Genomic DNA, 111,327 nt, shown 5'->3' with positions numbered 1-111,327 from the left:
GTTATTTAGTACTTTGTGTTTATTATCCATATAAGTTGCTTAGTCTTATATCATTTAAAAAAATGATGCTCCAATTGAAATGGCCGAACAGAAAGCCATCATTGTGCCAGAGGTGGTGCCGGTACTCTCCAAGATTACGGACCATAAGTTGAGTGGTTTGAACTATCTGTTTGTTCCTCCAGAGTATTGACAAAGATGATCATTTGACCGATATGGCTCCAAGTGGCGAGTCAAAGCAAGCATGGCTTCGTAAGGATGCTCGTCTTTTTCTCCAAATCCAGAACTACATCGGTAGTGAGGTAATTGGTCTGGTCAACCACTCTAAGTTTGTCAAAGAACTAATGGATTACTTGGACTTCCTTTATTCTATAAAAGGAAATCTATCTCGTATGTTCATGTGTGTCAAGCCTTCTATAGGGCTAAGACATGACCAATCACTCACCACCTATTTCAAGGAGTTCAAGAAAACATATGAAGAGCTCAACACGCTACTTCCATTCAGCGCCGATGTAAAAATTCAGCAGCAATAACGAGAACAAATGGCCATTATAAGTTTCCTTGCGGGACTACCTCCGACCTTCGACACTCCAAGGTCTCAGATCATCTCCGGCTCCGACATTTCCTCTATCCAAGAGGTAATTAGCCGCGTTCTTTGCACATAGGGAAACCCACCTAATCCTATCAACGGAGCTCTACTATCTCGAAACACGTATGGCTCAAATCGTACTGCTAATTACAAATCTGGAGGTCCAAGGAATTCTGATTCTTGTCCTAAAGATATTGTTGCGATCACTTGTAACTATTGCACAAAACCGGGTCACATGATTCAAGAGGGAAAAAAGCTTTAGTACAAAAATAAAAAGAACCAGTCGGCTCATGTTGTCTCCTCTGATGACTCAATTCGTGTCCCTGATGATGAGTATGCCAAATTTTTCGAGTACCAAGAATCACTAAGGACTTCAAGACCCTCTATCATTGCCATTGCTGAAACAGGTAACTCGAATACTTAATCTTTCCTCATATTCCAAATGGGTCATTTATACTAGTGCCACAGATCATATGACATGTAATTCAAAATTCTTATCCACCTTTACACATAATACTTCCGCATTCACGGTTACTTTAGCCAATGGATCCCCTTTAAATGTTCTTGGCTCTGGCACTATCATACGTGCTCCTTCTTTGTCATTATCTCATGTCTTGCATTTACCCAATTTATCATTTAACCTCTCTTCTGTTAGCCAACTCAAAAAAACATTGAATTGTTCAATATCATTTTTTTCCGACTCTTGTGTTTATCAGGATCTCATGACGAAACAGACTATTGGTAAAGGACATGAATCTGGAGGCCTCTACATTCTCGACATATCCAAATTCATTGCTTGCCCGAGTGTCACATCTTCCCTTGAAGAACATTGCTATTTAGGTCACCCATCCCTTCTTCTTCTCAAGATAATTTGTCCTCAGTTTCCTCATTAGACTGTGAGTAATGTCGGTTTGCTATACACCATCGCATTAGTTCCAGTCCTAGGGTCAATAAGCAATCTAGCGCTCCGTTTGAGTTAGTTCATTCAGATGTTTGGGGTCCTTGTCCTGTAGTGTCCAAACTAGGTTTTTGATACTTTGTCACTTTGGTGGATGATTTTTCTCGTGTAACCTGAAAATTATAATGAAAACTCATTCATAATTATTCTCATTATTTTGCTCATTTTGTGCTGAGATCCGTACTCAATTCAATATCTCTATTTGCACCCTTCGTAGTGATAATACCAAAACATACGTGTCTAGTCAATTTCAAAATTAAATGACCCAAAATTTCATTCTCCATGAAACATCATGTGTTGATACTCCGTCCCAAAATGGAGTTGCTGAACGCAAAAATCAACACCATCTCGAAACTGCACGAGCCTTGCTATTTCAAACAGGTGTTCAAAAGTGTTTTTGGGCTGATGCTATTTCTGCTGCATATTTTCTTATCAACCGTATGCCATCATCTATTCTTCAAGGTGTGATTCCATACAAAAAATTGTTTCCTCAAAAGCCTTTGTTCCCAGTTAATCCAGAAATCTTTAGTAGTACATGTTTTGTTCGGGATGTTTGTCCAAGTCTCACAAAATTAGATCTAAAATCTTTAAAATGTGTGTTCTTAAAATACTCTCATCTTCAAAAGGGATATCGATGCTATTGTCCTAGTCTACAAAGGTATCTTGTTTATATCGATGTCACCTTTCTAGAAAACTTACCATACTTTAAATCTGAGAAACCAACGTTGCATCTTCCTGAGGATGATAATCTTCTAGTCTATTCCATTACTTCATCAAACGTCTCATCATTATCACAAGTCTCCCAACGCGTTTCGCAAAGGTAAAATACAGTGTACTTATCCCACCTCTTCCTCTATCTCATATAATCTTTTGTCATCCTCGTCACATGCCTTTGTTTCATCTCTATCCTTTGACTCCATCACAATTCCAAAAACTGTTCGTGAAGCCTTAGATCACCAGGTTGGTAGAAAGAAATGACAGAGGAAATGAATGCCTTAGATGACAATGGTACTTGGGAACTGGCTACTTTTCCTTAAGGGAAATGGGAAATTGGATGTAAATGGGTCTTCAAGGTCAAAATGAATCTGAATGGTATGCTTGCTCAATTGAAGGCCCGCTTTGTCGCCAAAGGCTTTACCCAGACCTATGGCATTGACTATTCCGATGCCTTTTCTCCGATTGCCAAGTTGACGTATGTCCAACTTTTCATCTCCTTGGCAGCAACTCATGGCTGGCATCTTCACCAACTCGACATTAAGAATGCATTCTATACACGCAGATCTACATGAATAAGTGTATATGGAGCAATCTCCTGGTTTTGTTGCTCAAGGGGAGTATGGTCGTGTGTGTCATCTTTGAAAAGCGTTGTATGGGCTGAAACAAAGTCATTGTGCTTGGTTTGGAAGGTTAGACAAGCTCTTGAACAGTTTGGGCTTCGAAAGAGCAAATCTGACCACTCTGTATTTTTCAGGAATACAAAAGATGGTGACATTCTCCTAGTTGTTTTTGTTGATGACATAGTAATTACATGAAGTGATACTACTGACATATCGTCCCTCAAAATCTTTATCCACACACAGTTCCAAACGAAGGACTTGGGAATGTTAAAATACTTCTTGGGTGTTGAAGTATCGAGAAGCAGAAAAGGTATATACTTATCGCAAAGGAAGTATGTACCTGACTAGCTTTCCGATACAGAAAAATTAGGGGTCATACCGTGCAGTGCCCCAATATGACTCCAAACATGCAGCTTACGAAGGAGGGAGAGCTAATGGATGATGCTGGATGATATAGAAGATTGGTCGGCAAGTTGAACTACATCATCATTACTTGCCCAGACATTGCATATTCAGTCAGCATAGTAAGCCAATTCTTGGCGTCTCGGATAGTTGACCATTGGCAGCATTAAAGCAGATCTTGTGTTATTTGAAAGAAACACCAGGACGTGGATTCTTATACTCGAATCATTTTCATACGCAGATTGAATGCTTTACAGATGCAGACTACGGAGGGTCCAAGATGGATAGAAGATTAACTACTTGATATTGCGTCTTTGTCGGAGGAAACTTGGTCTCATGGAAGAGCCAGAAGCAACATGTCGTATCAAGAGCCAGTGTTGAGTCGGAGTATAGAGCCATGGCACAAGGAACATGTGAGATACTGTGGATACATCAATTATTGACAGAGTTAAGCTTCGAAATGACTTTGCCGGCAAAATTATGGTGCGACAATCAAGCTACCATCGCATCTAATCCAGTCTTTCACATGTGAACAAAACACATTGAGATCGAATGTCACTTTGTTCGAGAGAATGTTCAACAAGGTTTGATATCCACATCATAGGTAAAGACATGCGATCAAACATGAGACATTTTCATGAAGGCGCTTAATGAGGTTCGGGTTGAATATATTTGTAACAAGCTGGGCATGATTAACTTATATGCTCCAGCTTGATGGGGAGTGTTACAGAATATTACAGAGATTACGTAGTTATAGTAGATGTTATAGAATATTATATAGTTATTAGGATATTATCACAGAGAATAATTATGAAGTTATCATGAGATTATTACGCAGTTATTACTTTCGTATACGTTAAGAATTGTATGTGTATAAATACCCATGAATGATGAATACGAAAAAACAATGGTTTTGTTTGGTAGTTCACTCAAACTGTTTTTTGTTTTCTGTTTTCAAATTTTTGTAGTTGTACTGAAAAATTATTTTGCAGTTGTTTTCAAAAAGCTGTTTGATACAGTTTTCATTTTTGTTTTTGAGAAATTTAAAAAACTGAAAAAATTATTTGGTATAGATTTCATTTTTGTTTTTGAAAAAATGAAAAAAAAAATGAAAACTGTTTGGTACATGGAAACAATTTCTTAACTCAAAATTTTTTTTAAACATAGATTTAACTACACAAAATATAAATATGACATTGTTGTCTAAATTGAATACAATAATTTTTTTGTCATCATAAATATGAAATCATGCATAATTATTCCACATAGCTTGAGCAATACAATCTCTAAACTCCGTATGTGCACGTCGAGCTTGTACGTAGTTGCGCTTGTGTACGACGGTCCACCAATTTCTGACGCACTTTGACCTCCGTCTCTTTCAGAACTTTCGCCTTCAATATCCTCCGTAGGAACATCTTGATTCCATTTTGTAAACAAAGCCTCTTCCGGCCAATGAGCACCGTCATCCATTTTTCAAAAAACTGAACCATAAATGATATGTGATGAAATGAACACAATGCAGTATAGTTTGTGGCAATTCAACACAGTGCAGTATAGCTGGTTCTTTTTTGCATCATCTATAACCTAAACCAATGTGAACACTTGAATTGAGCTGAATCATGTGAACTTTTTGTTCTTCAAGAAAGAAAAAAAAAAAAACTTTATTTAGTAAAGTGTGAATAAGCAGATGAAAATCGAGGAGCCATAATCGTCCAGTTCAAAAGGGGAGCCAAAATATTTCCCTAAACTAGATAAATTCTACGTTATAAACCGTGGAATTAAATGACAAAGAACATGAGAATTTCAGCAAGAAAACAATAAAAAATCAACAGAGCAAGAAAAAGATCACACAACCACTTGATCAGAAACCAAAATCCCATTAAATAAGAATTTTTTTTTCTTTCAAAGCAGGATCATTCGGGCATAAATTTATTACTAGAGTGTGTATTAAATTTGGGATATCATAAAATTTTTTCTTATTTCAGATTTGTAAAACTTAGGCACTAGCTGTAAATATTTAGTACTAGACTTTCCTCATGCGTACACTTTCAGAAAATTGGTATATAAGAGGAAGAGAGACCAAAAAACAATATTGGCTATTTTGGGCCATTTTAATTAGTAGATATGTAGAGATGAAAGACGATTCTAATTGGCATTTTAATTAGCAGGCCCGAACACTATCCAAAGAACGTGGCATAACTTCATCTACAAAACTTGAAACGCAACGATTCTAATTGCAGAACAAACCTAACACCCATGCCTTTCTAATGATATATTATAAGCTCATTTTGAATCAGAATTACTACCTCAAAAACACCCCGTAACACTGATACACAAATTCGGATTTCTGGAATGTCACTGCTCTAAATTACCATTTTAAAAAATTCATATCTCCCTCAATTCTAACTCAATTTACACGTTCTTATACATTTTAGAAACCTCATGAAGTCTATTACCCAGGAAAAATGAAAGAAAAAATAATCTCAGACTACCTAAACCTAACGAAGTCAGTTTTGTATGGCTGTGAAACTCAAAATCAAACCAAATATTGAGCAAGACCTTGAAATCAATTCTAGCACCCAAATTCAACCTAACGAATTTTTTTTTTTTTAACCCATTTATTTCTAAAATCTATAAATACCCCCCCCCGCTAATTCATTCCTTTTCTTCACACCTTTCATTCACTCTCTCTCAAACTCTCTCAATTTCAATCTCAAATACTCTCAATCTCTCTCGATTTTTCATGGCATCTTCATCCCACAACCGAGGTCAAAGGGGAAGAGCTCCCGAGGTCAACAAATGCACCGTTTTGAAGAAAATTGGTTGCACTTATCTCAAAACGCCCCCGACCCAAACACTCAATACTCTTTCGATCCAAATTATGTTGCTCCTACTTTCAACCATTCGGAATTCACCGAAATCCCGAGCAAGCCTATCAAGCTCAAATTCCGCCATCCGACGTGGCTTTTCAAGAATTTCAACAATTCGAGCAACATGTGTTTGAATCCCAAAATCCAAATGAAGAAGAAGATGGCGATGAAACCCAAAATCCAAATGAAGAAGAGGAGGAGGAGGAGGAGGAGGAGGAGGAGGAAGAAGAACAAGACCTACCACCACCACCACCACCACCTCAACCTCGAACTCAAGTTCCACGACCTCGACAACGTGAACAACAAGAGGAGATCCGACAACGACGACAATGACGAGCACGACAAGAACAACAACAACAACAACAACAACAACAACATGAAGGTGCTCAACAACAACAATAACCACCTCAACAACAACAACAACCACGACGTCGTGCTAGGTCCGTTGTGTGGACCTTCTATGAAGAGGTGATTGCGAACGGCGAAAAAGCCGGAAAATGTCACAGTTCTGGCAAAATCTTCAGCGCTCACAACACAAGAGTCGGGACGTCGCTATTGTGGAGTCATCATAGGCACTGCCAGGGGAATCAATCTGGAGTCTCGTCAACCCAGGTAAGTAACATCAATCCTGTAAGCTTTAGACGTGATTTAGTAGAATATTTTGTATCCACCGATCAATCTTTTAGTCATATCGAATCTCAAGGCTTCGTTAGATTCATGAGTACAATAATTCCAAACGTTCAAATTATGTCTAGGAAAGCCTTGAGATCCGATATCCTAAAATGGTTTTTAGGAGAAAAGGAACAAATGAAAGACACAATATCATCTGGTAGATATATTTTTGCCTTAACCTCGGATATATGGACTGGTCAATCTAAGATGGATTTCATGAGCGTTGTAGTGCACAATATAGACGACGATTGGAACCTAAACAAACGTATCATTGCCTTTAGGAGGATAGAAGGTTCTCACACTGGTGAAAACATCTTAGACATCATAGTTAGTGTTATAGGTGAGTGGGGTTTGAGCAATAGGATTATATCTATAACCTTAGATAATGCCACAAGCAACAACGCCATGATTAGGGAGTTAAAGGAGAAACTTAACGTTGACGATACCCTTTTGCATCAACGTTGTGCTACCCATATCATAAACCTCATAGTTCAAGCCGGAGCCGTAGTTATGACCCTTCGATCAACAAGATTAGGAATTACATTAGTTGGATAAATAGTTCAACCTCTAGAGTAGATGAGCTTAAGAGACGCCTTAGACTAAACGGTCTCCAAGAACGCACATTTCACCTAGATAACAAAATTAGGTAGAATTCTACCTTTCTCATGTTGACCAACTTCTTATCCGAGCATTACATCAATGTTATTGTTTCTTACATTAACAGCGAACATGGCGAAAACGCTATATCCGAATATGATATTAGGATGGCTGAATCATTTGTTTCTTTTCTCGACATTTTTTACAAAGAAACTTGTTATCTCTCTGCTGTTTACACTCCTACTTCTTTTCTCGGTCTTCATACTATGACCGCAATTGCTGTGTATCTTGATAAATATAAAAACGAAACAATTTTTCAAGATGATATTCAAGCAATGACAACCAAGTTTTTAAAATATTGGGGGGCTAGAAAGGTTCCATTATTATACGGTTTTGGAGCCATTCTAGACGTCCGATGTAAAATTGGTGGTTTAAAAAAATTTCTGAAGTACATTAGAAACCATTTTGTGGACCAAGATTACATTGCACTTGATCTCTCGAGGATCGTGGAAGCTTTTTTTGATCTTTTCAAGGTATACGAGGCGAAACTCCTACCGCAATACCGAGCACAACCATCTCAATCACAGACGCAGTATTCGAGAAGATACCAATACACGAATGTCTTCGTCAACGCGCCCGCGTACAGCCCATCACCTCAACAACAAGAAGCTGGGACAAGTCAGACGAGGTCGAGCGCAACCGACGCACGGTCCCATCCGGAGATCCAAGAGTACGATCGGAACGATTGGGTCAGGACGGATGACGAAGCCATCGACCTCTTGGTTTGGTGGAGATAGAATGTGAGGAGGTTCCCGGTCTTGTCATCTATGGCACAAGACATCCTCACCATCCCTGTTTCAACCGTGTCATCTGAGGCGGCTTTTAGTAGCACGGGCCGCATCATCGACGATAGAAGATGTAGCTTGAAACCGGAGATGGTCGAAGCATTGACGTGCGGTAAGGATTGGATTCAACATAGAAATCGAGCACAAGAAGCATTCATGTGCTTCGATATTCTTGACGATTTTGAAGTTGATTTCGCAAATGTAAACATAAATGGTTAGACTAACTTGTATAACTAAGGGATATCCCGGCCCTTGTCCGGGATAAATTTTCAAATAATTAACGAGGAAAGGGGTGCTCTTTTTCCTCGCCGTCGCACCTTTTTAGGGGTCGGTGAGGTTTTTTAGGAGGCCCATTTTTAATTTCACATTTTTTTAATTATTTTTTCTACCCATTTATTTCAAAATCTTTTCAATTAAGTCCTTGTATATAATTATTGAACTTCATTTAAATCTTCATTTCTACCCACTTAATTTAAATTCCTTTCAATTACATCCCTCTATTTAATTATTTAAATTCATTTAAAACCGAATTTTTTATTTTTTTTAAATTTTTTTATGCCTAACAGGGTCCCGAATTCCCGTTAGGCAAACTCCCGTCCCGTCCCATTACTTAACGGGACGGGACTCCCGTTTGGCCAATTAACGGGAGTCCGGGCTTTAGCCGGGACGGGACTAGCGGTTAATACCGCTAGGCCAGGTTTAACCGAGACCATGAAGAAAAAGAAAATAGGCGGACGAAGAAGAAGAGAGGAAAAGGAAAGATGACGGAGACTCACCGAACAACCACAAGCTTCCTTGCTCTTCACTCTCACCGTCTCTTTCTCTCTCTTACTCTCTCTCTGCTGGGAAGACGGTTGTTTGAGACCATTCTTTGTTTTTTTTCCTTTTTGTTGATGTTGAGGAAGAAGAGAGATGTCGAGCAAGAGGGAGAGAGAAATAGAAAAAGAGAGTTGAAAAGTAAAAAAAAACAACTTTAATCAGTTTTTGGTTTTCTTTGTTACATTTAAAAAACAACTCCAAAATTTTTTAAAAAAACAATCGTCAAATACCTGACCAAACAGCTTTTTGGTTTTATGTTTCTATTTTTTTAGTTTGAAAAGTCAAAAACTCTTTTCAAGAGGGTAACCAAACACTCCCAATAGTTTCCTCTCTAATCTTCTCTGTTTACATAAGGAAAATAGGATGGAAAGGAAAGTGGGAGGAAAAGTGATTGAGAAAGTGTATAACTAAAGTGGCGATTCCATATTCCCGGAAAAATTTGATGACAAATGGGAATCATTTCAAATTTGTCTATGTGGAGACCACGTTTGTGTGTATCTTACTTTCTCCTCAATTTTCTCTCCTATTTTCCATAACATTTAAACACAACCTAAAATTTTGATCTCCCCTCTTGTTTTCCCTCATATTTTTATTTTCCTTTTTTTTTTTTTTTTTTTTTGTTAAGGCAGCTTCGCTGCTAACGGAGATTGAACTCAAGACTTTCACTTTGGAGGTGGTGTGGAATTACCAACTAGCCTTTTATTTTCCTTTTTATTTTTATTTTTCTTTTCTGTTTTCCAGATTTCAAACAAAGTCTTAATGATTTCTGATATGCGGTTTGGAGTGGCAACCCGGATGCTAGCACATCAACTGGAACATATATCAGTTTTCTTGGGTCTAATTCTATCGCTTAAAGCTCCACCAAACAATACATGATTGCTTACTTGTCAACTGAGGCTGAATATCGAGCCATTGTCTATGCTTCTACCACTACCGAAATATAGTTGATAATTCTTCTCTCTGAGCTTGGCGAGTGGCCATGCCTCTACCACTAGTAATCTAGTCCGACGATTTGGGTGCTACATATCATTCTACTAATAGAGTTAAAAAGACTAGTCAATCAGAAACATAAATTTGTCAAAATCAAGGTTTGAAATGTCGTTTTCAATGCCGTTTCGAGTCTCCTGAATTACGGAAAATCGACACGCCGACGGAAAATCGAACGGAAAAAATGTGGAAAAGGGAAACTGAAATGCCGTTTTTAAATTCCGTTTTCGATGGAAAATCGACATGCCGATGGAAAACCGAACGGAAATAATGTTGAATAATATTTAAAAAAATACATATACATATGTACCTTCCAATTTTAACCTTATAAAATATATAGAATGATATATATATATATACATAATATACACTATATAGACATTAGTTCATACTTGAGTAAAGTGTATATATATATATATATATATATATATATATATATATATATATATATATTATTAATTGAGAAACTTATCAACAATAATACTAATATTCTTATAAAAATAAAAATAAAATCAAATTGGGAAATGGTATCTATTTATTGTCTATCCTTGGACTGCGGTAAATCACTCAATAAAATGCAAGAGAAATGTTTCCAGTAATGGACGTACGTGTGTAGTACAATATCAATGTTTATTATTTAGATCACAAGCTTTGTGGACTTTTTTTTTTGTTAATGGGTCATTTTTATGCATTAAAAACATTAGCCAATACACTAAGTTGCAGCCCAATCATATTAGGGTTTTATATCTTATCTTCTTCTTCTTGAGTGATTCATCTGCAATTATTACGTGTGGTCTCCAACCTTTCTCCACAGTCACCTTGAATGTCTCCGAAAATCCACGTTTGTCGCCGAAATATTGTCAAAAATACATTGCGCCGTGTCGAAAGCGAAACGAAGTCACCGGTCGCCGCCGAAATTCGACGAGTTCTACGTGGTCTCCGAGCCACGCCGTTTCTCTCTATTTTCCACGGATGTCGTCGATTACAATGTGTTTTTACTCTTTAAATGAAACGAAAATGACCGGCGTCTTATAAGCCGAACGACATGTCGTTTCGAGGAATTTACGGCGACATATAACGGAGAAACGACAAAATGCGTTTTCGTCGGCCGTTTTTGCGCCGGCAGCAGCGCCGCCGCCAATTTCCACCGATTTTCGCCAGCATTTAAAACATTGGTCAAAATAGCCAATATTTGATTTATTTTGCGAGATAGTCACTAAACCACATTAACACACTTGATCAGACAAACATACCATTCATTAAAATGAAGGGTTATCAAATATAAATTAATTAACAAAAATAAAATAAATATATGGAAAACAATACAATAATTAATTCTCCCATTAATAGATTAAAAAATTCTCTAAAAATATTACGTGATCTTCATCGTTAGAAGCACCGTAACATGATCGTAATACCGTTACCGTTGCCGTTCGAGGACTTAAATTTTACTAGTATCCGAACGTAAGCCAGATGAGTACCGTGGAATTCATAAAAGAAAAAGTAAAACTGCACTGTTGAGAATACCGCTACCGTCGAGGAATATCGTCAAATACCGTACTTACCGAGAGAATGTAGTGAAAAAATATTTAAAAAAATTCATACATAACATAGGATAAAATTGGAAAAAGTCTACAACAATAAGTCAACAAAAATCTAACACAAACTTATTGACATAGTTCAATACAAAGTGCAAATCAAAATAATGATAATATTCATGTTAAAAATTAACTAATTATACATTAAAATTTCATATTCTACAACTAATTTAACAAAAAACTCAAAAACACATTCAAATCTAAACCCGATGGCCGGTGCGAGGAAGCACGGTCTCGCCGCAGGAAATCCGCCGACGATGAGCTCCTTCGTGATCTCCTCAGTTCAACTAAAATGAAAAAAAAAAACCCAAAATTCAAACTCAAACCTTAGATGTTGTGATTGCTTGCTTGACATTGCTTTGACAAATTTTTTTAGGTGGTTATGATTTTAGAGATTCCAGGGTCGTCTGTCTGATTTATTGACATTGTCGACATTAATCTGTCTGATTTATTGATATTGTTGTCAATAATTTGTCTAATTTATTCACATGGTAGTCAATAATCTATATGATTTATTGACATTGCGACATTACGAAATTCTTTTTTTGTTGGGAAATCAGGAAAAACCGGGAAAAAACTCGTTTGAAATATCTGGAAAATTTGTTTGAAGATTTTTTGACATCTTTGTCTTTTTATTGACATGTCAATAAGTCTTCAAAGAATTTCTCATAATGTTTTGAAGATTTATTGACATCGATGTCAATAAAAAGACAAAGATGTCAATGAATCTTCAACAATTTCACAAATTTTCCATAAAGTTTTTCTAGATTTTATCAGGTTTTCCAGAATCGTTCATTCATTTTTTTGAACTTCATAGATCACATGAAGTGAACAAAAATGCGCTAGAAGAAGAAAAAACTTTTTAATGAAAACCACTAAACCCTAAAGTGAACAAAAATGAGAACAAAGCTTGCTTCTGTGAGCATTCAGTAACTAAAAACATAAAAATATACTCAGCCACACGAGAGAGAGAGAGAGAGAGAGAGAGAGAGAGAGAGAGAGAGAGCTTTTTCTTCTTCTCAGCCGTGTACATACAGTTTGTATGTTGTTTTCATAATATATTAAGTAAATAAATCAAAGTAAATAAAAATGAAAAATAATATATTTCATTGAAAGTATTTTTGTATTAACAACTATAAGGAAGTCATAAATTTGAATTAATTTAGACGTATTGGATTTTGGTTTAAAAATAATATGGAGGTCATAGTTTAAGAATAATCATTTTTTAGAATGCGATTCTATGAAACGGATCTTTAATCCAATGAGATAAAAAAAAAAAATCATGTTGGGCCCTAAGAGACATATGGAACTGGAATAATATTTTCTATCTTGCTTGCCCAAAGCTGGAACGAAAAGAATTTCAGAAATCTAAGAGTTTAGGAAGATTGAATTTTGTCAGTGCTCTCCCAAATACTCATGTTTGCTTGGAAAAATAAAATTTTTATCTACAATATTTATAATTTTATAGGGTGTTCATAAAAATCGCCAAACCAAACAACCCGATATTCATGTATATTATTTTTTAAACCGTCCCTTTAAAATTTGAAGAAGTACGGATTGTTATCAATCCAAACCGCAAAATTTTCATGCTGGTTTGATTTTTGATGATCGCATGATCGTGTTGAACCGAACCAGCCCGATGACATTAATCTTTTAATTGGAATTTGTTGTAACTAATCAATTCCCTAATTTTTTTTTATTATTAAAAAAATAATCTATTTGACCGAAGTAAATTAAATTAACTAAAACAGTTAATATAATTTATTTCGGCTTGGCAGACTATTTTTTTTTTAATAAATGAAATTTTAACTATTTTTTAAGGAAGTGGACTATTGAGCTACTGAACTAATTAACCCATCTTTTAATTTGTTTTAAGATTCCAAAAAGTTATATGAACTATTATTTTATTTAAGAGTTACACTGTCCGAAATCTAAAGTAAGGGAAGTGAATGCATAAGGGGGAAAAAATCAAACTATTACTCCCACCAATTCACGATATCAGTATTTGCCTTTTTATAAAGAGAAATTACTCAATTTGCCACCAATTTTATAACATTTTTTCACTTTCCACCAAAAGACTAATTTGACCCAAATAACACCATCTGTGTCAACAATGTTAACATCTATTTTTGCCCTTCACTATTAGATGTCAACATTGTTTGACAGGCATTTTGGGTCAAATTAGTCTTTTGGTGGAAAATGAGAAAATATTATGAAATTGGTGGCAAATGGGGCAATTTCTCTTTTATAAATAAGGGGGGAAAATAAGAAGCAAATATAAGCAAGAAAATAATTGTGTCCCAAAAAATCTTGTCATCTCCCATAAGAAAGCATCTTGGGCTCCAATTGAAGCCCATTTGCACTCACAAAATCAAACCCACCTTTGGCATTTAAGTCAAAGTCTATGGTTTCCTTGAGCTTACTATCTTCAGCCTCGCCTCTGTCCCCTTGATCTTGGTAAATCTTGAAGCATAGATCAGTTTGTTTAGCATAATGACTTTCAACAATACCTCCCTTTTGATCCACCTCATTCATGTTCTCCATCAAGCTTGCGAGTGCCAAATTGAAGTCTGTCAGTTGGGCTTTTGCCACCTCTATATTTCCAGGCCCATTCATGTCAAGAGAGAGGCTCTTTTGGGCCTTCTCTAATATTGCTTGCAAGTATTTCCCTTGGGCTTCTATTCTCATTTGCAGTTTCCTTTGAACCTGTGATGGGAAAATTTTGTTTTTATCAAATTTTCTTGGGATTATACCAAATTATGATTATTTTAAAACTTTTTTTTTCACCTAAATCTACTAATTATTTGAACTAATTACATAAATTTCCCTCGTATTGCAGCATTTGTAACAACGTGCCCCTGTAATATAAAATCGATCTCAACATCGTTTTTTGTGCCATTATAGTCCTACAGCGTATTTTTATTACGAGTGGCACGTAGTTACAAGTGTTGTAGTTCGGGGACATTTATGTCAATAATTTTAATTGTTTTTAATTCTAAAATTATAACTATTGATTGACAAACTTGTCAACAAACAACTCTGTTTATTATTGACATGTTAAACAATTGTTTTTGTTGACAAACTTTGTTATAATTTTATAATTAGAAGCAATTAATGGATTTTAGTCTGAAAAAAAAAAATTTAACGGTCATAGTTTTAGGTATGAATTTATTTTAATTTTCTTTTGACCTCATTTAAACTGGTTAAAATTGACACAATCTAAACCTACCTCAAGTTGCTCTTGTAATATTTTCTGTACTTCAAGTTGTTGTCTCAGTGCTTCTGCAATTGGGATTTCACCTCTGTATAGATATACAACTGATTAGTCCCATCGAATTATTTCAATTAATGATCCATAAGAAAAAAGAAGAAAAAAGCACTCTACGGGTAAATATGTTTACGCTTTGATTTATAAAATGAAAACATTTAAATATTTTTAAAATTCCCTTCCAAGATATTATAAAACTTCTCATAAAATAGAGCTATATAATTTAGATTCCAATGTACTGATAAAAGAAAAAAAATGTACAACAAAGATGTACCTAATTATTAAAGTAGATACTACAAGAATTATATTATTAAGTAATTAAATACTAGTTAGGCTATTATTTTCAGATTTGAAAAAATAATATTTCAATTAAAAGTGTAGTTAATGTAACGTTCTAGTATTTTTCTCCGAATCAATGATAATAGTATTATTTGAACCAAGGATCAATATATCGGCGATGTATCCCTATATATCGCAGATATCTCGTTTTTTTTTTATACCTCGGTAAAATATCATCAATAAACGTTATCGTTTTATAAAATATCCACAAAATATCGCGATATATCGCCCTTTTTCTAAAATATGCGATATTATACAGTATTAAATAGCAAAATATCGGCTATATTTTGTAAAAAAATCGTCAGAATGGTCTGTGCAAATTTTATGCAATATCGGCGATATATCGTTATATCCCTATATATCCGTGGAAAATCGCCGGGCGACGAAGGATTGTTATGCCATATTGCCGATACTATAAAAGTTCGGATATTTGAAAATGATTATTGTGGAACAAGATAAACTATATCGCCTAACAAAATGAAGGTTTGGGTTGGTTATTACACCAAAAAAAATTAAAACTTTCTAAGATAAACTACTATTTTGTAGCATAATTAGAAAAAACAAGCCTACCGTTGCTCTTTATCAATCCTGGATGAAGTGGCGCTTGTAGTCGTAGTAATATTTGTTCCTGAGTGATTATTTCCGAATTGTACATAAGAACACCCTGAAATACCAGTTTGATGATCAAATTAATAGGATTAATATTTAATACTACTTCAACCCTTGATTTAATTAGACTGGACAAAAAAATATTTCTCACCACTATTTTCCCTGCTTTGCTCTCCAGAATTTTGCTTCCGGCCATGCTGTCCTAGCCTATATTTCTGCGGCGAAAAAAGTAAAAATTAAAATAAAATAAACTGGACCCCTTATTAAAGAAAAAGAAAAAAAAAAAAAAAACAAACAAACAAACAAACCTGCAAATGACTTTTCAAATGGTAGAGTGTCAAACCCTTCAGTCCCATTTGTCTCAACACAGACTTTGGTGTTGCTTCTGGAAAATAAAAACGACCATTAATTCAAACAAAATATAAATTAAATATGAAAAAAAATCTCATAACACCATATGATTAAAAAAAAGAAAAAAAAAAGACGAACTTTCAGGTCCACCAAGCTTAGTAACAGCATCCACAAAGCGGTCATGAAGATCAGAAGTCCACCGAAGCCTTGGTTTTGGGTCTCTCGTCATAACAATCCCATTTTCATACCCAACAAAATTCCTCTCCATTTTTCTTTTCGTTTCTTTTGCTGTAAAAACCAACCCAAACCTTCACTCTTTTTAAATGGCAACAACAAGAAAAACAGACAAAACGAAAGCTCTTTCTTAAGCAACCCAAATTGGGATTAGATTCTTCTTTTCACAAAGGAAAAAAAAAAAGGTCCAGAGGAATATTGACGTGAAAATACAAAGAAGCTAAGCCAGAATAATATGTCACATACGTGAATTAAAAAGAAAAATAATAATTAATTTTTTTTTTAAATTAATATTGCTTTTTTAGCTTGATTGGTGATTTTGACTTGTATTTAATTTGTTTTTGTAGTAGCAAAGAACATGTTGAGGAAACCTCGGCGAGGAATCTGAGGCTGACAAGAAGAGCCAAGATTGCATGACCGTTGGATTGTTTGACTTTCGGAAGTTCGGACGGTTGAGATGGAGCGGCGGGTTGACACGTTGATGCCAGCGTGGATTATTCGCCGGCGGACATGGGAAAGAGGAATATTCGAGGGGTCACGTGGTGGCCGAGAAAAGAGAGGCGAATCGTGTGTATGCGAGTGCATGTGGCGAAAGGTGGGACTTTGGGAGGTGGGTGGGGTCCACGATGTTCCGATTGGGGGCGACCACACCCGAATATTCCTCTCTTCTCTCTCACATTCTCTGAAGAACAGAGAAAAAGCCAATAGTGGGGTCGTCGGGTTGAGTGGGTCCAACTAACTTCCTCCGACCAATCATCATGATTTTTTTTTTTTTTTTTTTTTTTTTTTACTTTTTCTTTCTTCTTTTATAATTAGTTGTATTTATTTATGTTTTCTATATGGAGTTGCAAAATGTTCATGATGATAAGAAGAAAAGAATAGTTTGTATTAATATGATTATGTAACCGAATCTTTTAACAAAATTACGGACTAAAATGTTTGAAATTATTATATAGCTAACATTTCGTAAATCTTAAGTAAAAAGTCATAAAATGACATAGTATTTCTTAATTGACTTTTTATTGAAATAAAATGGTTGGACATTTACGCCAATTTACGGGTGTAAATATATTAATGTGGTTATTTAGTTAACATTTATGAAACATTGAGTATATAGCAATGTGAAACTGTAAATATGGTTATATATATAATGGACTAATCTTTTAATACACAAACTTTTATCCCACATTTTATAATACTCGAGTAAAATTAATAAATTTGTAAAATAGTCCAAATTTATTTAAAATTAGTAAAAGAGTCAAAATGTATAATTATTAAGTTTCAATAATTTTTTAACCTTGTGTTTAATTTTTTTTTTGTTAAATGATCAATTATTTATGTAAATTGTCAAAAAAAAAAAAAAAAAAAGGTTGACAACATAATTTTGGCTGTTTAGCTGAAAACGTGAAACTATAGCTATTTTTCTAATCAATTAGTTTCAATTGTTGTTTTGTATACTTTTTCTATTATCTATTTAGAATAAAGATTAAAATATCGATACCTATACCGAAGTTTTGATTTTACTGATATATCGAGTATCGACAGATATCTTATAACAATTTCAATACAGACTACCGATGATATCGATGATATTTTAATTATATATTGACTACCGACGGATATATCGACATAAATCCTATAAAATAGATATTATGTATATATAATTTAATGATACATATAACAATTATATTTTAAATAGATATATATATACATATAACATATCTATATATTTATATCTTTAAATATACTTAATGAATGAAAATATAACATTTATTTGAATTTTCTATTTCTATTTAATAGAATCCTTAGGAAAAACTTTTTGTTTCCATCGAGCTAAAAGAATTGTTGATGGCTATTTGAATTTTGAAACACTTTATTTTAACTTGAAATAATGGAATGTAAAAATAAAAAATAAAATAAAAAATCTTTGATGTTATTTAGCTAACAAATAAAATTTCACCTTTATTGTGAAATTAAAAAATTTAAAGAAATCACTCCATATAAACCTATGTGATTCTATGAATTTTAATAACCAAAATTGGTCTTCATCCTCCCAAGAACTCGAGTTTAAATTTTGGGTCTGTTTCGAGCTATAAAAATAGGTATTTCAGGAATAACTTTTCTGTTTTGGATGTTGTAATAATTATTTTATAAAAAAATGATATTTTGGGAATAAAAAGCTGTTATTGTAATTTTTTTACTGAACTTTCCATTTTTCCTTGATATCGTGGATATATCGTCGATATTTTGAACATGATTTTAGATTCATGTGTATGGTTACATACTTACATCGATGTATATAAATAATTAAGAAAATAATTTAACTTTTGTTAATTTAATTATATATGATAGTTAATTTAATTACTACAACAATTAATTAATTTCTTTAGGAAAAATGTTCAAATGCAAACATGAAACTTTAAAAGATGAAGTTTGGTCGAAACTAATTTTGATTAACTTTAGTTAACTTAATTTACTATAATAATTTATTTTATTTTATTTTAAAAAGGCCTTTTTTAGTATTTATATAGTTATATTCTAATTTTAATTGAAGATGTATTATTTCAAACAACTTCTTCTTTAGCATACATCTTTTATGAGTTTTGTTAATTATAGCATCATAAAATAATTGATTTTGAATATACAAAAGTTTATTTACGAAGAGGGTGTCTTGGTTAAATCCATCAAAATGCACTGACATTATCGACCAAGAGTCTATCTTAGACATTAATTATTAAGTCCAAAGAGAATCAAGTTAAGACGGGTAAAGTGTCAAGAATTGCCCCATTGAACAATTTTCGGGGTTCTCACAATAATATCTGTAATGCGTTATATTTTGTATGGTTCAATAGTAATTGTAGATTTGTAACTTGCATTTTCTTGTAATTGAAAAAAAAATAGAGGTATTTTTTTTTATAAAGAAATAATTCTCCAAAATTCAACAAGAAGCTACAAAATTCTACAGCTTTTTATGTATGCCAAACTAATTCAAAGGAAGCTAATTAGTGGAGGAATGAGTATTATTAGATTGGGTTAAAATGTGGAAAAACTCATCAAAGTAAACAACCTTTGAAACCTTTTCTCAAAGCAGTTTCATCCAAATTCTTTCCTATGAACACAATCTTGTTTATCCTCTTCTCCTCCGGTTTCCAAGTACTTCCCGGGCAACCGTCTAGCATTGAATGTACTCCCTAAACAAAATCCGAAGCGTAAATAAACAAACACAACCAAGACACTAACCAAAGGCCTCGTACCAATAATAAGAAGAAAAAATTTATACAAAATAGCCATTTAAAACTAAAATTATTTTATAAACCGTATCATAGTGACAAAAATTATTTAACTTCGGGTCTTTTAACTATATAGTCATTTGACTTATAGCGTTTTGTATAATAGCCAACTTATTTACGGCACTCAAAAAGACAAAAAAAAAACCCAAAATAGGCGAAAATGTTTTTGGGTATTTTTTTTCTTTTTGAGTGCCGTAAATAAGTTGAGGTGACTATTTACAAAAAAATTATAAAAGGTTGGCTATCTAGTTTTTGTAAAAAAAAAATTGACTAAACTAACACAATTTATGAGAACCTGAAAATATAAAATTATGAGAACCTGAAAAACGTAGCGCTGATCTGATCCTCCGACTGATAAGACGCCCTTCATTCTGTACAAGTCCTCGCCTTTTTCTTCGACAAGTCTCTCGAGCCAATCATCGACCTATTTCCACATTAAACGAGTTGATTAATTTTATATTTTAAATGTGAAAACAAAACAAATACATAAATAAAAGGATATAAATTTTCTAAAAAATATAATAGATTCTTGAATCTAGGGCACGAGTTCCTGAGATCGGAGAAAGAGAGAGATTCGTTTCAGAGAAATCAAAACTCGGTAGAACATTGTTTTATTGAATTGTATTCAACTAAAAGAAATACAGTAAAATAAGTAATATTTAGAACAAAACAAAAGCCACATAGGTGCCATGTAGGCTTAAGAAAGGAAGAAAGAAAAGAGCTAGCGGTGTAAACAAAACGCACTGCATTGTTAGAAAAGAAATAATAACATGACTTGCAAGTCACGTAAACTAAAACTCTCGTCTATGCTTGCTATGCTCGCTCAATACGCCCCCTCAAGATTGAAGGAAGATATTCTTCAACGACATCTTGGACATGAGTGACCGTAGACCTGGTGAAGCTAAAGGCTTTGTGAACATGTCTGCCAATTGAAGTGCAGACTGAATCGGAAGCACCTTGAAGACCCATGCGCGAAGATGCTCCGGACAAAGTGGCAGTCAATCTGGAGGTGTTTGTTGAGCTCGTGAAAGACCGGATTGTTGGCAATGTGGATTGCTGCTTGGTTGTCGCAGAACAGAGAAGCTGGTTGTGTTGTGACGATAGCAAAATCCTTTGGCATTTGTTGAAGCCACATAATTTCTGATGTGACAACCCCAAGCGCTCGATATTCTGCTTCGACAGAGGAGCGAGACACCGTGGTCTGTTTCTTTGCCTTCCACGATATTAAAGAGTCTCCGATGAAGACACAATATCCTGTGAAGGATCGCCTAGTGTCTCCACACGTCGCCCAGTCTGCATCTGAGAAGGCACGCAGTTGAAGGCTAGGCTCAGAGAGGTAAAGAAGCCCCAGACCCGGTTGAGCCTTGAGATGTCGGAGTAGATGGTGAGCAGCTGTGAGATGTCCTTGACAAGGTGAGGACACAAATTGACTCAACTGATGCACGGAAAACATGATGTCTGGACGTGTGATCGTCAAGTAAAGCAGCCTTCCCACTAGACTTCGATTAAGTGTAGAATCGGGAATGGGCTCGCCATCAACCACTTTCAAGGAGAGATGATGATCCATGGGCGTTTTAGCTGCTTTGCACACCAAGAATCCATAGTCAGCCAACATGTTGAGTGTGTACTGGCGCTGAGACACATGGATTCCAGTCTTGTTTCTTGAAATCAGACTTAGACTGAGTGAAACCAAAACTTAGCAGGACTTCAGTGAACTTAATGTTCCATTGCCTTGAGCCCATAGATGGACTTGTGTAGCTTACACACCATCTTGGAATTAGAACTATCAACCTGTTTTGCACACCCCATAGGAATATCCATATATACTTCCTCATACAAATCACCATTCAGAAAAGCGTTGTTAATGTCAAGTTGAGACAAATGCCAATGCTGTGATGAAGCAAGTGCAAGAAGTAACTTGACAGTAACAAGTTTGGCAACATGGGAGAAAGTGTCAAGATAGTCCAAACTTTCTCTTTGGTTATAGCCTTTGGCTACTAACCTGGCCTTTCTTCTGGCCAAAACCCCATCAGAATTGTACTTGTTTTTGTACAACCATCTGCAACCAATTGCCTTCTTTCCAGGTGGCAAATGAACAATAGACCATGTGTGATTGGCTGCCATGGCATCAAGCTCTTCAGTCATAGCCTGTTGCCAATGAATATGTTTGACTGTCTGGTGATAATAAGTAGGCTCATATTCAGAGGAAACATTGAGGACAAAAGCCCTGTGAGAGGCAGATAAAGAGTCATATCCAACCACTTTGAATAAAAGGTGGGGAGAGGTATATTTGATGTCAGCGGTATCTTGTGCTAGGTCACAATGGTAATCTTGTAGGTAACTTGGTGATCTTCGTGGTCTAGTTGATTTTTTGATGGGTTGTTGTGGTTGTCTTGAGTCAGTTTGGTCAGGTTGAGGTGTGGATGTTGGGCTTTGTAGTGAGGTTGGGCTTTCAGATGTGGGTTGTTCAAGGTGATATGGTGAGACATGATGTGGTGAAGTTGTTGGATCATCATATGAATGGATATTGGGTAGGACAACATTTGGGAAAGGATTAGAGGGTTGAGCAGGATTGGTTAGACTTGCAAGAGGGAAAAGATGCTCATGAAAAACTACATCTCTAGACAAAAACACCTCTTGGCCGTGTAAGTCTAAGAGCTTATATCATTTTACTCCATGTGGGTACCCAATGAAGGCGCACTTGCGAGCCCTTGGTTGAAATTTATCACGGTTTGCCTTGAGAGTTGATGCAAAAGCCAGGCATCCAAAGGTCCTGAGGTGATTGTAGTTGGCTGGCTTGTTATGCAAGACTTCATAGGGAGTCTTGTTTGATAGAACTTCAGTAGGAATTCTATTGATCAAATACACAGCTGTAACAACACAATCACTCCAGAATTTGATAGGTAAGTGAGATTGAAGAATAAGGCCCTAGCAACATTCAAAATGTGCTGGTGTTTGCGTTCAACCACAGAGTTTTGTTGTGGTGTTTCAACGCAAGAGTATTGTTGTACAATACCCTTCTTACCAAAGAATTCTGAAAAGATCAGCTCTTTTGCATTATCCGACCTAAAACACTTGATAGTAGTGGACAATTGATTTTCAACCATATTGCAAAATTTTGGAATAATGAAGTGCACATCAGACTTTTGTCTCATAAGGAACAACCAAGTATATCGACTATGATCATCAACAAGAGTCAGAAAATATCTATTATTGCATTGAGAAACAGTGTGAAAGGGTCCCCATACGTCACAATGTATGAGATCAAGAACTGATGCAGATAGACTAGATGAATTAGGAAAGATAAGTCTGCGCTGCTTAGCAAGGGGGAAAATACAACAAGGACTAGCATTATGAAGAGATTGGAGATGGAGAACTTCTCTGAGGTGATTGAGTTTGGCAGTAGATGGATTGCCTAATCTGCTATGCCAGGTGGCTGCTAAGACTTGGTTGACACGAGTCCAAGGTGAGAATTTAGCTTCATTCTCCAGCACGTATAGGCCTTCTATCTTTCTACCCTTCCCAATCATCTTCTCATTCTGGATATCCTGTATCACAAAACCAGAACCCTTGAAGTTGACCTCAATATTTGGCAATGATGTTAAGGCATGTATCGACATCAAATTGAATTTGAAGTTAGGAACAAAAAGAACATCATGTAATAAGAATTTATCTTGATATCACCAAAGAAATTGACTGGTATGGTTGTGTGGTTTGGGAGTGTCACTGTCGCATTGGATATTCTCTTGAGTTGCAAGAAAAGTGAGCTTTGGTTACATATGTACTTCGAAGCACCTGAATCTAGAATCCAATCTCCATTGAGATTGTTTATAGACTTCAAGGTTTCAACGAAGCAACTATAACCTGTTTCACTCATGGTGAGGTTGACTTCAGTCGTGTTGTTGGTCGTTGCCACGAGTTTGTTGGACAATTCATCGATCAGTTGGTGTAGCTGAGTTGGTGTGAGGCTGACCACTCTTCCTGGCTGTTGATCTCCTCCAGCTTGTGTCAAATTTGCCTGGATCTTGTATTTAGGAGTGTGGCCTGGTGGAAATCCGTGAATCTTGTAGCACTTATCCACCGTGTGACCCAAGATTTTGCAGTGAGTGCAGTAAGGTCGATCCTTCTTTGAAGTCTTCTTGTTTGTTGAGTCTTCTTTGGCCACCAACACCATTGTGTTGACTCCTTCAGATCGCGTTGCTTCCATTCCCATTGTCCTCTGTTGCTCTTCTTGAGTGATGAGCAAGAACACCTTGGTGATGATAGGGATCGGATCCATGAGCAAGACTTGACTCTTTGTGTTGGCGTAGGTGTCGCTGAGGCCCATCAGGAAGATCATGACATAGACATTGTCATTGAATTATGTCATTCGCTTAGCCGCTCCACATTTGCAGTCTCCGCACGAGCAAGCTGGTTTGAAGCTTTGAAACTCCTCCCAAAGCGCTTTGACTCTCGTGTAATTATTCGCAATTGACCTCTGATCCTGCGAGAGATTCACCAGATCGCGTAAAGTCTGAAAGATTCTAGGTCCATTGCGTTGTTGATATCGCTCTGCGAGTTCTTTCCAAACAGTATGGGCAGAATCTCCAAATTGGATGCTCGCTGCGATTTCTTTCGCGACGGTGTTGATGATCCAGCCGACGACGACGATGTTGCTTCTTTTCCACGCAGTGAGAGTCGCGATCTCCTCCTCTGGCGGTTTGACGATCGATCCATCAATGAATCCCAATTTGTTCTTCACCGAAAGTGCCATTAGCATCGACCTGCTCCAAGATGCGTAGTTTTCTCCGTCGAGCAGCTGAGAGACAATCACAGCTCCTGGATTCTCGCTGCGATGAACGAAGTACGGACTCATCGGATCGTTGAAGAGAGCTCTTGATGCTGCGTTCACGACTTCGAGTTGATCTATAATCTTTTCCATGGCAGAGTGAGAAGCAGAGATCGCTACTTCGAGAAGAAGAGAAGAGAGGAAAATCAGCGGAAGATCTGTTCTGATACCATAATAGATTCTTGATTCTAGGGCACGAGTTCTTGAGATCGGAGAAAGAGAGATTCGTTTCAGAGAAATCAAAACTCGGTGAACACTGTTTTATTGAATTGTATTCAACTAAAAGAAATACAGTAAAAGAAGCAATATATAGAACAAAACAAAAGCCACGTAGGTGCCACGTAGGCTTAAGAAAGGAAGATAGAAAAGAGCTCGCGGTGTAAACAAAACGCACGTTTTGTTTACTGCATTGTTAGAAAAGAAATAATAACATGACTTGCAAGTCACGTAAACTAAAACTCTCGCCTATGCTTGCTATGCTCGCTCAATAAAATATAAATTACCTCATCGAGATCAAGGGTTCCTTCATTAACAATACTAACACTCTTGACGGCAGAATCGTGTACGTGATCGTGATGATGATTGTGGCAATCTGAGATGTCAAAGGCAAGTTAAAGTTACATGTCAAGAAACTCAAAAATTTGCAAGATTTGGAATCAAGTTGCTTATTAGAATTGGTTTATGGCATTTTCGAAGGAAAGGAAATTTCTCTCTATAACTAAAAATAAAACAATGATAAAAATTTCAAATTACATTTCTGAATCTGCACTATTCATTTGAGCAAGAAATGAGGGTAAAAAAAAAGACCTTTCCCAGTTTTATGATGATCTGTTGCTGGTGAGGAGTGACTGTCTATCTGAACTTGAGAATCAATCCTGTAAAAATATTGGACAGTAAATAAAAAATAAAATAAAAATAAAAATAAAAACAAAACACCACAAATTACCGGTCAAGGTCATAACCCCCGACGCCGAGAACAAAGTCCATATCAACCGATCCAAACTTGGCTCGCTTGAGTTGTGCCATGCCATTGATATTCTACCATCAAACATCAATAGGCATATTAGAATATATAAATACTCTAAAATCTCATGGAGTTATATATCACATCGCAATGCATGAAACAAAGTCATCATCACAACCTTGATTCTCTTGGTCAACACCTCCAACTGACCCTCGTTCACAAGATCGATCTGCCCGTCCAATAAAAAAATAAAAATAAAAACTCATCAGTTTATTTTTATCGCATTTCGTAATCAATCTTATCGAGTAAGATCATTATTCTAACGGAAAATTATACAAAATAGCCATTTGAAACTAAATGTTTAGAAAAATAGCCAAAATTATGTTGTCCAAATTTTTTTTGACACTATGACATGAAATTTTTGACGATTTATATATGCAATTTATCACTTTCAAAATATTTAATCATAAGATAAAAAAAAAAAAAAAATCTGATACTTGCACATTTAGACTATTTTACTAATTTTAGACAAGCATTGATTATAGCCAAAATGTTTCACTATTTCACTAAATGTTTCGAAAAATAGCCAAAATTATGTTGTCCAAATTTATTTTTTTTACGCTATGACATGAAATTTTTGCGATTTATATAAGCAATATATCACTTTCAAAAAATTTAATCATAGGCTAAAAAAAATTAAAATCTGATACTTGCACATTTAGACTATTTCACTAATTTTAGACACACATTGGTTATTTTGCAAAATCAACTTGTTTCAATTGGCTATTTGGCAAAAAGACCCTAACTATAACCTTGTTCAATATGATACGGTCGGCGTAAGCGATCTGCTCCACAGCCTCGTTGACGACGAATCTCGGCTTCACTTCGTCCAAGTGTTGCGTCGCGTGTTTGGAATCGACCAAAGTGACGACCCCGTCCAGTTTCACGTAGCGTGACACCGTCTCGTCGGAGCAGAGAGTTTCGATCACCGGCGACGGCTTTGCAAGCCCTGCAAAAAAAAAAAAAAAAAAAAAAAAAAAAAGTCACCTTGTTAAAATTTATGACTCTGACATTGTCTCTTAGAGAGAACATTAGATTGTCCTGTATATCAAGTAACCTGTGGTTTCGATGACGATGTGGTCGAACTTGTCTCGCTTTTTCTTGACCAGCTCCAGAAGCATCTTGACTAGATCTCCGTGCGCGGTGCAGCAGAGACAGCCATTGTTGACCATCACGATTTCTTCGTTCGAAGTCGAATGGCTTGCCACCAAAGACCCGTCGATATCTACCTCGCCAAACTACACCGGGAAAAAAATTGCCAAAACAGTGAAAGAGAAATCCAAGAGCGGTGGCTCTTTTGGTCTCATTCGTTCTTGGCCAAACTCGATCATTTCGGACCAGTGTTCGTATGAGCTTTGAGGGTTCATGTACCATGTTAAGTATTATGAAATCACATGTCAACGCTAATCGATAATTAGATGAGTAACTCATGACTTTAGGGGATGAAATTACATATCCCCAAATGAATTTTATACTCGAGAATACAATAATTATATATACAAAGAATATTTTAAACTCGATTTAGTTCAATCTATTGTTTCTCCCAAAATTTCATTTTGACGCATGAAAAATGGGACACCAAATTCGTCCGATTCTTTTGCATAATGACAACCTGAAGAAAATAAAAAGAAATAGAACCCAAACCTCATTTTCGATCACTGCAATCCTCTTGCCATGCTGAGAGGTCAGAATATGATTAAGCAGAGTGGTCTGCAAATAAATTTAAAAAAAATTATTAATCCACTACGAAATGGTGTCCTGAGTAAAACAACTAATAAGTAGTTAATGAATGAAGGAAAAAGAGAGAACCTTTCCAGAGCCGAGAAAACCGGTGATAACAGTGGCTGAGACTCGATCGTCGACGAGGATGTTCGTTGAAAAGGTCCTTCTGATGGGACTGGAACAGAGACAGACAGCTTCGTGGGACTGACGATGAAAACGAAAGGGTCTAAGGAAGCCAGAGAGTGTGCGAGGATCGCGGGAAAGTTGGTGACGCAGATGGCTTTGTGATGTTCTTCGGACTAGGAACATCGCAGAAGCCATTTCTACTCTCTCTCTCTCTCTCTTGTCTGAATAATTATGCAGACTTATTCCTTTCAATCAGAAAAGGGTTTAGGGTTTTAGCCCCGGAGTTATCCGTTTTTTTTATAAATATAAAATAATAATTAAAGGTACTATCAGTTATGTGTTGTCATTGACTCATTGGAATGAAATTATTATTTTATTTATCTTTTCATTTAGAGTAGACTACTATTAAAATTATTATTTTAAGATTTGAAATAATATATATTTAGTTTGTCCTTGATGTAAAATAATAATTAAAGGTACTATCAGTTATGTGTTGTCATTGACTCATTGGAGTGAAATTATTATTTTATTTAGACTTAATGTCGACAAAAATACTCAAAGTTTTACAATAGATACACTTAAATACCTATTTTTTTTTCAATGGGAAAAATACCTAATATTAGTTTGACTCATTGGAATGAAATTATTATTTTATTTGGAGTTAATGGCGACAAAAATACTCAAAGTTTTACAATAGATACATAATATTAGTTTCTAGTTCCACCGTTACTACTTTGACCATTATCTATGACGGAAGTACACGTGTCGTAATCCTATGATCATGTGATATTAAAATAAATGTTTAATGAATAACAAACATCAGGAAAAAAAATTAAATCATTTAAAAAAAATTAAAGAAGCAACCATACAGAGAGAAACGACAACTCGGCTGAAGAAAAGGAAGAAGCGCGAGTACCGGCCATAGGCGTGTCACAAAGCACCGCAAGCATCCCGAGCCCTAGGAATCCACCACCACCAGATATTTTGTCAAGATCGGAATGAGGTACGCCTCGACAATTTCTGCTTCAAGGTTCAGTCAGAGGTCTGATCCAAAGTCGCCATTGGCGAGGAGTCCCAATAGTTGACATTCAAGGTTCTCCGCAACGGTTTTTTGCCTGAGAATCAGCCGGATGTTTTCAAGGCTAAGCATTTTCCCCACTGTGACCTAACCTCCAACACCAAAAAAAACATAGCAGAGTATTGGACGTAATTTTTGAATCACCCTTCCCCGCCGCGATTTTCCCCAACCGTGACCAAACCTCCACCACCTCAGAATTCTCGGCCAAAGAAAAGTCTCCTCGACGGCGCTCCACGGCGCTCCAACGAAGCAAAAATTCTTCGCCAAATTGAAACAAGCGTTTAGCTCCGATGAGAAAGAATGTTACCTGTACGGCCTCCTCTATGTGGTTGTGGCTGTTTGTTTCTCTGGAAATTTTTTTGGTTTTGTTTGAGTATGCGTTTTAATTTTATTTATTTATTTTCTTGGGAGTAAAATGAAGTAGAAGACAGAAGTGTGGAATTCAGATGAGAGAGATGATGTTTTTTTTCTTAATTTTGTTTAATTTTTAATATTTTTATTATTATAGAATAAAAATAAATTGTTAAATCTGGACCGTTCATTTAAACTAGGTAGTAACGTTGGAACTAAAAACTAACATTAGGTATTTTACCCGCCAAAAAAAAAAAAAAATGAGTAGTTAAGTGTATCTAGAGTAAAACTTTGAGTATTTTTGCCGCCATTAACTCTTTTATTTATCTTTTCATTTAGACTACTATTAAAATTATTATTTTGAGATTTGAAATAATATATATTTAGTTTTGTCCTTAATGTAATTAGAGTTATACATTCTATATACTATAGTATAAAGTCGAATATTACTAGAGATCAAGGATTGACTTTTCGGGGAAACCGACCGGAAACCGGCCGAAAAACTGCCTTACCCACGAGTATCGGTACCGGTTCAACATTTACCGTTTTCGTTCCAATTTATCGACGCTTTCCGGTGCTTTCCGGTGGTTTCCGGTACTTTTTGGTGCTTTTGGGGGGTTTTCCTTCGTCGCAAGCTTTTTTGTCAACTTTCCTTGGTTTTCTCTAGGTAAGTTTCGAGGGTTCCTCAAATTTTTGGATTTTTCATTTTTTGATCATTTTTTACTTTAATCCCTTATTTCAAGGGTTTAAGCAATGAACATGAGTTTATTGGTTGTTTTGTATAGTTTTCTATGTATTTTTAGGTTTACTCCGAATTAAAATGTTGATTTTTAATCTGAATCTGAGTTTTTTATGTTGTAGATGATGATTTGATGATTAATATTATGTTCTTGAGTATATGTTCTTGAAATGAATATGATGCTTATGATGTTTAATGATGATTAATCATGTTCTTGAGTTGAATATGATGATTTGATGATACATATGATGATTTGTGATGGTGAATTGATATAATGTATTCGTTGTATGAACTATGAAGTTTGAAATAAGAAAAGTATGTTTATTTTTGCAAAATATTTATCTGAATACCCATCGGTTTCCTACTTTTTTGTCGGTTTTCTCTACGGTAAGCGGTTTCTTACCGGTATCGATTTCTTTTTTTTGTCTGAATACCCTTCGGTTTCCCCTCCGATAAGCAGTTTAGCTTCAAAATTGAAGTCCAGGTATGATAACGGTAACGGTAGGGCAAACTTTGCTAGAGGCGAACAATTTTTTTCATTGGCTTCTTTTTTTAGCTTTTTCTTTATTTATTTTATCTTTCATCTCTGTTGTTGTGACGTGTCTATGCACACTATTGACAAGAACATTTTTTTATACATCAAGAGAAACAATTTTTCATCAACTAGAGTTGTGGGACCCATATTTTTATTTCTGAAATAGTTTTTACCCTCTCCCTCAGCTTAAGTACTGTAATTTGTTTACGTTTTTTTTTTTTCATATCCATATACTCTTGCTCTATCGTAGTAGCAAATACGAAGACACAAAAAAGGACTATATGTTATTCGAGGTGATACAAATATATGCACTAATTAATATTTTGGGCCTCTAAACATCTATTTTTTTGGATTATTAAGTTATATAATCACACGGTTATGATGAATTTGGATATAACCTACTTTTGGTTAATTTCTTGTAAATAGTCAAGTGAACTTATTAACAGGTTAGTAAAAGACTTATTTAACTCAGTCAAACATGTAAAAAATAGGTAGTTAATTAATAGATTGTCACGTATGCAAGTTGGTTATTTATAAAGTATTTACCAAAAGTTGGCTAATTTACGATTCTTATAGTTTAGGTGGCTTACGTAGCCTATTTATAGAGAAAATTAGGTCAAAACGATTCTTGAAGTCGGATTAAGAGCACTAACCTATTATCTCATCAATTCACATTGGAATTCTGCTTCAATTCAGAATAGAAATGCCCAAAAGTGAATGAGCCATAATTGTTACAACAAAAGCTGTGATGCTTCCATAAAATAATTGTAACAATGCTCAATACAATCCGAAATTATATTCTACAATTCTATAAGTATTTTGTCATCATTAAATCGCTAATTAATGTAACAACATGAACTACACCAACCAATTATTAACTTAACTGCCTACCAGCACCGCATGAACTCATACACGGCGATATAGGAAATAGATTGTTTCAAATTTATAGAGAAACTAACATGGTGCTTATGATTTAGTAACTCATGCTCCCTCCATAAACAATAAACAATAAACTCGTTTGGTTGGAAGACCTCCCTTGATGGATTCTATAATTGATTTATTTTGCATGGTTAATAGTATGTATATATATATATATATATATATATATATATATATATATATGTGTGTGTGTGTGTGTGTGTGTGAAAAAAAACATTCCTATAGTTTAATCAGACAACCAAATATGGTATTGTATATTTGATAATCTATATTCGAATGTCTACCAAACAAAGTATTGAGATTTCATCTTTCTATTCCATTCATTCTTCATTTAAATGGCATAGTATCCTGCAACCAAACATGACTGACCTAGTCACAGAGATCCAAAAGTAGAGATTCTTAAACTTCATTGAAGTACAAATGTCACGAATAGACTTTCTATTCTATACAAGAAGATAAAAATGGGATACAACCGGGGCATTATTAGTGAGCATGGCTTACATCTGATTTCAGGCTCTTTTGAGTGTCTTCTGTCTTGGAAGATGACGATGCAAAAGTGACTGGTTTTGCTGGATGGTCTTGGACAATCAGACTCAGGACTTCTGGCCTTGAATAGTGTCCAACCACATCGAAGTCAAATTTAGCCCTCGCAATTTCTCCAAGATCTGCATGCCATTGTTCAAAATACACATATCCGATGCAAGCATTACGATATAATGGTCGCGATGGAGAAAAATATTTGTTGATTTTATATTAGAAACAAACTAACATTCTAATGCTGTAATGTAATAGGCTGTTTTCTACTATTTTCACATCTTTTAGCTGAAGGTTTAAACTAACAAACATTCTAATGCTTTTATTACAAGCTGAATAATTCTTCTCAAAAGTTTAGCTATTTTATAATAACTCCTCTCTTTCGATGTCCATTTCTTTCAGCCTCACTAAACTATTTTCACATTCCTGAATTCATGGGATTCGCACATAAAAATGTTTGTTTTATTTTAATGGAATTTGTGGCCGAAAAAGAGAAGTTAGATACCTAGGTCTGCTGAGATGAGAGCCTCGCCATCGTAATTGGGTCCCGCAAGAACAAGCCCGGATGGTGATATGATGACACTTCCTCCGCGGCAGACAACAGAATCTGGAGAGAGGTCTTCTTCCGAGCCCGAGAACGTGTACTCGGGAGGAGGGGGATAGTCCTTTCTTCTACAGAATTGGTTCGCCGACAAAACAAAACATCCACCCTCTAGTGCGATATGGGTCATCGATGCTTGCCACAGATCTCTCGAGTCCGCCGTTGGAGCACAATATATCTCTATGCCTGTAAAATAAAAATAAAAAAAAAGGAATTCTATATCGATAAGAATTTCAGTTCTCTTGGATGGTTTAGCATAACTTGTTAATTAAACTTACGTAGGTAATTTCAATTTGTGATAAAGCCATATGTATTTATGTAGGACGTACTTGATATACATGGACTAAATTGTTAAACAGGAAGAGTTTGACAGAAACCAAAAATAATAAATAACGATAAAATTATATATGAAAGCCCCATCACTGTAAATCGCGATGGGATCACATCATAACCATTAAAAGTTTTTTTTTTTTTTTAAAAAGAAAAAAAAAAGAAGAGAAAATGAGGCGTTGCTCTGTTAGGATGATGCTGAACAAACAAAAGAAGCACAAAACCAGACAATTGACGACTTCATGATTCGCGAGCTCTTTCATCGAGATATCAATAACAAAATACTTAAAAGAAGACTAAGTCTGATTTTCTAACCTTTTGCATACATAGCAGTTCTCAAAAGCGGCATTCTATTCTCCCAACAGATAGCGGCACCGATTTTTCCAATTGGGGTCTCAAAGACGGGAATCGTAGACCCGTCTCCGAAACCCCATATGATTCGCTCCAATGCGGTTGGCATGATTTTTCGGTGTTTTCCAATGTAATGGCCTTGATTATCAAAAAATAGTACAGAACAATACAGAGTATACCCATCGCGTTCAATCACACCCATCACTAGAAATACCTTGTACTTCCCAGCCATAGCTGCCAAACGGTCAACTTCCGGACCTACACATCACATAAATAGTAAAATCTTTACTCTTTACGGTCATGACACAGAGTTGTATTCCTTTACTCTCGTCCATCAACACACAAAAACTCGGGATTAGGATATCATCACGTTACAACAGAACTAAGAGAGAGAGTTCAATAATGCACTAGCTACAATCCAGCCCTCAAACCAGTCTAAAGACTACTTCTTGGCATTAAACTCAATCCAAAATCTTAAGATCTACGGAAAAGAACTTATTCGAATCAATTTCTTGTTACCATCACATCTGACAACTACAGACAAAACTCAGGAGATTAGAATATCATCACATCTAATACAATTTAACCACCAAACCAGTCTAAAGTGAGCAAAAGTTTAATAAGGAGTGAACCTTATGAAAAATAGCAAAAAGATAAAATAAAATATTAAAAAAAAAGAAGGGGGCCACTCAATATGCAGAAGTGCATGCTATAGGAAAATATACATCTATGTCCGCTCACAAAGCAAGAAGAGTAATTAATCGGATTCGTAACAAGCAAAAAATAACCAAAGCAAAACCAACTCAATTCGAAATCAATACACAAAAAATTAAAAATAAAAATAAAAAGTAATCGAATCCATTCCTCTCTGGCTAAAAAAGGTTCAACAACTACCTAATCTCAGCCAATCATTTGCGGTTCAGGATTGACTCGCCAGGAAAGCAAAACCAACTCGAAATTCGAAATATCGCTCAACAAGAAAACCTAATCGAATCCATTCCATCGTAGCTCAAAAGTTTTAACACCTACCTTATCTCAGTCAATCATTAGCAATTCAAATTAGACTTATAACGAAAGCAGAACCAATCAACGAGAAAGCCTAATCGAATCCATTCCTTCGTAAGCTAAAAAGTTCAACAAATACCTTATCTCAGTAAGCAATTCAGATTTGACCTACAACGAAAGCAGAAGCAAACAACGAGGAAACCTAATCGAAACCATTCCTTCGTAGCTAAAAAGTTCAACAAGTACCTTATCTGAGTCAATCACTAACAAATTCAGATTTGACTTGCAACCAAAGAAAAACCAAACAACGAGAAAACCTAATGGAATCCATTCCTTCGTAGCTAAAAAAGTTCAAGTACTAGCTTAATCTCGGTCAATCATCAGCAATTTCAGAAATGACTCACCAGGAACATCAATGGCAGAAGCGTGGTATCGACGGAAATCCTCCTTCCCCTTGGCGGTCCTGTTTCCGATGGTGACTCCGAAATCAGAGCCGCGAGGATAACCTCCGACGAAGGCCTCCGGGAACACCACCAGCTGAGAGCCGTACCCCGCCGCCTCGGCCAGCAATCTCTCCGCCTTATCTGCGCACAACAAAAAAAACCACTCAACATCTTTCATCTCCGTCTCCACTCGAAAACTCCATTTTTCGCTCTGTGATCACAGCTCGTACCGAGAGTGGCGGGAGTGTCGTAGAAGACGGTGGATGCCTGGACGACGGTGGCGCGGACGGAGTCGCCGGCGCCCATTTCGACCTCCGGGAACACGGGGAGGCCTCCAGAAGGCACCACAGCCATACGATTCGCTGACTTCTATGATCGGACCAGACGATATTAGAATTTTTTTTTTTTTTTAAACCAGATGAGATTAGATGAAAACGATGCGAAGAGAGAGAGAGAGTAGAGTTTATGTCCTGTTTGCCTCCAAAAGCTATACACACTTCTAGAATTACCTTCCAATCTTTTTCTTCGTCAAAAGTTGGGGTCTTTACTTTACCATATTCTTTTCTTTTTATTTTATTTGGAAAACTTTGAAAATTATGGAGTTGCTTGATTTGTGATTCCAAATTTGTTTTCTGTTTTTTAATTTTAAATTTTAGAAAACACTTTTAAAAAACATGTTTATTTATAATACTTAGAAAACAAATTTATAATCATGTTTATTTTTCTTTGAAATTTGTGTAGAAAACAGAAAACAATGAAAAATGTGTTTTCTATTTTATCTCTCTTATATTTTAATTAAACTCTAAAATAATTGAACGTAAAACATAACCAAACAACATTTTAAAATATTTTAAAACGTAATTCTAAATCTGTTTTTTAAATTTAAAATTAGAATCAGAAAACAAAATTTAAAAACAAAAAACAAATTTAGAATACTAAACTAAACGGCCCCTATGTGTTTGATAACATGCAACTAAATAAATATTAGATATTTGGTAAAAAAAATATATAGAATATATGTGCTATTTAACTAAACTACCATTCTAATCATTTTATCTCTCTTTCTTTCATCTCTCTAACTACAAAGAAGAAAAAGATAAATCTTATTCCGAACCACCGTACATGCAAAACGACGAACGTCATGGATTGAAGAGTTCTTTGTTCATCAATTTTCGTGAGTGTCAAGTGAAAGGGACTCATCTTGAAGATCTCGATTTGTAATTGACATGCCCTTTTTCATGTTATATCAAACGTTATCATATTTTTTTAAGTGTTATGTGATATTAAAGTTTATATTTAACATTTTTTTTACGTATTTCGAAAAAAATTGTAAACTTTAAGAAATTGTATTTAACATAAAATTTGGGTAGGTTGCAACAAGTTGCGGCCGGCTCCAATTGCGTAAGGTACATTAAGGAATTTTGCGATAGTTTGCTGCAAGTTATGGTGTCTAGTGCAGAACTAATGCAAAAATTATATTAATTGTTGTTAAACTTTGGAGATTTTTCGTTGTGCTATTGTCTTGTTTATGTACTTGAGAGAGAGAGAGAGAGAGAGAGAGAGAGAGAGAGAGAGAGAGATTGTTGTTAAACTTTGGAGATTTGTATTAGAATGTCTCACATCGATTGGATATTGTAACAATGTACTCATTATAAGTTATTGACATCTTTCCATTATTGAGCTAGCTTTTTTAGTACGAGTTAGACCCATAGTATCAGAGCTTGACCCAATTTCGATTGTGGGGTCACTATTGAATATTTATTCTTACAAACTTTATGCTCTAGTTGGGGTGTAGTAGAATGTCTCATATCGATTGAATACTTGAACAATGTGTTCATTATAAGTGGTTGACATTCATCTACTCTTGAACTATTTTTTTTTATTGTGAGTTAGACCTACGCTATGAATAATTTGATCTTTATTCATTTCTATTAATGATTATTTGCAAAATTGACAAAATTTTAAATATTTAATAAAATTTAAATTTGTTAAAACCAAATTAAATAACTCTTTTCTTTTATATCGAGGAAAACAACATGTCTAGTTATAACTTATAACTCGTTTGATAAGGGACATCCATTCGGCGATTGCCCGATTCTGGTGGGGGGGAGGAACGGCGACGAGGAAGATCCACTGGTGCAAGTGGGAGGACCTCACGCGTCATAAGTCAGTGGGAGGGATGGGCTTCAGAGATCTGGAGAAGTCCAATCAGACCCTTCTGGCCAAGAGTGTCTGGAGACTTCTCAGGAGACCGGATAGTCTGGTAGGCCGTGTCTACAAACAAAGCTACTTCCCTGATGGTGATATTATGACGGCTCATCCAGGCTCGTGTAGCTCTTCCATGTGGCGTGGTCTCCTTTGGGGACGTGAGATCATTCAGTCCGGTTCGAGATGGCGGATCGGGGACGGCGAATCTGTGTTTGTCATGGGCGACAGCTGGGTTCCTAGGGACAGACCTGCCACCTGGATTGACCCCCCCTGGATTCCCCCCGATATGCGGGTAGCCGAGCTTATGAGATTCGACGGTAGTTGGAATGTCGATCTCATTACATCGATGTTTGGGGCGGAGGACGCTGCGGCGATCTTGAGCATCCCGAGTGGTGGTGAGGGTATTCCTGACGTGCGTCGCTGGCATTTCACCGAAGACGGAGAATACTCCGTCAAGAGTGGTTACCGTGTAGCTATGGAGAGAGCCAGTACTCCGGCCGCCAGCTCTTCAGATCCGACGTTGATGGAGAGGTGGTGGACGAAGTTCTGGCAGCTGAGAGCTCATCCTAAGGTGAAACTCTTCTGTTGGCGAGTCTGTTTAGGCCAGATCCCGGCCAGAGCAGTCTTAGCCAAGAAGAGGATCACCTCTGACGACAGCTGCCCTGTCTGTCAGGAGGCGAGAAAGACTGTTTTTCACGCGTTTTGGGGTTGCAGGTGGAGCAGGAGAGTCTGGAAGGAGGTGGGCTTCGGCCACATTCTTCCGCCTTTCAGAGACGGCGATGCTTTCGATGCTATCCTCAGACTGACGGATGCCCTTGAGGTTCGTTTCCATGAGCTTTTCATTACTATTATATGAGAACTTTGGAACCACAGGAACAATGTCTTAGCCGGGAGATCAGCTTGGAGCCAACCACTGTTAGTCCAGTGGACGGCGAGCTTCCTCGAGGAGTACAGAGCGGCTACGGATGGGGTGACTCCAACGAGCACGAGGGTGACTACTACCCCCAGATGGACCCCCCCAAGGGAAGGGACCCTCTCGATTAACGTTGACGCGGCACTAGCTCGCGACCGTGGAGGCTTCGGTGTAGGTTGTATACTTCGAGACCACACCGGAGAGGTGATCGCCTCGCAGACGCTTTTCCTGGCTAGGGGGTTCTCCCCCCAGCTTGCGGAAGCGTATGCTGTCCTCCATGGCATAGAGCTAGTTCGCAGCGTCGGTGGCAGGAGAGCGGAGATCCAGTCTGACTGCTTAGGGGTGGTGAGGATGATCGATGAAGGCGTGACGCCTGCGATAGAGCTTGGGACGATCTTGCAGCACATCTTCAGAGAGGTGAGGGAGCTTGAGGTTTTTCGCATTATGCATATTTCTCGTCTTTGTAATGTTGCTGCGCATAATCTAGCGCGCTATGCGGTTAACCATCACTCGTCTTCGACCTGGCTGGGTTTAGTCCCGCCTTGTTCGGAAGAGGCCATTAGGGCCGATGATCGTGAGTTGCGGTCCCGCACGGCCTCTTAGGGCCTTGTTGTTTGAGCTTTCCTGTTCTCTTTCCGTTGGTTTCTGTTTCATTTTTATCTTTGTAACCACGGTTTTCCTCCGCCATACATGAGGGCTTTTATGATATTTCGTGGTACCGAACACGTTTCCTCAAAGTTATAACTTATAACTTATATGTCGTTCAGTATTGTGCCATGTACTTAAATGGCTTCCGGGACAAAGAACCGAATAAGAGAGCATGAATGATGATCGGTTATGAACCGTCGGATGGTTTCCCTCCAAAATAAATCGACGTGGCCTGAGGAAAGGCGGCCACGTGGATATCGGAAACGTGAACAAATATCCCAAAAAAACAAACACTGCACAAAACCCAAAACCTTTTTCTTCTCCCTCAATCAAAAAACAAAACCCCAAAACCAAAGCGCTTTTCAAAAAACTGAAAAAAGAACCTTTTTTTTTTTCCATTTCTCTCTCTGAAATCAATCAAGCATGGACGGAGCTCCGTCGCGAGAGGCGGCGCAGATATCGATAGCGGCGTCGTCGATGTTCCCCGGCTTCAGGTTTTCTCCGACCGACGAAGAGCTGATCTCGTACTACCTGAGGAACAAGATGTGTGAACCCCATCGGAGCGTCGAGGTCATCCCTGAGCTCGAGATTTGGAGGTACGAGCCCTGGGAGTTACCAGGTCAGTCCTCTCTTTCAATCTTTATATACATCTTGTTCATTGAAATCAGGTTTTGAGATATATAGTTGGACTTGGACTTTTTTTTTAAAACAGCCTAGATTCTGATCTGTTTTTTTTTTTTTTTTTTTTTGGTTTTCTGATAATTTCTCTGTTTTTAAATCGAGTTTAGGATGGTTGATTAGGTCGTAAGTAACCGTTGAAGTATTATATCTGCCTTATTGCTATGCTTTTTAGGAAGAACACTTATATATGCTTAACGTATTTCTTTTGTTTGTGTGTGTATATAAACTACTGGGATAATATCATTGAAATACCATCTTTTTTACACTATCACAAACGAAAAAAAATCCTCAGTTTTTCTTCTTGTGATTTAATAAACCATTATATTCACTTTTAAATATAAGCGCATTTAAAAATAAAAAAATGAAAGTGAATATAAGGTCTTTGTAATCCCAAAAAGAAAAACTGAAGGTTTTTTTGAAGTCAAAGTCGAAAATTGAAGTTTTTTTATTTATTTAAACCATCGTAAAACATATGGTATTATTGCGTCGCTTGTCTTTTAATGATCAATTTGATTGGAAACCCCGAGATCAGTTATATATGATTTAATATTATAATCTCTTAAGCGAACTGACATGATTTCAGTTGGGTTTAGGCGTTTTACATAGGGTTTTGGCATCTGATTAGTGGTGGTGTGTTCTTAACCAGCCAAGTCGATTATACCGTCGGAGAACGAGTGGTTCTTCTTCTCTCCTCGTGGGAGGAAGTACCCGAACGGGTCACAAAGCAGGAGAGCCACCGAGTCGGGATATTGGAAAGCCACCGGAAAAGAACGCAACGTCAAGTCCGGATCTTCTTACATCGGCACCAAAAGGACTCTCGTGTTCCACATTGGCCGGGCGCCGAAAGGTGAGAGGACGGAGTGGATTATGCACGAATACTGTATGCTCGACAAGTCTCAGGTATATTATAATTTCTTCTTCGTAACCCCAAATGGAGATTACCGGGACCTTGTTAGTCTCCGGTTCGATGGAATTCAGTCGGGTCTAACCTGTCACCACAGGGAGAACTGATTGATATGATAATGTTTTCGGACATACATAGCCCTCTTTAAAATTGTACTAGTATTGAATTTCTTAATGAAATAGTTTAATTTTTTTTTTTTTAAATGACTAAAGTGCTACAAAAATTAGTTTAGGGACCAAAAGTTGATGAACCCATAAAGCAAAATAAGAACATGTCTAGATTCCTAGTAGTTCTCTCCTGCCAAGATTAAGCTCCATCAAAAAGTTGGCTATATTCTGTATAAAGTTTGGGGTTTTGGACATTCCTAGTACGATGATGAAGTGAAAAAGAAAAATATCAACCCGATTTAGATTGGAAGCGGTCCATTTATTTTCTTTAAGTGTTGTTTGTACGTTTTTTTTTACGTGCAGGACTCTATGGTGGTTTGCCGGCTTAGGAAGAACGTTGATTTCTGTCTAAACGACGCAAACCGAGCTTCTTCAAGTCAAAGGCCGATATCGACCGTGCATAATCTTAGTAATGGTGCCTCTGAAGCTGGCGGCGCAGAGCGAGCCACGAAAGCCGCCGATTGCAGTTCGAAGAAGTCCGATAGCAGTTACGATTCTTATTCCATCGAGCAAATGGATTCCGCGTCTGGAACCAATCAAAAGCCCGCATCAGAGGTCACTCAGCCACAGTGCTCGGGCCATCAAAAGGTATGTTTCTGGCTTTGCTTGCGACTCAAGAAAACTACCGATGATACGTTGGACTGATGCAGGATTACGGGGACGAGGATGATTTCTTTGCGGAGATTCTGAAAGACGACATCATCAAACTCGACGAGCCTTCGATGCCGGGCGTCCACAACATCACAGCGTCGACCACTTTTGTTGGGCCCGAAAAGAGCGAGCAGAAGAAACCTCAACAGCCCGTCGAGGACGAGCCTCGGGACAGGCCTCCGATCCAAGGCACTGCGAACCGGAGGATCCTATTGAAGAAAGAGTTTGCTCGGAACGACCACCGAACGAGGGTCATAGACTGTATCGCCGAAACCGCAGAAAACGGTCTCTTCATAAGGAGAAACAGAGGAAGTCCGAATTCTGAAGCGAAGTTGCCGAATCGTTGTTCGTCGTCGGGGTCGGATGAAACTAAATTTACTGTGGGCCGTTACCGCGTAGTGGCGGCGATGCTGATACTGATACTGGCTTTGTTTGTGTCTTTGTTGGGAGGTTTCTGGCGAGTTAGAAGGATAATATTCGAGTCTTTGTATCAGGGTTACTTGCTTCCAATGTAAATTAAATATGCCACGCTGCTTTGTCTTATTTGGTTCGGTTTCTTTTATTCCTTGTGTCACCAAGAAGGTAGATGCAGAGAATCGATGAGACCCAATGCAGCACAACACAAACTTACCTTAGTACCCCAAATATTGTGTAAATTACAGCTACATATGTATGTTAATTAAAGGGAGGGACCATATATACCTGTTCTAGCTGTACATCTGTAATTCTGTATGAAGGATCGGATTGTACCTGGAGAGTAAGGACCTTAGCTTAAAGAATGATATATTACATATATATATATATATATATATATATATATATATATATATATATATATATTTTGTTATTGTTTTTATAGTAATTATTCAAACTAGCCCATTTTAGAAAATAATGTCGTGAACACCTAGAAAATCTTAATTTAATTTCGAGAATATCTTATTTCCAAACTTTTTCCGATCAGTTTAGCGTTTCATTTGACTTTTATATTTTTTTTTTTTACTGTTTACAGCTACATTTAAAATAACAAAATTATATGAAATTTTAGAAAAAAAAAATGAAACTATTTAGGGAATTACCATCTTCACATTGGACAAGTAAAGTTCTCGTTTTCATATGTGAAAATATATATTTAAACTAGAATCAATAGTTGGGCTCGAGGGTCTTATACCTCAGGTCCAACCCATGCCCCTATAACACGCTCAGTTCAGCCCAACCCTTTCAAAAGCCGGTCGTACCGGCCCAAAGCCCTTGCTAAATAGGGTCCGGCCGGGCGTCTCGCTGACACCCCGGCCGAAATGACAGTTGTAACGCGTTGGAAACAAACTTTGGTGGATACATATTAATAATGGAAATCACCGACCACTATATTTGTTTTGCATGATACTATTTGTTCAAGCATCATCAAGATTTTCTCCGCTTAGTTGCCGAACATGCATTGATACATTAATTCCATGAAATGATGTTTTGGCTAGAAAGCTTTGAATGGAGATTCAGTGCCTGGTTAGGGCGGACTGATTTTACCGTCCACTAGCTTCGAAAAATCATCCTCACTGGGGTTGGGAATAAATGCTAAATCAAGACCCTCAACACTATTAGTCAATTCTTGTGAAGCATCAATGGCGGCCAATTGAGAGAAATTAGAGAGCGAGAACTTGCGGGGAAGAGTCAAGAGTGGTTCGTTACTGCTGAGTTTTCGGACAGCCATGCCTAGGGAATATCCTAACGCTCTTGAAACGTTTACAGGCACTGCATTTCCAATTTGACAATACCTGCACAAAACAAATGCGACCTTATTTTATTAATAAAAGAATGTTAGCTCATTTGGATAATTCAGACCACAGAACTTTTGTTACGATGCTCATTAAGACTGCTAGTTGAAGTGCCCACACAAAGAAATTGGAACTTTCCAAAGAGCTTTTCTAATTTCATCTTAATGTTCTACCATTTTAGTTCTGTTATTATGTTAACATTTAATAAATAAATAAAAATACAAATGATAAATAAAGTTGGATTATTGTCAAGGACAGAGGAAATGAACGAAAAAGGGAACCGATATATGACTTTATTTATTTGTTTGTTTTTATTTAATACCGAATGTAGAAAAGAAACACACCTCTCTTTGACAGTCCCAAAGAATTTGTAGCTATCGGGGAATCCCTGCAGCCGAGCATATTCTCGTACCGTAAGAAGTCGATCTTGCTCAGGATGTAACGCAGCCTGCAAGAGATCCAAATGTGAATTACATGGTAAATTATTAAAATCAACACATAAATAAAGAGAGAAGAGTTGAACCTGGCTATGGCAAGTTGGGTAAGTTAAAACAGTGGCAACTGTCTCATCCCACCATAACCTTGCAAACGGTCTAAAAACACGTACAAGAATCAGAAAGACGAGAAGCAGAGAGAGAGAAATAAAAAACACTGAAGAAAGATGAAATGGGTAAGAGACCAGACCTTTTAGACTTGCCTTGTTCAAAAGTAAAGCAATACTCGGGAACCTAACAGAAAATGAAAAGAGAATAAAGGCCAAAGTTGATTTCAGTCCATTAATTAACTAGGCGAAAAAAATTGAATTTTTCAATTTTATTTCATATGATTCCATCTACTCCAAGAGATTGTGACATCCTAGTTGATAAAGTACCAATGGCTTGCCGGATGGCACTTTTAATATCTCTTCATTGGGATCTCGACGAGCCACATTATCGCGTCCGACTACAACACCTGGGAGGTCCCTAAAATTTGCACCCTGACACAAAAAATTGCAAATCCAGCTTTAAGGGCATGGTTATACTTGCATGTCAAGGCAATGTAGGTAACTATTATTCGTACCTTTCTTTTTGGAATTTTACAAACTCGTATATAATCATCTTCAAACAATGGCCACGGTCGATGATCATTTAGAGAACATTCTGGTTCTCCATCACCATTTACTGTGCAGCCAGTCATCTCTATTGAGAAACCAAACAGAGACACGAGAAACAGAAGGATTGTTAACATTTGCAGAAAGATATACAGAACTGACTGAAAAGCGGGAGAACTGAATAACTAATTGAAGGGTAACTTATATTCCTAAATCCTCGTTTCCATAGTCACAAGATAAACAATCTTCTTATCTATATCTAGAATGTAAGCTCGGAGAAATCGACGAACTCAACAAATACGATTGTATATCTATAAATTGTACCTAATCAACAGAGTTACTGAAACCTAGTCAAGTTATTCATCGGAGAATGTTGACTTTACCTGATTTTGTTGACCTTATGTATTTCTGAAATTCTGTTTCTGGAGGTTTTTTATAAGAAATTTTTTCACGAGTCTCGTCATTTTTCACCTACAAAGACAAACTCAATTAGATTGAGTGGGATTATCATTAGCAAAGGAACGCAATGATGAAAGTACCTCTGGAAGATCAGAGATGGCATCTTGAAGAACTAGAGCATCTTCTAAGTCACGAAGCTGATCTTCAACATACGCAACAGTATTGCGCTGCACATGAAGATCAGAGTTTGAAGCACTAGGTAAAAATATGGACAAGGACGTAATTACTCTCCACTAAATCTAATATAAGAGGTACCTCAAACTCAGGTGGAGGCCAATATCTAACAACTACATCATGTGTAGGAAGCGGAAACTGAGGTAGATTCTGCAAGTAACAAAAAAATAAGGTTTAATTTGAATGGGCATACAACAAAACTTGAGGCTCATTTCATCCTATATCTACACGGGGATGACAGACGAGTGGATAGCTTAGTGGTAAGCACCATTGCCCCGAATAAGAATATAGGTTATAATCACATATAAGTTTTCTTTTGCAAGTTTACAAAAAAAAAAAAAAAAAAAAAAAAGGAAAAAAACATTGGGCTGATTTTACTCATGTTTTTTTGAAGAATGGAAGATTTCCAGTTCTTTTCCAATTAATTGAACAGAGTAAATCCAGATTATGCTGCAAGACATTGACAATCTGTCTCAACGGTCTAAATAAAGAAAAGAGGGAAAAAAAAAGAAAAAAAAAAGCATGCAAGAATGGAAGACAAAATCCAATGCTTGTGAGTCGTGCTATGAGACCACATGCAGGGAAAAAACAAAAAACAAAAAAACTAACCTCGTGAGGAAGAGCACCCCATAAGAAAACACGTAATCGGAATTGTGGAAGACCATAACAGCCAGCAGCGATTATTCCAAGCCTTGCTTGGTATTTCAAGTGTACCAAACGACTCAAGGCATATCTTCCAAGAGAAGCTTTGTCGAATCTCAATATGTCAACCACATTTTCCATCAATACATACTTGGGTTTCAAAAAGTTTACAATGTCCATAAAGATAATTATTTGACGATTTCTTTCATCTTCAAGAGGGGACTGGACATTTCTGAAGCGATTATAGCCGCTAATTCCCTGACAAGGAGGACCACCACAAATGACGTCGACTTCGGCCTGAGATTTGTCATTACCGTTAGTGTCAAACTGCAGATGGAATAAATTGGACGTCATATCTGATCTCTTATAGGATCTTACTGGAAGTGGAAGTATCTTCATCTTCTTTCCATTTCGTACAAACTCGGCTATCTTCTCTTCACAATTACTGAAAAAATAATATAAAAAACAAATGAATACTAATGGAATTATCCGGACAGGAACGTTTACACATAGTAGCTGATGTCGGCGATACATTAATCCATCAACCGGTTCCCAAGTGTCCTCGCTGCTATCATAGCCCTTCCAACGAACCTAAAGAAACATTTACGAGTAGAGATTCTTCAGCGAGCTACAATAATCAACCTCTTACGGAATTGGCAGCAAAAAAATCTTCAATAGATGTTGATCCTATTTCTTTCAAGGAAAATAAGCTAAAACAATGATATAACTGCCAGTTTAACGAAAGATGATTGCTTCCCCGTATTTAAGTGAATAAATAATACTGTACAATTTTAGTTTCGCAAAAAAATTAACAACTGAAGTGTATGAGACTGATGCAGTATATATTTTGTAGTTGTATTTTTTAATGAATTTCAGACATTGTTTTCACAGAGATCGCGCCGAACTAAAAGATAGAGAAAAACACAACTTTCAGTCCGTCACGCATGTTACAATGTGCTTTACCTTAAATTTTAGGCCGTGTTCGCCTGTATTACTTGGATCGCCGTAACAAATATCAAGTAATCTTGAAACTTCAAACACCTCACTTGAATCCCCATCATCACTTTTGACTTCTTCAGAGGCATTAGGTATTTCTCTATGTGTATTTTCAATATTACTTGGCCTGAATCGTTTGCATAACTTCTCCCACTCCTTCAGTAATTCAAGGAAATCCTCGGCAGCTTCATTTCTGACCTACAAAAGTGATCATAGCAACTTTAAGTAGCCTTCTAATAAATAAAGCTTGTAAATTGATCTCATAAACAAGTTACGCTCACATGTGCTTCTGGATGATTTAGCTTCAAGCTTTCACAAGCAGACTTGGCATAGTCAATAGCCCATCTCTGTTCCAAAGGGTTGAAAGGTAAATTAAGGAATAGAACAAGTAGTTCAGGATTGTAACGTAAAACATCTTTTTGTAGATACCGTCACAAGGTTGACCCCAGAAACTTTGGCACCAAAGACCAGCCCAGTTGACATCCCACCACAGCCACTATAAAGATCTAATAGTTCCAACTCTGTGTGGTGAGCTCCAATAGCAGTTGTGGAAAGTGCATTGGATTTACTAGTTGATTCTGAACAAATGCTTTTAGCAGTATTATCTGAAACAAAATAGAGGATAGGAATATTTAAGAACTAAGTTTTAGATAGAGTGAGCGAAAAGTCATTACCAACTCATGCTTTCTGAATTGTAATATGTTACAAATCCAATCGGTCATATGAATATCAGGTAAGCATAACAGATCTTCACTTTAGAATTTTGATGAATTCTCGGAAGATATGTAAGGAAAACCACTGAATCTGAAATTCTGGGCAAGTTACTGCAAATGACTTCATGAATATTTTGATCTGAATTAGTAACATTCAGAATTTGGATAGCACTCATCAATGTAAAAAAAAATATTATCTACTACTCAAATGCGGGTCCATCACAAGCACGAAATTACTTACCAGTATTAAAGGACCGGAATGTTGAATAGTCCACACAATATTCCATATCATAGTAAAAATCAGATGGTACAATCGAGCTAATTTTCAATCCTGCCTGCATAAATCTCAAGAACTTAGTAAGATACAACAATTAAATTGCAGTATTAGACTTGCCTTAGAAACCTCTTTCCCATTCATTAAACTGATAGGAAGATCAAATTACAGCCAAATTAAGATCTAGATTCCAAGTTGTCATGACATCTACTATTACCGTACAACAAGAGCATAAAGAAGAGACGTGAGTAAGGATACTTACCCTAGGTGTTATTTTTGTAATATGGACTTTTGAAATAATGCAGTCTAATGGATTGTCATTCATGATTGTAGAATAGAATAATCGTCTCTTGTCATGAAAAGTGCCTTCTTGTTGGATAACCTGGTAGCAAATACAAAGCAGAATAATAATCAGCAGTAATTATGGGACCAGGCTGATTGTAGCCCAAAAAATAAGGTAATTGGTTTTAAATACTCACCGTGTCTTCAACAAAATAAAACCATTGGACTCTGAAATACTTCTCTCCATTGGTTGTCTTGAAAAATTCAATGATTCTTCCTACATGCTTTTTTTTCCCATTACCCTGAAACAATTGTGTTGGTCAAATACCGATATTTTCCCTGACTAGGCAAACAGACATGAATACAAAGATTCTGCAAAAGTGGTAAAACATTCACATGTACCCAACAAATACTGTGTCATCTACAGAAATGGTCTGGCTTTTTATTTGGTGAGATTAGTAGTACTTCGCAACATGGTCCGTTTTTTTCTAGATTTCTTAAAAAAAAATTCTAACGGCATCATTGTATCAATTTACAGTTGCATTATTGCATTACAAATTTCACGATTTGAATTTGGTTATTGAGGCTTATATCAAAGGTGACTTTTCAAGTGATTACAAGAAACTACTCTATCTGCGAGCTCGAGTAAAATAAGATATCCTTTTAGAAAAACCTCTTATGAATGTACATGTGCTACAGCTACGAGCAGCATTTACCTGTATGTATGCACAATCTCCCAGACTAAATATGCATTTCCTAATGTTCGCTTGAGCATAGTGGCATTCCACGTGCAAAATAACCTTGTCTTCTTCATCATCACTATAATGCACTCGCGATGGGTATTGAAACACATTTAGAGAAATAGCAAGGGACAAAAGATAATGGAAATGAAAAGTAGAAAAGAAAAAAAAAAAAAAAAAAAAAAAAAAAAAAAAAAAAAAAACCAAGAATCTGTGTTTGAATGATAACTTACTTTTGTTTTAGATTTTGACGTTTAGATCCTTGACTCTGCAAGTTCTGAAACTGCACAATCAAAATTTAGCAGAATCGTAAAATTCTTGGATGGGATGTGTAGTTGCTGACCAATAACAAAAGCATCATTACTCATCGAGCAATGTTATATTTCCGAATGAATTTACAGAATAACATATGTTACGAAATAGAACACGAGTACCTAAATAACATAATCAATAACAATCATACACCAACATAACTAGAATGAAATTGTGTCAATTACCTTCATTTCATAACGCCAACCCCACCTCTCATGAGCTTCATCATCAGGAATGGCATCTCCAACAAAGAAAGCAGAATTGGAATTCTTCATTCTTTTGTTCTTTGTAGACTTAGGGGACTCAAACTTCTTTAAAGGTTGTTCTTCAGGTGGCGGGGGAAGATTCAAATCAATCAAATTACTTTCTTCTTGGTCATCCATTGATATTTGCTCTAAGTTCATGGAAGAGCTTATGCTGTTGGACGGACATCCATCCAATGAATCAGACAGTTCATCGAAGGGGTTTCCTTCGATGTTTCCTTCTGTTGGTAAAGCTGAGGAAAATGTCGACGGTCTCATATCTTCATCTGATATCTCTGTAACTACTTTCTTTATAACTTCGCCAATGTTGTCCACGTCGGTTGGTTCTAAACTCGCATCGCTATCTGTGTGTCCCTCGCCAGAGAAAAGCGATTCATTTTTCACTGGCATTGGTTTTATTTCGCCGTTTCCTTCCCGAGCTCTAGTAGCTCTTGGACTTAATGGTTTAGACGATTCCAATTCAGTGAAGCTTCTTTTCCGGGACTGCCTTTCTGTAGGTGAAATCGTTTTTGCCACAGCCTTAAAAGAACTGCTCTTTCTCTCAGTGTTCAATTTCATTGTCCGACATGTCTTAAGGCGTTTCTCATTTAAACTATCAGCATTTATAGGAGTGCCTTGATCGAGCCTGCAACAGTAAGAAAAATTCCAGCTTTAGATGACTAGTGTTGCCCCAGATAGCGTGCAAAGAAGCACATTAAGAAATCATCACTCACATTGATGTCAACTTTTGACCATTGGATCTCCCACTCTACGCTTCAAGTGTTTGGAATTACGAACCAAATGGGTTAATAAGGAATGTCCAATAAAACAAGTTCAAATATAAAATGAAAGGTGAAAAAATAAATAGTTCTATACCAATATGTAAATTAGACTACACTATATTGCAATCAATTTCGTAGATGTGAAATCCTATAACAGTCTGGAATACATACAGTACTTTTCACTTTGAACAGTTTTCAATTATCAATTTTTTTTTAATTAGAAAATTTTTCCATAGTCAGATCATTCATTTATTTTAGACCGAACGGTATTATTGGGTTTTTTATTAATTTATTTATTTTACCTGGAAATTCCTGAAATTATCACATGAAGACAGATTTACGTCACTAGTCATTTTAATAATATCACGTGAACGGAATTGCAACGTGGTGAAAAAGTAACTCAACTTTTTACGTGGCTGTCAAACTCTATCCATTTTTAGTCTTTTTCTACCCTAGCAAGTTTGAGAGGCAGTATCAAATCAGATCAGAAAATTAATTTCATTAATAATTTTCCTTTACTGAAAATAAATATAGTAATAAATAACGCTTAAGAGCATCTTTAATGGTTTACCTACATGTATTGCTTAGCTAAATAGTATTTTTGCCACGTAGATTTTTCTAAAGCTAAATAGTTAAGCAACTAGCTTAAATTAGCTAATTTGCTGCTTAGCTAAATCAATAGCCAATATGCAAAACAATGGTTAAGCAACTAACTAAACATTTTTTATATTTACAAACAAATCCCTACAATTGTTAAGCAAGAAACCATTAAAGATGCTATAATTAGCATATAATGAATTGATAATAAAAAAAAAGAAGCTAATAAAAAAATAATGAATATATATTTTGTCGAGTCGATGAAAACAGCAAAATGACCATAAAGACCATACCTTGGCATCGTCGGATTTCTGTTCGCCGCCATGATCGGCCGCCAAAAATCTAGGAGACTTTCTTGTATCCTTATGTCTGGGCGTTCTGGAGCCACGACTCGCGGAGTCCATTCGAACCTTTTCGAATTTCGACGAGTCGTCGTCCGAGGCTCGCTTAATCCACTCGGCGCCTCCACCTCCATGGCCGGCTTTTTCCGGCGACCGCCTCGAGCCGAGGATTTTAGCCACAGAAGAAGCCTGATTTTTTCCTACATTGCTCTTGAATGGATCCGGAACGAGTCTTGGAGACCTTCTGAGACTGTTTAGATCAACCAAACCCAGATTCTTGCTCTGCAACGGAGTCGAATCATTAGGCTTCGATTTCTCAGAACACGAACCAAGCCTCGACGACCTTCGCAGACTGCTTGGATCCACCAACGCCAGAGTCTTGTTCCCTCTCTTAGTCGACTCGCTTGGGTTTCGCTCTTTGTGACTCGGACCAAGCCTCGGAGACCTTCTGAGACTGTTCGGATCAACCAAGGCCGGGGTTTCGCTCACTTTACGACTCGAATCGCTATATTTAAGCTCTTCGCGAGTCGGAGCGAGCCTCGGAGACTTTCTCAGCCCATTCGGATACGTAGGAGATCGTTCGTCGCTCGATTTGACCTTTCCGTAGCTCGGACAAAACCTCGGAGACCTTCTAAGGCTGTTTGGATCTACCAAAACATGAACCTTAATCGCTCGCGAATTCGCATTGCTCGATTTGACCGATTCGGGACTCAGAGCAAACCTTGGAGACTTTCTCAGAGCGTTCAGATCTACTAGAGCCGTTTTATTGCTCGATTTCGGAGCCGCATTGAGCGATTCGAATTCCTCGGAGGTCGGAACTAACCTCGGAGACCTTCTTAGGCTCAACGACGCCGGAGACTTCGGATCGTAAACTTTCAGTGGCACCGGGGATTTCTCGTCAACGACCACTATAATCTTCAAATTTGAACCAGACTTGGACTTGGATTTGGAAGAGCGATTTCTCGGAGATCTCATCTTCTCGGATAATCTCCGAGAGATGAACTTAGTGAGGGGTTTGGGAAAGCTATGGCAGGGAAAATGGATTGAGAATCCAATCCTACTGTATCACTGCCTCGATGATTACGAAATTACTTTTTATTTTTATTTTCTCTTTCTTTAGGAATATTTTACTTTCTCATAAATAATTACAGTTTGATCCCTAATTGCTTTTATTTATTTTCAGTTAGATCCCTTAAAAAAAAATAATAATAAAAAGTATTGAGCGACGAGTCTCCTAACCTAAACCTTTTGCCGTCTTTTATTAGTCAACATATTAATTAGGATGTATAATTATTAAATGGAAAACTTTTACAATATAGGCATTCGTAACTAATTTATTAGAAAATAGACGGAGTTTCAAATTTTTAGCAAAGTAACTAAAATTACGCTCTTAACATCAAGATTAAATTTTTTGAAAATTATTATAATCAATTTATCAATTTCAAAAATATTAATCTTAAGATTAATTCTATTTTACATTTTGGCTATTCTTTTAATCTTTGGAAAACTTTGACTATTTTACAAATCTTTAACTTTAAATCGGCTATTTACCCAAATCACCTTATTAAATAAGGAATTTAATATTCTACGTGTACTAACATAATTTATTTCTTTTACATGAAATTCGTCATGAATATAGAAATGATGTATATTTTGAACCCAAAACAAAAAAACAAAAAAAAAACTCCGTCCTCTTTTAAACTCTTATAATATCTCTGTGAACAAGAAACATCTCATTTACTCTTTTACTCCCGGACCATCTCCAATCGCTTTCATTACCATACTCATAGTCAAGTTATTCATCGTTGGCACGTTATTTATCATTGTTACACCATCTTGTGATGAGTGAGTTTGTGATCTTTGTTTTATGAGAGTTGCTATTTAGCTCGAATAGTTTAGTAAGCCAATTCTCACGATTCATTCTTATAGCTATATCTGTTAACTTTTACATGTCAGCAAGATTAATTTATCTTTTATTTTCCAAAAAGCAAAGTTCTCTCACTTCATTTAATTTATCTTTTTTAGTCGACACACCCAATACACATAGATCATATAATGACTAGAATTGAACATGAGATACACCAAAATACCAATATCTCTCTCTCTCTCTCCGATACAAAAATACCAGCAAGAGTTCATTGTTTAAAAAAAAAAAAAAAAAAAAAAAAAAAAAAAAAAAAAAAAACACCACCAAAAACACACAAAAAAAAAACAACAACAACAGTTCTCTGCAAACAAAAAAAACAACCAGCAAGAGTTTCTTATATAAAAAATAAAAAAAAAAACAAAAAAAAAAACAACAACAACAACAAACACCAAAATACAATCAATGGCTCCATGTAAAATCCACAAAATACCAGCAACAATCCCATGTAAAAAAAATGCACCGACCATCCAAGTTTATTGGTTGAACTGCTGCAAGTGATGGAATTTTGAGTACTCATGATTATAGTGTACCATGTCGCTAGACATCGGAAGATCTGTTCCAAAGAAAGAGTTAATTTTTTAGTTGATGAATAGCATTGAAAATAATTAAACAAATATGAGATTTAGTGGAAGAATTTTGTGTCATGTTACCTTGAATATTATATAGTCTGATTGATACGACAAAAGGATGCATGGGCTGTGGTTGGTATTGTGGAACATGTTCTATGGGTAAGCTATACACCAAAGGCACCATTTCTTGCACCTAAATAGAGAAAGTAATTATAAATATATACATATATATATATATATATATATATATATATATATACTTACATAATTAATAACTAAAAATTTAGAGTAAAATTTGTACATGGATGTCCCTGTTCGGCATAGTCTCTTGTCTCTTCTTGGCATTCTCTCCTTTTCTTTTTCCTTTTCCTTTAGCGGATATCTTCTCAATTTTTGAGATTTTTCTATTTTTAGGTGGTCGATCATGTCTTCGAAAACCTACGGGAGCATATATTTGATTGATCTCAGTAATCTCTTTGGCAGGAGCACTCTCAGTGTGACTATTATTGTTCATTACTTCATCATTAGCTTCATCTTGAGTAACTTTTGCTTGAAAATCTTCCATCCAATTCCATAGCAATTGGAATTTCTTGTCTGAAATGCAAGCCCAATCTACCATATTCTCAAATTTCTTCAGCAATTTTTGAAATCGTTCGGCTTCGGGATTTTTGCTGAAATCATCATAAGAAACTTTGATCTTCGTGTGACCTCTTCTCAAATTTTTTCTCCAGCGCGACACGTTGTTGGTACATTTTTAACTCTCATTTTAATGAGAACTGAAATCGAATGCCTGCACAAAATTCCTTTAGATTCAAACAATCGACATGAACATTTCACTTCATAATTTTCTTTGCAAAATTGAATGCTGAAATGGACTTCCTTGCTTCCTTCTTTGAAAAACATGGCTTCAACTACATCAAAATTCTCTGCATCGGCTACACCAGCTACTTCAAAATAAAGCTTCTATGTTACCTCCTTTTGAAACTCTTTGAACTTTGCAATAGTGTAAGCCTCTTGAAATTGTTTTTCCAACTCAAAATGAGTCACACGTGGAACTAATGAGTTAAGAGACTTAAAATCGGCTTTATTTTCTTTCTCAACCTTGTCTCTTAGAGCACAATCATATTGCTCAACAAATTGCTTCAATGTTATCTTGGAGTTGACATATGCATCAAAAAAGGAATTCATACTTTCACTACGTTGAGTAGTTGACATTCCAGCCCAAAATGTGTCTTTAACAAAAGCCGGTACCCATCGGTATCTTTCTTCATACAAGCTAGACAACCACACATTTTCTTGAAGACTGAATTCATTAAGAAATAACTCCCATCTTTTTTCAAACTCTTCCACTAATAAGGATTTGTAGACCACATTTTTAAGTGCTTTTTTAATTTCCTTATAATCTTGAAAGCAACTTAACTTTTCGGATATCTTCTTCATTATGTGCCATAAGCACCATCGATGATGAGTGTGAGGGAATACAACTTCAATTGCTTTTTTCATGGCTCTGTCTTGATCAGTAATTATGGCATTAGGAGCGCGGTCAGACATGCAAGCTAACCATGTTTTGAACAACCAAGTGAACGTTTCCGTATTTTCGCTTGATAGTAATCCACATCCGAATAAGATTGAGTGTCTGTGGTGGTTAACTCCAACGAAAGGAGCAAATGACATATCATATTTATTTGTCAAATATGTTGTATCAAACGTTACCACATCCCCAAATTCCTCATAAAGAAATCGGAATTATTACCTTTCATCAGCCCAAAACAATTTTTTTATGCATGCCTTGTCATCCAAATCCATCACATAAAAGAAATCGGAATTATTACATTTCATTCTAGTAAAATATGTGTTGACATTAGTTGTGCCTTAACCACGGTTTTATGTTAGTTTGTACACGTGTAAGCTAACCTGACCATGGTTTATAAATGGTTGGGTTAGTATTAGGCTTAAGTTAGTTAGGTTGGGTTGATATATGTACTGTGCTAACGGCTTTATAGACACACAGGTACAAAGAAATGAAAGAGAGAGTGAGAAATTTGTTGTGAGAGTTTGAGCGAGAGAATTGGGGAAACAGTTCTTGGGTAGTTCATCTTCTTCTCCATCTCTGTTCTTAGGTTGGGAGGTCTCGGATTGTGAGATCACCAGGGAGAGTGTTTGTAACTGGTTTAATCATAGTGCACCGAATTCCGAGAGGGGAACTCCGGGGAGTAGGTCGTGTTGACCGAACCTCGTAAACAATCTGCTGTGTTCTTGTGTGCTTGTGCGTCTGAGTTCTTGGTGAGAAACGAAGCATAGCATAACAGTGGTATCAGAGCCTCGTCGGCGTTTTCTCTCAAACCACACCTCGTGAAACAAGTCCTTTCAAGCTGGCGGAACCAGAATCAACATCGGATCAGATCAAGAAAGAAGCCTTGGACCAAGAATCTGTGAAAGGTGAAGATACAGGGGCGATTCAGAGTCGAAGCCGTGGTGAAATCCAGTTGTTCGCGAATTCAATTCCGACGAACAACATGAGAATCGACATCGACAAATTTGATGGTTCTGGAGACTATCGAATATGGCGGAGGAAAATCAAAGCTCTTCTCGCACAACAGCGTCTTCTCAAGGCGATCGAAGACCCGATAATCTGGCCAGAAGGGACGACTGAGGATCAGAAGAACGAGATCCTTGAAACAGCTACAGGTACCCTGATATTTCATCTCTCAGATTCAATAATTCGCCAGATAGATAGCGATGATACACCGGCTAAAATCTGGAAGAGACTTTATGATCTTTTTCAAGTAAAATCTTTAACAAACAAAATTTTTCTGAAAGAAAGGCTGTTTGGTTTCAAAATGAACTCTTCCAAATCTTTAGATGAAAATCTTGATGAATTTCGAAAACTCACTATTGAACTTTCTAATTCTGGCGAAAAGGAATCTATGAGTGATGAAAATCAGGCTATTATTATTCTTAATTCTTTGACTGACACCTATAAGGAAGTAAAATCTACTATTAAGTATGGTCGAACACAGATTACCCTAGATGAGGTAGTATCTGCTCCGAGATCCAAGGAATTTGAGATAAAATCAGAGAAGGCTCTCTCATCTGGAGCAGAGGCACATTATGGACAAGACAAGGGTCAGAACAAGAAATCTAACAAGAGTAATAAAGGAAAGTATGGAAGCAAGGGTACTCAGGTGTCATCTAGTACTGATGGGAAGGGGACAAGAACTTGCTTCTATTGCAAGAAACCTGGACACCTAAAGAAAGACTGCTACAAATGGCTAAAAAAGGAGAAGGACAAGACCAACACTACCACAAGTCAACCAGACTCAGCAAACTTTGGGGATGGATATGACAGTGGAGAAGTTCTGGTCATCTCAGATGATAAGGAGAAAAGTGACTGGATTTTAGATTCTGGCTGTACTTATCATATGACTTACAATAAAGACTATCTCACATATTTCAGGAGACTTCAAGGAGGCAAAGTAGTGCTGGGAAATAGTGACACATGTCTGGTGGAGGGAATGGGCACTGTAAAATTCAAGATGTTTGATGGGTGCTGCAGAGCTCTCAAGGATGTGAGATATGTGCCTAGTCTCACAAGAAATCTAGTGTCTCTGGGAGTTCTTGATGACTCAGGCTACACCAACAAGACTGAAAAAGGGGTCATGAGAATCTCAAAGGGTTCTATGACAGCCATTAAGGGAATTAAGATTGATGGCCTCTACTATCTTGTTGGAGAAACCATCTCTGGCTCAGCAGCAACAGTGACCAACTCACCAGAAGAACACAAAGCCATCCTATGGCACAGAAGACTAGGCCACATTAGTGACAAAGGTCTTCAAGTCCTGAAAGAAAGTCAATACTTTGGGAAGGATAAAATCTCCAGTGTTGGCTTCTGTGAACATTGTGTTCTGGGAAAACACCACCGTCTGAAGTTCAAGGTTGGAAGACACACATCTACACGTGTTCTTGAGTACATTCACTCTGACTTGTGGGGTCTTGAAAGGAATCCTACTCATGGTGGTAACGTGTATTTTCTTTCCCTAATTGATGATTTTTCAAGGAAGTATGGGTCTTTTTGCTGAAAAATAAAAATGATGCTTTTGAAAAATTCAAGAATTGGAAAACTCTGGTTGAAAACCTGTCTGATAAAAGAATAAAGATCTTGAGAACTGACAATGGTTTAGAGTTTTGCAATGAGGTTTTTGACTCTTATTGCAAGGAAGCATGTATTCAAAGGCATCACTCAGTGAGACTCACTCCACAGCAGAACGGAGTGGCTGAAAGAATGAACAGGACTTTACTAGACAAATCAAGATGCATGTTGTTCAGCTCAGGACTACCTAAGAACTTTTGGGGTGAAGCTGTTGTAACAGCTGCTTATCTCATCAATAGGAGCCCATCCAGTGCTCTTGAGTTCAAAACACCTGAAGAGGTGTGGTCTGGTAAAATTCCTGATATCTCTCACTTAAGAATTTTTGGTTGTTCTGCTTATGCGCATCAAGAAGAAAGTAAGCTTGACCCTAGGGCTGTGAAGTGTGTTTTTCTAGGCTATTCTGATGGTACTAAAGGCTATAGGCTGTGGGTTAAGGGTGATAGAGGTTTTAAGGTCATTAATAGCAGGGATGTAGTTTTTAATGAGAATGACTTTCCTTGCCTTGATAATTCTAATATGGTATCTAGTTCTGTGTCTAGTTCCACTAACCCTTCAGGTACTGTGACTAGTGAAGTTACAAATCTTCAAAGGTATGAGGTGGCTCATCCGGTGGAGCCTAGACAAACTCCTCAACCAAGTCATGAAGATAATACTGAAGAAACCTGCAATGCCTATCAGACTCCAAGGAAGAATGAAGATCCAGAAGAAGATAGTGGTCTCAAGACTCCCTCAAGTTATCAGCTAGTCAGAGATAGAGAAAGAAGAGAACACAAACCTGTTGAAAGATATGGGTTTTCAGCTTACACAGAACTTCTTGCCTATGCTTTCATGGTAGCAGTAGAGATAAATAAGACTGAACCAGAAACCCTCACACAAGCCATAAAGTGCAAGGAGTCCAAGCAATGGAGACTTGCTATGAATGAAGAAATTGAATCACTTCACAAGAACCAGACTTGGGAAGTGGTAAAGAGACCTAAAGACAAGTCTACTGTGGATTGCAAGTGGATCTTCAAAGTGAAAGAATGGGCTGTGGATGGTGAACCAGTAAGGTACAAGGCTCGCTTAGTGGCAAAAGGGTTCACACAGAAGGAATGGGTTGATTACAATGAGATATTCTCACTTGTGGTCAAGTATAAGACTATAAGGGTGATGCTATCTCTTGTAACTCAATTTGATTTTGAGCTTGAACAAATGGACGTCAAAACAGCGTTCCTTCACGGAGACTTAGATGAAGTTATCTATATGGAACAACCTGAAGGGTATGAGCATCAGAAGAAACAAGACATGGTGTGTCTTCTCAAGAAATCCCTATATGGACTCAAACAGTCGCCTAGGCAGTGGTACATTCGCTTTGACACCTTTATCACTGCACAAGGATTCTGTAGGAGTTTCTATGATCCCTGCCTGTATTTCAAAGGGTCAAGTCCTTTAGACTCAGAGTTTCTCCTACTTTATGTGGATGATATGCTCCTCATCAGTAAAGAAAAACACAGAGTGAACAAGATGAAGGACTTGCTGAAGTCAGAATTTGACATGAAGGATCTTGGTGCAGCAGGGAAGATCCTAGGGATGAGGATTGAGAGAAACAGGAATGAATCAAAGCTGTTTCTGAATCAGCAAGGTTACTTGGAAAAACTGGTTGAAAAGTTTGGAGTTGCAGGTGCTAAGTGCAACAATTTACCGCTTGGAAACCATGTGCAGTTGCCAAAGTCTCAGAGTCCAACTGATGATGAAGGAGCTCAGTTTATGGCTGACAAGCCTTACTCTAATGTGGTTGGATCTGTCATGTACGGTATGACCTGTACACGTCCAGATTTGGCCTTTGCTATCAACTCTCTCAGTCGCTACATGGCTAATCCAGGAAAGTTCCATTGGTTTGCTATTATGGGATTACTGAAGTACATAGCCGGGTCCACTCGAACTCGTTTAATGTACTCTGGTGATTCAGATGAAGGGGTAAGCCTGCAGGGTTTTGTGGACTCAGATTATGCAGGTGATAAGGACACAAGGAGGTCCATATCAGCATACTATTTCCTGGTCGGCAAAAACTGTGTGAGCTGGAGATCTCAGCTGCAGTCAGTAGTTACTCTTTCTACAGCTGAAGCCGAATATGTAGCTGCAACTGAAGCCGTAAAAGAAGGGATTTGGCTTCAAGGGATGCTCAGAGAACTAAAGTTCTTTGTTGGAAAAGCAACCATATTCTCAGACAGTTAGAGTGCTATACATCTCTGCAGAAATCCGGTGTTTCATGATCGAACGAAACATGTTGAGATCAAGTATCACTTCATCCGAGAAAATGTGGGGCAAGGAGTGGTAGATATACAGAAGGTTGGGACTGAAGACAATCCAGCAGACTGTGGGACAAAGGTTCTTCCACTAAGTAAGTTCAGGCATTGCTTGAAGTTACTTGGTGTTCAAGCAAGAAGATAGAAGACTGAATGATGATCCTCTCGGAGCTATGCACTGTGATTGGTGGTCAAGGAACAACTAAGGTGGAGTTTGTTGACATTAGTTGTGCCTTAACCACGGTTTTATGTTAGTTTGTACACGTGTAAGCTAACCTGACCATGGTTTATAAATGGTTGGGTTAGTATTAGGCTTAAGTTAGTTAGGCTGGGTTGATATATGTACTGTGCTAACGGCTTTATAGACACACAGGCACACAGAAAAGAAAGAGAGAGTGAGAAATTTGTTGTGAGAGTTTGAGCGAGAGAATTGGGGAAACAGTTCTTGGGTAGTTCATCTTCTTCTCCATCTCTGTTCTTAGGTTGGGAGGTCTCGGATTGTGAGATCACCAGGGAGAGTGTTTGTAACTGGTTTAATCATAGTGCACTGAATTCCGAGAGGGGAATTCCGGGGAGTAGGTCGTGTTGACCGAACCTCGTAAACAATCTGCTGTGTTCTTGTGTGCTTGTGCGTCTGAGTTCTTGGTGTGAAACGAAGCATAGCATAACAATACGCATGAATTGCCTCGGCATCTCCAACTCCTAGTCGTAGTCGTCTAGCTTTCTCAATGAAGTTTCTGCAATATTTTTTTGAGAATGGAACATTATCGTGACCTCCCACTTCGACAACAAACGAATGGAAGTTTTTTGCTACATTGATTCCTGCCCGGCCGTTGAGTTCGAGTATTCTTCGAACAGTGGTGCTTATCTCCTTATTGCAGTAGAAAAACCGTGACTTCCGAGGACTCAATCCGTGATTGTGTTCTAGAATAACATAATTTATTTTGCATTTTCCATCCTCAAATATGGTTCTGTTGACTCTAGCTTTGCAATCCAATCTCGTTAGAGGATTAGGAACTAAATAATTTTGCTTGCAAGCCTGAGACTTCCCTACTCGAGAGCATGACAAGGAAAAAAACTTCAATCTATTATCTGACGAGTTTCATGATGTTTTTCTTTTGATTCCAAAACCCTCTTGCTTTCCATATTGTCTGTAGTACTCGAACAAATCATTGAAAGCATCAAACTTCATTCCAGACTCAGGGGCATTTAGAACTTCATAGTAATCGCTACTATTTTTTTTTCCTTCCCCACGCGTATCATGTTCTTCATTTTCTCTTCCAACCATATCCTAGACTCCAGATAAAAAATAATACATGTTTAGAGTTCAAAGTGATGTTAAATCAATTTTATCATAAACTCCTGATAAAAAAACGATTTTAATAAAATATTAACAATATAAAAATAATGAATGAGCCGCACAAGAAGAAGAACAAGAAGATTTAAAAAAAAAACAGCAGCAGAGTACAAAGATGAATAATTATTTGCATACATAACCAAAGCAAATACCCAAAGCAAGAGGAAAAAGAGGGGAAAAAAAGCAGAGAGTACGTACATTCAGAAGATGGACAAACAAGAAGAACAAATGAAGACACGGAAGAGAAACAACAGCTAAAGTAAGCCTCCAAGACTTTTGGTATTCTGTTCTCTTTAATAATTCCAAATGTTATATATTAAATATTTCCATGTCAGCAAAAATTGAGAAGTCGTAAAAATAGCCCGACTACAAAGTCTGGATAGTTAGCATTTTTGTTGTTTTATCAAAGTTTTTGTTGTTACGTTGAGTTGGCTGTTTTTGTTTTTGCAAAATTGTTGTTCCTCACGATGTTGAAAACATCAGTCTACAACATGAGGTGTCTGCTTTACACATCAGTTTGTGATGTGGATTTCTATAGACATGCATTTTATCTGATATGCTTCTGCACTTTTACCGATCGTTCAATGAGAGTTCACCATGTGCGTTGAGAAACCTTAGCTAAGGACACTACGTTGGTTTTCGTCATATATAAGAGTCGCTTTTCCTTTTTGGTAGGGTTACACATCTATGTATTTTTGTTGCAGTCATCATTGCCGAAATACCTTGTCCTATGTGTGCTTTATACTATGTGTTGTTGACAGTCATTGATAGAGCTTCGTCACAGAGTTGTTTGTGTGTTGATTCAAATTATTGTAAATATGTATTTATATAAATGTTGTTGAAATACTGAGAGAGTGTGAGTGGAAAGTGAAGAAAGTTCAAACACAGGAGGAGCCAGCCATGATTAGAAACTCTAGGGTAGTTTGAAGTTATAGGAAATATGTAAGGTGATTTCAGCTATGAAGATTATGTAAAATCGGATGCAAGATCAGCAGATGAATTATAATTGAGAAATTGACACATCTACTACCATTTGATAACTTATTTCTCATTTTCAACCAAAATGCTAATTTGGACAATTCTACTAGTCAAAGGAGGAGAGATAATATTTTTTTATCCATTTTTACCCTCTTTTTTTTTTCTCTGAGTCTCGCATATGTCAAGTATATCATATTCTAAAGACTTTTTTCCAGCGTATGTTTTGAAATTCGATGATATACTTGAAATTTATATATATGATATCTGCTCTAGCGAGGATTTTCAGATCTAGGAGGTGTCAATGATCTAGCTAAATGATAGCGAAGACCGGAAAAAAAAATATCTAGATTTAGTTTATAAGCTTTTGAGCTTTGACACTTATTCTTCATGTTACTGCCGATGAGAGATCATCATCTACTAGGGGAAGAAGTATTTACGCAATCACATGAATCATCAATGGATTGAATGAGAGTTTTACTTGTCTACATAGATAAATCTATTGAGAAATTTCATTTTCTGGGCTTAATAAACCATTAAATATCAAGATTAGACCCTAATGTTTAAAAATATCTAAATATGAACTTTTGACCCAAAATCGGACACAAATACCCTTGATTCAAAAAACCCATGTGTTTTCTCTCATTTTCAAATGATTTTCATCACAAATCTTTTTCATTTTCGATTTTGAGGGTTTCACCTTGAATTTCATCGTACAGCATCGTACGATGTCGTACGATGAGATACAATGAATCTCACATTGAATCTCATCGTACGACATCGTACAGCATCGTACGACATCGTACGATGAGATACAATGTGAAACCCTCAAAATCGATAAAATTCATACACATTATAATGTACGATGTCGTACGATGCTGTACGATGTCGTACGATGCTGTACGATGTCGTACGATGAGATTCAATGTGAAACCCTCAAAATCGAACCTAATGGCTTATTAAGCCCAATTAATGAAATTTCTCAATCTATTTTTGATAGAATTGAAAATAATTGAAAACTCAGCAGAGGAAAATTATATTTTATTCTCTTTTCAATTACTCACAGGTCTACAAAATTCCAGTACCACCCATCCATCAGAATAACATTTAGTTGCTTTGTCAAAAACCGTTTGCTCATGTAAGTCGGAACACACTAATTATAGTGATTCAAATAACTTTCAATTTTAGGAACCATTGAGAGGTCATTAACACACATTTTATTTTTAACAATCCAAAGTACTGTGGAAAACGATAGTTCTCTAATTCCAAGTTCCAACAATAAAATAACTACAATTACCAAACGCACGAACACAGTGACCACACAGTTCCAAGACCATTTTTTTTTTATGTAGTATTCAACATCAGAAACTTGTTCGAATAACAGATGAGAGATGAACTAAATTCCTTGAACTATGTTTAAAGCTAAATAACATGTTAACAAGCCTACAAAACTTTGACTCCATCTTTGGTCGCATAACAATAATTATAATAATAAAACACGAGATGAGTCGATATGATATCGATACAGATCGCCCGGTATTGTAGGGACTCTCTCACTCCTCCATCGGTTGAGCTTGCTTTGGAATGACCTTGAGTTTCATGGGAATCGTGCTAGTAGGGTCTTCTACGACAAGGACAGGGGATTTGAAAAGGTTTAAGTGTTGGTCGATTTCTCTGTGAGCCTCCTTGAGCTCCTTTGCCTTCTTCCCTTTCATCCTGCCAAAACAAAAACAGAAAAAACATCAATCAAATTCAATTTACAAAAGATTTGAGGAAAAAAAAAAAAAACCAGAATGAAACAAGTGATAAAAATGCATACCTGTACTTGATGTGTGTCTGTTCCCTTTCAGCTCTGACCTTGATAATCTTCTTCATGGCCTTCAGAGTGTTCTCGGCGGCGTTCCTGTCATACCTCTCTGGCCGGTTTCGTTTCCTTTCGAACTCAAATGTCGAGTCCTAAAAAACAGAAGTAAAGATTATTTATAAAAAGAAAAAAAAAAAAAAAAAAAAACTGATCGCTGAGCCTTAATTATCCAACCCGAAGTGAATACTAGATGAACTCCGACTAAAATCTTGTTCCTCCAACTTATATCTTAAACCATTATCACTCACTCTTTCATCTCAAAATCCCTCTTAAAAATAGGGTAAAAAAATGTAGGAGTAAATGAATGCAAAAGCCAAAAAGTGAAAGACAATCGCAAGCATATTTAGTCCTTAAATGTTATTATCGGCAATTAAAAGGGCCAATTATGCCATCAACACAAGCACATCAGCGACGCTCAGATATTGCCTTTCTTAGTATTATGATATTTCATTCTAAAAATTTTAAGATTACCAAAGAAAATCAAGTAGGTGGAGAAAGAGCTGGACCAAAGGCTTACATGATCATGAGACTCAAAATCCCTATTGCGCGTAACCCAACTTAACTACTACTTATCATTATCATGAGACTCTTATATATAAATTTCTAGCAGAATATTGAATTCAAGCCACGGATCGATAAATCGAAGATACAAACCTGTGACATATCCCTCTCAAAATCCCTCTTAAAAATAGGAAAAAAAATGTAGGAGTAAATGAATGCAAAAGCCAAAAAGTGAAAGACAATCGCAAGCATATTTAGTCCTTAAATGCTATTATCGGCAATTAAAAGGGCCAATTATGCCATCAACACAAGCACATCAGCGACGCTCAGATATTGCCTTTCTTAGTATTATGATATTTCATTCTAAAAATTTTAAGATTACCAAAGAAAATCAAGTAGGTAGAGAAAGAGCTGGACCAAAGGCTTACATGATCATGAGACTCAAAATCCCTAATACGCGTAACCCAACTTAACTACTACTTATCATTATCATGAGACTCTTATATATAAATTTCTAGCAGAATATTGAATTCAAGCCACGGATCGATAAATCGAAGATACAAACCTGTGACATATCCCTCTCAAAATCCCTCTTAAAAATAGGAAAAAAAATGTAGGAGTAAATGAATGCAAAAGCCAAAAAGTGAAAGACAATCGCAAGCATATTTAGTCCTTAAATGTTATTATCGGCAATTAAAAGGGCCAATTATGCCATCAACACAAGCACATCAGCGACGCTCAGATATTGCCTTTCTTAGTATTATGATATTTCATTCTAAAATTTTTTTGATTACCAAAGAAAATCAAGTAGGTAGGGAAAGAGCTGGACCGAAGGCTTACATGATCATGAGACTCAAAATCCCTATTACGCGTAACCCAACTTAACTACTACTTATCATTATCATGAGACTCTTATATCTAAATTCCTAGCAGAATATTGAATTCAAGCCACGGATCGATAAAGCAAAGATACAAACCTGTGTCATATCCTTTCCATGTAACCGCCGGTAAGCCTTGGTCCATTTCACTTTACGGGGATTTCGCTTCATCTTGAAGTTCTTGTGGCATTTTGACCTACAGAACCGGAATATCTGTACCACAAAAACACAGGCATTTGAACGAAAACGATAAATCAACACATTTCCTTTACTTCAGTGTTGACGACACATCCAAAGAGATGAAGAAGCATTAAAGGTTTTATATTTTTATCAGCAACAATAAATTTAAAACCCTAATACCAAATAAATTAATTGATAAATCAAACCATTAATTGGATATATTATTTATTACCTTTGCGTCGTTGCGGACAAACTGAATACCGTGGCCTGGGTATACAGTAGAAGAGCAGAACCAACACTTCTCTAACCTCATATTTTCCTCAAATTAAAATCCTGATAAAATAAAACTTACTTGTTAGTGATGTTGAATTATCGGCAAATGATTTAGGGTTTATCGTTTTAACCAAAAACCCTAAAAAAAATCAACCTTGATTGCTATTCGTAACAAAATCAAGAAATTCCGTCTGAGGGTCTAAGGCCAGAATATAAAGCTTAAGGCTTTTTTTTTTTTTAATTTGTCTAACATTAATCAGAATCACTAAAACTCATGAGAATTGAAAGAAAGCGTTGAGGAATGAAGGACTTACGAGGAAGAAGAGAAGTGGTAGAGAGTGAGGCGTGAATTTGCTTGTAGAGGCAATAACGCTTAGGTCTAATTGTGTGGGCTTGGGATTTCCGTTTAAGCCCAGCCCATGTTGTTTTGGAAATAATTAATGTTAAGCTCAATGGTTTTTTTTCTTTACCATAATGTCTAAAAAAATATTTTTTTTTCTGACTGATAGCTTTTTACCATAAAATACTAGTAGTTTTGGGATAAAAAAATTCTACATGCTAGTAAAAATATTGAAGATAATCCACGATCATTTCTCATTAGTTAATCTTGAAAACTTAAAACTCAAACTCAACTTTTTTTTGGAGGAATTTGAAATTTGTTATACTTGTATCTTCGTCACTTGACATATTGCTTAAACAGACGGATGAAAACTTTCGTACTATTTTCTTTTATATAACTTTTGTAATAGATTAAGAAATTCATCTTTTTTTAATGAAAACTTTATAGCAAATAGACTGAAAATTTATCATACATTCAAGACTTAAGCACCACATTCTTGTCATATTATGAAGTATCTGAAAAGAAAAAGACGTTCTCGTGAGATCCCACACAAGTTTAGAGCTTTGAGTTTCTCAAGCTCAATCTTAGTTCAACCTTAGATTTAGTTCTTCCCGAGTTCTCGACGTCATTTGAGGTGAAGACGGAATTTCTATTGTCAATATTGACATTATTCTTGTACAAAGAAGCCCAATACCATTGTCCTACTGAGTTTTTGTTAGCGAAATTGACACTCCAAAACAAAAACGGGCAACATTGTTCGCACTCTAGAACATTTGGAGCACTTATTGCCACACAATGAGTGTTCCATTCACAATGACTATCAATCCCTAAAGTTTTTCAACTAGGGGCTTTGATGAACGTATAATTGCTTGTAAATTGAATTCCTCAAAAAGTTCCTTGCATTTTCAAGCAATGTGTTGCTCAATTAAACACGTTTGTCGATGCTCTCAATATCAAGACTTATCTCATCGCGAAACTCCAATTATTGGCGATTTTGTCAAAGATCATATGGTTCTTATTCAAAGGTCATCAACTTTGCATTATGTACACATCTCTTCACGCGCACTTGCTCCACGTGTTCTATGCGAGTGGAATGTGTACAATGCATCAATAAGCTACTCGTACATGTTTCACATCATTTGCTAATTTGCTATGGTATGTGTCAATATAATAAACTTGTCCGTTTATTTGACTCACAATCCCTAATTTCAAGCCCATACGAAACACTTTGAGTACATGAGATAAGTCATTTTCTGATCCTTCACATAATCAATGAGTTTACTTGACCTCCCACAATCTATCCATATCTCCCTAACTTTCAATGTTGTTGACTCGTATGAGTAATACCCTCAAGGTGATCCCACAACTTTCGAAGTTGATTTGAGGATTAATCATCTAGGGGATTGTGAGAGCTTATGTAAGAAATTATTGTCATTTTTATAATTTGACAAAACTTATGTCTCGTTTGTACTTTTAAAAGTGATGAAATTTTATTTATTTATTAATATCAAGTGTCTATTTTTTTAAGAGATTTGTAAGTAACTAGGTCACTTTAAACATGTGATTTTGGATATAGCCTATGTTTGACAATTTTTAGGGATATAGCCAAATGGCTTATGTGACAATAATTAAGGTCTGATTTGTCCTTATTTATTAACAAATTCGTCACTTTCTCTCTCTTATTTTTTTTCAAATAATTTTTTTTGCATCAAAACTTCAAAAATTCGTATCTTTCTCATACGAACTCGAAATTGAGTGATTTCATATCCTACAAATTCGTGGCGTCGAGATCTTCAAAAATAGACCCATTGTGTTTGATGAAAAATTATGTTTAATGCATCATAGTTACGTTTCCATTTATTTTTTTTATAATTTCAAAAATTTCCAATTATTTCCATATTTAATGTAGTAACGTGATTTTTCTACATCTATGGTATTAAACATGATTTTTCATCAAACACAATGGATCTATTTTTGAAAATCTCGGCGTCACGAATCCGTAGGATTTGGAATCACTCAATTTCGAGTTCATATGAGATGGATATGGTTTTTTGAAGTTTTTATGTAAAAAAAAATGTAGGAAAAAAGTAGGAGAGAGAAAGTGACGAATTTGTTAATAAATAAGGGTAAATCAGACCTTAATTATTGCCACATAAGTCTGTTGGCTATTTTCCTAAAAGTTGTGAAACATAGGCTAAAAACAAATTTTATAGTTTCATTTTGGCTATTTCGCTACACTGCCCTTTTTTTAATTAGTTTCCTAAATGCCTATAACTGAGATAAATAACATATTGACTTTGAATGCGATTTTTTTTTCGGCTCTCGAGACTCGACAAAGTTCTCGGCCCGATAGAATACAATGAAGTAAGTAGTTTACAAAATTTGAAAACTTAACTTGTGATTTAAAAATAATAATTTTAGATACAAGTCGAATTATTAATTAAATAATTTTTTTTTTCTATTTCTCTATCATATATAAAAAAAATGCACAAGTCACGAGCCTAACCACTATTCTTGATAATTTTGATGTTACATGAAGCATTCAAATACCGGAATATTTTAAAATTATCGAAGACCTAATTGACCTAATTCTGATGTGTGATATATGTTTAATTAACCAAACTACAAACTAAGGTTTAAAATACTTTCAAAATCATTTTCCAAAATAAGAGGATATAAACTAGAGCTGGAGAAATAAATGAGGTGAGAAAGGAAAAATGTGAAATGTTGGGATTAATGTTAGATGATTATTTAGTTAAAATATATTTTGTTTTTGAACAATAAAAAAATGTGATTAACTATTGAATTGGATTACTTTAAACTAAAATAGCAGTGTAACAAAATAAGTGCTACTGAAATTACCTAACATTTGAATACTAAGGTAATGTTGTAAACGCATTAAAAATTATATTAGAAATTTTGTTTTCAAATAGAAAAATAACTTTATTAATAATTCGTTTATTTATTTATTTTTTATAATGTTGTCATTAATAATTTATCAGTTTTATTTTTGCTCGTACATCAATAATTTAATATACGTAATTTAACACGACAATGTTAAAGTTTCTACGCCTATAGGCATAGGGGGGAAGAGCAAAGCTCAATACCAGTTAGGTCTAAGGCTTCACAATCTCGAAAATCAACGACGATGATGGCGACGAAGATTCAGAGATTGAGCTCGACATTTCGGTCTCTGGCTTTGAACTCATTCCACTCTCTATGTTCGATCTCTCCTAACTCTTCGTCTCCGTCTCTCAAGCTTCGACGATCGCTTCACTCCTCTTGTGGCTCATTCGCGACTGAGCGCATTTCGATTCTGTCTTCCTCATCGAGTTCGTCCCTGGGATTTGAATCCCTTCGCCGCTCTTCTCCGTTCCCTCTCTCGGTACGTTTCGGCGTTTCTCTGCTGTTTGGTTGCTGAGAATAAAATGAACCACAAGAACTTCGCTTTTTTTTTTTCTTCGATTTCAGTTGATTTTTATAATTGGTAATGTTAATGATTTCATTTCTCAAAAGTAAGTATGCTCTTTTTTGCTTCTTATTTCATCTCTTACTTTACTGATAGAATTGGCGTTTGAAGTAGAAGGAATGGGAATTGAATCCTGGGAATGAATTTGTGGGTAACGAGAAGAACATTTAAGTATGGATGTTGTTTGAATAGACTAGAAAATTTAAATACTTGATTTTTCAGTGGAAATGTTAAATCAGTTAGTATGGATTCAGTTATTTTTTTCAACTGGTGCAAAGTCATAAAAACAAAATTCCACAAAATGAGTAATTCAGTGCACTAGTTTCAATTTCATATCGACTAAAAAGTAATCTGTGAGCTTTAGTGTTGAGTTTTAGAAGTGATCTGTTTTCCTTTGATTTTAAAGACGGTCCAAGTTCGATTTCGACATTATACGAAGAGGGATAGAGGGAACAAGAAGAGGCGGTTCACGCCAGCTGTATCAAAGGTCAAGAAAACCAAAATGAAACCTTACTCGTAAGTTAGTTCTCTTGCTGACGAGTTGTGTTTTTTTTTTCTTTTTCTTTCCTATCCTCATTTTAAAGGAAATATATTTTGAGAGTTTCTTGACCAAAATAATATGTTTAAGTGTTCTACTATGGCTGCAAGGTCTTACGCGCAGCGGTTTGAGTTATTGAAAGATGGGACCATCAAACGCTGGAAGGCCGGGAAAAGGCACAATGCTCATGCGAAGGTGCGTTATTATTCTCTCCGGTTTATGGGGAAAATGAACTCATTGAAATCTGTTTGCAACTTTTCGAATTACGGTTGATTCTCCGTTGAAAGACCTTTTGGCTTTGCAATTGCTCTACAAAATCAAAGTTTATCTAATACCGAAATGTTACGGCTTTGTCGTGTTAGTCCCACTAGCGAAGGGTTTGGATTAGGATTAGAATACTCGAATTGTGAGACAACTGTGGAAGTTTGAGTGATGCAAAATCCAAGGAGTGTCTTTTCTTTTTTTGTAGAAAGAGCATAAAGTCTGTCTTTGGCACCTGGAAAATGCAAGGTTAAAGAAAGTGAAAGATTTAAGTATTTTCTTTGCCGTTTTTTAATTAAGAAAAACAAGGGAGAATAAAACTAAAGGAAAAACTAATACCAAATGGTTGGTCTAGTGATAAGGGCGATTCTTGGGACCTTATTAGTCCCCGGTTCGGTTCCATCAAGACGCAACAATTGAGGCCACTGGGGTAGTCTCCGAGTCGATAATGCTAGGGAGGTAAAGATTAGAAACTACATAAGATGTTCTTGAATTCGGAATCCAGAAAGTACAATGAAAAAGGAAACGGTAAGACCTAGCTTTTTCCTCGTGTTGTATCGATCGAGTAAAATTTGGGGGAAATAAAATTTAAGAGAAAATTTGGTTGAACCTGTATAACTAAGTATGGATTCTATTTTATATTTGAAGTAGCGAGGAAAATCATAATCCAAGAGGATTCACATCTGCGGAACTTGTCCTCCCTTTTAGTTTTTTAATTTTCAATTTCCCGTAAATTTTCAAAATTCATCCAAACAAGAAATAAAAAATAGTAAAGAATTCATATTTTTTTTTTTTTTATCAAAATCGATGATCAACTTATCCTAGTCGTTTTCATTTTCCTTAGTAATATCCGGGTTCCAAACTAAGCGTTTGTATCATAATCTTCCCAGCTCCTCTGTCTATGCTCAATTACCTGGTATAGATGAGAAATCTAGAGACAGTTGCATTATAGATCTACCACATGGTTATTGCATGTACTGCAATTCTTATTTATTTATTATTATTCTTATGTATTTTCCGTTCATTGTTGATTTCAGCAAGACCTTTAAGGAAGGTTATACTTTCCGATCAAATTAGTGTATGGACAATAACTTTAAAAAAAAAAAAAGTATTTTCTTGATATTCTACTTCTAGTTCATAGTTTTCAGCATAATATACAAAAATGGCCGTGATTCATGCAGTCGAAGGAAGCAAAGCGTAGGCTTAGACGGACAACACTTGTTCACCCAACTTATGCCAAAACGATGAAGAAGCTGAACTTTGGCGGGTAAGAATCAGAAAATCCGAGTTTTTGTCGGTACATTTGTATCCTCAAAAGTCAAGAGGGGTTCTTTTCCTCTTCCTCTTTTGTAGTCCATTTTTTTTTCATAGATGAGAAAGAGAAACCTGAAATAAGCAGAGGTTTTTCTGTTATTGTTGGTTGATTTACCAAAAGTAATATTTTTAGGCTTCAGGATTATGTTGATTGTTCCCATTAAATTTACGGAAAGCCATGCCTTTACTTGAGAATAGAATCTGCATTTACTCATACTGCAATAGGGAAGGAGTTTGACTGGTTAATATATATATATATATATATATATATATATATATATATATATATATATATATGAGTTATACTCGAAGTCACATGTAAACGGAGAATAGAAAAAGGAATAACAAAATGACAATCCAAAGAATCAAGGGATAGTGCACAAAGTAATACATGGAGTGAATTTGACATTCATATTTATAAACTCAAAGGTCATAATGTTGATGGACCATGGACCATCACTGGTCGTTCTTTTTAATGATTAAATGAATACATATTTGCTTTAAATTTGGATGAAATTCAGTGTTAGATCCTGCTTTTTTCAATATCAGCTATCTATCATTGAGTTTATTAGGTAATTTGATAAAAATATCTCCTTGGCTGAGTTTTTCAAAATTTTAAGCCAAAACTTAATAATCAAACCACGGCATTTCGTGAAACTTCATTTATGACGTGGATATTTAAAATATGAATATATTTTTGAAACATTTGTGGTTTGATAAAAGTTTTTTTTTACTATTATTATTATTATTATTATTATTATTATTTTAGCATTCATACTTAAAAAATAGACGAAAAATGGGTTGAGGGGATATTTTTGTATCAAGTTAATGTCGGAAAACACAAGAAAGTAATTAATTTGACATATTTTTATGGATAAATTACATTATTACTCCAACTATAACACCTTTAACACTCACCCTTTCAATTTTTAAAAGTCACATCCGTTGCCTTTGTAATCTTGCATTCATAACATTGTGCCCCTTCTGTTAACTCTTCTTTTCAACGTCATCCAATATCAGATCACGTTTTTGGCATGTGACACACTTAATTATGTGATATTACCTAATTATCCTTCTTATATAAAAAGTTTATAAACAATTAAAGAAAAAAAAAAAAAAAAAAAATCAGTATCCACCAGAGGAGCAACGAATTTTCCAATCATATACAAAAATAGCCGAATCAAATTTTAACTACACGCAAGCAAGAAAAGCGAAGGTCGAATCCACTAGAAATTCGTGCGAAGAGGAAGCAGTTCGGTGATGGAGGATGATACGCCTGTTGCGATTTTTCCGTACGCAAGTGCACGTAGCCGCTCAAGTAGTAAAGTTCGTAAGTACGAGTCGATCCCACGAGGAAAATGTTTAATTAAATTGACAAGATTACTAGCACGAATTGAACCCAATGATTTGATGATTGTCAAAACGAATGAAAATTAAAAACAATTAAAAAACGATAGATTACGATAATGAGAAACCAAGAACTATGGCTTCACAAGTTATTCCTATGGTTTGGATTCGGGAATTAAGCACAAAACACACACCTGCTAATCACGCTCACGATAATGGTAATCTAAGATTTCTCTCGAACATCTAAGAATCTAAACCTATGCCGGGATATCTTCTCTCGATCTCAACCCCTAAAAACAACGGTTAGCATTAAAAACAAGAACGTTCACACGACTTCGAAACAGCCTAGCATTACAATATTTTTCTAGAGAGAAAAGATGAAAAAGTAGTATTTTGCTTAGAGATGGATGATTACAAATGAAGTGAGAGCTCGCTTTTATAGGCGAGGGGTGAGGAATAAAGTGAAGTGTCATTTGCCTCTTCGAAAAGTAAAAACCAAAGTTGGCTATTTAGAAAAAGTAATGGCCTAAACAGGTGGCTGACAGAAATAATTAAAGGTAAGTAGTTTAACTTCTTTCGTTGGACACGTTTTATCGTGGTGGGGTCCACGTTGGGGATAAGATATTTCACATCTTATCTCTCTTTTTTTTTTTTTTTTTTTTTTTAATTTTGTTCTAAATTATTTTCTTTAATTCTATCTAAGGGTTCCTTTAAGTTACTCACTAAGGGTTGTTTAACTAAGTGTAATTCGGATTTGAACATTCTATTGGTGTTCATGTTTGATTCAAAGTCTATTTCACATATTTTCTGTATAACTTTCATTATATCTTCATACATACTTTTATCAATATTGTAGGAAAAACAGAGGCTCAAGATACTTACGGTATGTGGTTCGAAGCTTTTTTCCCCTCTTGGTACTTTGCTGCTTCTGCACTCTCCTGGTATCCTCCAGAGTTTCTTTTTCCTGATCTTTAAAGATCTATACAGTTCTTGTGTAATTCTGGGTGATTTCAAGGATCTGGGTGGCTAAATGCCAAATATGAGTAATTTATTTCAGAATGATTTCCTTACAATATTTTTCTAGAGAGAAAAGATGAAAAAGTAGTATTTTGCTTAGAGATGGATGATTACAAATGAAGTGAGAGCTCGCTTTTATAGGTGAGGGGTGATTTGCCTCTTCGAAAAAGTAAAAACCAAAGTTGGCTATTTAGAAAAAGTAATGGCCTAAACAGGTGACCGACATAAATAATTAAAGGTAAGTAGTTTAACGTCTTTCGTCGGACGCGTTTATCGTGGTGGGGTCCACGTTGGGGATAAGATATTTCACATCTTATCTCTCTTTTTTTTTATTTGGCGGCTTCTGCTTTGTCGCCTGGTGGGGTTGTTGCTGACGTTCCTTCTCCGTCGCTACGTTCCTTCTCCGTCGCTAGATGATGTCGTTGATGACGTTTCGTTTATCCTGATGCAGTAGAGGCATCGTTTAATTTATCAAAAACGGTTTCCATTATGAGATTAGTATTATATACCTGAGACAGTCTCCGTAGTTATGAAATTAGGACTCTTATTCTCAAAGGTATCCTCTTGTATATTGTTTTTCCTTTTATCGTTTGACAACATTGATGCAAATACACTCATTCTTCTTTCCCTACCTCACGTGTGTAATGTAGACTTTGAGACCATACACTTTTGTTTTTTAGCAAGTAAAATGTGTATATACCTTCCTAACCATTTCTGACACACTTTCCTCATTTTGCAACAGAGAAATTCGATTATCTAATATTAACAGTGAAATAATTATATGGAGAAATAAATAGTATTTTCTTTTATATTTTTTTTTGATCGAATAGTATTTTCTTTTATAAGCTCTTGCAAAGTCCTAATTCCTAAACAGGTAATTGACAATGTGACATGTTTCAAAAAGCAATGGCAAACAAATTTGTTAAGTCTGTATGAATGTGGTGATATGAATTATGGGAGAGTGGCATATGGTCATTTTAGATTTGTATTTGTGATAACGTCATCCAATATCAGATCACGTTTTTGGCATGTGACACACTTAATTATGTGATATTACCTAATTATCCTTCTTATATAAAAAGTTTATAAACAATTAAAGAAAAATAAAAAATAAAAAATAAAATCAGTATCCACCAGAGGAGCAACGAATTTTCCAATCATATACAAAAATAGCCGAATCAAATTCTAACTACACGCAAGCAAGTAAAGCGAAGGTCGAATCCACCATAAACTCGTGCGGAGAGGAAGCAGTTCGGTGATGGAGGATGATACGACTGTTGCGATTTTTCCGTACGCAAGTGCACGTAGCCGCTCAAGTAGTAAAGTTCGTAAGTACGAGTCGATCTCATGAGGAAAATGTTTAATTAAATTGACAAGATTACTAGCACGAATTGAACCCAATGATTTGATGATTGTCAAAACGAATGAAAATTAAAAACAATTAAAAAAACGATAGATTACGATAATGAGAAAGCAAGAACTATGGCTTCACAAGTTATTCCTATGGTTTGGATTCGGGAATTAAGCACAAAACACACACCCTTATGTTTGCTAATCACGCTCACGATAATGGTAATCTAAGATTTCTCTCGAACATCTAAGAATCTAAACCTATGCCGGGATATCTTCTCTCGATCTCAACCCCTAAAAACAACGGCTAGCATTAAAAACAAGAACGTTCACACGACTCCGAAACAGCCTAGCTATGTCTAGCCTAGGAATGTATCCCGGTAAATTAATCCTTGTACACGACTAACCTAATCTCTTTCGAGCATTAAGCAATCCTAATATCATGAACACGGTAACTAATCGAAATTCAAGCATTACACACAAAATTAAAATAAACAAACATGATAGAGCATATGAACATTAATTTGACATGATTGAATCCATAACCATATTCCTAACTCGCTACACCATAGCCCTTAATGAATTTAGTGCATGATTGAACGGAAAATAAACAGAGATGAATATAAAGCAATCATGACTAAAAACTGATTTATATTAATAAAAAAGGGAGTTTCAAAGATTCAGAGAATAGAGATAAAAACTGTGAATGGTGAAAAACGAGATTGTGGCGACGATGATCATCTCTGAACGCTTCTTCTCTCCCAGGATTTTTGCGACCGAGTAAGAAAAACAAACTAAAAGCAAAAGCAAAGATATGTTTCTAAATAAACTAAAGTGTTTTTGTAGGTTTCCTAGGTTTTTCGGAGCTCATATGGCCCATCGGATCCCATCCAACGGCTTGGATTACAATTAAAACGCACGACAAATAAGTTGGACTCGGGGTCTGTGCGCCGCACACCCCTTCCTGTGCGCCGCACAGGTTTTTTCTGGGCAGCCTGTGCGCCGCACACCCAATGCACAGGGTCTTCAAATGGCTGTGCGCTGCACAGGGACCGCACAAGGCAAACACACAAGACTCTGGAAGTTTGTGCGTTGCCTCGAAGGTCCGATTCACCTTGAACCACCTATCTTGAGCTCCAGGTGTCGGAATCGAGATCCGAAAGATGTTCTGAACTTCTTGTGATTGCCCCGTCGTCCTCGAATGCTCTATTTGTCATTTTGAACATCCAAACTCTGAAAATTAAGAAAAACACTCCAAAACACATGAAAATGCTCTCGAACTAACTTCTTTTCACTTCCGAGAGTACAAACAAACACATTTATAACGCGCTGGACAGGAACAAGATGACAAGTTGGGCCCAAGACATGGTCTAAATCGAAATAGAGAAGCTGCCTTCATTCCAAAGCAAAGATGGGCGTGGTGCAATTAAGAAGATGAAGCCCATTCGGAAGAAAAAGAAGCCAACGTGGCTTGAATCGTATGTTGAGAAGTAGGAGTGCGTGAAGAGAAAAAAAAAACCCAGAGAGAAAGGGAAAGTTTGGGGTTTTTTTTTGTAATTTCGTTTAGACTGATATTTGGGGGTTTACGTTTTGGCTATTAAACTCAAGAAATGAGTCCGTAATGGCTATGCAAGAATTATTAAACTGATTGTTTATTTTTGCATCATAAGGAGGTTTGTACCGTGCCTCAAAATACCAGTACGATATGAGAATATAGCTCTCTTTGTCCTTGTTAATGAGTGCTATATCACTGGTGCTTTCATTGAGAGTTGAACTCATAATGAAGGACCAAGACATCATCTCTCTAGTCCAAATCTCTGGAGGCTAAGTTTTGTGAAATCACACTCTCGCACCTTACCAAAATTTGCGAACGATTCGCCACGATGTTGGAGGAACATCGATCATCTACGACGGCACAACAAGAGCAATTCTCGTCGTCGCTAGAGCACCACCGCATGTCCACAATGGCTCAGATCTCGTAGCTCTCATTGCGGGTGCGTCGAGATCGAGCTTCCACGAGCTCGTCCCCGGCGGTTGACCTTCCAGCATCGCCGGTCACGCCACCTCCGGTCATGTTACCTCATCAGCCACGGGAGGAGTATCCGGGTACGGATTTGACTTATCTACTAAGCATTTTGCCTGTCGACGTACCCAGATTCGACGGAAGTTGTGTGGAGGATTAGATTTACAAGATCAAGAAATTCTTCGATCTTAACCGGGTTACGCTGGAGACTCGAGTCTCGCTCGTGTCGTTCCATCTCGACAGCGATGCTTCAACCCGGTACCAGTGGATGGAGCGAGGTTGGGGTCTCTCGACGTGGGAGCCGTTCTTCACTCAATTACGTGCCCGATTCGGTTTGTCAATTTACGATGACCCGCTTGGTCGTATTTCCAAACTGACCTAAACAGGTTCGTTTCGCACTTTTAGATCTGAGTTTAAATCTCCCATGTTACACATTACTAGAGTCTCTAACTCTTTGTTCCTCAATTTTTGGATTTGGGTCATGAAACCGGATATATGCCGCGAGCTACACTTGAGCCCACCTCACACATGAGGCAATGATGAAGTCCCAGCTCTTTGAAGAGCGTCGAGACAATTGGATGGAAGGGCAGCGCCGTGATGGTTCTCGGTCACCTATCGGCGCTCCGGGCAGAGGTGGAGACCCGAGGAATTTGAGCGGTATGCGAGCTACACCTTTTATTATCTCGACAAGGTCTAGTTTGGGTGCTCATCGACCAGAAGCCGGAGGAAGCATTGCGTCTCGTTTGCCGGTGAAACGTCTCAACCCAACAAAAGTACATTCTAAACTTGAGTAGGGTCTTTGCTACACGCGCGACGAAAAATATACATTTGGTCACGTGTAAGAACCGAGCTCTTTTGATGTTCATTGAGGGCCCCGCGGACATTACGGATGAGGATAACGAGTTGGCGCTGACATCGTTCGCTACGAACGAGATCGAGGGTGACTTAAGTCTCAATAACTTGGCAACTAAGGATGACCCGATTGTTTTCGCGTCCAGACGAACTTTGGTGGTGAAAATTGGAGGTCTTGATTGACAATGGTAGCCACAAAAAATTTATCCAGGAGGATTCGGTTTCCAAATTAGGCATTTAGTGGGTACCAACCAAGGAATAAAATGACGTGGAAATTCCAGGAAATTCGGCTGGAAAGTCGTTGCCGGTGACTAAACGGCCTCCGGCAGTCAAATGTGTCGTTTCGTCGATAATTTTCGTTCGAAATTTCAAGAAACGACATGCCGTTTCGCATGATGTTTGTCGTCGCATGTCGTTCATGGAGGCGTATAAAAGCGTCAAAATGTCGTCTGTTTTCGGCGACTATCGACCGAAAAGTAAAAAAATGAAGTTCCACATTGACTAAACCCGGACCAATCTCCAGCGACAAGGGCGTGGGTCGGCGATTTTCCTTCCATTTCGTCACAGTGAGGTATAAATTCAGCAAAGTTTCGGAGAAAATCGAAGTTGTTCGGGGATTTTTTTTCGTTTATGCGCACGGGAAGAAGAAGAAAGGAAGAAGAAGAAGAAGAAAACAAACGTAATTGAGCAAGAATTAGTTAATTGCTCAATTAAGTCCTCAGCTTTTAGCCTAAGCTTCACTTTTGACCCAAAATTAACTTTTTTGTTGCAACTGGGCCCTTAATTTTTGTTGCAAATGGGTCATATCTATTTAATTCCTTATTCAAGTCCACAATTAAATGGATAATATCACACATAGTCTAATGTATAATATCACACATTTAAAAATTATATATAGTATCCAATTCTATTATATATAATATCACATATACTATGAGACAATTCTAATACATAATATCACACATTTATAAATTATATATATTAAATATTATTAATAGCACACATTTATAAAATATTATATATATATACAATTTTCTATTAAAAAAGATTACATGCATAATGTATTTTCTTTATATCTGTTTAAAAATTAAAAATATATGTATGTATTACATGTATATATTTTAAATATATTTTACCACATTTTTTCCGTTCGGTTTTTCATCGGCACGTCGGTTTTCCAAGGAAAACGACATTTGAAAACGGCATTTCACTTGCCATTTTCCACATTTTTTCCGTTCGATTTTCCATCGGCATGACGACTTTCCGTAAATCAGAAGCCTCGAAACGGCAACGAAAACGACATTTGATTCATTGGTACCAACCAAGCGCTTCTGCGTCTATATGGGCAACCGTCAGTATTTGGTTTGTACTTTGATACTGCTTCAAGGGAGATATTTTCCAGTTATTTTTTTTGTCGATTAAGGGGATGGATATTGTGCTTGGAAATCAATGGCTTCTAACATTGGGACCATGTCTACACAATCACGAGCTCTTCACCATGGAGTTTCGATGACAATAAGGGAGTTTGTGAAACTCGTGGGCAGAAGACAGGCGACATCCAAACACCTCTCTGGTCCGTAGTTAACGACGTTGTTACGACATGATTCAGTTAGCACCATGTTTGAGATCTCATCAGCGGCGGACCTGACTCCCGACAACAACCACGACCACGATGAATTGGACCAGCTTGAGGCCACGTTTGCAGTCAAAGCTTGGGATTTATTGCAAAAAGTATTATGTGGTGTTTAACAATCCCCACGACTTATCACTCGCTCGGCCGGTGGATCATCGAATCTTCTTGACACAAGGCTCGTCACCGGTCTTTGTATAACCGTATCGATATCCGTACTTTCAAAAAGACATCATGGAAAAATTGGTGTGCGAGATGTTGACTGATGGGGTAATTCGTCCTAGTACAATCAAGACGGCACGTGGCGATTTTGTGTTGATTACCGAGCCCTCAATGCCATCATCGTCAAAGATCGATTTTCGATTTCGACGCTTGATGAGCTGCTCGACGATGGTACCATGGTCTTCTTGAAACTCGACTTACGTTCTGACTATCACCAAATTTGTATAGACCGTCGCAATGTCCATAAAACAGCGTTCCAAACCCATGAGGGCCACTATGAGTTTTTAATCATGCCTTTTGGCTTGTCAAACCCGTCGACATTTGAAGCCGCTATGAACGAGCTCCTCCAACGACTTTTTCGCCGATTAATCTTTTTTTATGACATCCTTGTCTATATCAAGGATCAACTACTACACACAGAGCACCTCAACATGGTATTGCAATGCTTCGCCGAAAAGTCTTTTTACGCTAAGGGCAGCAAGTGTACATTCTTTCAGAGGTCCATTAACTATCTTGGTCATATCGTCACAGCCGACGGCGTGATGGCCGATGCGGCCAAGATCGAGGCCATGGTCCAATGGCCTCAACCTAAGAACGTAAAACAACTTTGCAATTTTTCTGGGGTTGATGGGGTATAACCCTCGATTTGTGGCTCATTATGCCACCATCGCCACCCCGTTGACAGAGCTGCTGAAATGTGGCAACTTCATATGGATGGTCGAAGTAACTGTAGTTTTTGAGAACTTGAAGAAAGCTATGGTTAGCACTCCGGTGCTACATCTACCTGACTTCTCCAAGTCGTTTGTAGTCGAAACGGATGCCTCGAACACCGGCGTGATGGCATTTTAATGCAAGAGGAGCATATGTTGGCCACGACTCATTGGAGGCTCGACGTACGTCCAAGAATTCCATGCGGTGGTCGAAGCTTTGGCAAAGTGAAGAATACCTCCTTGACAGACCTTTCGTGATTCGAGCAGACCACAAGAGCCTTCGCAGGTTGTTGACTCAGGTCATTCAAACCCGGAGCAACAACATTACATCCAAAAGCTGCTCGGGTTTGAGTTTACTATCAAATACAAAATTGGTGCCGAGAACGCTGTCTTGACGCCTTGTCATGCTGAGACGATATCGAAGCTCCCAAACTCGTTGCCACATTATCCACTTGTAAGTTTGATTTTTTAGAAGATCTACATACTGAGCACAATAGTTGCATGGAAATTCTAAGAATTGAACAATGGATGGAAGGAAGTGACTCGGAGTTCTCGGTTTGAGATGGGATTATCTTTCATCGAGGCAGACTTTACTTAGGGGAATCCTCTGCACTGAAGTCGCATGTCCTTTGAGAGTTTCACGAGACACCGGTCGGGGGGCACGCCGGTGTTACTCGAACTTTAGCCAGGTTGTGTGCAAATTTCTATTGTAAGGGAGTTCGACGACTAGTGAACCACTTCGTCGAGCATTGTGTCATTTTCCAAACACTGAAGTATTCCATTGCGGCTCCACAAGGCTTACTTCACCCACTTGAGATACCAAAAAATGTTTGGGACGACATTACCATGGATTTTATTATTGGATTGTCACAATCACGGGGGTTTACAGTGATCTTGGTCGTAGTCGATTGCTTGACCAAGTATGCTCATTTTGGTCTGTTGCCAACAAACCATTCTGCGTCGAGGGTCGCCGAGCAGTTTTGTACAATGGTGATACACCTCCACAAGTTTCCTCGTACCATTGTGTGCGATCGCGATCCGATATTCACGTGTCAGTTTTGAAAGAAATCGTTCGAGTATATGGGCACAACTTTGAAAAATGAGTTCCGCCATCACCCACAAACCGACGGCCAATCGGAAGTTCTCAATTGATGTCTCGAGCAATACCCTTGGTCCTTTACTTTGGAATACCCCAAGCATTGGGCGGATTATTTGTTGTGGGCCGAGTTCCATTATAATACGAGCTTACATTCTGTGATTGGCATGATACCCTTTCAGGCACTATACGAGCGGGCGCCGCCCTCAATTTCAACATACAGCGCTGGTGAAGCAGCCGTGCAAGCAGTAGACAAATTACTAAATTCCGGTTATGTGTTGGTTAAACAACTGAAGGAAAACTTAGCCATGGCCCATAATCGGATGAAGATGATCGTTGATTACAAGCGCACTCAAGTAGAATTCAAGGTCGGGGATTTGGTGCTCATTAGACTGAAACCATACGGCAATCGATGGTGAAAAAAAGTTAAAATCCAAGATTTGAAAGCGTTACTTTGGGCCATTCCCAATCGTATCACGGACTGGACCAGTGGCATAACCCTCGAGTTACCCATTAGGAGTCGCATTAACCCCACGTTCCACGTCTTGCTTCTCAAAGCATTCAAAGGCCAAGCATCGGGAACGTCTTTTCCCCTTCCGGAGGCCAGTAGAGACAATGAGCCGATCCTTACACCGATAGCAGGCAGACTCATTCACACCAGTGGAGGTTGGAAGAAGCAGATGCTTGTACACTGGTCCCACAACCTACCGGAAAGACGCGATTTGGGAGGATTGGGCCCCATTTAGCAGCGTGTACAAGGTCGACGACCTTGAGGTCAAGGTCATTTTTGAAGGCGAGATGAATGGTACGACACCAAGGCTCGAGTTGGACAGGAACAAGATGACAAGTTAGGCCCAAGACGTGGAACAAACCAAAACAGAAGAGCTGTCTTCATTCCAAAGCGAAGATGGGCTTGGTGCAAATCAAAAGAAGAAGCCCATTCGGAAGAAAAAAAAAAGCCAGCATGGTTGTGGCTGGAGTCGTACGTTGAGAAGTAGGAGTGTGTGAAGAGAAAAAAAGATCCGAGAGAAGAGAAAGTTTGGGGTCCTTTTTGTAATTTCGTTTAGACTGATATTTGGGGGTTTACGTTTTGGCTATTAAACTCAAGAAACGAGTCTGTAATGGTTATGCAAAAATTATTAAACTGATTGTTTATTTTTGCATCATAATGAGGTTTATACGGTGCCTCTAAATACCAGTACGATCTTAGAATATAGCTTTCTTTGTCCTTGTTATTGACTGCTATATTAGAGGACCGGTGCTGCCATAAATAACAAGAGAAACGAAAGAAGGTTGAATCCGAATTTGTGGAGTGAAAAGTTGTCAGATCCATTTTTCAACAAAGGAATAATCCACAAAACAACAATCCGTAAAAACGAGTATTTAAATAAAAGTAGCAATACAAACCAACATATATATAATATACAAAACACATAATTTTGAATGCAGAGTTAATTTACGTAGTGAAACCAAAATCTTTATTTAAAACAATATTAAAAATGACTTGCTCAATATCAATGATAAACTACCCGTAGCAATGAAAAATCATAACATCCACAAAATTTGTGAACATGCGAAAATAAAATGAGAAGAGAAAGTTTGCAATAAAAAAATCAAAATATAATTCATTGCTCTTTTTTATTACCTTATCATTTATATCCGGGAGAGTTCTACAAATCAAGGAAGATGGTAGAATGAATGACGCCATGAACGGCTTTGAAAGACCGTCTGATGAGTCGGGTTCAAAATCCTACAAGCATTGCTTTTCAAAGATCCGAGTAGTTCTTAAACGAACGAGAGAGAGAGAGAGAGAGAGAGAGAGAGAGAGAGAGAGAGAGAGAGAGAGAGAGAGAGAGAGAGAGAGAGAGTTTTATAAAATTGTAGTCTAATTTTTCATTCATTCAAATCCTCCTTAAATAAGGAAAATACAATCCAAATTCGGAGGTCTTAATTGCCCTAACTTAAATGGGCCTAGAAAAAACATTAAAATTAAAAGCCTAACACAATGCCACCACATATGAGCTTCACTAGAGATGATTAAAACCCTAACAAATAAATGTCAGAAATAAACTCAGAGTCGGCTTTCTTCAACACTGGTATAAGTGATCAGAACTAGCTCTCGCTCGTTGCTTTGTTTTCGTTCTCCTCTTTCTAGATTCTCATTTTCCTTTTCTCGCGTCTTTGGTTGTATCACTTGTGTTGATTCTAACTCTAGCTTTGTATCTCTTTCATTCATCTTCGCTTAAGTCATGAAACTCTTCTGTGAAGTCTTGAATTATTGAATTAGGAATTAGCTCTGTGAAGCGCCTTTGATTCTTCGCACGTGGGATCATATTAGGACCTCTCGCGCAACCACAACCACCACCACCAAGTCTGCAATAAATTGAATGAACTAAAAGAGTAAATTAAATTAACTCCTCTCCGACACAAACTCTTCTCTTTTGCACCTCTCGTGCAACCACTATCACCACCATCAAGTAAGTAGTAAATTAAATTAACGAAAAATGGTATGAAATAGCCAATTCAAAATATGACTTTTGCAAAATAGCCATAGTTTCATTAGGTATAGCAAAATAGCCAATTGAGAGTACTACGACTTTTAATCCTGCCTCGATTAATTTTAATCCAGCATTCATAAAGCTTACATTCTGTCTTTATAGTTCGTTAGGATTAAATTTAATCCAACTTAGATTAATCTTACTTAGGCTAGTTTATTTATGGTTGACAAACTATGACTATTTTGCAAAAGCTTAAGTTCTATTTGGTTATATAGCCGCTTGACCCTTAAATTAACTACATCAAAATTAAATTTTTGCGATAAATAAAAATAAAGAGGAGTAAATTAAATTAATTGGAATAGTAAATTTAATTAACTTTTCTCCGACATGCCTCTGCTCGTCGCCATCGCCGCTCGTCGCCGTCGTTGACGACTCCGAATTTCACGTCAACTAAACAGTCAACGAGTTCATCGAGAGCTTCTATAGAGAGCTCTTGATGCAAAACAAATCACGATGGTGAAGGAGAGGTATTAAACGTGGGTATAATCGTACATGTGAAATTATGTAGGCTATTTATTTAATAAAATAAAACGTAGACTAAAATCTTACAATGCGGCAGAAAGTTTGCTAATTACAACAAATTATTCCAAAAAATGATATAATTCCAACGCAAAACATGTGTTTTGTAGCTATTTAAGTACTAAAATTGCTAAAATTTGAAATTATATAAAAGTTTCTAATGTCATCACCCAACCTTTTTCTCTCGCTTTGAAGGTTCTTAAAGCTAAGTATTTATCCAATTGCACTTTTTGGGACGCTCAGAGTCAAATGCTAGCTCTCAGGTGTGACATTCAATCGTCTGGGGTATAGAAATTCTTGAGAAGGGTTGTTGTTGGCAGATCATGAACGGTCGGTTGGTCAAAGTGTTTGAGGATTGTTGGATTCCTCGCCACGCCTCTTTTAAGCCGATTACGATTCATTCGATGAGGCATTCCGCGATAAAGTGGCAGAATTGTTAGACGAGATTACGGATCAGTGGGATGAAGAAAAGATTGTGGAGGTTTGTTGACTTCGCCTCCGTTTTGAGCATTCCTATCGGAAATGGTGGACAGCAAAATCATAATTTGGAATGAGTTTAGAAAGATGGGTGTGACCTTAATAGGAGGATAAAGTTCATTATTATTTCGTTGTTGATTATTTTACTTATAGGCTAGAAACATTGGGTATTTTACTAAGGAATCGACTTGAATTAGCTACTTTGTATATAATTTTCCAAAGAACATGATGTGTAATGATATAATCTATGATATAATAATATTGTGTAATGAGATGCAATGATTTGTAATAGCTTGCCTGAGAGAGTGCGTCTGTGTTGGATGGAAAGAGAGATAATTTTATCATATTGTAAAAAAAAAATGTGTGTAGTTTTATAATTAATATGTATTAAATTAAGTTTAATATATATAATCAATTTTCTCTAACATAATCTCATTATTCACGTAATTGTCACCGCTAGGAGACGTTGGAAAATAGGTTTCGCTTAGATTGCACTAAACTAAACTACAAGAGAGTTGTTGACTAAATAATTTTACATTAGTCTGCTGACTAGGAATCTTGGTTTTGTCTATATGTTACAGAAAATCATTAATAATCATAGCTTATTTTAATCTCCTCTTGACCTATTGTTATTTGATGAATGGATTATTGATTATATTCGGAATTTGATATTTGTCTTGTAGACTAAAAAAGAAAAATACAAATTATGTTTGAAACTCGACATAATGTACAAAGTGATTAATTGACTTAAAATGTATAATACATTGATTATAAAATTGTCTATACACCTTCAAAATTTATAATTAGTGAAACGCTGATTATTTTGAGACTATTTTACTTCTCCTTCTTTTTTTTTTCCTCAATCAAACAATGAACATATAGTTTCTTTCCGGGACAAAAAAAGAAAAGATAAACCGAGCAAATAAAAATGACCATGAAGATGTCTTTCTTTCCATAATAGATTAAAAAAAAAAGTAATCAATGGATTGCAACGTGATTGCTGATTAGTATTTTATTTCAATAAAAGACCAAATTCATTATGGAAGTATTTAATTCGTTGATTATTTGGCGCCGCAATCATAGCCACGAGCTTCGTGGATGATTCATGAGAATCATGACAACTGTGGCATCCAGCTTTCATGACTAAAAGCTTCCACGAGAAAATTATAGTAAACAATCTTAAAATGACGGGGAAAATGTGTCAAATTCTTATCTTTGTGTTTTGATTTGATACGTTTTATTTTTATTTCCCTGAAATATATTGTATGAAGTATTGTGTTTTTTTTTTTTTTTTTTTTTTTAAATCGGAATTGTATGAAGTATTGTTGTGGTCATTGATAACTTCGTATCTTAAGAAGAGGGCTGAGGTGAATTAGACATAGTAGAACGGTAAAGATTGATTAACTTAAATATAAATTTATATGAACCATTAGCTACACTGTGTTTGAGGACATAATTATTAAAAAAAAAAAATTTGATGGTGCAATTGTGTTGTGAGGGTTTTAAATACCGTGGATATCGCGCGGAATTCTGCATTTCGCAAGTCCGCGGTAAAAGTTTGAATATATTCCATATATATCTTCATTTTTCATAAATTCTACAAATATCGTAAAAAATTCCGCAATTACGGCAAATATTTTATCAAGTTCCGCAGCTATTGCAAAATTGGTTCGCAAATTTCGCAATTAACATATATTTTATTTATATAGTACATCGCGGTAAACCTTCGACACTTACCACCGTATACCACGGAATGTAAACAGTAAACCAATAAAATTGAAATCATGGTATCCTTCGTTGTGACTAAAAGGAAATAGAAGAGGAAAAAAAAATATCATGATTTGTTGACTTGTATGTCAACAAATTCTTTCAATTTGTTGGCATACAAGTCAAACAAACATGGATAAGTCAACAAATCCTGATATCTGTTGACTTGTACGTCAACAAATATCAAAAGTTGACTTATATGACAAATCCTAAATGTAAAAAAAAAAGTGATAGAGTTCAGAGTGGGTGAACGTTGTCGCAACAGAGGTCACGATGGAGTTAAAGTGAGACTTTGAACGAAGAAGCGTAATCGTGAGCGCACATGAGAGACATAAAGAAAAGAAATAGAAGATTACCCAGACATAGTTACCCAATTTTTGAAGTAAGTCAAGTAATGAGTATACCCGACGGGTTAACGGGTAGAAAAGTGTCCAACTTCTTACCCGTTTAATGTTTTTGAGCACCAGGTCAGGTAAACCCAGTTATTGGTTTGTACTAAAAAAAAAATTAAACCACCAATTTTAAAATCACTTAAACATATATAAATATCACAGTCATTATATTAATTCAAAGAAGATTGAAATTCAAAGTTTATGATTTTTTTATTATTTAATTTTTATAATTATAAAATATAATAATACAATATTATCAAAGTTAGAATGGTAGTTCAGGTGGTAATTAACACATGAAATAAATTGATGGACCCGGGATTCTTAATAAAAAAAAAAATTGTGTTAACGGGCTAGATAATATGAAGAGAGGTACAAGTCCACTTATTCTATTACTCGGATCCGATAAAATTTTAACGGGTCTTACTCATTTATCCGAAAAAACGGATATTACTCGATCCGTTTAAACTGATTAACGAACCGGATAATAGGTAAAATTCTCGTCCCTATCAATTACTTTAATTTATGAAAAAGATTCTAATTAAAATTACCCAATCATGTAAAATTCAATGATAAGATTTTCAACAATATATATATATATATATATATATATATATATATATATATATATTTTATAGAACGTCCATTCCTTAAATTTATGAAAGAAATTCACATTTAAAATCAACCAATGATGTAAAATTCAATGCTAAGATTTTCAACAGTATTAATATGATAAGTAGCCGTCCAAATCGTTAGTTTGCCACACTGACAACTTATAGGTGTGAATTGTCTACAAAAGGAATATTTATTTGTAATGAAATTCGATTGAAAATATTAACACAAAAATATTTAATTTTGATCGTTTGGTAAAAAAAATCGGTTAAAATCTGGTTAGCTCGAGGCTATTATTTAACCAATGTTGCTACTAGCCAGTGCCAGTACAAGAGTCGTCCGAAAATCATCATAAAAAAGCATACAAACCAAGTAAATCCAAGTTTTAGCCTTCGTATATCAATTTCAAAAGACATGCTAAAACTTCAAAAATGTACGTAATAGTGTAAAGCTTCAAAATATATAAAAGAAAAAATCCAAGTTAAAAGTTCAAAAATATAATTATATGTGTAAAACTTTGAAATATAAATTTCACACTAATGTTAGCACGTTTCTTATTTTCGAACTTTTAGCATGTTTTTTTGTAGTTGATCTTCGAAGTTTTAGCTTGCTTTTGTTAAGTTGATTTTTGAAGTTTTAGCCTATTTTTTAAGTTGATTTCGGATATTTTATATATTTGTGCCATTGTCTATCAAAAGCTTCAAAAACTTCATACAAAAGTTCAATTTTTTATTTTTTTTATATTTTTTTTATATAAAGAAACAACTTCGAAAATTGCGTGCTAAGCTTTATAAAAAATGCCAAAACTTATAAATTTTGAGAAAATAACCTAAAATATAGTTTAAACTTTGATGATAGAGTGTGAAGTTCGATTTTTTTTTTTTTTTTTTAACGATCATAACTATTTTTGTTTCTCAAATATTTAAAAAACTTCAGAACTTTGAAAATAAATATAACTGTCGGAAATAAAAGGGTAAGTTTGTCATTAGTCATTACACATAGATAAAACCTTAGCTCTTCATATATCCACAAAATATATCTAAATTCTCAAATAATGTGTATCAAACACCTTGATTTGCCAAAATTTTCAAGCTCACTTGGAGAACAAAATGAATAAAAAAAAAGACAGTTAAGTCAGTAACCCAATAATTACTTTTTGTTTTAAACTAGTTAAAGTTTCATTTTATTAAGAAAATAGTTCACCTGATCGAAGTAAATTAATTAATTGGTTAAATTAATTTAATTTATTTCGAAATATATTCAATCAGACCAAAGTAATTAATTAATTTGATTAGGTTAATTAATTTATTTCGACTTAATGGACTATTTTTTTTAATAAAATGAAATTTGAGCTATATTATTAAAAAGAAAAAAAGTAGATAATAAAAATAAATTAAAATGAATAGGAAAAATAGAAAGTAGTTCTACTCACGAGCACATGCAAGCATGTGAATTTACTTCGGTTTAGTGGACTATTTTTTTCTTTTAATAAAATGAGACTTGATTTTTGAAAGAGAAAAAAGTAAATAATAAAAATAAATTAAAATGAATAGGAAAATAGAAAGTAGTTCCACTCACGCGCACATGCAAGCATGCGGATTTGGTGGTTGCTCTCGGCCTAAAAGTCCAACAAATCCCATAACTTCACATCTCATAATCCCTTAGTCCAACAAAAATGACGCCCCTGAAACACTTGTTTATTTTATTCACTCCATATATTAGGAAAAAACAAACTAATTCACTTCACTTGCGTGCTAAATATATGTACATTAAAATAAAAACACACACACACACACACACACACACACACACATATATATATATATATATATATATATATATATATATATATATATAATGCCAACCATTTTTAGAGCAACCCCAAATATAAAAGAGAAAATAAAGAGTAAATAAAGAGTGCTCATATTTATGTGAAAAGCACTTTAGAATGCTTCCCATCAAAAATATTAATAGCCGTGCAGGAGCACTATGCTCATTTTTTTTTAATACAATAAAACAATTATATATATGCTAAAAATGATAAAAGCGGGACCCATTTTGAGCAATTATAAATGCTATTTACGTTAGAGTTTTGTTTCATAATATGCTAAAAATGATGTGGATGACAAAAAAAAAAAAAAAAAATTATTTGTGATGTGTTGTTGGAGTTGCTCTATTAACATTGTCTAGTGGATGCTTATGTACGACTTCCTCTTGGCTTAATATTTATAAAACATTATTCCATCAATGTACTGTTTATGAGTTTTTGGACTTTAATTCTGAAAAGCTATTTGTATATGAAGTGAAGTGTACAAAAAAAAAAAAAAAAATCAAAACCAAAGAAGTTCTGTCAAGTGATATATGTATGGATCAAATGTCAAGAGATAAATTTGAATAAACTTTACATTTCTTTAAACTTTAAACTCTCATGTCGAACCAAATTATTGCCGTGGATTAAAGAATCACATGTGTCATTATGACAAAGAAAAAGAAAATAGCAACCTTCACTAAAGGCAATTTTACATTTATTATGCATTATAGTCTCCTTTCAACATTATTATTTGGTGGCACTTTCATTCTTTAGTGTCACATGCTTACTAATAAACCAAAAATAAAAAATAATAATAAAGGAGACAAGAAGAAAAACAGACCAAGAACATCGACGAGATAAAACAAAAACCCAAATAGTTAATAAACAAAATAAAAAAGAAAATGAAAAAAAAGAAAAAGGAAAAAAAAAAAAGACAATTCTTTTATAGACCTTTTGCAAAAGCGATAATAAATATTCTTTCCTTTAATTTCCAGCTCTCTTTCCATTCCAAAACTTTGCTTGTTTATCATCTCACAATTCACAGTTCACTATCATCAAAAATCTACTCATCTTTTATTCTCTCTCTCTCTCTCTCTCTCTCTCTACAAGCTTTGACAATGGCGAGTCTGAGCGATATCGGAGTCTCGGCGGCGATTAACATAATATCGGCGTTCGCGTTTCTGCTGGCATTCGCGGTGCTGAGAATTCAGCCGGTGAACGACAGAGTCTACTTTCCGAAATGGTACATAAGAGGAGAGAGAGAGAGCCCTAGAGCGAGAGGCCATGGAAACTTCGTGAGCAAGTTTGTGAACCTCAATCCCAAGACCTACTTCACTTTCCTCAATTGGATGCCTCAAGCCATGAGGATGACTCAGGCTCAGATCATTGACCATGCCGGCTTTGACTCTGCTGTTTTCCTCAGGATTTATATCCTTGGGTAACCATTACTCTCTGGACTCTAAAATTCCTATTTCCTTAGTTCGATTTTTGTTTTTTATTTTTTTGTTATAGGGATGTGTATTGTTGCATTTCTGGTTGGTGGATGTATTGTTGAATTAAAAAAAAAACATAGGTATATAAGTAAATTACACTAAAAATTAAAGTAAAAATTACAAGTAATCACTGGGATAAAATAATTGAGTTTAGATATGGGTACAAGTATTGGAGTTGACTTGGGAATTTGGGTTCTACAGAAGATTGGGATTTGGGAGAGCTTCTGTGGTTCCTTTTACTTTGACGTAGCTGTGTTGTTTTTTGGATTCTTAATTTTAGTTTTTAATTATGACGTTTACTGTGGCACTTGCTAATTATTATTGTTAATTATTCACTTTATAACAGTTCGTGTGTAACTAATTTTGCACATGTTTTTTTAGGAAAATAATAATGATAATAATTATGATTATTTTGCACAATGAAATATTAAAGATTGAGCGGAGAAACTTTCATTTTTATTTATTTATTATTTTTTAATGCCAGAATCCATTTTTCTAATGACCTTGACTATTACTCTGCCGACCGAACAAGCTGGTAATAATTCAAAATGAGTTTGGATAAAAAAAAATAATTGTCTTTCACAATCACATGTCACGTTTCAAAATGTATAGAATAAACTTTCATATTCTGAGATGACTCATCCTCATACATTTTGGAAACACTTTAATTTTGTTGCATACCAAATTCTTGAAAATGACAATTTGATGCTTTCATTTTTAAACTTTGTGGACCATAATAGAATTTTCAATCCATGACCCAAAAATAATGTAATATATTTATGTAAAAAAAAATCTGAATTTAGATTTGCATTGATATTGACATATTTTTGGATCCAAAATTATCCAAAAATCTGTCTGAGCAAATGAATCTCTATTCTTCATGGCAGCTTGAAGATTTTTGTTCCCATTACACTCATAGCTCTACTAATACTGATTCCGGTGAACGTGTCGAATGGAACACTTTCCTTCTTGAAGAAAGAGTTGGTTCTGAGCGATATAGACAAGCTCTCAATTTCAAATGTACCTCCTAAATCAGTAAGGTATGTCTCAATTAAAACTTCTGTTTGTGCTAGAAAAGAATGGTAGTAGTGTTATATAGATGTCATAATGAGCATGGATATATTTTAAATATTCAGGTTTTTTGTCCACATTGGCCTGGAGTACTTGTTCACATTCTGGACTTGTTTGATGCTATACAAAGAATATGATACAATCGCATCGATGAGGTTAAAGTACTTGGCTTCACAGCGCCGGCGGGCTGAACAATTCACGGTGGGTCAAATTATGATTTTATTTTCCAAACCTATCTTTTCTTCTGTTTTTTTTTTGTCTTTTATGTTATGCCAACTATAGTGGTAATAATATTCTGTACGCACAAGAAGTTTGTGATGAAGAGCCATTTATTTAATTTACCTCTCTTGGCTGAGAAGGACGAAGCATATTTGACCAAAAATCCATTCCAACAGTTCATCTTGTGCTCAATTTTCTATTCAAGACAGAGTCATTTGGAATAAGATGTTTATAAACATTGGTTCATAATTGCCTTACAAAAAAAAAAAAACAAAAATTGAGATTTTCATGGGTAAGTATGTGAGCTTAGCTTTCACGATCATTGACTTCAGAGCAAGATAGCACAAAATTCAATCTCACACTTTTATTTTATTTAGTTTGTCTGGAAATTTAATCGTGTCCTTGCCGGTTCGCTTCAATATTTAATTTGTCATTGTTTTTCAGGTAGTTGTTAGGAATGTGCCGATCGAATCTGGTCGCTCGTTTTCAGATACTGTGGATAATTTCTTTCAGACAAACCACCCAAATAGCTATTTATGCCACCAGGTTTGTATGTAATATATCTTCTTTTCCATCTTTCAATTATGTTTAAGCAATAAAATACAGTTTCACCGATTTGTTTTGCTTTGGCTTTTTCAGGCCGTCTATGACTCCAACAAATTCGCTAAACTAGCGAGGAAGAGAAACCGCCTCCGAAACTGGCTAGACTTTAACCAGCTTAAATTAGAAAGACATCCGGACAAGAGACCAACTTCAAAGGTTCTTACGGAAACAAACGATCCAGATATATATGCGTTTTGAAGGATTTCTTAGAGCACAAGTCACAGAAATATTTGAAAGTTCTCATTTATCTCCATCCTTTTATTTTCCAGACAGGGTGTTTGGGACTTTGTGGCAAAAAAGTCGATTCCATTGAGTACTACAAGAAACAAATCAAGGATCTCGATAGAAGGGTAAGCCATGGATACTAGGGATGTGCAAAAAAAAAATCAAAAACTCGTACACTTGACCGACGGTCGGGACTAAAACGGCGTAAAACTAAACAAATTAACAAAACTAGACCAAACCATTCTAAATCAGTTTTGTCTGATTTAGTTTATTTTCTTAATTGATCCCGTCCAGTCCCAAATTTTCCGGACTGAAATATTTACCCGGGTGTTTGTATCAATCGATTATTTATTTTTGTAGGTGACATCGGAGCGTCAAAACGTCATAAAGGACTCGACGTCGGTTCTTCCGGTGGCTTTCGTATCGTTCAAGTCACGGTGGGGCGCGGCAGTGTGCGCTCAGACGCAGCAGAGCAAGAACCCGACGCTGTGGCTGACCAATTGGGCTCCGGAGCCGCGGGACGTGTACTGGCGAAACCTTGCCATACCGTTCGTGTCGCTGAGCATTCGCAGGCTCGTGATCTCGATCTCCGTCTTCGCATTGGTCTTCTTCTACATGATTCCCATCGCCTTCGTGCAGTCTCTCGCCAATTTGGAGGGTCTCGAGAGAGTCGCTCCATTCCTCAGGCCCGTTATTGAATTGTAAGTGTGCATTAACGTGTCTTTCACAATTTCGGACCGGAAACATGGCGTGATGTCAGGAACTTATATACAAGTGTCATATTAATAACTCGATAAGTAAGTGGTTAATATTAAATTCTATCAATTGTATGAGAGATTAGTGGGAGGAGGAGATTCCCAAGGGGGAGCACAAACTTCTCAGAAGTATGATATCTACCATTATATTTACTTTTGTTTATATTTGCATCAAATTCAATACAAGTTTATATCGAATCAGTATACAGTTTTGTAAGAACCTTTGATATTCTCAATAAAATGACAGGAGTTACAAAATAAATGGGTATTTGAGAGACCTGGAATTCTTCCAAAATCCTAAGCATTCCTCCAATCATTTTTGGTTGTGGATATCTTGTAATTCTTATTTCATTATCACTGAATTACAGAGATTCACATCACAATCATAAAAGCTGCAATTTTAATAAGTTTATTTTTATTTTATTTTATTCGCGATTCTAACAGAAATGCGAAACTGTGGCAGGAAATTCATCAAGTCATTTCTACAGGGTTTCCTTCCCGGTCTCGCACTCAAAATATTTCTATACATTCTTCCGACTGTATTGATCCTCATGTCCAAAATCGAAGGGCATATTGCGATATCGACGGTGGAGCGAAGAGCAGCGTCGAAATACTACTACTTCATGTTGGTGAATGTGTTCTTGGGAAGCATAGTCACTGGTACAGCGTTTCAGCAGCTCGACGCATTCCTTAACCAGTCCCCAACCGAGTAATTCTCTCTTCCTTTCCAATTCACTCTATTTCGACATTTAAATCGCCACTATTATTGAATTATTTAATCTTCCACTATGGGTCACTTCTCTCATAGCCATATTGGTTTTAAGATGGAACACATAATACTTAACGTGGTATCAGAGCCAACAACTCAAAAGTAGCAATGGTCCAAAAGCTAATGGGATGAAAATAAATTCTCAGGGAGGACTTATTTAAATTTTTTTAGTAATAAAAAAATCCACATTGAGAGAGGGGCTCCTTACCTGTTCTTAAAATGGAAACTCCGTGATATTTAAAACATGATTTTTACAATGCCGATATTCTTGTTTCTTTTCTTCTTTAGGATTCCGAGGAACATCGGGGTATCGATACCGACGAAGGCGACTTTCTTCATAACTTACATAATGGTGGACGGGTGGGCCGGCATGGCCGGAGAGATCCTCCGGTTGAAGCCTCTGGTCATCTTTCACCTAAAGAATATGTTTTTGGTGAAAACGGAGAGAGACAGAGAGAGGGCGATGGACCCTGGCAGCGTGGACTTCCCCGAGACTCTCCCGAGCCTTCAGCTCTACTTCCTTCTCGGCCTTGTCTACGCCGTGGTCACCCCCATTCTTCTCCCCTTCATATTGGTCTTCTTCGCCTTTGCCTACTTGGTTTACCGTCACCAGGTCGGTAGTACATTTAAATATCTCATCTCGATACTCGAGACACTATTTTATTTATCTTGTTCACATATAGCATAAAGAGTTGAAGATAATATGATGACTAGAGAAGTCATTATCAAAATTTGTCGGATTTTGTTGGTGACCTGAATGGGCTCCGCTCCGGCAAATTTGATAATATAGGAACAGTTGTGGGTTGAAGGGCATATATGATAAAAATATAAGATTAAAAAAAAAGTCAGGGGCGTGTAAGAAGTTTTTTTTTTCAGGGGGGCAAATATGAAAATATCATATAATTTTGCGCTTAAAAAAGTATAAATTGGGGTAAAAAGGTAATTTTAAAAAATTCAGGGGAAATTTTTTTTATTGCTTTATTGTTATTTATTTGTAACAAAATTTAAAGAACAGCATTGCTGTTTGAACGGGCATAAATAAGGTTATGTCACGAAAAAAAAAAAATCACGGACATATTAACACTTGATCAATTTTGGTGGTTTTGGACAGGTGATTAACGTGTACAACCAACAATATGAGAGCGTGGGTGCGTTCTGGCCCCACGTCCACAGCCGCATAACCGCGAGCCTCTTGATATCTCAACTTCTTTTGTTCGGTCTCCTCGGCACGAAAAAGGCGGCCAATTCCACGCCCTTTCTCATCGCTCTGCCGATACTCACGTTGGCGTTTCACAAGTACTGCAAGAACCGCTTCGAGCCCGCCTTCAGAAAGTACCCTCTCGAGGTAAACACTCTGTTTCTACAAACTCGGGTAAAAAAAAACCAACTTAAAATGTCGGATACATTCACTCGGTTTTAAGCATTATGACGCGACTGCTCAATTTATATATCGTTAACTGAAAAATTCCTCCTCGTTACAATTATCTTTTATCTTTTTTATTTTTTTATTTAAATGAATGATTGTTTAATTGTGATACTGACAGGAGGTTTTGAAAATATCATCAATCATTCATCATGACTAATGTTTGTCTAAAAATATCGTCACTAAACTCTTTATTTGACGAGGAGAAGGGAAAGAAACCCTCTAATAATTATTTTTTTTAATTAGAAAATTTTCAGAATGTTTAGTCATTAGTGATATAGTGTCAAATTGAGAGGAGAATCACGTCAGCATTTATCGGCTGTCCAAATTATTCGTATTTTATCTTCGTGGTACGTTCCTTGTTCAGGAAGCAATGGCCAAGGACACGGCTGAACGAAGCACAGAACCCGAGCTGGACCTGAAAGCATACCTATCGGACGCGTACTTACACCCGATATTCCAATCCTTCGAGGAAGAAGCAGAAGAAGAAGAAGACAGAAAAGACGAGCCGGTCCAAGTCCGAGTGGACAAACACCAAGCTCACTCCGCCGGTCCCACCGCGACAACGAGCGAGCCCGATTCCCTGTCCCATGACCCGCCATCTCCCACTCAAAACTTCCATCACTACCCTCCTTCACCGCCACATCAGCAATATTACTACGCGTACGATCAGACAGCGCTGCCACCTCATCACTACGCCTACGACGACCGTCCGCGGTCCCCGCCCCACTACTTCTACCAATACGGCGAGCCTTGAAAAAAAGAACTTATTCATTTTCTTTTTACCCCTTTTCTTATTCTAACCTCTCTCTGTGGATATGATAGTCTGTTTCTTTAGCCATCCACACTTTAATTATGCCATTTGTTTTTTTTTTTTTTTTTTTTTTATTCTGTAAATTATTGTTTTTTAGCTGATCAACACTGATTCAGTTGATCTTGACAGCCTTTTGTGAAAATTACTATGGTGTGTAATATAATTTACATGCTTGCAACAAAAAATATATAACGATACTGCATATATTATATGTCAATAATCTCGACACAAGCTTTATTTACGCTCATGAGACATAATATCTATGTTGAACGTAAATAAAAAAAATAAATAAAAAACCAATACTACCATAAAATACTTTAATCATAACTCGTTTCCAAATTCGAATTTTCACAGCGCCTTTGCCAACCTGGTCTGGCCTCTGCTCGACTCGGGTTCATTTTAAAGCTACTTGATCGAGCTTAATTTTTATGAACTCCATGTTCAAAATTGATAGATTTTCTAAGTTAATTAAGTTAACCATTCTAGTAAATTACAGTTACAACATAATTCTTAAAAATTTCATAGTTCAAGCTTCTGTGACTACGCAGCCCACTAAGCGACGATATGCAGGGTCTCGGGACCTCAGTAGCTCAAAATCTATCATCATGCTGATGCCAATTCTGTGCACTATAGCATATAACGGATTCTAGATCAGATTTAGAAGCAATATATTTTCCCATCATGTGATATTTTGTTAGGAAATCCTAACAGGGTGTTGCGTAAAAAATGATGACCGACGCCAACATCTAGCAAGGTAGGCCTCACTAACAACTACAAGAAACCAAACATTACAAAATAATTTCCAGTAATTGATAATTCTTAAACAAGACTCGTTAGCACATATCATAAAACCAAATAGCTAAACAACATACATGGTTTGCAAATTAGACAAGTGAGTTGTGATTTTATCCGGCTAGCATTCTAGCATCGACATTGTAGCGAGCATCTTCCTTCCCATAATGGTATAAGTAATGTTGGTGCTTGGGTTTAGATTGTCGAGTCTCACCTTGCTCGCTTACTGAGACGAAAACATCGTCAACATGCACTTTAATGTTTCCCAACTTCATATAGGCTTTATGGGATTTTTTATTTTTATTTTTTGTATGTATTTAGCTTATTTGTTTTTATGATTTTTTTGTGCAAGGACATAAATAAGCTCAAATAACTTGGGAGAATCAAACGAATGAATTTTGTATAGCAAGTGAAGAGGAAATGAGATAGGTTTTAGGCGCTTGATACTAATACGTATATTATCTTCTTTTGTACAACAAAAAACAATAAAGATGTTGACGTGGAAATCGCCGAGGTCAATAATCACGAATATTGTCCGAGTAGTATTTGATTTATTACTTTGAAAGTGAGCTAAATCTTCCTAAATGGAAATGTAAAATTAAACTTGAACAAGAAATAAAACTGAAAGAAAAAAGTTGCTGAAAATGTTGTATTGATTTTCTCTCGAAAATGAGAGTTTTCCAAAACTAGGTGTAAAAAAAATGTAAATGACTTTTTTGGACTTTTTTTTTAAATAGTCACAAATAGGACCCCTGACACTTTTTTCATTTATGTAATTACAATTATATCCTTATTTATTTACTTTTTGTGAATATCAATGTCTCATGGACCCCACTCTCACCTACACTCATCTCTCTCTATTATTTGTCCTTATATGTTATAATAAAGTACACATAAATAATTAATAAAATACACACATTTTTTTATCACAAAATTCTGAGAATTCTGAGAATTCGTGACGTATTTATCACAAAAAATGGGAATTCGTGACCTTTATATCACGAAAAAATTAGAATTTCGTGACATTTTGATGGAATTTAATGATAAAACTCTTGTTTATTTCATTAAATACGGCGTAGAGGACCAATGGTTATTATAAATATAAAAATAAAAATGAAAATTTGAAAATAATAAAGTACACACATAAATAATTAATAAAATAGATACATTTTTTTTATTTTTATAAAATTATTTTTTAATAAATAATTAATAAAATAGACATATTTTTTATTTTTTAAAATAATTTTGTGTTAATTTTCATGAAAATAATAAAGTACACACATAAATAATTAATAAAATAGACACATTTTTTATTTTTATGAAATTAGTTCGATTTAATTTCCATGAAAATAATAAAGTGCACAAATAAATGATTAATAAAACAGAAAATTTTTTTATTTATTTATATGAAATAATAACACGAAACAATAAGATTTCGTGACTTTCATGTAACGAAACACATGGATTCGTGACTTTTCTGTCACGGAAAATGGGGATTTCGTGACTTTTCTATCACGAAAAATTGGGATTTCATGACTTTCCTCTCATGAAACATTGAGATTTCGTGACTTAGATGTCACGAAAAAAACTATTCAAGTCACCAAACAGTACGTTTTCGTGACATACCAGTCACGAAATTGGATACTTTGATGGAATTTAATGACAAATCTCTCTTTTATTTTATTAAATACGTCTTAGGTGACCAATATTTGTTATAAATATAAAAATAAAAAATTTGAAAAAATACATAGTTAGTCAAGCTCTACTTACCTAGAAGATATTGAGGAACTAATGTGTCTTGTATTGTGAAGTGTAGTTGACATACATTTATTTGTCCCATTTCATCATTTCAAATTAATGGGACAAAGTGTCAAGTAGTCTAAAACAAATGAACATAGGTAAATGAGATTTACTGTCATGTCGTCTGGCATGTCGTTTTCCCCTCCAACTTCTCATTAATGTGGGGATTTATTGATAATACATGTATTAGCGTTGTTAGTCCTCCAAATAAACTCATTTAACAGTCTAGAAGCAAGTTTATGAGGAACAAACGAGATCAAAAGAGCAAAAGAGAGGATGTTTCACGTAGTTGACTTAGAATTAATCGTGACGTCTTTGTCACAAAAAAAAGGAAATTATGTCACGAAAAATAGGAATTTCGTGACTTCTACGTCACAAAATATTGGGATTTCGTGACTTATTTGTCACGAAAAATAAGGATTTCGTGACTTATCTGTCACGAAACAAAGCCCTTTAAGTCACGAAACAGTACGTTTTCGTGACATACCAGTCACGAAATCCCCATTTTTTTGACAAATAAGTCACAAAATCCCAATATTTCGTGACATTGAAGTCACGAAATTCCAATTTTTTGTGACGTAGAAGTCACGAATTCCCATTTTTTCGTGACAAAGACGTCATGAATTCCCGAAATTGTGTGACAAAGAAGTCACGAATTCCCGGAATTTTGTGACAAAGACGTCACAAAATTCCCGGAATTTTGTGACAAATAAATCACGAAGTCCGAGCCAATTACGTAAAACATGCTATCTTTCACTCATTTTATCTCGTTTGGTCCTCATAAACTTGCTTCTAGAATGTTAAAAGAGTAGATTTGGGAGGACTAGCAACTTAATACATGAGTTATCAATAAATTCCCACATTAAGGAGAAGTTAGAAGGGAAAACGACATGCCGGACGACATGACATTAAATCTCATTCACATATGTTCATTTGTTTTAGACTACGTGACACTTTTTCTCATTAAATAAAAATGATGAAATGAGACAAATGAATGTATGTTAACAACACTTCACAATACAAGGCACATTAGTTCCTCAAGATCCTAGATAAGTAGAGCTTGACTTACCATGTATTTTTTCAAACAATTTTTTTTTATATTTATAATAATCATTGATCCCCCTACGGCGTATTTAATGAAATAAAAAAGATATTTATCGTTAAATTCCATCAAAGATCCGTTTCGTGATTGGTATGTCACGAAAACGTACTGTTTCGTGACCTGAAGAGTTTTGTTTCGTGACAGTTAAGTCACAAATCCCCATTTTTCGTGACAGAAAAATCACGAAAGCCCAATTTTTCGTGACATAGAAGTCACGAAATCCCCATTTTTCGTAACAACGAAGTCACGAAATCCTCATTTTTCGTGACAGAAAAATCACGAAATCTCCATAGAAGTGACATAGAAGTCACGAATTCATAGATATCCGTGTCAATTACATGAAACATGCTCTCTTTCGTTCTTTTGATCTCGTTTGGTCCTCATAAACTTGCTTCTAGACTCTTAAATGAGTTGTTTTGAAAGATTAACAACGCTAATACATGAGTTATCAATAAATTTCCACATTAAGTACAAGTTAGAGGGGTAAACGACATACTGGACAACATGACGTTAAACCTCATTAACCTATGTTCATATGTTTAGACTACTTAACATTCTTTTTCCATTTGAAATGATGAAATTATACAAATTAATGTATATCAACAACACTTCAATATACAAAAACACATTCTTTCCTTGTGATCTTCCAGGTAAGTAGAGATTGACTTACCATGTATCACTACTACAAATACAGTTTTTCGGTGCGGATGACTTTTGGGTGCAACTTTTCGCACCTAAAAGTCGCACCAAAAATTACTTTCGGGTGCGACTTTTCGCACCAAAATGTCACTGAAGTAACCAAAAAATTTCGCTGATTTTTTTTAAATTTGGGTGCGAAAAGCCGCACCCAAAAGCTTATCATACCTTTGGGTGCGACAAAGTCGCACCCAAAAGTCCAAAACATTTGGAAAATTTAGCGGGATTTTGTTCCCTCTTATTTCGCTTCTAAAATTTCGTTCCGTGTCTTTACTTACTCTGCCAAATTCTATCCCATTAGAAGAAGAAGAGAAAGGAAAGAGAAGAAGAGAAAAGAAAAGAAGAAGAAGAGGCTGAGCGGCCGAGAGAGAGAAAGAGAGATTGAGGGGGAGTGAGAAAGCGAGACTGAGAAGGAGAGCCACCGAGGGAGAGGACGCGCGGCCGACAGCAGCCACCGAGACCGAGCATCACCTCGCGCGCGCAGCCGAGAAGGAGCGAGCGCCGCCGCGAGCACGCCGAGGACGCCGGGAAAAGAGGGAGACGGCGCCGAGGAGACTGGATTTCGGGAAGCAAGGTAAAGAAAATCTTCTTCCCCACTTCTTAATTCGGATTCTAGGGTTCGTTTTAGGAATTTGGGGGTTTTTTGTTCCCCACTTCTTAATTCGGATTAATATCATCATGCTTTGATTCTTTTTGTTTATAGTAGTTCATTGAAATAAAGTTGTATTTAGATGTCTGTTTTTCATATTTCTATATGATTCTTGTGCTTGTTGATGCTTATTCAGTAAGAATTTTGGAATTTGGTTTGGTTTATTATAGGGATAAATCAGTCTCTGGCCATTCCGTGACAGTTCGAGAAACGATAGCTGTGAGTTCTGCTGAGATTAATGGTGCCACAGCTTATGAAGTTTCAGGTACAGGTTTATCTATCTATGTGTGCGTATGAGAACTTTGGACCAAAATTTCATTGCTTTGTCTCGGTTTAACTGAGGGGAATTTCCTATTGTGAAACTGTGCCACCAATTGGAAATTTAAGTAGAGGACACAAATTTATTGAGGGTTTGTTGGTGTTTTGTTTGGCTGTGAAATGGGGTAATGTTGTTTGAGCTTTGGTTTAAAGATATTTAAAGTTTAATCAATATACTTTATTTCCTGTTAGGGTTTTTGTAATTAATAATGATAGGTTTCTCAGCGATTCTTACTTTGCAGGAACTCCGGCAGATTGTGTTTCACTAGCATTGTCCGGAGCACTGTTCTCTTGGACAAAGCCTTTGCTGGTTAGCATTTGTATGAAGTCATATTCAAAATGGTGAATGTGTTTAGGTGCCCATAATTTTCTCAAGAACGTTTTGGAATATGGTTTCAGGTAATTAGTGGAATAAACAGGGGATCAAGCTGTGGCCATCACATGTACGTCGTCATTTACTTACCTGTAAATGATTCCTTTTGCTTTTCTTTCTCTTCACCAATGTTTTTTTTTTTGTCTTTATTATAATTTGTCTTACAAGTTACAAACTTTGTTGAGAAGTTGATTATTATGCTATTAATTTGCCAGGTATTACTCTGGTGTTGTTGCTGGGGCTAGAGAAGCAATGATCTGTGGTGTACCATCTTTGTCTATTTCTCTGAATTGGTGAGTTTGTTAAAATAGTTTTTGTTCACATATTACGATTGATGTATTAAAACAAAATATAGAGTAACTAAGTAATATTTTGTTGATCCCTTAGGAAGAAGGATGAAAGCCAGGAAAGTGATTTTAAAGATGCAGTTGCCGTGTGCTTGCCATTGATTAATGCAGCTATTAGAGATATTGAAAAGGGGGTTTTTCCCAAAACTTGTTCTCTAAATGTGGAAATTCCAACTTCTCCATCGACAAATAAGGTATGTATGTAAGCTGTTCTTTTGCTTTTGCTGCTAACGCCTTATAACTAACTATTTAATGATTTAGCGTTCTCGTCATCACAAGAACTTGTTCTGCATACATATATGAACATGGTTATTAACCAGTAAACAATTTTTTCGGTTTTGTGTTTCATGTTTTTGGAGTAGTAGATGTCGCATTAATTTTTATGCATTAAATCACAACTCAAAAATAATTAAAAAATCTGCTTATCAACTCAACGAAGAGCTTTCATTCCGTTAATAATTTCAACTTATTTGGTGTTCAACTCAAAAGTACATATGTTTTATATTGCAGACTGATACAACCACTTCGAGCACGCCGAGGTTGAGTGAGCACCGCCGCGAGCATGCCGAGGTTGTTTACTTTTCATTGAATCTGGGTTTTGAATATTGAGCTTGTCTGTGTGAATTCTTGGCCGTGTGAATTGTTTGGCTGTGAATATAAAACCAATAATCTGAGAATTGTTAGTTTTGAACAGCCTCTGTAAATTGACGTGAGCAGTTCGATACCTATTTAATTTGGATTTTTTGATATTTTTCCTGGAAAGTAGACGTTATGGGCTTTCTAAAATGACCAAGAACGTGTAAATCCATTGAGATTTGAGTGAGTTATGAATTTTTGAAAACAGGGTTTTAAAGCTGGGAATTTTAAGCGTGTGTTTGAATTTTTGGCCGAAAATTGGAAAAAAATTAGGGTTGAGGAATTATGATTTGGGTCTTTTAATTTTTTAGATTAGTTTGATGATTCTGGAGTGTTTTGTGGCTCGGTTGGTGTTTGTGTGCATGTATTTAATTTTTTTTATTTTTATAAATAAATTAAGAATCGAAGTCACTTTTAAATCAGGTGACAACTAAAGCATGGATAATAATTACGTTTTTCAAAGATTTAAAGTCACTTTATAATAGAGCGACGTCTAAAGATTTAAAGATTAGTTTGATGATTCTGGAGTGTTTTGTGGCTCGGTTGGTGTTCGTCGCCCCCAATGCTCTTTTACCCGCCTTTTCCACGGATTTTGGTGACATTTTGGGTGCGACTTTTCGCACCCAAGACTTTTAGGTGCGAACTTTCGGGTGCGAAAATGTCGCACCCAAAGTCGCACCTAAAGATATCTTTGGGTGCGAAAATTGACTTTTGGGTGAGTCGCACCCAAAGGTCTGTTTTGTACTAGTGTATTTTTTCAATTTTTTTTATTTTTATATTTCTAATAACCATTGGTCTCCTACACTACTACAAATAAGCCTTTCTGATGCGGAGGGGCATTAGGTGCGACTTGTCGCACCCAAAAGTCGCACCTAATTGGGCATCATGTGCGACTTGTTACACCAAAAGGGCTCCAGAAAAGAAAAAAAATTCGCTGATTTTAAGTGGTATTGGGTGCGACTAGTCGCACCCAATAGTTTTGAAACTTTCAGGTGCGACTAGTCGCACCTGAAAGTCTAAAAAAAATTAGCCGCTCAACTTCTCCCCCTCATTTTTTTCATTTGTCTGACGTGGAATTAATTTTTAGATTATTTTTTTTACTATCAGGTGCGACTAGTCGCATCTAATAGTTTTTTTAGGTGCGACTAGTCGCACCTATTTGAGTATCAGGTGCGACTTGTCGCACCTGATTACTTTACTAGGGTTAGTTTATAAACTCAGCTTCGTCTTCTTCGTCTTCTTCCATTCTTCACAGCCTCAATCTCTCAAACTCCGACTCTCTCTCCCTCTCTCCCTTCCTCTGCGAGCCACCACCATATATCTCACTCCCTCTCTCTTTTCCGAGCCACTACCATCTCCCTCCCTCTCTCTTCTCCGAGCCACCACCATCTCCTCCCTCTCTCTTCTCCTAGCCACCACCTGGAGTTTTCCGAGCCTTCTCCGACGTCCAAGTCCGCGCGCGCGCGCGCCTCCGCTGCTTCGCGCGACCAACCACCGCCACCGCTCCGCTGTTTGGCGCGACCAGCCACCGCCACCGCCGAGGAAAAGAGACGTCGCCGGGAGTCGAGAGGACGCCGGAGCAAGAGCGACCACCGAGGAAGGAGTGAGTGGTTGCCGGAGAATCTAATTCCACGAAAATAAGGTGAGGAAGTCTCTTTCTCGGATGGATTTTCAAGCTAGGGTTTATAGCTCATAATTTGGGGATTTTTATTCCGGGATGATTTCTAAGCAATTTATTGTGTTTAGTTGATCTTTGGACCCGATTATTGATGTTGAGGACTTGAAATTGGTGATTGGTTTCAGATTTCTTGGTTGTGGTTTGAATTTGGCCGAATTTGTGAAAAAGAAAAATTATTTGAACTGCCTCTGTAAATCGACATGGACAGACCGATATGATCTGAGTTCTTATTTTTGGATATTTTTCATGGATAGTAGACTGTATGAGCTTTCTAAAATGACCAAGAAAATGTAAATCCATTGAGTATTGAATGAGTTATGAATTTCCAAAGTTTGTGTTTCGCAGCAGTAAAACGGGATTTCCAGAATTGTAATAGTGAATTACGGGCTGTATTTGAGATAGCTATTCTTGTCGTATATATGCTTGTAATATCTCGTTAGAAAGCTACATGAGTCTACTTTCATTTTCCGCTAGAATCAATCGATTTCAAGTTTTGTAGCTCGAGTTATGATGACTTAAGCGTTAGTGGGTCAGGCTGTCGGGAATTCTTTTGACTTGTTTATGTTTGTCGAGCGTTCGATTCTTGTGACTTGATGGTTTATGAATGTTTGAAATTGGGGGTTTTTTTATTTTGAACGTGGTATGGAGATTTTGAGGTTATTTTCATGATTATTGGTTTGATTTGAGGTTGGGTTTGTGTTCGTTTTGGATTTTTGGACGAGGTTGGTTTGAATTTTGTGATGTTGGCCGTGAGTTGTGCTTGGCCGTGAGTTGTGCTATCCACCGGTATTTCTTCGTCGTCGTCCCGAGCCCCTCCGAACCTCGCCGTGCGCTCAGACAGAATGGGAATTCATCATGAAGTTCTGGAAGGTTCTTTCCTTTTCACGCTTAATTCCTTTTTTTTTCATTCTTTTTTTTTATGAGGCTTACACTGAGTTTCTTCATTTGGATTTTTTTTTATTTTTAATAAAAATATTATTGTGTCGGCATGATGGTGATTAAGGAAGAACATGAATTTATATTGTTATATTATTCAATCTATGATTGAGACTTTAAAGCAAATAGTATAAACAATATTTGAAACAGGATGGCTGGAGAATTAAAAATGAATCTTTAATTGTTTCTTTGACCAAATACAGAATGTTATAGCTGCAAGATTGAAAATCAATTAGAATTTATTTTTCTATTTATCCATTGATTTTTTCGTTCTGTCGATGGTAATGTTGATGCAAAGTATTCAACAATGTTGTGCTAAATTCCTTCGTGTTTAAGGCTTTCGAATTTTGTCAAGGCCATTTAGATATGATCATCTCAAGACTTGAAAATCGGCTTTGATATCCAATGCCATTTGATTTGTTTTTTTTCTTTTTTCACTTGCCCTTTTTCAGGTGTTGGAGTATTGGGTCGGTAGAGGCATGCTCCAAATCTTGTATGTAGTTATGACTGTCTTATCATATGATTAATGTTTTTAATCCAACTTAGTGGTGAATTACTTGTCATGCATGGTTAGAAGATAGGTAAAAAAGATTAGATTTTAATGTGGTTTATATAGTTGATGTAGAGCCAAGCATCCAGCTCAATTTGGTAGGCAAGTTTATGATAAGAATGAGAATTTCTTCTCAGCCATCGTAGTCTTTTTCCAAGTAGGACAGAATGTGAATACATAGGTATTTACCGAATTGAATTTCCCGTTGGATTGTGTGGTTTGAAATTTGAATATGTTTGGAACTAGCTTTCAAACTAGCTAGTTGAATCATTAATACAAAATTGTTTTTTTTTTTTTTAAAGAAACAAATTTTTTTTTATTAAATTTAGGGATGTTGAGGAGCCGGTGGTGGAAGCCGAGAAGGCTGTTGATGCTGAGAAGCCCGCCGGAGAGGGTGAAGCTGTGGAGGCCAGCAAGGAAGAGCCTGTTGCTGTGCCCGAGAAGGAGCAAGAGGACAAGGTTATTATTTATTTGATTAGTATCTGTTTGCTAATTCTTTGACATTGCTAATTCATAGTGCATATTACTTGCTTAATTTAATTTGTTGTATACTTGACATCACTTGTATAATTAATTGAGTGAACTTAAAGCTCCTCCCTGTGTGACTTTTTTAATTTATCATAAGTTGCATGTACTCTATCTTCTTTTGTGAAATCAATTTCTGAAATATAGATTTATAAGGAAAAGTTTTGATTAAATTTTGGCTAATTTTTTTTTTTCAAAAACGAAATAAGAAATGAAGTCACTTTTAAATAAACTGACATCCAAAAAATTGCTCTTTTAAAAGATTTGACGTCGCTTTTTTAAAAAGCGACGTCTAAACTACTGTTTGGTGTTTTGGTGGGAAGACTATTGGATTGGGTGCGACATGTCGCACCCAAAAGTCAAATTCCCGCCTTTTTCTTGATTTCCCATGGAAAAATAGGTCCGACGTCAGGTGCGATAAGTCGCACCCAATAGTGTCGCACCTAATAGTATATACTATTGGATGCGACATGTCGCACCCAATAGTATTAGCTGCGGACTATTAGGTGCGACATAGTCGCACCTAAAGTCGCACCCGATAGTACTATCGGGTGCGACTTCTTGGGCATCAAGTCGCACCTGATGCCCATATTTGTAGTAGTGCTACGACGTATTTAATGAAATAAACAAGAGATTTATCATTAAATTCCATAAAAGTATCCAATTTCGTGACTAAAATGTCATGAAAACGTACGGTTTCGTGACTTGAAGAGTTTTTTTTCGTGACAGTTACGTCACGAAATCCCAATTTTTCGTGACAGGAAAGTCACGAAATCCCTATTTTTCGTGACAGAAAAGTCATGAAATCCTCATTTTTCGAGACAGGAAAGTCACGAATCCATTTGTTTCGTGACAGGAAAGTCACGAAATCTTATTGTTTCGTTTATTATTTATTAAAAACTAATTTTATAAAAATAAAAAAATGTGTCTATTTTATTAATTATTTATGTATGTACTTTATTATTTTCATGGAAATTAAATTAAACGAATTTCATAAAAATAAAAAATGTGCCTATTTTTATTAATTACTTAAGTGTGTACTTTATAATTTTCATGGAAATTAAATCAAACTAATTTCATAAAAATAAAAAAAAATGTGTCTATTTATTAATTATATATTTGTGTACTTTATTATTTCCATGGAAATTAAATCAAACTAATTTCATAAAATTAAAAAAAATGTGTCCATTTTATTAATTATTTGTGTGCGTACTTCATTATTTTCATGGAAATTAAATCAAACTAATTTCATAAAAATAAAAAATGTGTCAATTTTATTAATTATTTATGTGTATACTTTATTAATTTCATGGAAATTAAGTCAAACTAATTTCATAAAAATAAAAAAACTTGTCTATTTTATTAATTATTTATGTGTGTACTTTATGATTTTCATGGAAATTAAATCAAACTAATTTCATAAAAAAAATGTGTCTATTTTATTAATTATTCATGTGTGTACTTTATTATGTAATAAAAAAACATATGTCATATATTTATGTATATGTAAATATAATATTTATAATAGCTACAATATAAACTACTAGCCTATATATATATATATATATATATATTATAACTAATATAAGCTACAATGTACGTAAGAGAGAAATGACAAAGAATAGAGAGAGAGAGAGAGAGAGAGAGAGAGAGAGAGAGAGAGAGAGAAGTGTACTTAGTGGGGCCATGAGTCACATGAGAGAGGTGTACAACACATTGATATTTAAAATAAATAAATAAATAAATAAATAAGGATATAATTGTAAATACATAAATGAAAAAAGTGTCAGAGGTCATATTTGTGACCTTTTGAAAAAAAAGTCCAAAAAAGTCAAAACACTTTTTTTTTTACTTCTATTTAGAGCAATTTTCCCTCGAAAATTGTGCATATTTTTTTGGACAACTCCTTAGATATATATACTAGAAATATTAACGTTCGAACTTCGAACTCATTCAATGGGGTTCGTACGATTATATCTTCATTAAGGCATAATAAATGTATAATATTGCATTAAATACATCGGTTTTAAACTGTCCTTCAGTAATCATTTGCTTCTCCTTGAATTTTTCTTGACCTCTTAGATCCGACCGAACTCTTCTTGGCCACCCCTTCTCTGCCAATCTATTGGGCCGATCCAACTCTTACTATATGATAATTTTATGGGCCGGTTCTGCGGACAGTACTAACAAAAGGTAGTTCCAATTTGTGTCGTCAAAACGTCATGTATAACGCTTTGTAATATAGACATTATTGTTGCAAAGTATCGATATTGGAATCGCTATACAAATTATGTATAAACGATCACCAGATTGACGTTTATTTTGAGCATAATAGCATAGAACGGCGTGTGTTGATGTCGATTTCAACAATCTCAAATTATAATATAGTTTATATATTTGATTTATTATAAATATGGGTTTCAGAAGACGTCGTATAAGAAGCGAAAAGAATTCAAAGGAAATGGGCCGAAATGAATATGAATGCTCAAAGATTTTATTAATAATCGAATAAATTACAAACTGGAAAATGGCGGAGTGCCGAACTCAACAATGGCGAACTCAAAGAATATAGAGATAATAGATCGAAAATAAGATTGTAAGCTTGCGTCCCGAAATTTGACATATCGGCTTCTATTTATAGTCGGGGCTGGTTTGTTGGAGTGGACACGTGTTCGTCAGTTTGGCTCTGTCACGTCGCTAGTTGAAGTTATCTCAGATCCGGTCTTTGCGGCGGAGTCTTCTATCTGATCATGACTGATTCCCCTCGCTGGGTCAACTCTGGCGATTCGTCTTTCTTATGGGAACTAGACTTGGGCCGAGCTTCAGGAGTCGAACTGGGTACAGATATGCCCTTGTGAGCCGGACTGGGCCTGTTGTTTGGGCTTTGGTCGAGCCTAAGCCCAACTTAAATGGTTTTGTTATTGTTATTTTTAGATAATTGATTTTTTGACCCCCACAATTAGCCCCCGAATATTTTGAAAAATATTTCAAATATTTTTGAAAATACTTGAGCGAATTTTTCGAAATCCCGAAATAAAATGGGGGGGGGGGGGGGAAGATTTGAATTTTCGATTTTGGCGCGTGGTGCGTATTTCCGAAATATTTTTGACACGTGGCGCGATTTTAACTGCGCTTCGTCGGTCGAAGTCGAAGAGTCAGCCGCCAGTTAAGATTTTATATTATTTTAACCAACTGAATATTTGATTTGATTCGCAATCATTAGATACTTTCGGAATTCGGTTTTTAAATAAATGGTTATAAATAAGAGTAATTCGAAGGGTCCTCTCATTTCACTTATATTCCGAGCGGCTTTAACGAAAAGGTAACTTATCATTTTCTTCACTTTCTCCGAAACACTTTTCTCTCTTTTCTCTCTCGAACATTTTTCTATTTTCCTTGACTTCGGCTTTAAATTTCTTCATTTCTCCTGACGAACTCAAGCCAAATCTTATTTTCTGAGCACTTTGTCCTTAGTTTTGTTAGCGAGCTTAGACGAAGTTACTATCTTCAAACACTTCGTCATCGTTTTCTTAGGGTAACTTTCATAAACTTCGATGTCTGGGTCTGAGATTCCTCAGCCGGGACCCAATCCTTTGGGTAATGAGGACATCCTCATGCCATCGGCTGTCAAGAGCTCGGATCTTTCGAGCATCCGTCATAGATACCAAATAGCCCCGAGATCGGGCTTCTTCTGCCTCCACCTCTTGCTACAGCGGATACCTTGGTCGAGGGGTACTGTTGCATGTACGAGGTCTGGTTGGAGTCGTGCGGACTTCGGTTCCCGATCCACCCCCTTGTTTTTGACTTCGTCGAGGCCCTGGGGTTAACTTTGCCCCAGATGTGCCCCAACTTTGTTCGAATGGTCATGGGTCTTTTGGTTGTGGCCCATGAACAGAAGGTTGACCTCGCTTTGACGGACTTAGTCCGTCTTTGCATGGTCAAGGCAAACTCGAAACACGACCCCAAGTGTTTCTATCTTTCGAAGGCTGCGGGCCGGGGAGTGATCTCTGGTCTTCCTCCTTCGAAAGACAAGAATTGGGGACGGCGTTACTTTTATTTCGCCGTCAATGAGCAATCTTTCAGGAGCCGAGCTCATAACTTTTGGCGAAGTGGGCGAGCTCACCGAGTATGCGAACTTGTTATTAGATACTTTTAAACCTTTCTCTTTCTTCTTTTTTTATAGGCGCTTTAACCATGTATCGTTATCTTTGTTATTATAGGTAAAATCAAGGCTCCCTCAATCGCTGAGTTTGCAGTTAAACTCGATCAGCTCCGAGAAGGCGTTGTCGATTGGCCGAGCTTCACTCCGGAACGATTTACCTCAGTCGGACTTTGGCCTC

The 111,327-nt window shown here is 36.3% G+C and overlaps 9 protein-coding genes, 1 long non-coding RNA gene and 1 pseudogene across 11 annotated transcripts; 5 read left to right on the top strand and 6 right to left on the bottom strand.

Moving 5' to 3' along the window:
* Nucleotides 1-13,870: 13,870 nt before the first annotated feature.
* LOC149405094 (Homeodomain-like superfamily protein) lies at nt 13,871-16,693 on the bottom strand. Its single transcript, XM_089605081.1, has 6 exons — nt 16,377-16,693; nt 16,196-16,272; nt 16,039-16,102; nt 15,849-15,942; nt 14,901-14,973; nt 13,871-14,377 (listed from the first exon to the last, which is right to left on the bottom strand). Exons 1-6 carry the CDS (start codon nt 16,504-16,506, stop codon nt 13,985-13,987), a joined length of 831 nt encoding a protein of 276 aa, XP_089461207.1. The 5' UTR covers nt 16,507-16,693; the 3' UTR covers nt 13,871-13,984.
* A 2,671-nt stretch (nt 16,694-19,364) lies between these two features.
* On the bottom strand, nt 19,365-27,735 carry LOC149405093 (uncharacterized). The gene is made up of 10 exons (XM_089604812.1): nt 27,424-27,735; nt 27,259-27,324; nt 26,672-26,852; nt 26,367-26,563; nt 25,733-25,783; nt 25,537-25,628; nt 25,398-25,465; nt 25,094-25,182; nt 20,082-20,186; nt 19,365-19,663 (listed from the first exon to the last, which is right to left on the bottom strand). The coding sequence occupies exons 1-10, from the start codon at nt 27,655-27,657 to the stop codon at nt 19,526-19,528; spliced, it is 1,221 nt and encodes a 406-aa protein (XP_089460938.1). The 5' UTR covers nt 27,658-27,735; the 3' UTR covers nt 19,365-19,525.
* Nucleotides 27,736-31,484: 3,749 nt separating this feature from the next.
* On the bottom strand, nt 31,485-34,805 carry LOC149405092 (bifunctional nitrilase/nitrile hydratase NIT4A). The gene is made up of 5 exons (XM_089606819.1): nt 34,599-34,805; nt 34,330-34,509; nt 32,885-33,178; nt 32,144-32,425; nt 31,485-31,769 (listed from the first exon to the last, which is right to left on the bottom strand). Exons 1-5 carry the CDS (start codon nt 34,720-34,722, stop codon nt 31,588-31,590), a joined length of 1,062 nt encoding a protein of 353 aa, XP_089462945.1. The 5' UTR covers nt 34,723-34,805; the 3' UTR covers nt 31,485-31,587.
* Nucleotides 34,806-38,470: 3,665 nt separating this feature from the next.
* Nucleotides 38,471-41,286, top strand: LOC149405091 (NAC domain-containing protein 60-like). The gene is made up of 4 exons (XM_089606818.1): nt 38,471-38,756; nt 39,465-39,718; nt 40,193-40,477; nt 40,540-41,286. Exons 1-4 carry the CDS (start codon nt 38,561-38,563, stop codon nt 41,053-41,055), a joined length of 1,251 nt encoding a protein of 416 aa, XP_089462944.1. The 5' UTR covers nt 38,471-38,560; the 3' UTR covers nt 41,056-41,286.
* A 597-nt stretch (nt 41,287-41,883) lies between these two features.
* On the bottom strand, nt 41,884-51,023 carry CMT2 (chromomethylase 2). Its single transcript, XM_089606817.1, has 23 exons — nt 49,906-51,023; nt 48,968-49,002; nt 48,177-48,879; nt 47,913-47,962; nt 47,656-47,758; nt 47,137-47,241; nt 46,920-47,039; nt 46,625-46,718; nt 46,100-46,275; nt 45,952-46,017; nt 45,638-45,868; nt 45,207-45,265; nt 45,053-45,119; nt 44,642-44,971; nt 44,114-44,182; nt 43,939-44,025; nt 43,783-43,870; nt 43,369-43,487; nt 43,181-43,285; nt 42,994-43,037; nt 42,833-42,902; nt 42,654-42,757; nt 41,884-42,309 (listed from the first exon to the last, which is right to left on the bottom strand). Exons 1-23 carry the CDS (start codon nt 50,926-50,928, stop codon nt 42,042-42,044), a joined length of 4,116 nt encoding a protein of 1,371 aa, XP_089462943.1. The 5' UTR covers nt 50,929-51,023; the 3' UTR covers nt 41,884-42,041.
* Nucleotides 51,024-52,732: 1,709 nt separating this feature from the next.
* LOC149405089 (protein FAR1-RELATED SEQUENCE 5-like) lies at nt 52,733-60,172 on the bottom strand (annotated as a pseudogene).
* A 2,358-nt stretch (nt 60,173-62,530) lies between these two features.
* Nucleotides 62,531-65,300, bottom strand: LOC149405088 (Ribosomal protein L24e family protein). 2 transcript variants are annotated; one of them, XM_089607335.1, is made up of 5 exons: nt 65,227-65,300; nt 64,872-64,972; nt 64,559-64,672; nt 63,036-63,172; nt 62,531-62,932 (listed from the first exon to the last, which is right to left on the bottom strand). In XM_089607335.1, exons 2-5 carry the CDS (start codon nt 64,950-64,952, stop codon nt 62,770-62,772), a joined length of 495 nt encoding a protein of 164 aa, XP_089463461.1. In that variant the 5' UTR covers nt 64,953-64,972; nt 65,227-65,300; the 3' UTR covers nt 62,531-62,769. The 2 variants fall into 2 exon arrangements, with proteins under 2 accessions (XP_089463461.1, XP_089463462.1); XM_089607336.1 differs by lacking the exon at nt 65,227-65,300 and adding an exon at nt 65,067-65,085.
* Nucleotides 65,301-68,326: 3,026 nt separating this feature from the next.
* LOC149405087 (Ribosomal protein L35) lies at nt 68,327-71,048 on the top strand. The gene is made up of 4 exons (XM_089601862.1): nt 68,327-68,637; nt 69,128-69,237; nt 69,370-69,454; nt 70,702-71,048. The coding sequence occupies exons 1-4, from the start codon at nt 68,401-68,403 to the stop codon at nt 70,789-70,791; spliced, it is 522 nt and encodes a 173-aa protein (XP_089457988.1). The 5' UTR covers nt 68,327-68,400; the 3' UTR covers nt 70,792-71,048.
* A 19,058-nt stretch (nt 71,049-90,106) lies between these two features.
* Nucleotides 90,107-96,802, top strand: LOC149405086 (early-responsive to dehydration stress protein (ERD4)). Its single transcript, XM_089606816.1, has 11 exons — nt 90,107-90,651; nt 91,594-91,746; nt 91,843-91,978; nt 92,441-92,542; nt 92,636-92,755; nt 92,869-92,949; nt 93,185-93,525; nt 94,043-94,288; nt 94,637-94,961; nt 95,460-95,693; nt 96,139-96,802. Exons 1-11 carry the CDS (start codon nt 90,116-90,118, stop codon nt 96,526-96,528), a joined length of 2,664 nt encoding a protein of 887 aa, XP_089462942.1. The 5' UTR covers nt 90,107-90,115; the 3' UTR covers nt 96,529-96,802.
* A 4,069-nt stretch (nt 96,803-100,871) lies between these two features.
* Nucleotides 100,872-103,271, top strand: LOC149405085 (uncharacterized). The gene is made up of 8 exons (XM_089607764.1): nt 100,872-100,929; nt 101,372-101,549; nt 101,795-101,889; nt 102,185-102,252; nt 102,342-102,385; nt 102,531-102,608; nt 102,703-102,856; nt 103,173-103,271. Exons 1-8 carry the CDS (start codon nt 100,872-100,874, stop codon nt 103,269-103,271), a joined length of 774 nt encoding a protein of 257 aa, XP_089463890.1.
* Nucleotides 103,272-105,681: 2,410 nt separating this feature from the next.
* Nucleotides 105,682-106,916, top strand: LOC149405084 (uncharacterized). Its single transcript, XR_016295540.1, has 3 exons — nt 105,682-105,846; nt 106,365-106,405; nt 106,792-106,916. It is a non-coding gene; the product is annotated as an uncharacterized LOC149405084 (long non-coding RNA).
* The last annotated feature ends 4,411 nt before the right edge of the window (nt 106,917-111,327 follow it).

This window comes from Urtica dioica, chromosome 2, assembly GCF_054948205.1.
Source record: "Urtica dioica subsp. dioica isolate 48M chromosome 2, U.dioica_male_clone48M_v1_H2, whole genome shotgun sequence".
Lineage (NCBI taxonomy): Eukaryota > Viridiplantae > Streptophyta > Magnoliopsida > Rosales > Urticaceae > Urtica > Urtica dioica.
Note: the sequence above shows the minus strand (reverse complement) of the source record. Positions and strands in the feature narration are given on the sequence as shown.

What these genes read in the sequence shown, in the direction of transcription:
- LOC149405094 (XM_089605081.1), bottom strand. Translation starts at nt 16,506, where the DNA reads ATGGAGAGGAATTTTGTTGGGTATGAAAATGGGATTGTTATGACGAGA. An exon ending in ATTTGAAAAGTCATTTGCAG is followed by an intron (nt 16,103 to 16,195) that starts GTTTGTTTGTTT and finishes TTTTCGCCGCAG; the next exon opens with AAATATAGGCTAGGACAGCA. An exon ending in TATTACAAGAGCAACTTGAG is followed by an intron (nt 14,378 to 14,900) that starts GTAGGTTTAGAT and finishes TTCCCATCACAG; the next exon opens with GTTCAAAGGAAACTGCAAAT.
- LOC149405093 (XM_089604812.1), bottom strand. Translation starts at nt 27,657, where the DNA reads ATGGCTTCTGCGATGTTCCTAGTCCGAAGAACATCACAAAGCCATCTG. An exon ending in GTTTTCTCGGCTCTGGAAAG is followed by an intron (nt 27,325 to 27,423) that starts GTTCTCTCTTTT and finishes ATTTATTTGCAG; the next exon opens with ACCACTCTGCTTAATCATAT. An exon ending in GGGGGTTATGACCTTGACCG is followed by an intron (nt 25,466 to 25,536) that starts GTAATTTGTGGT and finishes ATATTTTTACAG; the next exon opens with GATTGATTCTCAAGTTCAGA.
- LOC149405092 (XM_089606819.1), bottom strand. Translation starts at nt 34,722, where the DNA reads ATGGCTGTGGTGCCTTCTGGAGGCCTCCCCGTGTTCCCGGAGGTCGAA. An exon ending in TTCTGCCATTGATGTTCCTG is followed by an intron (nt 33,179 to 34,329) that starts GTGAGTCATTTC and finishes TGTGATGTGTAG; the next exon opens with GTCCGGAAGTTGACCGTTTG. An exon ending in TCTCATCTCAGCAGACCTAG is followed by an intron (nt 31,770 to 32,143) that starts GTATCTAACTTC and finishes AATGGCATGCAG; the next exon opens with ATCTTGGAGAAATTGCGAGG.
- LOC149405091 (XM_089606818.1), top strand. Translation starts at nt 38,561, where the DNA reads ATGGACGGAGCTCCGTCGCGAGAGGCGGCGCAGATATCGATAGCGGCG. An exon ending in GTATGCTCGACAAGTCTCAG is followed by an intron (nt 39,719 to 40,192) that starts GTATATTATAAT and finishes TTTTACGTGCAG; the next exon opens with GACTCTATGGTGGTTTGCCG. An exon ending in AGTGCTCGGGCCATCAAAAG is followed by an intron (nt 40,478 to 40,539) that starts GTATGTTTCTGG and finishes GGACTGATGCAG; the next exon opens with GATTACGGGGACGAGGATGA.
- CMT2 (XM_089606817.1), bottom strand. Translation starts at nt 50,928, where the DNA reads ATGAGATCTCCGAGAAATCGCTCTTCCAAATCCAAGTCCAAGTCTGGT. An exon ending in ATTCCGGTCCTTTAATACTG is followed by an intron (nt 46,276 to 46,624) that starts GTAAGTAATTTC and finishes ATTTTGTTTCAG; the next exon opens with ATAATACTGCTAAAAGCATT. An exon ending in GTAAAATTCCAAAAAGAAAG is followed by an intron (nt 43,286 to 43,368) that starts GTACGAATAATA and finishes TTTTTGTGTCAG; the next exon opens with GGTGCAAATTTTAGGGACCT.
- LOC149405088 (XM_089607335.1), bottom strand. Translation starts at nt 64,952, where the DNA reads ATGAGGTTAGAGAAGTGTTGGTTCTGCTCTTCTACTGTATACCCAGGC. An exon ending in TTGTCCGCAACGACGCAAAG is followed by an intron (nt 64,673 to 64,871) that starts GTAATAAATAAT and finishes TTTGTGGTACAG; the next exon opens with ATATTCCGGTTCTGTAGGTC. An exon ending in ATGGAAAGGATATGACACAG is followed by an intron (nt 63,173 to 64,558) that starts GTTTGTATCTTT and finishes TCTGTTTTTTAG; the next exon opens with GACTCGACATTTGAGTTCGA.
- LOC149405087 (XM_089601862.1), top strand. Translation starts at nt 68,401, where the DNA reads ATGATGGCGACGAAGATTCAGAGATTGAGCTCGACATTTCGGTCTCTG. An exon ending in CTTCTCCGTTCCCTCTCTCG is followed by an intron (nt 68,638 to 69,127) that starts GTACGTTTCGGC and finishes TTGATTTTAAAG; the next exon opens with ACGGTCCAAGTTCGATTTCG. An exon ending in GGCACAATGCTCATGCGAAG is followed by an intron (nt 69,455 to 70,701) that starts GTGCGTTATTAT and finishes TGATTCATGCAG; the next exon opens with TCGAAGGAAGCAAAGCGTAG.
- LOC149405086 (XM_089606816.1), top strand. Translation starts at nt 90,116, where the DNA reads ATGAAAAAAAAGAAAAAGGAAAAAAAAAAAAGACAATTCTTTTATAGA. An exon ending in GGCGGGCTGAACAATTCACG is followed by an intron (nt 91,979 to 92,440) that starts GTGGGTCAAATT and finishes ATTGTTTTTCAG; the next exon opens with GTAGTTGTTAGGAATGTGCC. An exon ending in CTTAACCAGTCCCCAACCGA is followed by an intron (nt 94,289 to 94,636) that starts GTAATTCTCTCT and finishes TTTCTTCTTTAG; the next exon opens with GATTCCGAGGAACATCGGGG.
- LOC149405085 (XM_089607764.1), top strand. Translation starts at nt 100,872, where the DNA reads ATGTATATCAACAACACTTCAATATACAAAAACACATTCTTTCCTTGT. An exon ending in CTTTCCTTGTGATCTTCCAG is followed by an intron (nt 100,930 to 101,371) that starts GTAAGTAGAGAT and finishes AGGGGGAGTGAG; the next exon opens with AAAGCGAGACTGAGAAGGAG. An exon ending in TTGTCTATTTCTCTGAATTG is followed by an intron (nt 102,609 to 102,702) that starts GTGAGTTTGTTA and finishes TTGATCCCTTAG; the next exon opens with GAAGAAGGATGAAAGCCAGG.